Consider the following 122,102-nt stretch of genomic DNA (forward strand, 5'->3'; position numbering starts at 1 on the left):
TATCCAGTAAAGCCATGTTCAAAAATTGCAGTCTTAGAAAAATAATGGAATGACCATGACCTCAAGTACCTTGAGCCAAATAGCAACTGTCAACTCCTGATAGCAGTATTTGACCTCAGAGCCAGGTGACAGAAACCAACCTGAAACAGCCATTTTCTCAAATTCAGTTAAAGATAATAAACCATGTTGGGAGAAATCATCCACCGGAGTAAGGAAGCCTCTTATAATCAATGACCTAGAAACAGGCACCATGATTTGGGTGAAAAGGATCAGTTGCTAAGGGACTCTGGGAATTTGTTGCTTTAGATTGAATGCGTGCTAGATTTTGGCAGAGTTTTTGGCTTTGATGATTGTTACTGTTTTGCTTTCTTCTGATTCATTTTTAGCTCTTCTCAAGGAGTATTTCAACATCCATGAAAGTAGAGAGGACAGTATAGTAATATCCCCATCTCGACCCATCTTGGCACTCCAGAACTACCACCTCAGGCCACTCTTGTTTCATATATACTTGGGCATCATATCATTTCACCCATGAATTTTAAGTGAATATTTAAGTGCATATTTCTAAACCATTTAAGTACACATTGCTAAAAATAAACTTTAAAAAAAAAGTACGAATCCCAAACCATCACCACCACTAAATAATTAGCAATAATTCTTTAATCTCATCCAGCATCCACACAGTGTTCATTTTTCCTAGTTGTCTCCTCAGTGCTTTTTTTTAGTTTGCCCAAATCATCCAAATAAGGTCCACATGTTACAGTTGACTGTCACAGCTTTCGAGTCTTTTTTCAGTCTATTGGTGCCCCTCCTCCACTTTAATTTTCCTGGCCATTCAGTTATTGAAGACAGAGAGTCATTTGTCCTAGAATTTCCCACATTCTGGGTTTTGCCCTCTGTGTCCTATTATTTTCTGAGAGGTGATGGTTAGATGGAGCCCTGATTAGATTCTGGTTTTATTTTTTTTGACAAGACTACTTTATTAGAGGTGTCATGTGCTTCCATGAGAAGCGTTATGGTGCCTGGTTGTCTCTTTCTGGGATGTTGGTGGCCACTGTTGATCGATGGTCTCTGTTAATATAGGCTGTTTAGAGAAAATCGTTGAACCACAACCCTGAGGAGGCTCTGTTTGAAGGAAAAAAAAATGATTACAAAGAATTTTACTCTGCTAGGCACTGTGTTCTGCCGCACACAGGCCTCATGTAATCACTCTAACGCCTCTATGAAGTGGTGCTATGGGAGAATTTGAACCTCCAGTCAGTCTTCCTCCAAAGCCCACTGTCTTAGCTACCACAGAAACAAAGCACCTTGAGAGGGCGAGGTGAAACTGTAGCCAAAAGATTTATTCTTTTACAGTAGACCAAAGTACCAAGTAGCCATTTATTAACTGGCAAACGCAATCATTGAAAAGGTCTATCCTCCAGTGGGGGATGTGAGTTTGACTGAAGTCGGCACCATCTTGGAACAGGCAGGGAAAGAGGCACAGGAGGTTCAGGACAGCCTGCACCAGATAGGCCCAAGAATGTCACTAAAATGACTAGAATCTATGAAGTGCTCTTTCAAGCCGACTCCGCCCTCTGCACAAATCAGCTTAGAGTTATGTTACCCACTCTCCATGTGCAAGGGTTGCCAAAATTAGAGTCATTTCATTAATCTCCCATGCCAGGGAGAGGTGGCTATATATCACTCCAGGTTACACTGACAGCAAGACAATAACATTACATTTCCACAGTGCATCAATTAGCATTTCCCTCAATTCATTTGCCATCAGAGTCTCTACAAAAATACCTTACAGCTAAAATAGGTCTCTCTGTCTTTTAGACTTCAGCCAGACTCATTTCAAGATAAACATTTTATTTTTTGGTATAAAGGAAGAAAAGTATGGAGACTTCACTTCAAATGGCATCTCTAAGCAAATAAAAAGATTAATATGTTTTTTTTCAAATGCTTGTCTCATCCCCACCAGGGAATGGTGCCTTATGATTAGAAGCGGGAAGAGGAGGAGACCCGGTAAGAGGAAGGAAAGGAAAAGAAGAAAGGAAGGACTCAAACCTATGGTATTTAGGATGCTAGCTTTTATTAGAATATTTACGGAATTTAAATAAGTGTCAAAAACAAAACGAGGTAACCTGATACAGATGCTTTGTCATATAAATGTATCTTTAAAAACAAATGACCAAACAAACTCAAAATTCCTTCTTCTTCACATATCTTCCTCTCTCACAACTCACTTCTAATCACTTTGTTTAGGATTCTAATTCAATATTCTGCATAATTTATAAGCTCTGAAGGGGTCACCCCAACTTCCTCAACAGTGTTTATTAACAAGCAATAGTATCATGGTAGAGATTTCTAGAAACTTTTCTCTGAAATAGTATTCCTTCCCAGTTCTTTTTAAAGAGAAATTTAAAGACAGTCATGTACAATAGGAAAAGAAGAATCATTTATAGTAGAGGAAGATATTATTAAAAATAATGAGATCTCAAAGAATGCATTATAAAATAAAAACCAGAGGCAGGAGAGAGTCAAGGGATTTGTGCTATCATCATTTCACTATTGCTACAACCTCCAAGAAGTCTTTGCAGATTTGCAAAGATATGCAGATCCACATATCTGGTTCTTTCGACTCACTAGGTTTTGAAGTGTTTCTGTAACAATTTATTAAATGTTAGTCCTTGCATACAGTTTCGCTGCTCTGTTATCCAGCTTTTTTGTCTTTGCCCCATGGACCATTTCATGTCACAAGACAGTGAACATAAATTTTGATAACACCAAACATCTCTTATACTGTGCTCTGAAGAAACCACTCAGGGAGTAAGTAAAGGTCTCACAAACGATGCAACAGACAGGAAAACAAAGCCGGGCTGCTTCAGACCAGGACCCGCAGAGCCCCGCTGCAGACAAAGGAGAACAGAGACTCTCGGGGCTCCGCGAGCCTCGCGCATGCGCCCTGTTAGCGAGATCAGGTGGTACGGGGTAAGGGGGTGGAAAGAGCGGGGACCCGCTGCAGTCAGCAGTCCTGAGCAAAAATGCTGCTCTGCAAGTCACTAGCTCTGTGGGTCGGGGCAAGTAGCACAATCTCTCTTAGCCTCAGTTTCCTCATCTGCAAAATGAAGAAAATACCACCTTCCAGATCTCCACCTTGGAGATGACATGCACAGCTTCTTAGTATGTGGTAGATGCTCAATAAATGGTATTCATTATCATTACCGTTATAGCTCTGATCGTCATCCCACATGTGTAAGGGACATCACCATAGCAACATTGCTGTCCTTAGACTGATTATGTAGAAGACTAAATTGAAACAAATTTAAATAATGCCTACCCCTCTTTCAGACATTCTTTTAGAATTCTGGCTGTCTGGAAGTGATTCGTGTGAGTGGGCTGCCTGCTCACGTGCTTCCTCTTGCCTGCCTGCTCACTGCTCCCTTCCTCTGTTCAGACAAGAAGAGAAATTCCAATCTGTGGGTGTAGCAAGAATACAGTCTTGAAAAAGCTCTATGGAATGAATGGAGCCACCATTTTTCAGCAGCAAAAAGTCTATCTATAGACCTCCAAACTCAGAATCCAAAACGTCATTATTAGCCTTAACATTCTGAATTAATCAATCCATCCTAAATCCACACCTCTGAGACAGACATAAAAAGCTGAATATACTTCCTACTCACTATCTGCTTCAGAATGTTGTTGAAATATTGATAAGCTTTGAATACAGTGTATTAATATAAAGATATTATAGGCCACATCTGAAAGCCAAACTTGATCCTGGAGGTAAAAGGGATCAAAGACAGATATTTACTCTACACATTTTCTTTCTGAAGCTACGTGGGAATACCAATAACATCCAGGCCAGCTATTCATTTTACTGGTTTTTTCCCTCCCCATAAAAGAAGATTTCTGGGATTATGAAGGCTACATACCAACTGACCTACTCTGAGAATAACAAAACAACAACAAAAAGCACCAAAGGAAATAAAAATCAACAGTTCATTCCATTGTTTTCCCAGTTCCAAACACATACACACACCACATATATGCACATCTACACCTGGCTGAGAAGAAAAAAAAATAGCCTTTTAACAAAAAAAGGGCATTTGCTTGGGAAAGTCTAAGTCTGTGAGAATAATGGTGAGGCATTTCTTCCTATCTTACTATTCCTTAAACATGGTCTTGCTGAATATTTCCCTTCCCCAGTTGAAATTACCACAGGAATACTATAGAAAAAGCTCTGTCCAGCCATAGGGTCTAGGCTGGATCCATCATAAAATGTATTTTCCCACCTTCCCAGGAAGACTTATGACAAAAACCTATATTTATTCTTGGGAGGTAGACAAGGGGCTAAAAGAAATGCAGACGGATCCGGTAGGCTCAGAAACATATTTGTAGGTGACATAAGATTGAATGTCAATAACTGATATTTGGGATGGGAGAGAAGTACGAACAATCCCAAGAAAGCTCAGGAAACACAAGACAGCCAGGCGAGCCTGCTTCCCTTCGAGAAGACTGGCGTTCTGCTTCTCTGCTCTGTCCCAGGGCTTCAGACAACCTCCCCCACATACGGTACTTGGAAACGGCCAGATGGAACTAAAAGGACCACGAAGCTGATGCAACATCTTCCCATGGGCTGTCCGGCCACAGAGGGGGCCGTCAGGGGTGGTTGTCACCGCAGAGGAAATCTGACTAAGGAACCAAGGAAGAAAGGCAAGCCTCCTGCATCTGGCCGTCAGCAATTCAATCGTATCAGTCAGTCAGAACTGTGAGTTCTGAACCAACTCGGCCACGTCAGCCTGTTTGGTGAAGAGCCTTTGAAGCTTTTCACAGGATGTCCTCAGTGGCCCTTCCCTATCCACATCCAAACTTATCCAGTGGCCTAGGAAGCCCTAGGACTCTCTGGCCAGGGCCGGCCTCACCTATGGCTCTGTCTAGGTGTGATTTTAAGGGTAATAAGAATCTCTTTCTTGGGGGCGCCTGGGTGGCTCAGTGGGTTAAGGCCTCTGCTTTCGGTTCGGGTCGTGATCCCAGGGTCCTGGGATCGAGCCCCACATCGGGCTCTCTGCTCAGCGGGGAGCCTGCTTCCTTCTCTCTCTCTGCCTGCCTCTCTGCCTACTTGTGATCTCTGTCTGTCAAATAAATAAATCTAAAAAAAAAAAAAAAGAATCTCCTTCTTGAAACATCCTTTTTCCCATCCCCAATGCCCCTCACCCATCATCCCAGGCTGAATGCTTCAGAGAGGCCAATCTTTGAACCGCCCTGTCCAGAAAGAAACTTTCTTTAAAATGCAAATGCATTTAGGCCAATTTTTAGAAAGCGATTTAGCTGGTGTCGGGTCCCTGAGGAAATGGAAGGCAGAGGACAGGGAGGCAAGAAAACTGCTGGGGCAGGCAGTCTATGCGGGGGTCCCCTGGGGGTCTCTGAGCACCCCAGGAGAGCAAGGAGGCTCTGGGTGTTGAGAGAGTGGCCTCGGGTGACAAGTGACAAAATGCACTGTGAGCATGAGAATTAAGGCAGACAGGGAGGCCACATTTCTCCCCATCTCTTCATTTGGGCCCTGGCTGAAGTCCTTAAGGATCTAGAATAGGTTAGGCAAGCCTGTTATAGACATTTTTCATTCTCCCACAATGGGTCTTGTTTTCAATGATCTAAAATAAGAGATGGTCAACTAGGGTCCTCAAGCTAAATCGGGTCCACCACCTATTCTGTACCTATGAGCTATGAATGGTTTTGACATTTTGTAATGGTGGGGGATAAAGTCAAAAGAATGACATATGAAGGGGCACCTGGGTGGCTCAGTGGGTTACAGCTTCTGCCTTCGGCTCAGGTCATGATCTCAGGGTCCTGGGATGGAGCCCCGCATCAGGCTCTCTGCTCAGCAGAGAGCCTGCTTCCTCCTCTCTCTCTCTCTGCCTGCCTCTCCACCTACTTGTGATCTCTGTCTGTCAAATAAATAAATAAAATCTTTTTTAAAAAGTGATATATAAGAATGAAGAAGGAATAACATATAAAAATTGTATAAAATTCAAATTTTACTCCTCATCAGTAAAGTTTCATTGGAACACAGACACACTCATTTGTTTACATATTACCTCTGACTGCTTTCCACTCTCAAAGCCTCAAATATTTATTACATGGTCCATCATAGGAAAGGTTTTTGGATCCCTGATCTAGAAGGTGGTTAAGAGCAGGTGGCCAGTGGTCGGGGTAGATGCCCTGGGCCTTATTAACTTCTCAGGCTAGTCCCTTAATTTCCCTATCTGTAAAATGGGGACAAATCCTTGTAAACTAAGGGTAAGAACTAAACTAAGTGCCCAGCCTAAGGTCTGGCGCATTGTAAGCACTCAATAAACGATGAGCCATTATCGTGTTTTAATGTGATGAAGTACTAGCACGTAATATCAGTCTTCTACACCTCCCTGTCCTCCATTCAAGTTAGAATGCATCTTGTGCTTGAATGAAATGTCCTTGAACAAGGCTCTGGAGTGTAACCCGCTTCAATATGGCCACCACCACCAAAAGTTTTCAGGAAAAAACTTGCACAGCAGGAGTTGACAGTCATCTTGCACCAACTTCTAACCCCTTGAAATTCGACCTTTTATCTATGTCCCATGACTTCAGGTAAAGCAACTAAATCAGCTTATAACCATCTTAACAACAACAACAACAGAAAGTTAATTAAGGCAGAGAGGTGATCTGACTCACAAACACCTCTGACAAGGTTAGGCGGACTTAGCAACAAGAGCTGAAATGAATCACTGCTTGGAGAGCTCTCTCAGCAGGGTGAAAGCAACTAGTTGAAAGTCAGGTACCTTGGAGTAGAAGCTCTTTGCTTTAATTCAAGAATTTCCAGTTTTTTTAAATGCTCATTAGTCATCTGAGGCGTGTGTGAGGGATTAAGTTAGAGAACAAACATTGGAAGGAACAAAGCTCGGAGTAGCCTGAGGGTAAAAAGGGAATGGAAGAATTCTTGAAGATGTAAAATGAAGGGTGTCGGGAGCTACTGTAGGCACTGACCTTCTAGAAACCACTGAGCACCACGACAGAGGTGGCGAAGGCAGGCCATGGCCAAGATTTGCCTTGGTTCTAGCCTTTGATCTAATATAAGAGGACAAGGGACAGATGCTAAATACTTGGGCCAGGCCGGAATGTTAATAGCTACCGTTCTGTGAACTCTCACAATACAAGTGCGAGGCCGTCTGCTGGGTATTTCGTAGGCATTATCGTATTTAATCCGCCCAGTCCAGTCAGGTGGGCTTTCCTGGCTCCGTTTTACAGATGAGAAAACTGAGGATTCAGAAAAGCAAACAACTTTCTAAAACTTACACCGCTAGTAAACGGCAGAACTGGAATCTTTTGAATTTTTAAACGTGTGGACTTAGACATACACGCACGTGTAACTAAATTCAAAAGGCGTATAGTGAAAAATAAGCGAGTAAGTCTCCTTTCTTCTCTCCCTTCATAGAGGAAGCTGCTAGTGCCATTTCTTTTGGATTCACTCAAAAAATTTCGTGCCATTAACAAACGTGTGCGCATGTTCATTTACTCACAAGTGAAGCAGAGTAAGTGCACTGCCCTGTAGCTTGTTTCTCCCCGCCTTCAACCCTTAGTAATATTTTTTTTTCGAGAACTTTCTATGCTGGTATATGTAAAGCTGGGACTCGAACAGGACTACCCAGCCCCCAAATCTGCGCCGATGAGCACTTTGCCACATTGCCTCCGTGTACCAGTGAGGAGGGACCCAGAAGGCACGAGTGCCAACCTTAGAGTCTGGCTCGTAGGGGGAACTTCGCATTGAGCACTTGCTATTTCTAGGACACGGCAGTTAATCCAAAGAACAGCAAGACCTAGTTTTTCCCTCTCTTCATTTGGATTTAAGCTGCATATGCTTACCATCAATCATGCAAGCAGGGAGTTCCCCAGCACAGACAGAAGGTGCCAGAAGGTTTCAGGGGGAGAAATTGTGGGAGGTGAAAACCATTCAGAAAGGAATAGAGAAAGCTCAGAAGGGAAGGGAAATGGCATGAGGAAAGGGGAGGCTGGTGGCTGGGTGGCAGGTGTGGAGAGCTCATGAGGAAGGTATAGCCTGGTCAGACGAAGCTGCTTGCCAGCCGTGGTGTGATCCCACGTGGCTGGTTGTGGTATATATTGCAAGTACTTTGCTATTAACAGGGGAAAGAGTCTCAACTTTGTGTCCACTTGCAAATATGAAAGTGGCTCCCAGCTATAGTGAATTTCAGAAGGTAGGCCCTGCCCTCCAAGACAGGTGGCGGGGAGGGGCGGATTATTTGAGAAGCTGTTCCACTTCTGTTCCCAAGACTTGTCACCAGATATTCTGAAGATGTGTTGAGAGGGAGCAGCATATTGTAAAAACAATTCCACATCTAAACCCCAGAATCCTATGTGAATGTTTCCCTCCCTTGCTAGCGGCGTGATGGGCTTTCTTGAATGCAAGTAAGAAACTGCATCATCTGGGCTCTGTAGAGCGTGTAAGGAGACTGTGGACTCGGAACTCATTTGAAAATGATGAAGGGTAGAACTGTAGCTTCTATCCAATTCTGGATGGAGACTCTAGACTGCCTAGATTTTGTACCTGTAGACTATCTTTTCAATGAAATTAAGTAGAAGATATCAAAAGGCATATGGATAGTTTTGTTTGTTCACTGGTCCTATTTATACGTGTGTGTGTGTGTGTGTGTGTGTGTGGACTCAGCATAAAATGGATTTCTTACATTAAGTCATGGTTCAAAATTGTGAAATCCATATTCTTCTCTAGAATACACTACCTCCTGCAATGCAGCAACCTATTCCTGAGGAATCCAGGCGACTGGACCATGCCTAGGTGAGCAGATCTCATACCCAAAGGAACTTGAACCTCATTAGGAAAGCCACACATTACAAAGACTGAGAACAGAAGGGAAGACCCCGTTGGTGATATAACCCACTGCAGGAGTGTGTGGAAACACCATGCTTCAGGACTGAGTCACAGGGAGCTGGCATCTAACAAGTCAGCATTGGTAATTGCGGCCATCCAACGAGCCAGAGCTGAATGGCATCAGTTTGGCCCTTTCAGTGAAGCTCTGGCTCTGAACAGTGTTTGTCTAGCCCGTGTGCATTGATGTGAATGGGACACGTGGGCCAGGCTCCACACACAACTTTAGTGTGCAGGGGAATTACATGGATGCTTGTCAAACATCCAGGTTCCCAAGCCCTACCTCCAGAAATTGTGACTCAGAAGGGGGTAGAGTTCACAGCCCACGAACACGTGGAAACCACAGGAAGAGCAAAGCATTCCATTTCCATGATGACACTTAGGTCAGTTTCCATCTATTGGCAAGCAGAATTGAGCAAGTGTACAGGGCTGGGGGGTATGAAGCACTGATAGTTTTTGAAAAATAGATCTTAGAGGGGCACCTGGGTGGCTCAGTCTTTAAGCATCTGCCTTCGGCTCAGGTCATGATCCCAGAGTCCTGGGATGGAGCCCTGTATCGGGCTCTATGCTCAGCGGGAAGCCTGCTTCTCCCTCTCTCACTCCCCCTGCGTGTGTTTCTTTTCTTGCTGTGCTCTCTCTGTCAAATAAATACAATCTTAAAAAAAAAAAATAGATCTTAGGGCCTTGTGTTTAGGAGTACCTTAGCGAACTGTGTGTAGAAGTGTATGTATGTGCACATATGTAATTTAATTCAGGAAGGGCAGAAAATAGGGCACTAGGAAGAGGAAGATCACAAATGAGTAAGGGTATGGGCTTCCTTCTTTCTCATATAACATTTGGGGGACAAGATCCAATCTCCTCCATCTGTCAATTTAAAAAGGGTAATGATATGAATGAGGTTGAGGAGTTCCTTGAGGCTTGGAGGCCCTTTCTAAAGAGTAGCAGGTAGAATAACTCACAGTCCCAGAACGAGCCCATGGAGCATCAGATCAGGACCAGGAGATGACATTGTTCACATGCAGGTCTGATGTGAACAAGAGAAGAGACAGAGGACACATACCTGACCAGTGTACAATTTAAACTATAGTTGGTTCTTTTGACAGGTAATGAATAGAGAAACAAACTTTAGAGTTATTATCCAGTAGAGGAACTAAAGGTTATTTGCTCAGAGCCATTATGGTTGAGCCAAGATAGGCATTCAAAGCTTCCTTGATGAATATATTTATATTTATATATATATATATATATATATATACACACACACATATATATTTAATTTATATTTAAATTTATATTTATTTAAATTTAATATATCTGCTTATTCTGGATGTGAATGGCTGGCTGGCCACATAGGTGAGGCCAGAATTGACAGTATAGGGTGTACCTGGTTGGCACTCAGCAAATATTTGTCAAATGAGTTAACGTCTTGTTTACGAGATACACGATGTCGGGTCAGATGGCTATGAAGCGCTTGAGCCTAGCCTGGTAGCTTCTCTGTGACTCCTGGGCGATGATCAAACGAGCTGTTATCGATCTCTTACTTATATGCCCAGAACGATAATAATAGCTAACACTTCTTGAACACTTTCTAGGTGCTAAGCATTTGCTTTGTATCTATTGACTGACCTCATCTTTATCACTATCCTCTGGGGCAGGAGCTGCTACGATCAGCATTTTACAGAACGGGAAGCTGAAGGCTAGAAAGGTGGATTAACACAGACCCTCACTCTACAGAACATATAAGAAAAATGTGAGAACAAGTAAATTGTAACGAATGGTTGCTGGATGGGATTCACCCATGCAATAGGAACTTAGAATCGTTGGGGCAATAGGAGTTAGCCCTATAAGGAAAACAATTATAGCCCATAGAACTGGAGAAAAGTTCATGGTGGAGGTAGTATGTTAGCTGCATCTTAAATTCCAGGCAAAGGACGCTTGGCTGGCTTAGTCCACTAAGTGTCTGCTTTTGGCTCAGGTCATGATCTCAGGGTCCTGGGATCAAGGCCCACATCAGGGTCCCTGCTCAGCAGGAAGCTTACTTCTCCCTCTCCCACTCCCCCTGCTTGTGTACCCTCTCTTACCATCTCTCTCTCTCTGTCAAATAAATAAATAAAATCTAAATAAATAAATGCATAAATAAATAAAATAATCCAGGAAGTAGGGAGAGAGAGGCGTAAGGAATCAAGGAGACAGGGTAAACCAGGGTCCAGAGCCCAGAATGGAGAGGGTATGCTCAGAGGGCCTTCCTGCCTGGAATGGAGACTGTATGTCACGGATTAGTAAGAAGTTAGTTTGGATAATATGGAATGAGATTATAAAGGACTTAGACCCAGGCAAAGGGGTTGGCTGCTTACGTATGAAGCTTTTCCCTATTCTTTGCTAGAAAATAGCCCCAAAAGACCTAACCATTAGCTTAGCAACAGTCTGTGAGAAGAACGAGATCAGGTAGCTGCTTAAAGGCCCAGAGACCAACATGGCGGTGGCTGTGCTAAGCCAGGTCTGAAGACAATAGACAGGAAGAAGAAAAGAACCAGCTGTGAGACCCTATTATTAAAAAATAAGCAATCATCCTGAGTCCTCCTGTAGGCCTGGCCTTGGGCTATATATAGCCTCTGAGCTCATCTTGATGCATTATCACAGCAATCCTAAGAGTGATATTATTGTCTCCATTCAAAAGAAGAGAAAACTGAGGTCCTGACTCCAGAGCCCGTGGTCTTAGTGACAAGAACAGGCTCCAGCAACAAACCAGGTGTCTCAGCTTCTTATCCAGAATGGCTCCTGTGAATGGTTTCTAAGCCCCTTGAAGGCAGGGAGGCAGTTGGAGGTGATGAATTCTGTTCAGGGTTGGTTGAGTCTGAGGTGACCTTGTGTTTGTTCAGGGAGAAGAACAGAGCTAATTTCTAAGCTTGGAGGCTCCGGGCCAGCTTAAAGGTAGTGACTATGGCTATGAGGGTCCTAAGAGCCTTTCTCAACTGTGCCTGAACTTTGCACCCCCAAATCTCATTTAATCCATGTAACAATTCTAGAAGGGGGTAATGCTTCTGTAAGTTAAGTCATTGAGAGTCAAGAAATGAGTCAGTAGACATTGATTAGACCCTAGTCAAACACTTCCCATTCCAGAAGCTGCACAGTACGTACGTTCTGTCAGCTGGATGAGGAATGAGTGACCCCGTTCTCACAAATCTCTGCTCTTGGGCCCTTCCACTGCAGACTTTGGGCCAAAAGGAGTCAGACAGAAACATCCTTTTTCTGAAAGCATTCTGGCCTCCCAAGCCAGGTATACTCAAGAGAAAGTCTCACCAAAGCAATACAACTCAGTAAACTGTAAGTTTAATTTACTTTTACTAAAGTCTTATTCCATGATTAACCAACAGCTCTTTTAGAAAGGAGATAGTATAAATTGTAAAAAAGTTGTCTGTCTTGCAAACATTCCCCCTTCAGGAGCCTTTGGGGCATCTGGGAAAGTCAGTCTGCCAATTCACCAGTAGATGTCTCTGTTTTTCCTAAATGAATAACACTCTCTCTGTTCTCAGTCACTACGTTTCAGATCCAATTAAAGAAAACCTTTCTCAACTTGTCCCCTGAGATCCCAAAACACATTTGTCTAAAAATCAAAGAATTCCCTTCCAACTTAATTTTTAAATGGAGAAATATAATGAGATCGTTTCTGTATCTCCTTAAAAAAACTTCAGCTTTCAAGTCTCATGTAGCCATTTTCTAATAAATCTTTTTTTTTCTTTTTTTTCAAGATGTTATTTGTCCCTTTGATGGGAAGGTGGGGGGAGGTGGAGGGTGTGGAAAGCACAAGCAGAGGGAGCAGCAGGCAGAAGGAGAGGAAGAAGCAGGCTCCCTGAGGAGCAGAAAGCCTGACTATGACCTGAGCTGAAGGCACACAATTAACCCACTGAGCCACCCAGGCGCCCCTCTAGTAAATCTCATAAAACCAAGCTTATCCTAAAGCATATGCTACCCTCAGCTTTAACCCTCACTGTAGATCCTATCCATTGACAAGTTTTGCTGCAATTGGCAGAAGTAACTTGGGAAAGTAGACACATCTCAAGGATAAGATTTTATTTTATTTGTATTATTGGCGGGAGGGGGGGGGCGCAGAGGGAGAAGGAGAGAGAATCTTAAACAGGTTCCATGCCATCGCAGAGCCAGACATGGTGCTCAATCTCACAACCCCGAGATCATGACCTGAGCGGAAATCAGGAGTCAGGTGCTTAACTGACTGAGCCACCCACAGCTTTTCAAGGATAAAATTTTAAAATCTGCGTGCTTGAAGTAAAAGTTTCTGAGTGGATACCTTTTGTTAATAATTAAAGCAGCCCATCTTGAGTAGACATAGAACACCTGGTTTGGAAGTCCTTATAATAGACAAGATGCTGAAAAAGAATTTAACCGTATGGTGGAAGTAATTTCTCATATAAAATATTCGCACACGGGGCACCTGGGTGGCTCAGTGGGTTAAGCCTCTACCTTCAGCTCAGGTCATGATCTCTGGGTCCTGGGATCGAGCCCCGCATTGGGCTCTCTTCTCAGCGGGAAGCCTGCTTCCTCTTCTCTCTGCCTGCCTCTCTCCCTACTTGTGATCTGTCAAATAAATAAAATCTTAAAAAAAAAAAAAAAAGACATTCGCACAGTATGGGGCGTATGGGTGGCACAGTTGGTTAAGTCTCCAACTCAGGATTGTAAGTTCAAGCCCCATGTTGGGTATAGGGATTACTTAAGAATAAAATCATTTTTTTAAAAGTACTATTATTTTCTTCCTGCTACGTCTTTTCCTCTCAAGACATCTGATTTTATAATTGCATGAAAAATATAATTAGTATTTGTTAAGTTTTTTTCCCCTGAACAAATGGGGGCTCCATCTTCAATATGCCCACATAGGCCTTGAGAAGTGGCTTTCCCCGTGTCAAAGCAGGTCAGTCCTGCTGGAACACTTTTTAGTAAGCATGACCCTCATAAGGCAGGAAAACCTTCTCACCCAGAACTTCTGAAGGCCGAGTACCAAAAACACAAAGCATTGACTTGACCCTGGCAAACTGTTAGTGTCAAGATTTAGATTCAGGTTTCTATGGTGACACCTTCTTACATCCCAACCACTGAGCCAAACTAGTGGATTCCCATTTGATCACTTAACAACACACATCTACATAAAAAGGAGCACGGTAAGAATAGACTTGACCTTGCGGTGCCTGGGTGGCTCAGTGGGTTAAAGCCTTTGTCTTCGGCTCAGGTCATGATCCCAGGGTCCTGGGATCAAGCCCCACATCGGGCTCTCTGCTCAGCAGGGAGCCTGCTTCCCCCTCTCTCTGCTGCCTCTGCCTACTTGTGATCTCTGTCTGTCAAATAAATAAAATCTTAAAAAAAAAAAAAAAAGAATAGACTTGACCTTTATAGAAGTAAGGCCTCAAGAAGGTCCAGTAACTATTCAGAAGATTTCAAAGTTCCCCATAAAATTTGAATTCAGTTAAACAACTCAGCTTATACTGAAAAACACATTTTAAAATGAAAGGCCTATGTTTTTCCAGCAGAATCTTGGCCTGAGCCTTTCATTACTTACCTATCCTGTGAGTGGAAGAGAATGTCATCCTTTGACATGGCATTGATCCAACGAGTCTATGCTAAGCATGTCTAGATTTCACTTTTTCACTGTGTATCACTGTCTTACGTATTCAAGAGATAGGCCGCATACCCCCATTCTGCTTCAGACTGTGCTAACGCGTGACCAGAATTTACTGCCATGTTGGAAGACAAGGACAGCTGTGCTTTAGATATTTCCTTGTGCTGGAAATCACAATGAGGATGTGTCAATCAGCTGGTATTATCCCACCAATGGCAAATCACTGTCACTTACGCTTTTCTATTTTTAGCTCTTAAGTGACCGGTGAATACGATCCATCTGTTTCAAATGCTGCTCCCCTTACTGAAGACTTCAGGGAAATTTAAAGCTGGAAAAAGGTGCTAGCGATAGAGAGGATTCTTGGTCACATGGTCGAGGTGGTCACAATGTTAGGACAGGCCTAAAAGGAGTGGTCACTGCAGGCCCTCTGAGGAGGAGGGGGAGGAGGTGGGAAATGGAAGGACTTCTAGTTCTGTAGCTGTTGTATAAAAGGAACAAGTTTCTCCAGAGAAACTTCCCTCACGGCCCAAGGGAAAAGGACCTGAGGCCTGGCAGGGAGGAGCCCAGGGGAAGGCTGTGAGGTCATGTCCAGGCAGGCCTGCTTAGAGCCTGCTTGTGTCACCTGTAGCCAGGAGGCCTTGCACAAGTCACAGAAGCCCTCAGACCACAGTTTCTTCTTTCATCCAATGTGAATTGCAAAATCCATCTTACAGGTATCATGGGGGATACTTTTCGGTACATAATAAACAGACACTATCTTAGCAAACATTTTGATGAAATGTATTGATAGAAAAGTTGCACAAACTATAAACTCAGTAAATTTTCACCAAGCAAACACACCCGGTTAAGAAACAATAGCCAAAAGACAGAAACAACCCAAAAGCCCATCGGTAGTTGAACAGGTGAACAAAACAGGACATACACGCGTAATGGAGAATTATTCAGCCATAACAAGGATGAAGAACCAATACATGCTAAAATGAGGATGAAGCTAGAAAACATTTTGTTAAGTGGAAAAAGAAAAAAGACACAAAACATCACATATCGTATGGTTCATTTTATTTCAAGTATTCAGGGTAGGGAAGTCTAGAGAGACAGAAAGCACACATTGATGGTCGTCAGGGGCTGGAGCAGGGAAGGACTGACTGCCCCAGAGGTACACGGAGTCTCCTTTGGGATGGAGAATATGTTTTGGAACTTGATGGAGGTACTAGTTGCACAATATTGTAAGTCTACTAAATATCGCTGCATTGCACATTTTTAAGTGGCTAACTTTATGTTATGTGAATTTCACCTCAATAAAGGAAAAGAATGAGGAAAAAAAAAAAAAGCCATAATCAGCACCTCACTCCTTCCCCAAAACAGCCACTACCTTGACATCTAACACCACAGATTAGCTTGTTGTTGTTTTTTGGTAAGATTTTATTTATGTATTTGAGAGAGAGTGTGTCCAAGCAGGGGGAGCAGCAGAGAGAGGGAGAAAGCAGGTTTCCCAGTGAGCAGGGAGCCCAACTCAGGGCTTGATCTCAGGACCCTGGGATCACTACCTGAGTCAATGGCAGATACTTAACCGACTGAACCACCCAGATGCCCCACCATAGATGAGCTTTGACTGATTTTGAACTTTAAATGAATGGGATCACACAGGATATACTCCTTAGGTCTGGCATTTTTCGCCCAGCATGAGATTTCTCTGAGAAATACCCATGTTGTTGTGACAGGCAGGATATTGTTCCTCCTCACTGTTGTGTAATGTTCCGCTGTATGAGTATATCAATAGTTTATTTTTTTATTATGTTATGTTAGTCACCATATAGCACATCATTAGTTTTTGATGTCGTGGTCCATGATTCATTATTTAACACCCAGTGCTCTATCCAATACCGGCCCCCCTTAATACCCATCATGGGGCTAACCCATCCCCCCACCTTCCTTCCCTCTAAAACCCTGTTTGTTTCCCAGAGTTCATACTCTCTCATGGTTCGTCTCCTCCTCTGATTTCCCCTTTTTCATTTTTCTCTTCTTTCTCCTAATGTCCTCCATGTTATTCTTTATGTAATGCAAAAGGTGGATCCTTCCTGATGGCTGAGTAATATTCCATTGTAGATACAGACCACATCTTCTTTATCCACTCATCTGCTGAAGGGCATCTCAGTTCCTTCCATAGTTTGGCTATTGTGGACATTGCTGCTATGAACACTGGGGTGCATGTGGCCCCTCTTTTCACTACATTTGCATCTTTGGGACAAATGCCCAGACATACAAATGGCTAACAGACACATGAAAAAAATGTTCATCATCTTTAGCCATCAGGGAAATTCAAATAAAAACCACATTGAGATACCCCCTTACACCAGTAGAATGGCCAAAATTGACAAGTGAAGAAACAACAAATGCTGGAGAGGATGTGGAGAAAGTGGAACCCTCTTACACTCTTGGTGGGAATGCAATTTGGAACAGCCCCTATGGAAAACATGTTATGTTTATGAAAAACATTTTATGTTTATGAAATAAGACGATGTTCATGAAAGCCAGATATGGTTGAAATTCGGTTGGTTTCTAAACTCCATTAGCTCCCATTTAATATATCCCCACCAATATACCAAGGAGGATTAAAGGGAGGAAAGAAGGGAAGACAGGCAGTCAGTTCTGTCCTGACCTCCCCCACCTCTGGGCTCCACTTGCAGAGAGGAGAGGGAACTTGGTGAGAGGTGAGTTGAAGAGAAGGCCAGGGTGACATGGTATCTTCCTGTCTCTCTACAGATGGAAAATCTACTCAGACTGCCATCCCAGTGCATGTGTACACATCAGAACAATATTCTGATGCAGCATGGCTAGCCTGACACAGGCTTCCCCTGTTACCCTGAAGCTTGCCACAGTATCCAGAAGCTCTCAGATGTCCCCAGGGGAGGATTGCAAGATGGAGCTGTGAGTCTGGCTAAGGAGCTTGGCATAGGTGGCCACCATGGTAGGGGTGAGGAGGCTCTGTAGATAGGAGGCAGAGGGTAGACCTGAGGCTGTCCTATATGGAAATCCGAGCCAGACTTTGGGGGGATCCATAATGCTCTCAAAGAGAGGCAAAATCTGCTTAGCAAAGAGAACCACCACGTCCTAAATGAGGTGACACCTAGGCAGTGGGTACAGGCAGGATGGGAAATGGGACTGGGCCAACGGCACCTCACTAGATATCCATCAGCGCACACCCAAGGGTCAATGCACCTCGCTAGATATCCATCAGCGCACACCCAAGGGTCAATGCACCTCGCTAGATATCCATCAGTGCACACCCAAGGGTCAATGCCAGACCAGCACCCCTCTCCCGGTCCCGTACCATGAGGTTTCATAAGCCACATATCCCCCACTGAGCTAGTATCTAGGAAAGTGGTTGAGGCAAAGTGGAATTTGGCAAGTCTGATCATTTCCTCCCACAGGGACTGAGATTTATCAAAAAAAGATTGTTTCACCTTTTGAACTAGACTAAGGTTGACTTAAATATCAAAGTTCTTGTATACTTGGCAGAGTGGGGATAAAGACCACATCAGCTCTAATGAAGTAAAGATACTGCATTTTCTTGCGTATACAAGTGTGTAAGTGTGATTGGATTTGCAAGCCTGATATAAAGGATGTCAAGAATTAAAGTACTGACAATGCCTGGCACATAGGTACTCAATAAAAAATAGATATTACTGCTAGTATCATTACTTTACCACCTTTATCACTGTTACTACCGCAAAAACTCACATAACCTAAAGCAATTCTATTCTCTTGAGCATTTTAGAAAAGCACGTCCCCGCATACTTCTTGAGAGTCTGTGCTTGCTGCCCTTCAAGGAAAAATTAACACGGTTGTGTTAACTGTACAACCTCCCCCCATACAATCTCCCCTAGACCCCACCTACCCCATTACCCTTCTGCCTCTGTCTTTCTTCACCCCACCTGTCTCACTCTCAGCCCACAGCAACCTGGCCACTTTCTTCTGGGAAACAGGGTACTCTATAGCTAGATGCTTCCTTCAGTTAAAGAAAGAAACCAGGGGGCCCCAAGAAGGGGAAGCTAGATGGTGGTGGTCTTTTTAAAAGTGTGTGTGTGTGCGCGCGCGCGCGAGTGAAGAAAAAGTTATAATTAAGTTACTTTTGAGCACTGATAATAGCTGAAACCCAGAAAATGTTTGATCTTCCACAGCTAAATTGAGTTTAACATACATATTTGCTTAAATAAATCCTTGCATACATAACCTGGATGTCCATACCTCCACCCCTCTTGAGTTATTGAGAATCATGAATTTATAATCAGACTCCTTCTCTTGCCTGAACTTTGAAGGTCACCACATTTCTATTCCCCACCCCACCTCGCCACCAACTTTTGATGGGATCCAACACTATTCACCTTGGGAGATCCAAAATCTTATCTATATTTATAACTCGCTTTAGACATTCTCTCTCCCCATGCCTCGAGCTGCCAAAGTCTGAGGATTTTCCGGTACAACCCGAATGCTGAATCTTTCTTGCTCATATTTTCACACCGTGCTGCAATTTTGGTGTCCTGAAAAGATGGTCTATGTTTCTATTCCCATTCTAAAAGAGGCCACAGCAAGTTTCCCACACCCTGCATACAAAGAAAAGGGGAATGTTTAGGGACAGATTTCCAGAACCTCATCACAATCCCCCACTACTCCTAGGACGGATGTAAAAGAGACCATTCTGTGAATCCAGCTGGTCATAAAATCCAAGTAAGAAGCCAGAGGACTGGATTTCCTGAGCTGTTACGCTGGGGTAGCATGAGCTACCTGGTGCTTCCGGGTTACCCTCAGAGCCAGACTCACTGATGGCTCCTCCGTCAGCAAGGGGATATTGCCCCATCTCACTTTACCTCTCCATCAAATGGGACCAACAAGGGTGTTATGAGATAATTGCTGTTTATAGAGAACCTCAGGATCCAAGATGAAAGGCATCAGAGCTGGGCAAAGCTTGTCCAAGACAAGCTAACGCTTTGATCAGTGGAGTCCAAGGAAGAAAAATACACCCCGTGTCATCTGAGAATTAGCCTGCCTGCCAGGAGAAGCAAGGTTTCACTTTTCAGAAGATTTAATGGGGACTTTTTGTTCTCGTTTCAGTTGTGCTTGGAATCCTTGAACTTCACATCAGGTCTGAGATTAGAGGAAGTCCTCGAACACAAAGGGAAACACAACTTTTAGAACCACAGATTGGACATCCAAAATATTCCTTCCGCGTAGCCACACACTGAGTCCGCGGCCCAATAAATTACTTTGTTTGCTCAAATCTGTCCTAATGTCCGTGAAACAGGCTCCAGGAACTAGGTGAGCATAACGATTTCAAATCACCAAGAGATGAAAAGTCACATAAAATTACATGACGTAGTTATTTCGACTTACAAGAAATGTTCACACTCCATGGAGAACAATTGAGAAAGCCACACAGCTCTTCCCTCAAGCTAAAGTCAGCATGTGAATGACCGCGAACTGAGAAATGGTTCAGAGTATTTGTACTGAGCCTAGAGAGAAAGAGAGAAAGTCTAAAGTAATGTGACAGATTTTTAAACAAACACATGAAACGTACACATGCCCCTGAGTACAAACCTGAGGTTCTCCCTCTCGTTCTACCAATGACGGCACTCCTCAAAGCATCGGAAAATTCCTCTTTAGAAATTTTATACAGAGCCTGAGGCCTCTTCTTTTTGAAATCTGTTATAACGGCAAATCTTCAAATCAAACATTTGATTCTTTTTGACAACGGGCATCAGGAACAGATGGGCGAGTGAGTGCTCCACATTATGAACCAAAGGGGGAATGGGACTATGATGTAATCCCAATTAATTTTCTCATATAGTGGCTATACTGGCCCTAAAATGCAAATCTGAAGCAGCAGTTCCAGAAGCTGTTTCCAAGGGTTGCTGTGGTAGATCTACTCACTCCCAGAGAGGGGACAAGAATCACCAAGGGGAACACGTCGCCAGTGTCATTCTACTGAACACTTGGGTGTCAAGGTTGTCATTTACAAGGTGTTTCAGTGTAATAGACCCATGTGTGCCCTTCACCACTGCCCCATCCCAAGTCCAAGTACAGACCCATGATGTGTATAGTCTCAAAAAACACCTACAAAATACAACATCGAGACCATTTTTTCATAGCATTCTACAACTAACATAATAAATCTTTAAATACTCAATAATGAAAATGTACCAGTGATCCTCAATTTTGCTAAGTCTCCCTAGCAGTCAAGTGAGTCTCCCCATATCCCTGAGGGTCTCAGAAAAAAGTACGAGATCTAGAAGCCAATGTGCCAACTCAGCCTCAGGGACAGGAAAGTGATCTTTCAGCTAGATGACCCTCGACACTTCCTCATCCCATACAAAGGCTGAACTAGCACAACCAAGGGGGAAAAACAGGAAGTGGAAAATGCACAAGAAAGGTAAAATCCTAATTCCAGATTAAGTATCTTTGTTATTATCCTTATAGTCGGTATCTCTTAGTATTTCTTAGTATTTCTTACCTCCAATCCTTTTCTCCAAGACATAATTGTTGCATCAGAACAACCTGTCAGACGCTCACAAGCAGCCAGAAGAATTTCGAGGCCACCAAATACTACCCTAGATCAATTTTGGAGAATATTGCAGGTGAGAGTTTAAGTAGTGTTTTCTGGTGGCCCCAGGTGGCGGGGTGCACACGGGTGAGTCTCTGTCATTGGGTTACTGCTGTCCTGTGGAGACAAGTCACTCCTCAGTGGTTGTTAAAATACATACTGAAAATCAAAATAATAGCTCTCTTTGTGCCCATAGCTGTTTGCACACGGAATTTAAAGGGCACTTACTCAGTTTACCCAAGAATGGTAGGATATAAATGTTTCCTAGGGTGACTAACTGTCCCAGTTCGCCTGGAACTGTCCCAGTTTTAACACCAATAAGACCCACATCCCAAGAAATCCCTCAGTTCCAGGCAAACTAGAGCAAAGCATTGACCACAGGAAAAAGGTGCCCAGCTGAGGGTCTAAGGTATATTACAGCTGCCCATGGAGAGTGGAAGTCAGCTCTCCTGCCATCTTCCATTAGGTCATTTTGTCTACTTTGGCTGGTGCTCACCTCCAAGAACTAACTTTCCCTAGCAAGGAAAGAATATGAAGGCTAGATCTGGGACCCAACTTCAGCATGATATGTGGGCCACAACATACTACCCCCCTGGACCTCAGAGTCATCCTTACACATCAGTGTTTTCAAACCCCAGACAGTAGCTTGCCTTTCATGGGTCATGAAATTAATTTACTGGATTAAAAACACCATTTGTAATTAATGCGATAAAATGGAACAAAACAAGTGGAAAACACTAGAGGATATTACACATAGTAAGGAAGTAGTGTTTGTAAAGCATGTTTCAATGACATATACACATCGACACCTACTGGGTCTCAGTGTTACACTCCCTGCTTAGTGCGGGTTGCAGTCAAACATTAAAAGCCAGCAGAATGGATAATCTCCAAGTTCCCTGCTGGTTCTAGAATTTTACAGTCTTACAGAAATCATTTTTATAATTTTTTTCTCTTTTATTATTATAAAAGATCCTAGAATAAAAGTTATTGTTGCCTCATTTACAGCACCCAGCACAGAGCATTACAGTTAGTTTACTCTCAGTAAATGTTTCTTATATTCCAACACCCACAAGAGCACACTCCAACATGATCATTGGTGCCATCTTCCAGCTCCAGCAAAAGCAGAAGCCCCAGGGCTGGGTGGCTGCCCAGTCAGTGGGAAAATGGCCTCATGAATATCATTGCCTTTCAGCTTGAGAGAACTCAGAAAGCCCAGTAAACACCACAACCATGTGGGCAGCAGTATCTGCAGATACAAACTTTGACACTGAGGTGAGATGCTGGCTTTGGGAACAATCTGGTTCGACTGATAGAGAGATGAACACTCTAGCAAGGGAGATGCAGAAGAGAGAAAAAAGGGAACAGACATATCCTAGGACTGACAAACAGATTCACGCCAACTTCACGTCAGCAATGACTTCTAGGAGCATGAAACAGGACAGGTGCTGCTGGCAGGTTGCTAAGGAAATAACAAGAAGTGTAATTTTTATGGATTGCCACTTTTCAATAGCCGGGTAAAGAAAACATGCAAGTTGGCATTTTTAACAGGAATCATAGGGAACACCTTTGTTTTTCAAAGCACCCCCTCAAATGAAGTTGTACGGGACTTTCCATATAATCAGGTCTTCAAGTTCTGGAATTCAATAATTCCAGAATTCTGGGGCACCTGGATGACTCAGTCAGCTAAGTGACCAACTCTTGGTTCTGACTTAGGTCATGATCTCAGGATTGCAGGATCAAGCCCGATGTTGGGGCGGAGATGGCGGGGGTCCATGCTCAGTGGGGAGTCTGCTTGAGATTCTCTCTCTTCCTCTCCCTCTGCCCCTCCCTGCCCCTGCACACTCTCTCTCTCTCTCTCTCTTTTTCTTTCTCTAAAATACATAAATAAATCTTTTTTAAAAATTTAGCCGAAAATGGAGAAAAATGAAGAAAAATGTCATTTCCTTTTTTTTAATAGTATTTCCTTTTAAAATCACATTCGGTTACTCCAATGTTAGTTAAAAAGATGGAAATGCAGAAGGCCTAATCTTTTAAAAATTAGGAAGTGCTATTTCTGTTCCAAAATAGAAGAACAGAGCAGAAATAAAAACTTAACATTTTACGCTGAAGCCTAAATCCCAGGCTACCCAGGAAGCACAGTTGGTCACGGCATGGGTTCATCCCCGAATGAGGACACCTGGGACCCTGCGGCCTCATCGCCCAGGGGTGAGGGAAGCCCAGCCCAGTTAGGGAAGTAATGCTTCAGGGAGTGAGCTGAGAGGGGGGATGGGCTGTTGGACCAGGTGAGGAGGAAAGTGGAGTGCAGACACAGTAGGGATGGCAGGGAGGCACACATTCCCTGCAGCTGGCCGGTGCACTGTGCTAGTCCGGACTTGCAGCCTTGGGGAAACAAGGGTCACGGGAAGGACAGGCATGCCTCCAGTAGCAGGAGGAGAGGGTTAGCAGAGCTTTCTTTCCTGCTGCAAGTACTTTTTACTCTTTCCTTAAAAGTTGGTATATATGAAACAACTTCTAAACTACAATCCCCTCAAACTACCCAATGAGTATGGCCTCTCAGCTCTCCTTACTCCAACTCCCAAACTCCCAAGACAGGCACCTGCTCCTGACTCCCAGCAACGGCCACACGCAGGCCTGTGTCCAGAGGGCTGGACGGTTCTTCTCGGGGCCTCTCATCCCGTCAGCCGCTGCTGGAGGGGAGGAGGGAGCCCCGCGAGGCCGGCCCCCTCCTCTGACCGCCCGGCCCAGGGCAGGAACCGGCCCCAAACCCAAGGGACTCCCGCTGCCGCTGACCCTGGAGGATCAGAGAGCCGAGCCCCAGCAGGGATGCTGGCCACACAGCTACAGAGGGGGTAAAACTGGGTCACAGGAGGGAGGCTTCGTCACAGGAGGAAGACAGCTGAATGTGGGATCGCTGAATGTGGGGCGCGCCGTGAGCAGATGGCTGGGGACGGTCGCAGAATGGCCTCTGTCGCCGAGACCCAGCCCCGCCGCCCTGCACATGGTAGGAAATCCATAAAGACCATCTTGCTGTTTCATCAGCGAACCCAGCAGCCTCCTCAGCTACCGCGGGGTCAGCTTGGCAGTGGAGGACAAAGAGAATCCGGGTGTGAGTCCGCGCTGCGGAGGACCACGCGGGAGCTGGCTGCAAAGGCAGATCCCAGCTCCAGAAGGGCCGCTGAAATTCCTTTTTCAGGGGTTGATGCCCAGGACTCTGACCCTCTCCGCGGGCTACTCCGCGGTCCTCGTGCGCCATCTCGTTCCCCTGGGGCAACCATGCTGTATCAGATTCTGTCTACCCTCAACTTCAGCTCAGGTGAATCTTTCATCAGGGTAACAAAATGGAGCCACTGATAGTATCGATAGCAACGTAGCTGGTGTGGTTCCCTGAGATGTTCCCGGACTGCTGGATTCACGGGCACCAGCTCCAGGGCAGTGGGCCCAGTTCTCCCGCAATCCCAATGGCTGAATGTCAGCCCCACTTTCGACCCACTTGGCTGAGAATTAGGTCATCCTTTCCAGACCTGACACCTGGGGACCAACCAACCCTGCTCCTATTTGTTCCCTGAAGGTACAAAGAGTCGAGTGCAATGGTGAGCCCTGAGGGCCCACAGATCTCCAGGGAGCAGCAGCATCCCTGCCCTGGCCCTCTCTCCCCCAAGCCCCCGGACCGTGGTATTGCCTTCATGTCCCTTACTAGTTTCTTGTCTTTTGCAGAGACAAATATCTGTGGAGCACCTACTGTACCCCAGGCCCTGAGTCAACAAGATGAGATAGTCCTCAGATGCACGGGGGTCTGCCATTCTCCAAAAGAGTGTCAGTTGTGGGGGCGCCTGGGTGGCTCAGTGGGTTAAAGCCTCTGCCTTTGGCTCAGGTAATGATCCCAGGGTCCTGGGATCGAGTCCCGCATCGGGCTCTCTGCTTAGCAGGGAGACTGCTTCCTCCTCTCTCTTTCTGCCTGCCTCTCTGCTTACTTGTGTGATCTCTATCAAATAAATAAATAAAATCTTTTAAAAAAAAAAAAGAGTGTTTGTTGTTCTTGTCCCTTAATTTATCTTTTCATTTTGCTGATAATCCTTTTAAAAAATCCGGTAGTCTGCCCAGCAACCTAGAGTTTATATTTATGTTTATATTTATATTTATAAATGCATTCTCACCAAGTGAGAGTCAAGTGGTATCATGTTATGAAGAACAATGAAGAGTCCAAAATCACCGGAACAGTCTAAGTAATTAGAATGCCAAGCATTCCGGGACCCAAACTCAGAACCTTGTAGTAATCAGAGCCACATTCTCACTCTCTTCGTAAAGCCCATTTTGCACCTACCAGCTTGTAAAAGTTCACTTATGGAGAACATAGCAGTGAGGGAGCAATAAAAAGCTTTTCTGCTTGTCCTTCTAGCAATAATGCAATAAGACGCTCACTTAACTGCAGATTTCCAAAATGTGGCAATGCGAACCTTACTCTTGAATGAACCAGACAATTCCATAGAGTTATCAAGAGGCAGTGCATTAAAATCGGCACTTCAGGAATGCTTAAGGGCAGAACTTTAAATAATTATGAGGTCTGATTTTTCTGAACTAGCAAATAGGGCCAGTGTAACAGGCATTGTCTGCGTTAGCATTGAACCCAAAGCCAAAGTAAATCCAGACCGAGACCTGAGACCACCCTGTTAAACCCAACATGACCTGTTAGTTCCGGAACAGAAACCTCCTCTGGCACATTAATTGGCTTACTTGACTGAATACGATTGGTTTTGCAGATGTGTTTGTGTTTCAGTCATGCGTTGGTTTGTTCTTACGATAATGTAATAGCTTGGTACTTACTGAGAGCTTATTACATGCCAGGAACTGTACTAAGCGCTTTATATCGATTAGCTCATTAGATCGTCACAACTCTGGCAAATAGGTAGTATGACCAGCACTTCGCACGAAGCGAACTGCAGCAGAGAGAGAGCTTTCCTAGCTTCCATACCACACAAGTGGCAGATCTACGATTTGAACCCATGCAGGCTGGGCTCCAGAACCTGCGTTCCTAACCACAGCACTACTGTTCTGTACTTGTATCTTTTTATATGTATACACATATACCCCTATATATACGACGTGGGGCGGCACGGGATATATATATCCCATAGACAGATGAAGATATGGAACGATATAAATACTGTGTGCCAAAATGTATATAGCTTTGTATTTTTACATACTTAAATAGCTACAATAAAAACCATTTGATCCAATATTCAGCTTGTAAGGATTTCTTATTTTATTGAGGTATAATTGACATGTAACATGAAATTGGTTTTAGGTGTCAACATAATGATTCTGTATTTGGATATACGGTGAAATTATCACCACAATAGGCCTAGTTAACATAGAATTCCTTTCCTGATTAAACAGACAAAAAGGTCTGTATTCTATTCAAGAGAAAGAAATGTAGGTTTAGTGGTTTCTTCTCAGGATATCTGGTACCCAGGCTAAATCCCCTGGGGACTTGCAGGAGGAAAGGGTCTGATGCTGGGCTCAGTTCTACAAGCCCTCCTGGTCTTCACACCTCTTTCTCCTCATTCCCCAGCGTCCCCTCTTCACTAGGGAAGTCCTACTGTGTATAGACCCCTGAGCTCATCTCTACTCACTGAGCTCCAGAACATTCTCAAGGAAAAGGTTACCATCAAAGGTTATGCTGTGGGGCGCCTGGATGGATCAGTGGGTTAAGCCTCTGCCTTCAGCTCAGGTCATGATCTCAGGGTCCTGGGATCAAGCCCGTCATCGGGGTCTCTGTTCAGCAGGGAGCCTGCTTCGCTGCCTGCTGCTCTGCCTACTTGTGATCTCTCTGTCAAATAAATAAAATCTTCAAAAAAAAAAAAAAAGAAAGAAAGGTTCTGCTGTTAGGTTAGATCTGGTATGAACGGAAGCCTGAGTCATAGCGGACTCTGTGGTCTTTGAACCCAGTGTATTGTTCAGCCCTCCCCCTCCCACACTGCACATGCCCCAGTCTGCAGAGTGGTTAAGTCCCTGTCCCCCTCCACCTCCCATAGCTGGCACCTGACTGTGGGGGCTCTATCAGGATCAGCTTGCTCACCCACCTCCCTGTTCAGTCTCATGGTTCTGCAGTCCAGATGCTTATCCTTGGGCTCAGTGAAGCCTCAATAGCATATTTGACTGCTAAAGCCTGCAGCTCTCCAGGCCAGTATTACAAAAGTGAATTACACTACTAAAACTGCATTTCAAGGGAGCCAGGAAAATGCAAACAATAAATGCTTCTCTTCTGCTGGAAGGCCCAGGAATTACCATCCTCCCTCTTTGCAATCATGGAAGATACAAAACATAATTACAAGTTAATGAAACATTTTTGCACGTGTCGTGGGAATTATGAAATTATAGGGCTGAGAGCACACTTGGAGTTAGATCGTTCAGTTACAAATCATATCACTTGTTTACTAATGCAAGCACTTTTGCCAGCAGCGATGATTTCAGCCTTAACAATTAAACCTCCGTGATCTTAGTGCTCTGGGGTAGATTCCTGTCCACTGTCCAGTCCCAACTTCTTGAGTGCTGGAAGGCAGTCACAGTAGCAGCCAAGTGCCTTCATGGTCGCTGTCACAGCTGAGGCATTTTGTTCCCCCCCCCCCTTTTTTTTTTTAAGATTTTATTTATTTAGTGGGAGCGGAGGGGAGGAGCAGAGGGAAAGGGAGAGAGGGAGACTCTCCAGCAGACTCCGAAGTGAGCATGGAGCCTGACGCTGGGCTCTATCTCATAACCCCGAGATCATGACCTTAGCGGAAATCAAGAGTTGGCAGTTTACCCAACTGAGCGGGCAGGCGCCCCTGAGGCATTGTGTTCTTGAAGTCAGCTGTCCCTGTGATGATCTACTAATGGTCTGCCTTCCTGCTGTGGGCAAAAGAAGCTGCTCTCCTGGCAGACCAGTTGGGAAGTGTGTTCCAAAAGCTGCTCGTTTATCTAGCCTTTCATTTTTATGTTCCTAATTCCATGCATCAAATTGCTTTTCTGCTTTAAATGCTCAGAGTGGTTCATGTTTTCCTGACAGGAGCTTGGCCTGATATACTTGCATTGGTTCATATAATGCCAACAACAACCCTATGTGGGAAGCACTATTACCCCCTGTTTACAGTCTGAGGAAACCAAGGCATGAGGAGGTTAATTAACTTGCCTGAGGTCCTATTCGGGAGTGGCGGAGCTGGGTTTCTAACTCAAACAATCTGGCCCACAGCCCATACCCCAAAGTCTACACAGCTTCCTCAGTAGGCTACATTGAGTGCCAGGAAGTCATGGTGCCTCACTGGATTTAAACTATTTTTGTGACTTGATGTTATTCCACTGGTGATTCAAATTCCCAGAAGAGTCTCATTGGCCCAGTTTGGGTCTCAGGTCTCTCTTCAACCCCTCATTGACAGTTCCATCACTTGTGCAATGAAATATGGTGGTTCCACAGAGAGAGTCTGTTTCCCAAGGACAGGAAAAGGGATAGTGGTCGGACCAAAACAACAGATGTCCCAACCTGATGTGAATCTGGCCATTGCTCAAAAGTATTGTGGGGAAAAAAGAGACAAAAAATGCACAGATGTTAGGGGGAAACTTGGCCTTTGCCCGGTCAGTAAATAGTCCTATATGGATCTTGAAGACGACTCATGAAATGGTGAAGACTTTTGTAGATCACATAAGCATTGCCTCAAGGCTGCCATGGAGCAAAGTCAGATATTCTGGAAGGAACGGTGGAAGAGAGATGACTCTGAGGGGTGTGATGACCAGGAGACTGCTGTCAGCCCACCTCACAGCCACATGCACCTCACAGAGGACTTGTGGGAAGCTCTGGTTGAAGGCATTTCACACGTTATCACGGTAACTAGCTAGACAAAGTCCTCGTGCTGCAACTGGACAGGCCACAGAGAGGCCCTCAAAAAGCCTAGTTGCCGGGGCACCTGGGTGGCTTAGTGTGTTAAGCCTCTGCCTTCAGCTCAGGTCATGATCTCAGGGTCCTGGGATCGAGCCCTGTATCGAGCTCTCTGCTCAGCAGGGAGCCTGCTTCCCCCTCTCTCTGCCTGCCTCTCTGACTACTTGTGATCTCTCTCTCTCTCTCTGTCAAAATGAATGAATAAAATCTTTAAAAAAAAAAAAAAAAAAAAAAAAAAAACCTCGTTGCCAAATGAGAAACCTGATGCCCAAATTCCCAACTCAGAATGAATTTCTGGGCACTTGGTGGATTCCCCCATTTCCTGGAGATTGGTCATTTGATTTCAGAGATCTGTGTCACGGTGCACCTGAGTGGTCCCAACACCTCTGATTTCATATTTTTGAGTTTCTGTTTAAAGATTTTTTTCCCCCAGAACTTTAAAAATTAAAACAAAAAAACAATTCTTTCTTCCTCTCTCTCTTTCTCTCTTTCCCTGCCCCCTTCCCTCCCCCGTCTCAAGCTCTTATGTATATAATACTATCTCAGGCAAATCCCTAACTGGATTGTTTTATAATCCCTTGTTCTTAAGACCAAAAGGAAAATTCAGATTTTTAAACCCCAGAAAGGCAGTCTTCGCTCCTTTTTGTAAAATTTCCCCTGCCCCATCACGCCCTGGGATTTCTCCACTGATAGCTTTCCACTGCTCTTCCCTGCTTTCTGCCAAACATTGATTATGTGGCTGAGAGTTGGTTACAAAAACATATCCCTGAATATCACATTTTCCCAAAGCTTTGTGCTTCTCCCAGGCTGGACTTCATATTTTCACTTTCCCCTACAATATAAACAATCTCCCAGCTACAAATTTCTAAGCGTCTGTGTGGAGACTTCCCTCCCGCTCTGGTCATTTTCTAAACTGACCAGAGTAGGAGGGTCTCAGGCATCCTTTTATGAACACCGCCTTTCCCACTGATCCAGACCAAAGGACACAGTATAGAAGGGGGAAGAGGATTTGCTCTAGTGGAGGTCCTCCTCCCACAGTAGTCAGCAAAGCAGCCCTTTGTCACCAGCAGAAAGGATGCTGATGTTTTCTCTTATCTGTACGGACATGGTCTTTGTACTCAGGAAAGAAGCAGAAATATATAAATCCCTGGGCATTCTTCCTTCTTTCAGAATAGGAAGGAGGAACTTTAGGAAGGCTGGGTCTTGCCTGATATGCCTGATATCCAATGAGCAGAAATCAGTGCCGTTTACCCTAATGTGTCAGGGAATGAAAGGAAGCAAACATTGTCCCTGACAGTGGTAAACAATCAGGTCACCAAGAGTCAAGCACTTCCAGGAGTCAAAGCTCTCTGGACATCCAAGGAGAAGTTCCAGAAGCTTTCCCAAAGTTGCTGAACAAGCATCTTCCAGTAGCAAATAATTTACATCAACCAGGAGGACAGTAGGGACCTGCATCAAGACATGGAGAGACAGGGGCGCCTGGGTGGCTCAGTGGGTTAAGCCGCTGCCTTCGGCTCAGGTCATGATCTCAGGGTCCTGGGATCGAGTCCCGCATCGGGCTCTCTGCTCAGCGGAGAGCCTGCTTCCTCCTCTCTCTCTCTCTGCCTGCCTCTCTGCCTACTTGTGATTTCTCTCTGTCAAATAAATAAATAAAATCTTAAAAAAAAAAAAAAAAAAAAAAAAAGACATGGAGAGACAGATGACCTGCAAATGACAAACGAGCAGCAGAAGCAGTCATACTGGTACAAACTGTGACTGTGACAGGAGCCCCTTGTTAGGGCGCTCCAAAGCCGAGCACCCCGTTACTGGGGCTGCATATTCAGAGCTCCCCCAGCTTTGCTATGGCAGAAGCCCAGTTCTTTTGCTTGGAAGTGCCAATAACACGACTTCCCTGAATGGAGATGCTTGAGCCTGGACACTTCCCTTCTCCATACCAGACATTAAAAGGAAATAAGAAAATGTATTTCCTCTTTTCATATCAGGATCCCCCCAAATTTATTTTAAAATGTATTTTAAAATTATTTAAAAATTTATTCTAGGGACGCCTGGGTGGCTCAGTTGGTTAAGCAGCTGCCTTCGGCTCAGGTCACGATGTGGGACTCGTCCTGGGATCGAGTCCCACATCGGGCTCCTTGCTCGTCAGGGAGCCTGCTTCTCCCTCTGCCTCTGCCTGCCATTCTGTCTGCCTGTGCTCGCTTTCTCTCTCTCTGATAAATAAATAAAATCTTTAAAAAAAATTTATTCTACCACTTCTTTTTTATTTGTTAACAAAATACACTGATGTAAGGCTAACGTTAAGAAAATATTTGGAGGGGCACCTGGGTGACTCAGTGGGTTAAGCACCTGCGTTGGGCTCCAGCCCTGGGATGGAGAGCCCCACATTGGGTCCCAGCTCAGTGGGGAGTCTATTCTCCCTCTCCCTCTGCCCCTCCCCATGCTAGTGCGCTCTGTCTCTCTTTCTCAAATAAATAAAATAAAATCTTTTTTAAAAAGGAGTGGAGTTTTAAACTCTATTTGGGGAATATTTACTATAAAAGCTCTTCATGACTCTCCCAGATGTAAGTGTGAGGTCAACTCAGCTGGATTAATTTCCCTCTGCAGAGGAGTATAGGGGCTTCTGGAATTTTCTGGAGCTTTATCATAGGACTGGGACTAGGATGAGAGGAGTAAGATATCTACTTCAGGTGCAAAAAGAAAACAACAAAAACCTCTGTATGCAAAACGTGGCCCATAATTAGTTATGTTTAATATTGCTTGTCTTTTGCCTTTTAGCATCTAAACCTTTAACAAGAACAAATTTTTTCTTTTAACCACTACTTGTGTGTTATTCTTTTTTTTCCCTGAAAAAGGAATAAATGTATTTGGTTTTTAAAAAATCCAAAACAGAGCAGAGTATCTTAGATCCCCAGACATCTACCTTTCATCAAGAAGTAAACATTACTAACAGCTTCTTCTGTGTCTTTGCAGAATTTTTCTTTGTATATACATGCATATTTACAGGAGCATGTCCCTTTTTATTGCTTACACAAATGAAGGCACACACTATATTGCATTTGCTAGTTTTACTTGACCTTGGATCTCAGATTGATGGATCTTGGCATATATAATCTACTTCATTATTTTTTAAAGAGGTGAATAGCTTCCCACTATATGAAAGTGCTATAATTTATTTAACCACTTCCCTGTTGAGAAACATTTTCATAGTTTCTGGATTTTTGTTTTTGTTTCTGTTTTCTATTACAAATAATGTTGTAACCGTAATAATTTTTGATAGATTCAGGGCAACCAGAAATCTTCAATTTCCTTAGCAATCTTAATTTAATATAATAAATTATTTTCATATAAAACAACTTATATAGAATCCAGAAAGATATTTGATAAAACTTAATGTTTTATTTCTGATTTTTTTTAATTTTCAGAAAAGAAAAAAAATATTTTTGTATTTGTTAAGGAGCTCACAGAAGCTATTTTTGTATTTAATAAGGAGATAATACAGGAGATTTAATGTTATTGTTATAATATTAAATAATAATTACTATATAAAATATAAAACAATTATATATAAAATAATTATATTATTATTAATAATACTGTATTTAATAAGGAGATAAAAAGGCAAAGATGCCCATCCTCCCCACTGTTATTTAGCATTACTCTAGAATTACAAGGCCATGCAAAAGGGAAATAGAATTAAAATTGGAAATGAGGTAAAATTTTCCTTATCTGCAATGATGTATTTTATAACTGGAAAAACACACAGAAAATCAACAGAAAGACTATTAGAATCAGTAAGAGCATTCAATAAGATGACCCTCACATTCTCATGACTGATAAACTGGCTCAGTCCCTGGGGTGGGGACACAGTTCCAATGTAACTGTGGAGGGGTGGGATTTGGACCATCAATCAAAATTAAGTGTGCATATGGTCAATGAGCCTGTTAATTTCACTTCCAGAAATGTACCCTTCAAATACACTACCCCATGGATTCAGAGACTCGTGGCACAGGTATGTATGGGGACATGGACATTTCATTAGAGCATTTTTTTCTTTTTTATGATAGCAAGAAGGCCAGAAACAACTTGCTTTTCAAGAATCTGCTTGCAGGGGTGCCTGGATGGCTCAGTGGGTTAAAGCTTCTGTCTTCCGCTCAGGTAATGATCTCAGGGTCCTGGGATCAAGTCCCACAACGGGCTCTCTGCTCAGCGGGGAGCCTGCTTCCTCCTCTCTCTCTGCCTGCCTCTCTGCCTACTTGTGATCTTTCTCTGTCAAATAAATAAATAAAATCTTAAAAAAAAAAAAAAAAGAATCTGCTTGCACATGTATGAGGTGGTATGTCATACAAGCATTAAATATTTTCAAAGAAGAGCCAAGAAATCGGTCTCAGTGAATATCTCTAAGGAACAAAACCTCGAAAGGATAAGAAGGAGTTTTCTTTTTCATCATATGCCTTTTGAATGGTTGGAATTTACCCTGTGCCCCCTAAATGCAGGCCTTTAAGTGATTTACTTTTTGTACTATTTGTAAGGCTTTTCTAGTAGATACATTTATTTCCCCCAAATCCTTGATCAAACCCAGAGATGGATTCCCGGTTCAAATAGATGGATGGCCTTGGTTTGGTTAAGAAAATCTATTCATTAACATGAGGGGGAGGGAAACACACTTTAGTTTTTTTTTAGTGTTTTGTTGTCATTGTCGAGGTTGTACTTGTTACGTTTTTTAGTGTTTTGTTGTCATTATTGAGGTTGTACTTGTTACATTTTTATTTCTTTTATGGGTATATAACTGAGGGTTTTAGTCTTGATAGCCTTGAAATGTTAAGACTGTATCTCGATTCATCAAGTGACTCGACAGGTCAGTGTTCTTCAAGTCCCGTGTCCAGGTACCAATTCCCCTCAGCGAACACACTGAACTCTTCTAGCATGTAACCCAGTATGCATCTAGCTCTCCTGAAGGTCTTCAGGTACCCAACCGAATGGAGGGACATGACCCAAAGGACTTACTGCAGACCAGGCTAGCAGGAGGGAGAGAGCACAGCTCATCAGGTTGCTGCTCTGCCTGCTGTCGCTGGCTCCTCGATTGGCAGTGATGACACAGTGCCAATGTCACCTCCTTCTCTTCGTTTGTCCTCCTCCTCTGAAGAAGGGAGACGTGCTCGGGTAATTCTAGGGGGCAAGAGGAGGTAAAGATTTAAAGACATGTAGTGTTACCGACAGAAAATTACACGGTTAATGACGATAACATTAACATTACCCAGTACTGATCAGTCCCCAAACCCTAGTCCACCAAGAGAAGCTGCGTTGCCCCTAAACCACTGGGGAGCAACCATGAAATACAAAAATTCCCAGGCCACATCCCCCAGAGATTCTGCTTCAAGGGATCTGGGGTGAGACTGGGGAATCTGTATTTTTAGGACACTCCCTAGGTAATTCTGATGGGCAGCCAGGCCTGGCAAACACAGGTATAAATTATTCAGTGACCCCCAAATTACTGTGAATTGTATAACAGTCTAATAAATTTTGATGTGACCCTTTGGGGGGAAATAAGTCCCAAGACAAATTGTTTTCGTGAAAGAATTAAAGTAATCCTCAAGAGTGAGTAAATTAATCCCAGTAAACACATTATAGTTACTGCATTAAGTAAAAATGTTGTCTGCCTAATCAATAATGAAATAAGCAGAGAGAGGACCTTTTAAAGCCTGCAGGAGATATAATTCAAACACTAGTGTAGGTCTGATAAATATTTTATAGACAATCAATTTTATTTCATTCTGCTTGAGAAATGAGTAAGGGCCTACATTCCTATCTGGCAACGTCAGGTTTTTAAAATTAAATTGGAAGCATAGAGAGTTAGTTCAACTAATGTGAATTTCTCCCTGAAGGTGAGTATTAGCCACCTGGTAAATCAAAACACCTGGTCACTCTCTCCCTCAGGGTAGGCCACTTCACATGCTCTTTTGGCTCTGGCTCTGAACTGCGGTTCCGTGCACCATCTTTTCTGGAACAGTGGTTGAGGGAAGCGTCCCCGCTCTCCACAGAAGGCCAGCTCTGTGCGTCTCTGGTGCGGGCAGGACCCCGTCCTGGTCTTCCCCGACTTCCTCCTTCTGAGAATCTTGCCACACCTCAGGTTCTTTTCATTCCTTCACTGACTGAACCAAAACAAAATGCGTCTGCTGACGGTGAGTTCGTGAATACACACCCCGGGGGTTGGGGTGTGAAAATGGGTCTGTTTCTCGGCTTTTCTTCCTCATCCTAAATTTCCCATCCGGGTGTTTTGTAATAATGATTTTTTTTTTTTTTTAAAGATTTTATTTATTTATTTGACAGAGAGAAATCACAAGTAGATGGAGAGGCAGGCAGAGAGAGAGAGGGAAGCAGGCTCCCTGCTGAGCAGAGAGCCCGATGCGGGCCTTGATCCCAGGACCCTGAGATCATGACCCGAGCCGGGTGTTTTGTAGAGGATAAAATCAAGCCCTCCCAGAAAGCCTTCAAGGTTTGACAAACATATGGAGAGATTCTCTAAATTACAAACAAGGAATAGAGACTGAAAATTAGGTGTTTTCGGGTCTCAGAAAGTTGCAGGACAGGGCAGTTCAAGTTCATGTGAAAATGTACCAGAGAAACTGGCTGTCAGAGTTACAGCTGAGATTCTTCTTCTAAGGGAAATCATGACTTTAAAAAAGATTGGTTCCGGGTGCCTGTGCGGCTCAGGGCGTTAAGCGTTTGTGATTCCAAGGTCGAGAGATCAAGCCCCACGTTGGGCTCCAGGCTCAGCAGAGAGTCTGCTTCTCCCTCTCCCTCTGCCCGCTTTTCTGCCTACTTGTGCTCTTTCTCCATATCTCTAATAAATAAATAAAATCCTTAAAACAAAACAAAAAAATAAATAAATAAAAGAGCGTTTCCCCATTTCCCGGACCCCACTTCCCCGGGGGCTGCTTACACTTGGTGTCAAGACCAGTGAGAACGTCCGCGCGATTTAACTGGGATGCCCGCGCTGGCCTCTAGAGGTCGCACTTCATAAACGAACTCGGGCTTTGCGGGTGGGGGGAAGGAAGAGAGTAGGCGATCAAAGGTCCAGCCCAGGGGTGGGAAGAGCTTATCAGCCTCTCAATACCAATATCTTTATTATTAGAATCTTGGCCCTCAATTGTCCCTCCTTTGAGGGTGGGGAGGTTGTGGTGTGTACTGAGGAGAAAAGGGTAGCTATAGGTTGCTACTGCATTTCTCATATTTCTGTATTTATTCTGTATTTATACATACATTCTGTATGTATCTCATATTTCTGTATTATAATACACAGGAATACATGGCTGAATAAATTGGATAGAAAGAAAGCATGCTTCTTTGAGAATTAGATGATAATTCATGTGTGAGAATTATATGAAAACTATATGAAAATTCAGAGCCGCGTCTCTTTATTAAGCAAAAAAATATTACTTCAAGTCGGTCAGTGCAACATATATCTCCCTTTCGCGTATACAGGCTTTCCTGCAATTATTAGAAGCAAAATATTCACACTGACCTCCTAGAGTCTCGTTTTAGATGAGATGACAAAACACACCCACCTAATAATTTAAGATCAGTATGAGGCAGAATGTAATCAGAACCTAAATGGTGCAGATGTGGTTGGAAATCAGGACAGTGATCTAAAGAAGGAAAGCATCAGTGGGAGCTGAAGTTTCTGTTCCAATAAAAGGTCTCATAGAGAAGAAGTTGAACTCTGAAAATAATTTGGTTAAGTGTGTACAGGCATGGAAAGGAGGGAAGTTTATTGGAGAAGTAACTGCAAAAGTACAGAGGGCATGGAGGATCCTTAACAAATTAAAAATAGGGGCACCTGGGTGGCCCAGTCAGTTAAGTGTACAGCTCTGGGTTTAGGCTCAGGTCGTGATGTCAGGGTTGTGAGATCGAGCTCCTTGTGGGCTCCGCGCTCCACGGGGAAACTGTGTAAGATTTGCTCGCTCCCTCTGCCCCTCCCTCCCTAAAATAAATAACTCTTAAAAAACATTAAAAATAAAACTACCGGGGCGCCTGGGTGGCTCAGTGGGTTAAGCCGCTGCCTTCAGCTCAGGTCATGATCTCAGGGTCCTGGGATCGAGTCCCGCATCGGGCTCTCTGCTCAGCAGGGAGCCTGCTTCCTTCTCTCTCTCTCTGCCTGCCTCTCAGTGTACTTGTAATTTCTCTTTGTCAAATAAATAAATAAAATCTTTAAAAAAAAATACACATGTGCCATTTCGCTAAGCATGATACGCTCTAGCGAAATGGCACATGTGTATAAAAAATAAAAATAAAAAATAAAACTACCATATGATCCAACAATTTCACTTCTGGGTATTTAGATGGAGAACATGAAATCACTAATTCTAAAAAATATCTGTACTCTCATGTTCACTGCAGCATTATTTACAATAATCAAGATTTGGTATAAAAATTCATCAAAGGATGAATGGGGGTTGTGGGTGAGACAAATGGGTGAAGGGAACCAAAATGCACAAGCTTTAATTTAATTAATTTAAAAATTTAATTAATTAAAAAATAAATGTACAGCGTGGTGAGTATTGTTAATACTGTATTGCATAACTGAAATTGCTAAAAGAGTAGATTGTGAAAGTTCTCATCACAAGAAAAAAAGTTCTGTAACTATGTATGGTGACAAATGTTAACTAGTCTTATTATGGCAATCATTTTGCAGTATATACAAATATCGATATAATGTTGCACATCTGAAATTAACATAATGTTGTATGTCAGTTATACCTGAATTTAAAAAGAAAATAGGGAGGGCAGGATGAGAGGGGCTGTGTGCAGGACAGTGAGATAGATGTCTGTTGCTCTCCACCATCTATGTCAATGGCAGGAATACCCTGCAAGGGACCCACCTACTCAATGATCTAACTGAATCTCCCTTGCTTAATCTTTGTTTTTGTTTTTGTTTTTAATTTTTAAATTTAAATTCAATTTAATTAACTTATATGCATCCTTAGTTTCAGAGGTAGAATTTAGTGATTCGTCAGTTGCTTATAACATCATAACACACTCATTTGATCATGTGCCCTCCTTCATGCCCAGCACCCAGTTACCCCATCCCCCAATCCACCTCCCCTCCAGCAACCCTGTTTGCTTCCAGAGTTGAGAATCTCTTATGGTTTGTCTCCCTCTCTGTTTTCGTCTTATTTTTCCTTCCCTTCCCCTATGTTCATCTGTTTTGTTTCTTAAATTCCACATATGAGTAAAATCATATGGTATTTGTCTTTCTCTGACTTATTTCACTTAGCATAATATCCTCTAATTCCATCTACGTTGTTGTAAATGGCAAGATTTCATTCTTTTTGGTAGCTGAGTATTATTCTATTCTATATATATACCACATCTTTATCCATTTGTCTGTTGATGGATATCTGGGCTCTTTCCATGGTTTGGCTGTTGTGGACATTGTTGCTATGAACATTGGGGTGCATGTACCCCTTCGAATCACTATATTTGTATCCTTTGGATAAATGTCTTGTAGTGCAGTTGCTGGGGTTTTTTTTGTTTTGTTTTGTTTTTTTGGTTTTTTTAAAAATATTTTAAGGGGTTTTTTTTTGTTTTTTTTGGACAGACAGAGATCACAAGTAGGCAGAGAGGCAGGCAGAGAGAGAGGAGGAAGCAGGCTCCCCACTGAGCAGAGAGCCCAATGCAGGGCTCTATCCCCAGATCCTGAGATCATGACCTGAGCCGAAGGCAGAGGCTTTAACCCATTGAGCCACCCAGGTGCCCCCAGTTGCTGGGTTTTAGGGTAGCTCTATTTTTAACTTTTTGAGGAACCTCCATACTGTTTTCCAGAATGGAAATGACAATAATGGTTTCCCCAGCTTGCATTCCCACCAACAATGTAGGAGGATTCCCCTTTCACCGCATCCTCATCAACATCTATTGTTTCCTGAGTTCGTTTTAGCCATTCTGACTGGTGTGAGGTGATTTCTCACTGTGGTTTTGATTTGCATTTTCCCTGATGCCAAGTGATGTGGAGCATTTCTCCATGTGTCTGTTGGCCATTTTTATCTCTCCTCTGGAAAAATACCTGTTCAGGTCTTCCACCCATTTCTTGACTGGATTATTTGGTTTTTTGCATGTTGAGTTTGATGACTTCTTCATAGATTTTGGAGACTTGCCATTTATCTGATAAGACATTTGCAAATATCTTCTCCCATTCTGTAGGTTGTCTTTTAGTTTTGTCACCTTTTAGTTTCGTTTACTTTGCTGTGCAAAAGATTTTATCTTGATGAAGTCCCAATAGTTCATTTTTGCTTTTGTTTCCCTTGCCTATGGTGATGTGTCTAGCAAGAATTTGCTGCAGAGGTGCTTGGGTGGCTCAGTGGGTTAAGCTTCTGCCTTCGGCTCAGGTCGTGATCCCAGAGTCCTGGAATCGAGCCCTGTATTGGGCTCTCTGCTCAGTGGGGAGCCTGCTTGCCCCTCTCTCTCTGCCTGCCTCTCTGCCTACTTGGGATGTCTTTCTGTCAAATAAATAAATAAAATCTTTAAAAAAAAAAAAAGAATTTGCCGTGGCCGAGGTCAAAAATTGTGTTCTCCAATAAGATTTTTCTGGATTCCTGTCTCACATTCAGGTCTTTCACCCATTTTGAGTTTATTTTTGTGTGTGGTGTAAGAAAGTGGTCCAGTTTCATTCTTCTGCACATGGCTGTCCAGTTTTCCCAACACCATTTGTTGAAGAGATTGTCTTTTTCCCATCAGATGTTCTTTCCTGCTTTGTCGAAGGTTAGGTGACCACCTCACTTAATCTTAATCCCCCAAATTGCCAGCCCCTTAATCACTTAACTTAAACTCCCAATTGCCACTTCACATCCTCAACATATCCATGCATAACCCTTTTATGTCCTCGAAAAAAAGCCCCATGAGCCAAGAATAGAAGACTTCGAGGGGATCCGTAACTCATCCAGAGTTTTAGGACTCCAACTGATATTGGCTGAGCCCAGAGTTTATACCACTAACTTGTACACAGTTGTATACATCAGCAGTCAGGTGATGGGCGGCACCAAGCCACAAAAAGCTCTCAGATATGTGTACTTGGCCTGCACAGTGTTGAGAAAAGCATAGTGAACAGAAAGGTAAGCTGGCTGCCCAACCAGCTTAATTCCTATTCTCCTACCTTCTTTGTTTCACATACTTCTGAGACCTAGCCAGGCAACTGTGCTTGGGATCCTGGGTTGACACTGAGGCAGGAGAAGGAGAACTGGAAAAAAGCCTGTTCTCGAGACTCTTCTAAAAGAATACTTTGCAAACAAAGAAAAAATAAAGAGCTAAGTATGACAGACAAGTCTATAAGGTTTTTCAAAGTGTTCTCCACCATCAGAAACCCCTGGGGAACTTGTTAAAAATACAGAGACCTGGGCCCAGAGAGCACTTACTAAGTCTTGGAGATGGCCAAGGAGTCCAAATTTTTTTTAACATATTTTATTTATTTGACACAGAGAGAGAGATGGTGAGAGAGGAACACAAGCAAAGGGAGTGGGAGAGGGAGAAGCAGGTTTCCCACTGAGCAGGGAGCCTGATGCAGGGCTTAATTCCAGGACCCTGGGATCATGACCTGAGCCGAAGGTAGATGGTTAACAACTGAGCCACCAAGGGAGTCTAAATTTTTAACAGGCTCCCAGGGGGATTCTGATATACACAGTAATTTGAGAACTTAAACTATACTTGTTCAGAAAAATCTCTCACAATCATCTATTTTTCCCTTTTTGCAAATATAACACTTTGCCATATCTACTGGAAGATATTAATCATTGTCAGCTTCACATATAACCTAGAAAAACCTTTAATCACTTAACCTTCCTTTCTCTGAGCACTTCTCTTATCTATGAGCTTTGGAGTGCCCAAATTGGAGTCAGTCCCAAGTAACAATTTTCTCACACTGACCAGAGATCAGGGTTCTGAGCCACTGACTTATTTGAGGGACACAGTAAGGCACTCACCCTCCTTCTCCTTCTCATCCCCTGGGTAAGGTAGGCAGGAGAAACCCTTCCAAAGCCTCTGGGCAGCGAGGGGGGCCCCTTCCCTTGTTCTTGACCTTGGAAAAAACTGTATCTCCGTACATTTCCTTTGAAGTTGAATATTCCTGGAATAACCTTCCCAGACCGCCACACTCCTAAACTCCTAGTTATCCTTCAAGTCCCAGCTCAGACATAGTAACTCCCAAAATAATCATCATAAATCAGATTTCCTCCTTCTATTCTGTCTTACCTTGCTGTAATTTCCCTTTAGGGCACCCGTCAAAGTCTGTAGTGATGGATTTTGTGTTTATTTTATGAGCATCTAGATCTCCTTTTTGACTGAAAGTTACGTGAGGGCAGAGACCATTTGCTTTGTCCATACTTGTATTTATAGCCTATTACCATGCCTGGCACATAGGAGGTCCTCCATTGATATTATTGAATGAATGAATGAATGAATGAATGGGTTTACTTTTACTGAGTACTTTCAATGTTGCCAGGCACTGGGCTCAGTCCCTTTTAATCTTCCCAGCCACCTTCTGAGGTAGGTATTATTATCCCTTTTACATAGATGAGGAAGTTGAGGCTCAACGAGGTGTTGAGAATTTGTCAGTCACACAACGAGTAAGTGGTGATGCAGTTCTCAGCCATAATATCTCATGCTTCCTGTTTGGCACGGTCAACCTGGGTGTTCCATTGCGTTCTGATACTAATGCCGCCATGAGGGGTCTCCCCCATTGTGTTTCTCATGGTGCTTCAGCTATTCCTCAGTGAGCCCAGTGGTCACATTGCCTCGTCAGGATGTATACGTGGGTCTGTGAGCTCATGAGGGAATGCATGGCCCATACTTTATTCCTCTAGCCCGCCAGTTCTAACCACCAATCCGCGCCCCTGCGCCCTTATGATACTGCACCAGAAGTGCCCAATCAACCCAGCATCCCTGTCCCCTCACAGTAAAGAGAAGAGAAGCCATTAACATAGACAGATTAACCGCGTGAGCGAAGAGGGAGCTCCGAGGCAGAGCGAACATAGCTACAAACTTGCCATATGAGAGAAGGGGCAAGGAGAGACGGGAGGGGTCAGCGCGGCTGGTTACCCCGTGAAGAGGAAGGAACCTCTTCACCCCATCATACACCAGGCAGAAAAGTTAATTCTTTTTTTTTTTTTAAGATTATTTATTTATTTATTTGATAGAGAGACAGTGAGAGAAGGAGCACAAGCAGGGGGAGTGGGAGAAGGAGAAGCAGGCCTTCTGCTGAAGAGGGAGTCCGATGTGGGGCTTGATCCCAGGACCCTGGGATGGTGACCTGAGCTGAAGGCAGACGCTTAATGACTGAGCCACCCAGGCACCCCATGAAAGTTAATTCTTCATGGAGTAAAAATTTCCATGTGAAAAACAAAACTTTCAAGCCTAGAAGATGATGAATAATTGTAATGGTGATTGGGAAAATTAAGACTATGGTAGGATAATCATTTTAAAGCCTCTAAATTGTCCAAAAAAGAATCAGAAAACTGATAATACTTAGTGCTGGTGAAGATGTGGATCACTAGGAATTCCTAATACGCTGCCGGTAAGTATATATATTAACCAGTCATTGCAGGAAAAAGGTTGGCAATAGCTAATAAATTACCTTATACTTATAGTAAGCACAGTTTATGTAGGAAAAAATGAGGGATGTCTGGGTGGCTCATTCAGTTAAGCGTCTGCCTTTGCCTCAGGTCATGATCTCAGGGTCCTAGGATCGAGCCCCGCATCAGGCTCCCTGCTCAGTGGGAACTCAACTTCTCCCTCTCTCTCTGTCCCTCACTCTCGCCCATGCTCTCTCACTCATTTGACAGAGATCACAAGTAGGCAGAGAGACAAGCAGAGAGAGGAGGAAGCAGGCTCCCTGCCGAGCAGAGAGCCCGATGTGCCCCAAATAAATAAAATAAATAAATAAATAAAATCTTAAAAAAAAAAAATGAAGGGGCGCCTGGGTGGCTCAGTGGGTTAAGCCACTGCCTTCGGCTCAGGTCATGATCTCAGGGTCCTGGGATTGAGCCCTGCATCGGGCTCTCTGCTCAGTGGGGAGCCTGCTCCCCCCCCACACCTCTGTCCACCTCTCTGCCTGCTTGTGATCTCTCTGTCAAACAAATAAAATCTTTTAAAAAGAAAAAATGAAGAAGCTGGCCCAGCTGCTGTGGAAAACAGCATAACAGTTCCTCAAAACATGGAATTACCATATGGTCCAGTAACTCCAGTTTTGGATATACACCCAAAAGAAATGGAATCAGGAACTCGAAGAGATATTTGTACACCCATGTTCATGGTGGCATTATTCCCTAGAGCCAAAAGGTGGAAGCAATCCAAGCGTCTATCAATGGATGAATGGATAAACAAAATGTAGTGTGTGTGTATGTCTCAGTGGACACTAGTCAAGGAAGAAAATTCTAACGCATGCCACAAGGTGGATGAACTTTGAAAACATCACGCAAAATAAAATAAACCAATCACAAAAGGACAAATATTGTGATTTCACTTATAGGAGGCATCAAGAGTCAAATCCCCAGAGACAGAAAGTAGACTAGAGGTTGCAAGGGGCTGAGGACAGAAAGGTTGGGGGAGTGACTGTTTAATAGGTACAGAGTTTCAGTGGGGAAAGATGGAAAGTTTTGGAGACGGACAGGGGGACTCTTTCACAATAGCATGAACGTGCTTAATGCAATGAAACTCAATGCTTAAGAGTCATTAAAGGGTAAATTTTACAGCAACTAATAAAAGTGAATGAGCAATGTTCTCTACTCATTCTCCTGTGAGTGGATGTTTAGGATAGTTCCAATTTTGTTTGTTCATTTGTTTTTGTTGCTACAGCTGACAAGACAACTATGGACATTCTTTTCCGTGTCTCCACTCTTCCACCTGTGCAAGAAAATGTGTAGAGTATGGCCCTAAAGATGAAATTGCTGAGTCCATTTTACTATGTGCCATTGTTTTCCAAAGTGGTTGTACTTTTTTTTTTTTTTTTAAGATTTTATTCACTTACTGACAGACCAAGATCACAAGTAGTCATAGAGGCAGTCCGTGAGGGGGAAGCAGGCTCCCAGCTGACCAGAGAGCCCGATGCATGGCTCAATCCCAGGACCCTGGGATCATGACCTGAGCCCAAGGTAGAGGCTTTAACCTACTGAGCCACCCAGGCACCCCAAGGTTGTACTTTTTGACATAATTTACATCATAAAAATAATTTGTAAAAGATGTTCAGGACATGTTAAATAACCATCAGAAGGACCCAGGCGAATCTTACCTGACTATCTAGAAGTATACTGCCCAGAAGAGGGGGCTCTGACCAGACTATCAGTGCCATCTTTTAGTTCTTTGCTGGGGATCCCGTTTAAGACCTTTGACTAATTGATGCCAGCTGGTGGTGGACCACCAGGATAGCAAGAGGTCTGGAAACTTTGAAAGGAAGGAAAGGCTGAATGAGAGCGAGTGAAAAGCACTCATGAACTTGTTGGAGAGTTTAATTCAGAAGCACAGCTACTCTCTTTGTTTGGCTCATACACTGTTCTCTTCTCTCTGGGAAATTCATCCTCTTTGATTAAGTGAGTTACCTTAGCAGGAGCCAGATCCACAGAACCAGCCTGGAAAAGGAAAAGAGCAAGTTAGGGGACACATGAGACCCAACGTCAACTACTAGAGAACCTGTCTTAGAGACATGGATTCACTCTGGGATGTGCCAGAGAGCAGGTCCAGTGTTTAGAGGCTCAGGGGAGCGGGCAAGCACCACCCGATAGGCTGCCTGTGAGGTCCTGGGCATGTCCAACCATCTAGATGGTCACAGAGTCCAGAACTAATGGCTGGCGAAGCCAAAGAAAATGACTATAGGTCCTCTTCCACTCTGTGATAATGGTTCACGTATCTCCAAATGGAAGGCACCCCACCCACCGTAATCGCACTTAGCCTTGGGTCCACTCTGTCAATGCTGGAGTTGGGTTTTCTGTCTAATTATTCTATTACCCACTCTGATGTTACTAGGAGCCAGATTAGCCCTTTTAATGTAACCTGTGGTTGCTGGAGAATTAAAAACTGCTGCCCAGGCTTAGGTTTCACTATTTGTAAAGTAAATCACGCATTCCACTAATAAAAAGTGGCTTACAGCAGATGCATATAGTTGTTGTTTTTTTTTTTTTCTATATCCCAGACAGGTCATCATTATCTACCTCTCCTATAAACAGCCTACCATCTTTTCAAGATTTTCTCCCACATGCACTTTAAAGGTTCTCCATATTCTGCACACAGAAGTGTTTTGATTACCTTTCATGGAAGTCCACTGGATACTGAACTTAAAGATTTATATAAATAGCCACAGTCCTCCTTTGATACTGTGCAATGCAGCCCCGAAGAAGGTCCCACAAATAAGTCAGAGGATTTCATGTCACTTTAAAACCACTGAATATCAAGGAAAGGCTGCTGAAAGATCTTGATCAATACCGACTCCACCCTGTATACCATGAGAAATGTGAAGCATGAAGCCTATGTCTTTTCCCAAGTCTGGCAATTTCTTTTCTAAGCAGTCATTAAATCAGTGAAAACAATACAGATGATATGAGTTGCCCAAATTGTTTTAGCAGCAGTCCCGGAACCAAAACCCCATGGACACATTTGACAAATCTGCAATTGGCAAATGTTTAAATGTCAGGTCCATGCTAATTTCTTCTGCAAAACTACTCAGGGGAAGTCAGATATCAGCCCAAGCCTTCCCTGCTGGTCACAGAAAGATTTCCAAAAGTCCTCCCTAGCTGATGTCAGAGCCCAGTGGGCTTTCTTTGTCCCCTCCCTGGCACCATTTGGTGTCCCTGTGAAATTTTCTGCTCCTGCTGCGGTACAGGCATCGTGTCAAATCTGGTTCAACCCTTGTGCTGAGTCAGAGCAGGTGCAGGAATGAAGTAACTGCTTTGTAGCCATATTTGCATCTTTCAGCCCCTGAGCAAGCTGGCTCAGGTGTGCTGCCTCCTTTCATCTGCCATTGGTCTGCTCAGCCCAAGACCAGACCAGTTGTCTGCCCAGCAGGATGTGAACTGGTTGTTTCATCCTTGTCATTTGATTAATGACTGACAGCCTGTTTGAAGCTGTCCTTTCATTCTTAAGAGGCAAATTCTCTCTGTTGTGGAATCTCTTCTCCCTGCAGAGCCTAGGGTTTGGGACCCCCACCCCCTCAGACTTGGCCCTGAGCCCAGGACTGGAGGCTGTCATAACAGGGAGGCAGTTGTGGCTTTGGCCATGGGATCACCTCTCTACATTTCTCCTCACCCAGAGCAGATGCACAGGGAAGCACAGACCTCCTCCCTTAGAGACCCAGTAAGAGGAATAAGAAGCTGACTTAGAGTCCCAAAGAACTTCTCAATGAAAAGTAAGAACTTCACATTTCGTGCTTTCTAAATGGGCATTACCAAACCCTTTCCTACTTTTTAATGTTAATAGTGATTATGAATTATGGGGCTCACAGACTGACATGGGCTGCGGTGCTACCGATCAGGGAAAATCAAAGCAGTCTACTAGAGACATCAAGGTCTCCTAGACGCCAGTGAGGTTTGCTTTTAACACACCAAACTGCTCTGTGACCTCACAGCAGGAAGGTCTGAGCCAAGGGCTGAGATCCACTGGACTGGTCTGGAGGTAGTGCTGAGAGAAGGCAGTGCCGTATAATGAGAGGTGAGAGGTGAAAAAAACTAGATGTGCAATATCCAGATATCCAGAATGCTTTCATGCACAAGCACAGCACTGAGGCCGTGCCCTAGAAAGGATCTGGCAGAGGGGAGAATGACAGCCCATTGGCAGAGTTAGAGGGGAAGGCAGTTGCATTGACATTCTCAAAAATAATTTTGGGGGGGGATCCTGGGTGCTCTGTCATTTAAGCATCTGAGGAGGCTGGATTTTGGCTCAGGTCACGATCTCAGGGTGGTGAGATTGAGCTCTGCATTAAGATTCTCTCTCCCTCTGTCCCTCCCCACCTCTCTCTCTCCTTCTCCCTCTCTCTAACTACTACTACTACTACTAATAATAATAACTATTATCATTATTATTATTTTAATGAAAACCAAAAATGTATTTTTGGAGCCCAAAGTGGAAAGGACTAAATTCTTCTAAAACAAAAACGGGAGTGGGTAGATGAAGGAGGCAAAAGGCTGTCAAAAGCAGTCCTGGTCTGGGGTGACCCAGTTCTCTAAGGAGATGAGATAGATCCTCAGTCATCAAGAGGGATAGAGCTGGGGCCCTGAACTGAGCAGGCTGGTGAGGACTGGTACTGAAGGGCCAGTTTCCTCCCTGGGAAACTGAGGTCCGTGGCTGCAGAAAGCCCGGCAGCCAGTTGGCATGAAGGCATCTGGACATTGTGACGTGTGGACACGCAGTTCCATTTGCCTAGCAGTTTCCGGCACACCCTGCAGCCCACTTTCACCAAGCTATTATCCAGGGAAAGGGAAGCTATGTTTAAAGATCCTAGAGAAGGATCCTTAAAGAAGGATCTTTTCTCTAGAATGAGCCAAATCTTCTTTTCTTCTCTAGAAAAGAAACAAAAAAACCAAGCTAAGCCATCAGAAAAAATTATAATCTGATATGAAGTTTAGTTGCAACTTTAGCTACCACTCTAAAGAGAACAGGATGAGAGACACATGGGAACTACTGGAGGAGGAGGCCACGAGGGGAAATCAGGCAACCCAGGGACGCAGACACTGAACTTGGCCACCACCCACTTTGAACCTAGAAAATAGCAGCAAACTGTGAACTAGGGCTGTCGTCATGGAAGGGGGTGCTGTAACTGTCCCTATTCCAAACCGCAGGGGTGTCTGGTGAGTTTAAGACCCATTTCTCCCCACACAGTCCTACTGACATGCTGTCTCTCTTCCCTCCCTGTTTTTCTGGCTGCCCATCTTCTCCGGGGCACCTGCCACTCCCCCACACCCCAGCTTACCCAGCTCTGCCCTTAACTTCCAGAGCTGCTCTCTAAGCCCACGATGAAATAATTACAGGTCCTACTTGGCACTTTACCATGTGCCAGACGCTGCTCTGAGTACTTTTGCTTGTCTTAACTCCTTTAATCCTCATAACAACCCTGTGAAATAGGTACTATTTTAATCCCCATTTTACAGATAGAAAGACTGGGGCACAGAGAGGTGGAGGGACTGGCCCAAGTTCACACAGCTAGTGAGTGGCAGAGTGAGGATTTGAACCCCGGAGGTCTGGCACAGACATCTCTGCTCGCAGCCATTGCCTTACCTCTCAACACCAGCCTGTCCTAGAATGCCAGATTTTAGGCTGCTCAAGTTCATTTTGAGGCCGTATGAGTTTAGCCAGTGAGGGCTCCTACAAACACGGTCCTGCCTCATACCTGAGCCCACCAGGACTGAGCCAAGTGATGGTTGGAATCCTGGCATCCTGCCCAGCTCTTAGCAGCCCCTTCCTTGGGGGCCTGGCACAAACTGTCTATCCCCTGCTACTGACTAGGGTCCTGCTGAGCGCAACCCCTCACCTGGGGCCCCACCACTATACCCTGGCTGACTCTGAGTCCATCTCTGTCTGGAAGCCCCAGATACAGAGCACCTGGCACAGGGCTGGACCCTCTTAACCGAGAGGTGCCCCAGCGTCACCACTGTTCCCCACACTGAATCGCTCCCTGCTCATCCTACCAGCTGCTCCCATCCCCCACTTCTCACAGGCCCCCACTTCCGCACTGAGCCCACCTAAATTGTGAGGGGCTTCAACCTCCTGTGAGCGCAGGCACTGTCTTCTGCTTCTCACCGCAGAGGTGCAAACAGTCAACAATCCAGTTAGTGGATTGGCAAGAACCTTTTTAAAAACAAATGGGGAAGTGAAACATACTCCAGGGGGACATTTCTTCCTAAAGGCCACATGGATGGAGTGTGGTCAAATCTCTGACCTCCTGGGGCCATAATTGGCTCATCAGCTAAGCGTCCACCTTCAGCTCAGGTCATGATCCCGGGGTCCTGGGATCAAGCCCCACATTGGGCTCCCTGCTCAGTGGAAAGCCTGCAGCTCCCTCTCCCATTCCCCCTGCTTGTGCTCCCTCTCTCGCTGTCTCTCTCTCTCTCTCTGTGTTTCAAATAAATAAGTAAATAAAATCTTTAAAAAAAAATCTCTGACCTTGGAGAGTCATTCAGGAATCCTCTGGATCCTCTCTCCGTGTGACCTCCATGTTTACCGACCTCAAACCACCCTGATGGGGTCGGTGGTGAGACAGAGTCCACAGCAGTGTGACCCAGGGAGAGACACGAGGAGGGGGGCCCTGTGTGTGGTCTGGAGCTGTGTGGAGTGCAGCAGTGAGGAGAGGAACAGAGAGGAGCGGCATCCCCGAGGCCTTGCCCTAGGGCTTATCCTATCTGCAGGTAACCCAAGGCATCCGGCAAACCCCCAGGGACAGACAGGATAAGGGACATTGCTATTTCCTTGCTTGGCTTTAGCTTTCATTCCCAGGAACACAATCGTAATTTAGAGTTTCCGAGAAAGTTCTGTCAGAAATATTGCCTCTTCTGCTGTCCAGGGCTTCCCCAAGAATTCAGTCCTCTTCTGGCCCCTGAGGCAGCCTGTCATTTTGCTTCCAAACAGCAAAGGAACATGTGCCTGTCTTACTAAGTAATATGACTGTACGTATCCTAGACATAAGACGAGCATTCTCCAGAACACGTCCTAGGTACGAAGAACTGGAAAGGAAAAAAAAAGTGTAGGAAAGGCTACATACGATGGACCCCTTGCTGCAGATCCCAGGGCCCCCTCACGTGGTGAGGCCGCTGGGAAATTCTGCAGCCAGGCAGGCCGTGTAGTTTCATTTAACACGGCATTTCCCTGGGCTGGGAGCCGGAGCGATTGGAGAGTGATGACTTCATGGGTCAAGGGTTTCTCTGGGGGGTGATGGAAAAGTGCTGGAATTTGTAGTGATATTTGTACAATATTGGGCGTGTGCTAGATGCCACTGAATGGAACCCTTTACTATGGCCAAAATGGTAAATTTGCTGTTATATATGTTTTACTGCAAAGAGAGAAGGAGGGGGGTGTACCTCCTGATGGGGCACACGAGGAACTGGGCAGTCTTGCCACAAAGTCCAACTCGATTAGGTCTCTAGAGCCACCAGTTTGTAGGAAAAACGGGAAAGAGGAACATTCAACTCCCTGCAGAGGCATTCAACAAAATTAGAAAATGAGGAGCATCAAAGGAATAAATCTCTCGGTTTCTTTAACAACTAAAAGGTAAGGGGAAAAAAGAGGGAGGGTGAACAGTCACAGTTTAAAAGATGTACAGGACCTATCAGCCAAATGCAGTGTGTGAATCATGTTTGGATCCTAATTTAAACAAACCAACTAATTTTTTTTTTTTAAGATTTATTCATTTTTTAAAAAGTTTATTGGGGGGCCTGGGTGGCTCGGTTGGGTGACTGTCTTCGGCTCAGGTCATGATCTTGGAGTCCTGGGATTGAGTCCCACATCGTGCTCTCTGCTCAGCAGGGTGTCTGCTTCTCCCTCTGACCCTCCCCTTCTCGTGCTCTCTCTCTTTCGTTCTCTCTCTCTCTCAAATAAATAAATAAAATATTTTTTAAAAAAGTTTATTCATTCATTCATTCATTCATTCATTCATGAGAGACAGAGGGAGAGGCCAAGACAGAGGGAGAAGCAGGGTCCCCAGTGAGCAGGGAGCCTGACGTGGGACTCAATCCCAAGACCCCGGGATCATGACCTGAGCCGAAGGCAGACACTTAACTGACTGAGCCAGCCAGGAGCCCTCAACAAATTTTTTTAAGTATTAATGTGACAACCAGGGGAGTTGGATTACTGACTGGATTTTTTATGGTATTAAGGAATTATTGTTAAATTTATAGGTGTGATAATGGCATTATGGTGATGTAATAAAGAAATGTATTTTTGGAAACACATAGTGAAGCATTCACGGATGAAAAGATATGTGTGGGATTTGTTGTAAGGTAATTCAGAATAAGGAAGGGGAGGAGAGGCGCCTGCGTGGCTCAGTCAGTTAAATGTCCGACTCTTGGTTTCAGCTCAGGTCCTGATCTTAGAATGGTGGGATCAAGCTCCACCTGGGGCTCCGTGCTCAGAGCAGAGTCTGCTTAAGAATGTCTCCCCTTCCTTCTGCTCCTCCCTTCCAAGCTCTCTCTTTCTCTCAAATAAATAAATCTTAAAGAAAAAAAAAAAAAAAAGGAAGAGGAGGAAAATGGATGACAGTTTAAAAGAAACAGGACTGGCCATGAATTGATGATTGCTGGAAGTTGGGTGTTCTAATTTTGTATTAAGTTTGAAAATGTCCATATAAGTAGTATTTTAAAAATACATTGCAGAGCAACAAATGAAAAGGAGGACCTAAGTCTTGGACATGGCGTAGTTTTCTAATAACTAAATCTCTGGTAGATGTAGGATGTTAAAATAAGACCCAGAGATTTTAAGATCAGGATTTTTATATTTGCTTTCCATCCTTCCTGCCGTATTAGGGGGAAAAAAAAAATACCATGCTCATAAAGCAGGGTAGAGTCCAGGAAAGCAAAAATAAAAGCATTTCTTAAGTGTTTGCTGTGTGTATGTATTAATTTCTTGTTCACAGTCCTCTAATAGCTTCCCATCTCACTCGGAGCAAAATACAAATTCCTTACCATGGTCTGTGATGGGTCCAATATGACCTGGCACCTGAAACCCTTCTCCCTTCCTACTGCACTGGCCTCCCCACTATTTTTTGAAAACAGCTGGTGCTCTCTTGCCTCAGGGCCTTTGCACTCACTATTCTCACTGCCCAGAATACTCTCCCCCCACAGCTAGCTGTGTGATCCTCTCCCTAACCTGCTTGAAGTCAGACTTTCTCTAGGCACTTCCTTATGTAACGTAGGTGTGAGCTCCCACACACGTACCATCACTCACCTTTCCTTTATCTCTTTTCCCTTGCTCTGTTTATTTTTTAGCATTTATCGCTCCCTGACAAATTATTTGTTGATTGTTTTTCTGCCTCACATGGACTGTAAACTCCAATAGACCTAGCCTCTGTTTATTCAAACAATGCCTGGTTTTTTGAGCACATAGTAGGTGCTCATTAAATAGTTATTGACTTAATTTAATGCATACCCACAAGTGTTTAGGTAAACATGCCCCACCCCCATGGGGGGCTGACGTGTATTTCCATACTGGCCAAGACCTTCCTGGATTAGCTGGAGATGCCTCAGCTGGGCCCAGAGGTCTGCAGAGCAGCCAAGAGCCTGGCAGTGAGAGAGGCCTCCTAGTCCCTTCAGCCTATGGGAGGGACAGCTGGGGAAGACCTTCTGAGCTCTGTTGGGGCTGGGAGGACTGTTTTTCCTTAAGAAGAGTGAGATTAGGGGCGCCTGGGTGGCTCAGTGGGTTAAAGTCTCTGCCTTCGGCTCGGGTCATGATCCCAGGGTTCTTGGATCGAGCCCTGCATCGGGCTCTCTGCTCGGCAGGGATCTCTGTCTGTCAAATAAATTTTAAAAAATCTTTAAAACAACAAAAAAAAAGTGAGTTTAGATGAAGGTCCCACTGAGGGGTGGCAGCATCTGCTGGAAACAAACTGGGAAGAAAGGACACAGCTGGATAGAGTGTTTAGGGGTCACAAGAGTGCTATGGACTCAGATGCTACAGATAGTTTGAGGTTCTTTTTCTTTTTCTTTTTAAATTTTATTTATTTGAGAGAGAGAGAGAGAACAGGAGCAGGGTGAGTGCCAAAGGGAGAAGCAGACACCATGCTGAGCAGGAAGCCCGGTGCCCACGTTCAGCTTGATCCTGGGACTCCAGGATCATGACCTGAGCCGAAGGTCGATGCTTAACTGACTGAGCCATGCAGGAGCCTCTGGTTTGAGGTTCTTAAAGGAATTTGTTTTCAGGGGAGAGTTGGGCAATGCACAAATGGATAAGCAATTCTGAGTGCTAAATATTCCACAGAGCAATGCTGTGTGGTCAGAGAACAGGCCCTGCTATAGCTGTCCAACTTATTTTGAAGAATTACACTTCTGTGCAAGTTAACCTCCTGAACAACACTTCAGGTTGCTGTCCAAATGAATCTAGGTTTTGTTTTTTGTTTTTTGGTGTGTGTGTGTGTGTGTGTGTGTGTGTGTGCGGTTTTTTGTTGTTATTGTTTGTTTTTTCCCAAAGGAATCCAGGTAGCTAAGACCCTCCTTTGGAACCCAGTTCAGAACACACACTTGAGAAGCTGGGCGTTGTGTGTTCCGCCTCCCCTCCGAAACTGCCAAGGAACTGAGTTCCCACACGTGATAGAAGAAAGCAGTGAGCTTCTCTGCTGGAGACAGCACTGCTGAAATAGTGGAAATCTGGGAGGGGAACTGCATCTCATCAGCGGCTCACTTCCTAAAAAACTGTACAGCAAAAAGACTTGTTAATGATCCAAATGTTTAACTCAACAAGGTGATCTTGCTGGTTAGAAGATTCCCATAGGAAATACTTTAGGAAAATAAATAATCCTTAATTTGCAGTTTCAAACATGAAGCACACGTCTATACTTCCAGTTTTCATATGGCAAAACATCGCTTTACATCAGCCAGTTTCTGATCTCTCAGCCACCTTGCTGAATTCCAGTGTCAGCTACGCCACATAATCATCTCTTGGCTGTGAAAAGATTTCCTGGCAGGCTCTCCAAGACAAGGACAGATGGCATCCCACTGGGGGTCCTCCCAGCTCTTTGTTTTAGCAAATATTGATGCTTTTGTGGGAAACAGATCCAGATCCTGTTTTTTCCTAACTCCTCTTGTCAGTCCTGAAGGTTTGGAGACATGTAGTTTGATAGAATTGGGAAAGTACACTTGCGACTGACATACATTAAGGAGGGTAACGTTCATGGTTAATTGATGTTCGTAAAAGTCGCAAAGTGGTAAGCAATATTCTGTGATCACAAATCACTTCTGAGCAGAAATGAGGGAGGGTGGTCAGGGAGAGGGGGAGACAAGCGACCAAAAAATTCAAACTTTTTTTAAGATCCCCAAAACATGTATAAAAAGTTTATCACAGAGTTATAATAATGGAAGTATGACAACAACTGAAACACTCATCAGTAGCAAATTGTTTCACTAGATCAAATACACCCACATTAGAGGATATTTTGCCACCTACAGAGATGACAATGTGTGGCAATATTTGTTTAATACGGAAGATGTAATCAATATTGGCAGTTTTTAAAAAGCAGGCACAAAAAACAATTTGTTACAAAACCAAATTATTTTTATAAAATTATTATAGAACTCCCATAAGTTATAGAAATTATAAAGAAATTATTTTTATAAAAATGATGTGTGTGTGCGACCCTTCGGGTAGTGAAATTCTAGGTGATTTTAAGTTCTACTTTCCTTTCTGTTATCTGTTTGTGGTGTTTTATAAGGAGCACATATTGCTTCTATCATGAGGAGGCAAACTAAAAGGTATTCCAAGTTGTAAAAATAAGTCACAGATAACTTTTTTTTTTAAAGGTTTTATTTATTTGTTTGACGGAGAGAGACACAGTGAAAGAGGAACACAAGCAGGGGGAGTGGGAGAGGAAGAAGCAGGCTTCCCGCTAAGTAGGGAGCCCGATGTGGGGCTTGATCCCAGGACCCCAGGATCATGACCTGAGAAGAAGGCAGATGCTTAATGACTGAGCCACCCTGGCGCCCACAGATAACTTTTAATCAACTTCTCCCACAAAAGCCTGATGTGGTATTTTGTTGGGGCCCTGCAGCGGGAGAGGGGGGAGGAACAAAACAAAGGTCAGGGCAGAGGGAGCCTTGAAGGTTAGATACTGGGATGAGGCAAAGGGTTCAGAGGGCTTCCAAGCCAAGCCTCCCGCCCATCTGCCCTGACCTGAACTGGCCTGAGAGCCAATGTGGAAACTCCCTGTTTCAGCAACCCTCCCTCCCATGCCCTGGCTCTGAGGCTGCCATGAACTTGGCTGCCATGAACAGAGTATCCCAATCTTGACTCAGGGGAAAAATAGTTCTTAATAGTTCTAACAAGAACCACACAAGAACTAAGGGAAATGGAAAACTTATCTGTACCCGTTTTCTAGAAATGCCCCCAGCAAATTACCACTCCAAGAGCCTGGTGACTTGAAATGGCACTGTATTTCTCACTTGTGTGGGAGCTCAGGGGTCTGAAACCAAGGGGCTGGCCGGGATCTGCTCCCCCTGCAGGCTCTTGCTAAGAACATCCTTGCATCTTCTCACTTCCGATGGCTCCTGGCGCTCAGAGCAACATTGCTTGCATCTCTGCCTCTGTTTTCACATGGCCTCCTTCTCTGTGTGTCTGCTTTTCTGGTTCTTATAAGGACACTCTCAGCAGACTCAGGGTCCACCCTAATCCCATATGATCTCATCTCAGTCCTCACTTTACATCCGCGGAGACCCTATTTCCAATTTAGGTCACAGTTGGAAGTTTGGGGTGGATGTGAATTTGGGCGGACACTATTTGGCCCACTATAATATTGTAGACAATATTTGTTCAGGAAGCAACAACTCTGATGAGAATTTATCTTTCTATACAGGAGGTGGAAGGCTGGCAGGGGATGGCAGGGGGCTTGGAATAGGCTCTACGGGGGGCCCAGAATGCCTGCCTCTTTCTTGTAGTTTGGCAGTCAACAAGCTGCCTTGGAGTTAAGATCTGACAGAGTTTATGGAGTCCGGGATAATAAAACTAGAAATTGGATAAAAACAGCAAGGACAAAGATACAGTTAAGCAGGAATTGGTTAATGATGTGGATTAGCACAGAGAACATTATAGCTACTATCAAAAATGCAAATATGCTTGAAGGAGAAGATCAATCAAATGAGAGAATTCAGGTGCTAAACTAACCATCAGTTCGGGAAGTAAAAAATGCATCAGCTTCACTAAAAAATGATCAGAGTCGTTGGCCTCAAAACTAGCTTTTGATAGCAAAGGGGCAATTAATCAGGCCACTAGAATCTGGATTTCTATTAAATCCTGATTAGGGATTCTTGGGGTTTCTACTTTCTGGATGATCAGTGACCTTCCTCACAACCCAACTCATGGGTGGCTTCCCTATTGTCAAATAGTGGGAAAGTACAGAGTGAAGATCAAGGTGATAAGCTTTCCAGACGTCATCAGGCAGGTACCCGTACTAACCAAAAAAGTAGGGAAGTCGTATCATAAAGTCAGAGAAAGATGCTTTCGTGTTTCCCTTCCAGCTGGAGACTGAATCCAGAATAGAGTGTGGTGTTTTCAGGACTGAAAGCCTCATAGGTAGGTGAGAACATGAGTTTGATAGTAGTTTAACAGAACTCCTCATTCACGGCCAAGACTTTCAGACACATTGAAGGCCAGATGGGAACTTAGAAACCTGTCCAGTTCAAGTTCTCTCTGTGCAGGTAAGAGGTCCGAGGTCTAGATACATAGGCACCCCTTCCAAGATGACTTGCTTGGGCTAAACTAGGATTAGAACCAGGAATCCCAAGCACTGTTCATGATATGCTTTGAACATTCTCACCAGGCAGCCTTCCTTAAACACCTAGACTGTCAGAGTAAAGTGCTGCTCTGCTTTGAATAAGTCACTCTGGGTTTGCATAAGTGTATCGAGTCACTGTGAGGGGCTAAAATAGTATCTTCAATCAAAAAGAGCTAGATACCAAGTAAGTGCTGAACGAGTGGTTTCTAAATGAAAAGAATTCAGAATAAGACCAAGGGACAGAGGCTGCCCAAGACTAGTATCCATGGTTTCCTCTTGGTCTTGGTCTTGGGAATACCACGAGGCCCACCCTCCAGCTTTCTGGCTTTTAAGCATGGCCATGAGGCTGAGTTCTGGCCAATGGAATGTGAGTGGAGTCACGGGGGTCACTTCCTGGCCTGGCCCACAGGTTCCTCCCATGCTTGGTCTTCACTCTCTTTCTCCATCACCAGCTGAACGAAGAAGATGCTGAGGACCTGGAAGAAGATGGAGCCACTGTAAGGATAGGGCCTGTGTCCTCAAATGACCTGGAAAAGTACAGGTACTCCTTATCCCAAACACTTTTTTGATCAGCAAAATAAGAAAGAAGTAAGCTTGCACTGGGCCAAGCCACTGAGATTTGGGGGTTATTTATTATAGTGATTAGCCGCTCCGATCAGGTTTGTGTGGGCAGTTAACCAGAACCAGGCCCAGAATAGTTTAGGAGCTAGACACTTTGGTTGTGATGGACAGGACCAAGATTGGCAATGCAAACTCCCTTTGCTCCCAACTGTGTTTGCTGCAAACCTGCAGATTTCTCCTTCCCTGCTGATCAGCCTCACTCTGTCCCCTCGACCTCCCTTCCTGATTCCCTTTACATGCTCTGCAGGCCCCTTACACACGTGCCCGTGTGCGTGCCTGCACACACACATGTGCACACAGCAACTTCAAACTCTTAAAGCTTAACCGGAATGTAAAAATTCTAATTCGCACTATAGAGGTGAGATGGGAGGCATCAAAGCTCCTTCGCTTGGGAGTTCCCTGGCATAGGCCTGGCCTCAAACAAATTGATTCACACAGGAGGAGTCTTAGGTTCCCAGATCCGTGGTGTGCACTTCATCCTGTGAGCACAGAACTCAAAACTGTGCCCTAAATCCAGGAGTGGTTATTTTTTTGCAGATCAAAAAGGAAGAGCATCCTAGGAGGGACAAACCAATACGTTATTTTCCCTGAAACGTTGCCAAGAAGATTTTAGCAGGTTTGACACTTTCAAAAGCCATGGGAAGCATGTATTGACTGAAGAATGACATTTCCTCTTGCTGGAGGAGGAGGGTGAGTGATGAAGAAACCAGCCAAACAGCCCAGAGGAGGTGTGGATTGCAGTGAAAAGTGGAGAGATTGTGGGTTTGCATTCTGAGTATGGTATCGCATATGGGAAGGTCTTAGTACAAGGTGGGGATCAGCACCTTGCAGCTTCTACTATGAATGCTGTGTGCGAGTGCATCGAGGTCTATCATCATCATCACAACATTCAAAACAGCTTCATAGTCAACCTTTCAGAAAATTCTGGACTAACGAGAGAAAGAAGACAAACTCTTCCTCTTGATTAGGCATCAGCTGATTCATCATCACGAAGGTGGGTACTAGACAGCAAATGAGGCCATTTATAAATCTATTTCACAGAAGCCTGTGGCAAAATGTCTTAACAACTGCAGAGTCATTTAAATTCTAGTGATTATGCCTAGTTGGAAACTAGCTATGCTGAATTCTTCCTTCTAGATAAAATGACTTCTATCTCAATTCATATCTTGGACTTTGAATAGGCTCTTTTGCTCAATCCTGGAATTCCTACTACAGATTCAAAATTTCCTGTGGCTAACATTAGCAGAAACTTTCAAAAGAAGGATGCCAAAGTTCTAACCTGTTTTCTTCTTTGCTGGTTTTGGATAGATACTTATAAGAAATTGATGCAGAAGGTGGCACTGGTGCTCAATTCACAGCAGCTGTTGATGGCTGTGTTTTGTGGTAACTATCTTTCACGCCAAGCTACAATCTTACATTTTAAATTGCGGTAAACTAGATTATTGTGTCTCAGGACCAACATGTACTACTGCAATGTTACTTCGTAGTTATTAATTATTCATTAACTATCTCCTTAACCCACAGGATGTGTTAGTTATGGAGGCTGTGTAACAAGTTACCCCAAGACTTAGTGGCTTGAAAGAATATTTATTTTCGTTAAAGATTTTACGTATTTATTTGAGAGAGAGAGAAAGCAAGAGAGATTACAGAGGGAGAGGGAGAAGCAGCTCATTGCTGCGTGGAGAGCCTGATGCAGGGCTTGATCCTAGGATCCTGAGATCATGACCGGAGCTGAAGGCAGACACTTAACCACCTGAGCCACCCAGATGCCTCTTGAAAGAACATTATATTCAAGTTCTTTTCGGGTCAGGTATCCATGTGCCATTTAATTTTGTCCTGTGGTTTGAGGGTCTGTCACAAGGTACGATGGAGTTGCCAGAGAGGGCTACAGTCATCTCAGATCTTAAGCAGGGAAAAATCTGCTTCAGAGCTGACTTGAGTGGCATTGGAAGGCCTCAGGTTCTCACTTGGCTGAAGATGCTAGTGTCTCACCACCTGAGCTTCTACTCAAGATTACGTACAACATGTTCTTCTCCAAGAAGAACAGAGTAAGAGATGGAGAGAGGAGGAAAGAACTGTGGTTGGATTTTTTGTGTGCCCCCAAAATTCATGTGTTGAAATCTAACCTCCAAGATGATATTATTAGTTAGGGCCTCTCCGGGAGGTGGTTGGGTCATGAGGGTGGAACTATCATGAATGAAATTAGTGCCCTTATAAAAGCCACTGGGCAAGCTCCCTTGTCCCTTCCACCATGTGGGGATACAACAAGAAGTGAGCAGCCTGCAACCTGGAAGAGGGTTCTCTCCAAAACCTGCCCAGGCTGGCACCTTGATCTTGAATTTCCAGCCTCCAAAACAACAGATTCCTGCTGTTTATGAGCCACCCAGTCCTATGGCATTTTGTTATAGCCACCAGAACAGACCAAGCAAGCAAGAAGCCACTGAGTCATTTTGTAACCGAACCTTGAGGATGGCATCCCATCACTTTTGCCATATTCTATTTGTTGGAAGTAAATCACTAGGTTTGGCCCACACTCAGGGGTTGGGAAGCACTGGGAGTCATCTTAGAACCTGACTATCTCACAGGAATGCTACTGAAGGCAATGCTAATTGCCGGTGAAGGACCAGCTTTCTTTTTTCTCCCAGTCTGTCGTAGGTCAGTGCTTTTGTAAAATAAAAATTCATTTCTAAAGACAAGGGCATAAAAAGGGAAACCCACTGATCATGTGTTGGATGTCACACAATGTCAAATTGCTGTAAAAATCTCTAAACTCTCCCAAGTCTATTACCAACCTCATCTGAGCCAGAAAGTCTGTGGACCGGCACCAGTCTTGGACCATCCCTTGACTAACACTGATTTAAGGACTTTAACAAACATAGGTGACTTTTCAAGGCTTTTACAAGATAATGGTTTGCACTTTTCATTTGGCTATTCCTGGATGGAGGGATTTTAGAAATTTTAAAAAACTGAAGTAGAAGTCATTCCTCTAATCACACTACTCTCTGCAAATCTAAAATTGGGACCTCTTGTGATTAAAGTCAAGAGTGTGTGGGATTGATTCTGAGTCTCCTGTTTAAGATTTTACTGCAGGGTCCTTTATGTGTTCCCCTTTTCACCAGACTGTAAGCTAGAATTAAGACACTTTTGAATTAAGCATTCTGATAAATATGATTATCTAAGCACATTTTTAAAGATGAGAGGAGAGGGGTGCCTGGGTGGCTCAGTGGGTTAAAGTCTCTGCCTTTGGCTCAGATCATGATGCCATGGACCTGGGATGGAGCCCCGCATCAGGCTCTCTGCTCAGCAGGGAGCCTGCCCCCCCCCCACCGCCGCCTGCCTCTCTGCCTACTTGTGATCTGTCTGTCAAATAAATAAATCTTAAAAAAAAACAAAAACAAAAACAAAAAAAGATGAGGGGGTCAGCCCCCTTCCCAATGAACGTTACACAGGAAGTTTGAATGCCTTTCCCGATGCTACGCTATTATTCAGATCCCTCAAAACACTTCTCCAATCTAAATTCCTCAATTCAACTGAAAAAATATATATTTTGAGCACCAAATCTGTGTGTAAGATTCTGGAAGCTCTGACCCTGAAGAAAACACCATCCCTGTTCTCACCTTGTTTATAGCACTTCCTTTATTGTCATGTACATGTCAATATTTTGGCACATAAGTACATTCTTTCTCTAGTTTCTGATTGTTTCAAACACCTCTATCTAATCTCCATAATGAAATCATAAACCTGCTAAGAATTTCATGTTCTTCAGTCTTCAGCACAGCGGCCGGTGGTGTAGTAGACATTCAGTTAAAAACCTGAGTTCAGTGGACATGAGCTGAATCCAGAACATGAATCCCATGTCCAGAGACCAAGTGCCGTGAACAAGGCTTCATTCCCAAACCTCACTAGCCTAGCAAGCATCTCTCCTCTAGCCTTTTTGCCACCCCCTAACCCATCCTTCAGGGCTTAAAGAGAAGCAGCTTTAAGAAGTCTGCTTCTGTCCCCCTAGCTCCCAGTGGGAAAAATGAAATCTAGTGTGAACTTTTCATACTTAGACCCAGAAGAGAGAGCCAGGTAGAGAAAGGGACCTTTAAAAACAAGTCTTTATTGGGGCACCTGGGTGGCTCAGTGGGTTAAGCCTCCGCCTTCAGCTCAGGTCATGATCTCAGGGTCCTGGAATCGAGCCCCACATCGGGCTCTCTGCTTCCCCGCGCCCCACCCCACTGCTACTTGTGATCTCTTTCTCTGTCAAATAAATAAATAAAATTTCTAAAAAATATATTAAACAAACAAACAAGTCTTTCTTGCTCAACTCCTTACACAACTGCTAACCCTCAGTTGCTCATCTCCTCTTTCTCCCTCCCCCATCTGAGGAAGGGAGTGAGGGTTAGTAAAAGCTACATTTGCAAGGCCAAGGGCTGAGTACCGTGTGGGCAAAGAAGTGAGCCGACAGGTTTGTTTTTGTTTTTGCTTTTTGTCCTCAAGAATTTACAATGGGCAAATGAAACCAATATTCAGCTATAACACAAAGTGCAATGTGCCAAGTGTTGTAATGTTGGCGTATGGAGAAAACACTGTGGGAGAACATATGGGGGAAGAGATTAATTCCAAATGGTGTAAACTCAGAGGATGTATCTTTGGGGCTAAGTCTTGGAGGATGGGAAACATAAATAATGAGCAATACTCAAAAAGGACTTCCTATACCAAGTGCTGTGGTTGGTGGTTTAGATGCATCTCATTTAGGGTTCATTAGGCCTGCTGGGGAATGTGTATTATAAGTCCCTCTTTACAGTGAGGAAACTGAGGCAAAAAGTAATTTATCCAAGGTCCGGGCTAGTAAGAGGGGGAGTGGAGGATTTGAACTCATACAGGCTAACTCTATGGTGCTCTTAGCCCTTAACAGGCAAAGGAGACCAGAAGGGAAGATCTAGCCGTGTGCAGGGAGGTCTCAGGGGACAGTGAGGGGTTGTGACGCTGGGGCACAGAACTTGGAGAGGTGAGGTGGGAGGTGTGGGGGTGTGGGTGAGAACTAGGGTTTAGGTGGAGTGCTGTTTGATCTCAAAGGCAGCTGTGGAATCTGTATGTCAAACTCTGGGCTTTACATAGAATATTTCATCTAACTTAACCTCATCCCTACTGGACAGGTACTATTATCCCCATTTTAAAGATAAGAGAACGGAGGTACAGAGAAGTTAAGTAACCTACTCAAGGTCACACGATTGGCTGATCGGGGCTGGGATATGAAACCAAGGGTTGGGCTCCTGAGCATACTGCGCCAGCCCGTGTTCTCACGTGAGTGGTAGCCCTTTACATGCCACCCAGTGTCTCTACTTTTCCCCCAGTCTACACATTCTGTCCCTTCCCAACCACCTTTGCTCCTGACCCCCTATTCCACCCGGCACATTCAGCGACAGCCGCCCGGCCCGCAAGCACTGAATTTGGACCATCTCGGGGCCGAACACTCTCTTCTCCCAGAAAGCTTTGTGTTTTCCCGAATAAAGAGCTCTTTAGCTGGGAAGCTCCGCCCCCTGCGGGCCCCTCCTACAGGCGCCAGCCCGGGGCGGCTGTGGGCGTGTCCCCGGCGGCTGCGCCCGCGGCTCGGGGCGGGGCCTAGCTGGGAGGCGGAGCTTGGTCGCGTCGCTCGGCGGCCGGGCGGCCGGGGAGGCAGAGGGTTCTTGCAGGTGTTTTCTCTCCCGCCTCTCGTGACCCCCCCCCCCCCGCCACAGCGCCGTGCGGGCTGCCGAGGGAGCGCCTTTGTGCCCGGCCCCGAGAGCCCGCGACGGCTGCTACGCACTCGGGTCCATTGTTTCGCTTCTCTCTCTTCCGGGCAGGTGCCCGCAGCGCGCGCACGTGCCAGAGCGGCGGCAGGAGAGCAGGGACCCGCGGGCGCCGGCGGGGGCGTCCCGGGCGCGCGGCGGGAGATGAAGTACCTGAAGCCTTGGTGGTCGGACGGCGGCGGCCTCCTGCACCTCACCATCCTGCTGAGCTTGGCGGGGCTCCGCCTGGACCTGGACTTGGACCTGGACCTCTACCTGCTGCTCCCGCCGCCCACCCTGCTCTGGGATGAGCTGCTGCTGGCCGGAGGCCGGACGAGCTCCGCCTACGCGCTCAGCCCCTTCCCAGCCTGGGGAGGGTGGGGGCGCGCGGAGCAGCTGCACCCCAAAGGCCGGGAGCCGGACCCAGCGGCGGATCCCGAGGGCCGGCTGCTTCGGGAGGTGCGCGCGCTGGGGGTCCCTTTCATCCCCCGCACCCGAGTGGATGCGTGGCTAGTGCACAGCGTAGTGGCCGGGGACGCCGACGGGGCCCACGGGCTGCTCGGCGCCCCCGCCGCCGCGTCTTCCGCGGGAGGAGTCGGCTCCAGCTTGGAAGACAGCAGCCAGGCTGCACCCGGGGATGGCGGGGACCCCCGAGCGGCTGCAAGTAGCCCCTCGGCCGCCGGGGAAGAGGAGAAGGCGCCAGCAGAATCGACGGCTCAGGTGCTGGAGGCCGGCGGCCGCGCGAACCAGGTAACCGGAGAAGGGGACGCGAGCGCGGTGCTGGGGTAGCTGGCCAGGAGCCCTGCAGGCTTGTGACGGACCCACGGAGTGACCACAGCCTCTCTGCTTCCACCGTCCTCCCCTGGGTGGTTGCAGTTTGGAGACCACCCTTTCCTCCCCTTTTTGTGAATCCAAACGAAAGCTGTTAGTGCGGTCGCTACGGCTTTTAGGTGTTTGAGAAAAAGTAGGCGAGACCATCCGTTTGGTTGTAGAGGACACCTTTCCTGTGTTCGGTGGCCGTCAGGAGTAGTTCGGGGCTGCGGAGGGGAGAAGGCATGCTGGTCATTTTCTTGCCTACGGTCTTCGTTCAGTACCTCGTGTACACGGAGATGTCTTTTTCTGGAACCAGCGGATCCAAAAGGGGCCTTTGCCACCGGAAGGACGCGTTTCTCTTAAAAATCCATGCTCCCGGTCTAACGTGATGGCCCCTGCCCAGATTTTAACCCAGTTGCATTTCCTTTTCGCTGTTTACCCTTGATTAAGGAACCGTGGCCAGCTGGCAGACAGTGCTGCTGTGACCTAACCATCCCCGGCGCCTAACGATCCTCCTCTCTTCTGGACCATGTGTAACTTTTTTTTTTTTTTGAGAGAAAGAGAGAGAGAGAGAGCACGAGCAGGAAGGAGGGGGCAGAGGGATAGGGAGAGAGACAAGCACTGCTGAGAACAGAGCCCGACCCTGGCAGGGTCCCAGGTCCCCAACACCATGACCTGAGCCGAAGTCAGTCATTTAACCAACTGAACCATTCAGGCACCCCACGTGTAACTTCTTAGGAGCATGAAGAAAGCAGGTACCCTGACGGTCACCTAGTGGCTTAACAAGTGCCCTTTGGTTTTTGGTTTCAAATCCTTCTGTTTAACATCCTTCTGAAACAAAGTTCACTACGATGGACTGATGGGAGTGTCTGTGATGCTCCCATGGGCTCTTGGAGTCTAAAGACACTTATTACCAATTACCCAGGGTGCCTTCAACGGGGCCTTTTTTTTTTTTTTTTTAATTTATTTATTTATTTATTTGACAGACAGAGATCGCAAGCAGGCAGAGAGGCAGTGAGAGAGAGATGGGGAAGAAGGCTTTCTGGCGAGCAGAGAGCCCGATGCGGGGCTTGATCCCAGGCCCGGAGATCATGACCCAAGCCGAACAGAGGCTTTAACCCACTGAACCACTGAGGCGCCCCCAATAGGGCCTTTTTAATTATCTCATGGCCCAAACCTTAGTGTTAGCAGTCGGTATCGATCAACAGGTGTTCCTTGGATGTTGTTTTCCCGGAGTGCGATCTTACGCAAAGTGGGAACTAGAGCTAGACAGGTTTGTTTGCCACTCTTCAGAATTGCCCTGTTAGTGTAGGCGGTTGCCAGACGAGCTTCTCCACCCTCTCCCGGAGGGGTCATTGTGCTGAAGTGCTTGTGATTCACTGTTATGCAGATCCGATTCCTTCCTCTTCCTGAGGCAGGAACTAATGGGGTGGGGGCTGGGGTGGGGACTGAGTCTTGGTGGGCTTCTGTCCAAAACAAAAAGTAGAAGGTTCTTCTTGCTCTCTCACCGGGTGTCGACCTTCACCTGAATCCTCTGCGTCCTAAGGAGTGGTGCGTGCTGCACTCCAGACGTTCGTGATTTTGTAACTGGTGTGTGTGTGTGCGTGAGAAACCCAGTGCCCTGTGCTGTGGCAGATGCCACCCACTTTGCAAAGCATACCAGGGCCTGCAGGGAGGTGAAGCTGTTCACTCTGGGAGGACTTCCTTCCCCTTATCAGCATTACTACCTATTTGGGCTGGCAAATCTGCTTAGGGGGAAGCTCTGGGGCCAAGGACGGGCCACATCTCCATGGAGGGTTGGGCCCCACTGAAATTTATACAGGCCAATCTCCTGGCATTGCCTTCCACAGCCGGCATGCATGGACCTGCCGGATCGTGGTAGCTGCTGGGGTGCCCTGGTTAGGTTCGTCCTGGCCATGATCCGCTGTGGAACATCTTATAGTTTTTACCTTTATTGGTTATGCTTTTTAAAAACAGAAGCAAAAAAAAAAAAACAAAAACCCAAGGTGCTTCTATCTGGTAGTAGGTCTGTATAGATTGGTAACAGAACCTGAGCTTCCTGACTCCCGTGTTAGCACGTTAATTAAGCACCTGTGCTGTACCCAGGGTCTGCAAAACAACATGCAGCTGTGTGGGGTGATTCCCCCCTCTCCCCGCCCCGGGCCTCAGCACCACTGCTCTCTGATGCTGGACTGACTTTTACAAGCCAATTGCACCATCCATCAGTTCCGAGTTTACAATCTGAAACCTTGATTGGGGGGACAACGACACCAGGGTTTGCAGTTAGCAGACCGGGGTTTAGGGCTATCACTTACTACTGTCAGGTGATGCTTATTTTAAGGTTCGTGCGAATTAAATGAGAAAAGCATACATGAAGTGCCAGCCCAGTGCCTGGAATGTGATTGTTTCGCCTCCGATCTCCCGCTGCCCTCCTTAACCTGCCCCCACTCACTCTGCGTGCCTTTGTCTTGTTGATGAGTCTGCCCAGGTTTTTTGCTGGCTCAGCGGGTGTGGTGTGTTGCAGCCTGGTTTTGAATTTCAGCTCTACTCCTTACTGCTGTGTGACCTTGGGCCAGTTTCCTCACCTGTCTGCTTCAGTTTCCTGACCGGCGCAGTGAGAATCATGAAGGTACTCGCAGCGAGGTACCTCCCCCACCCAGGACATCGTGAGCCTTCATTCATTCCACATCAGATGCTCAGACATTTGCAGGGTCCCATCTTAAGCACTTGATAAAAGTTAGCTACTGGTATCTTTGAAAAGAGGGAGAGCTTTGTCCTGTGGGAAAATCAGGGGTTTATGGTGTTTGTTTTTAAACAGATAATTCCAGTGGCTTATATTTGAGTTGTACGAGATTCTGGTTGTATAGGATAATTTTCCATAATTTTTGTCCATTTGCAAAAATGTGTTGGATTGGGGGGTTTTCCAGGTATCAAAAGAGGTGCCACTTTGGTTTCACTTTTTAGTGGGGGCGGTCATTATCTGAAAACAGTATCCGGAATTCCCCGGGGCCGACCTGCTTCCCTTCAAAACTATTCTCTCAACCTTCTCTCAACAACCGATGTAGCACATGTTTTCAAAGTAGTGCCTGGGTTAAACTGGGACTTGAAAGGTTCTTGCAGATTTGAATGTGTGAGCATATTTGAAGACAAGTGACTGCCTGGAGCCAGCCCCAGTATTTGAGAGAGCTTGTCTCCATGTTGAAAAGGAGAAGCTTGTAGTCCTCTTTTTTTTTTTTTTAAGATTTTATTTATTTGACAAAGGGAGAGCAGCAGGGAGAGGGAGAAGCAGGCTCGCTGAGCAGGGAGCCAGGTGTGGGTCTCAATCCCTGGACCCTGGAATCATGACCTGAGTCCAAGGCAGACTCTTAACCCACTGAGCCACTCAGGCATCCCACTTGCAGTCCTTTTGATAATGGTTTAAGCCCCAGAACCAGGACCGTGCACTGGGTGAGACCCTGGCAGGACCTTGTGGCCTGGACGGGGTATCTTCAGGTCACTGGAAGAATCTGATACAACAATCAGTACTCCCTTCTAAGAGTAAAGAAGATGAGGAAGCTCCTTGATTGTTAGAGTAAAATTTGTTCTTAATTTCAAAAGCAGAGTTAATCCCTGGTGTCTGGGCAATTGGAGATAGACGAAGTTTCAAACACTTGTTTTTAACTCATAACTGTGATACAGATAGAGTCTTAGACCTTCGTACAACCCAGTATAACAAAATTTCAGAGAAGGCTCTTTGCTGAAAGACTTGGTTCGGTAAAAATTCACCTGTGGTCTTAAGGGGAAGGTTGGCATAGGTCACATATGAGTGTCCCGGGGCTGCAGTAACTGGGTGGCTTGAACAGCAGAACCTTACTGTCTCCCGTTCTGGAGGTGAAAAGTTGGAAATCAAGGTGTGGTTCCTTCTGAGGCAGTCCAGGCCTCTCTCCTAACTTCTGGTAGTTTGCTGGCAATCTTTGGCAACCCTTGGTCCCTCCTTCATTCCCTCCCCTATTTTAGTTTTAAGTAATCCCTACACCTGTGGGCCTTGAACTCACAGCCCCAAGATCAAGAGGCGACCCTTGGTTTCCACTGTGTCACCCCAGTCTCTGCCTTTTTCACAAGACATTCTCCCTATGTGCTCATCTGTATCCAAGATTAGGGCCCGCCCTACTCATCTTAATTACATCTGCAGTGACCCAATTTCCAAATAAAATCACATTCAATCAGTTCTACTGAGGGTTATGGCTTCAACATGTGAATTTTGAGGGACACATGTTAATCCATTACACACTCATGCCCCTTTTCCTGGCAACTCTTGGGGTGTTCAGCTCACTTAGCAAGTAGGCTGCAACTGTTTCTGGAAGCAGTTGATCTTAGTGGAGGATCATTGGCCGCAGGATTTGGTGTATGCTCTTGAGCGAACCTGAGTTGGTTGGTTTGTTTTGCTGACTTCATTTGCAGCTAACCCCAAGGAACCTTACTTCAAACTTTTTCCAGTCAATCCTTCACCTCAGTTTGTGGTTTACAGAACTGTCTGCTCTTCGGTATCCCTTGTATCCTTTGGCTACTCTCCATTCTCCCTGCTTCTCAGCTCAGAAATCCAAGTATAGGGCCCAGGGCAGGCTAGGCTGGTGGGCAAATGTGCTGGGCTCTGGGGTCAGACCAGCTGCTGCAGATCTCTGCCCCACGGCTGCCTGGCCATGTGGTCTGGGGTGCACTCCTGAACCTCTCTGTGCCTTCATTCCCTTCTCTGTGAAGTGGGATGGTAAGAGTACCTTAGGGAGTCATGGTGAGCATTAAATGAGATCATACACGTTAACGGTGTTGGTACATAGCACGCCCTCAGTAATGTCAACAACTGCTGTTCGTTCAGCTGGGGCTGTCATGCCCCTTCTCCGATTTATTCCCATTCGTTCTCTTGCCAGGTACAGGTTTCCAGAGCTCACCTTTTCTCTTCACTGTCATCTGGGGAGCCTCCATCAGCTCACTACCTACCTGCTGATTTGATATTTTGTCATTCGAGGCTCGGCGTTTGGCTCATGTGACCGAACTCCCAGCTCCCCTGGCCGAGCTCACCTCCCACTACCCGTGGCCTACTTTCCACCTCACACTTTCTCCCTTCCTTTTCCCCAGACAGCCCCGCAGCACCTCACTCTGTTACCTTTGCCCAGAATGCATCCTTTCATTCCTTCCAAGTCTTCTATTGTTAAGATCTCAGACTCATCTCAACTATCGTCACCTCATCGACAGGCATTTCCTGTTCTTCCTCCGAGCCCTGTCGCACTGTGTACCATTTCGTCTACGGGCCTTGGTGTGCTCTACTTGGAACCGCTGTGTCTTGAGCCTGGAAACTGGGTCTTCATTTAACCTGGAGGTAGCAGCAGAGACAGGGTGAAGAACAGACACCTGCCCTGCCAGCCTCTCCCGAGAACTGCTCATCTATCCCCCTCACGGGCCTTCCAGAACTTCAGGGTCCCGTGAGTTTGAATGTGTCTTGGGTCATTCAAGGCTAGAAAGTAGGTCAGATCTGAAGTCCTGATAGGCCGTCTGACCATTTAATGCCAGTTTGAGTGGATGGGGGCCGTGGAAAGTTGACTCTCAAGCATTGTAATTAATCAGGTGGTGAAACTTAGGATTGCCTAAAGTTCTATAGCAGGTTAGTGACCTTACCCAGAAGAGAACAAGTCAGCCTTCTCACGCACTGAGTTACCCGCCTCCCACCCATGACAAAACTCCAGGCTTGTGAAGGCACACTTCCCCCTTTGTGGCAGCCTTTTGATACGAAGAAGTTATTCTTGGCATCTCGTTGTTAAGGATCTGTGTGAATATTCACATATACTTTTGGGCAGCTGAAGCCGGCCAGGGCTCCCGCACACCCCCAGGTCGGTTCCGGTTCTGATAGTTTTGGCAGAGTGTGGACGGGGGCATGGAAGCAAGGCACAGCCTTCGAAGGTTGGAGAGAACTGGGTTCCCATCAGCATCAGGGTTCTTCGGAGAACAGTACCAGTATAATATAATCAGTATACGTGTATGTTTCAGAGATTAATTTCAGTTGGCTGGTGCCATCATGGAGGCTGGCAGGTCCAAACTCTAGGGACCTGGAAACCCTCTGTGGAGACTTGCTTCTGCCGCAGGCGTGAGGCAGAATATCGTCCTCAGTGAAACCTCTGTTTTGCTCTTAAGATTCTTCCACTTGTTGGATGGGGCTCACTCAGATTCCTAAGATTGTCTCTTCCTGAAAGTCACTTGGTTGATGTAGCTGTTAACCACATGTCCTGAATAATAGGCTATCAGCAACGCATTGGTTAGCATTGATTGCATAACCGAGGGCAGTACTCGAGCCACTCTGACGCATGGAACCAGCCCTCACACCACCCCAGCTCCATCTCTGCTGGGCAGCCTCGGTGAGCCATGGTTTCCAAATTGCAGAAGGGGAATATTAACCTGTTTGCGGGAGAGTTCGTAGGAGGATTAATCACGCCGTATGTCACAGGGCCTGTATAGGTCCCGGCATGTGATTTAGATGTGTCACAAAATTTGCTGATTGCCCCGAGCTGGGGGTCGAATCTCCAGGAAACTGCTATCCTCTGGAGGACCATACCAGACTGCTGGGTCATGCTGGGGCCTGCTTTGGTGTGACAAGAGGAATCCTTCTCTCCATGAGGGGGAAATCATGCTGGAAGTAGCTGAGTGGATTGGGGATGTTGCATGCTGAGATCGGACTGAGGGAGGAACACCACCAGCAACTCAAATATTTGGAGAGCTGTTATGTAAGGAAGGCCTTGGAATTGTTGAGGAGGGAGACCCTGAACCTGAAGGCTCATCTAAAGGGAAAACTTGTTTTGAAGGTAGGCTCTATGCCTAGTGTGGGGCTTGAACTCCTAACCCTGAGATTAAGAATTGCATGCTCTAAGTACCGAGCCAGCCAGATGTCCTTTTTTAGCCTTTCTTTCTTTTCTTTTTTCTTTTTTTTTTTTTTTTGAGATTTTATTTATTTATTTGACAGAGACCCAGTGAGAGAGGGAACACGAGAGGGGTAGTGGGAGAGGGAGAAGCAGGCTTCCCGCTGAGCAGGAATCCTGATGTGGGACTCGATCCCAGGACCCTGGGATCATGACCTGAGCTAAAGGCAGATGCTCAGTGACTGAGCCACCCAGGCGCCCCTTTCTTAGCCTTTCTTAATTGCTGAGTTTTCTTGGGGCGCCTGGGTGGCTCAGCCAGCTAAGCATCTGCCTTTAGCTCAGGTCATGATCCCAGGGTCCTGGGATCGAGTCCCACATCAGGATTCCTGCTCAGCGGGAGTTGGCTTCTCCCTCTGCCTGCCACTCCCCCCTGCTTGTGTTCCCTCACTAGCTCTTTCTCAAATAAATAGTCTTCAAAATATAAAAGAGGTGAATCTCTCCGAGGGTGATCAGTTACTAAGTTGCTTGTTAAAATGCAGATATGGGGGCCCACCCTAGACAGGCTGAACTAGAGCCTCTCAGGTGGGGGACCTGGGAGTCTGCAGTTTCCCCAACTCCCAGTGATCCATCAGCCCAAGCTTGCCCTCAACCGTAGTGCTCTTCTCCCGTGGCCCCCCAGTATCCCACAACCCCTGCCTGAAAGGGGGGCCTGCCTGGTGAAAGCCTGCCCTTCCCCAAATTTAAGCCCCAGAACAGCAAAAGGCCTGGGCCACAGGGTTGGGGCTAGTAGTCAGGTTTACCAGGTGCTTTCAAGCTGAAGCCACATCTCTCTAGATCCCTGCTGGAGGATGGGGAACTCACTGCCCAAGAAGGTAATAATAATGAATGCAGAATGTCAACAATCAGGTTGGGGTCCTGACCCCACACATAGTTGAAGATCCATGGAGAATATCTGACTCCCCCCAAACTTAACTACTATTAGCATAGTGGTAACCAGAAGAGTGGATGACAGGTACTCTGTGGGCTACATGCATTGCATTCTGTGTCCTTGCCGTAAAGAAAGCTGGAGGAAATACAGTACGGGACTGTAGGAAATCCACGTATAAGTGGCCTCCATGCAGTTCAAACCTGTGTTCTGGCATCAACAGGAGCTTGCACAGAAGGGCAGTTTAAAGCTCTTGATTAAGTTCTAACACAGGCAAAGCCAAGATAGAAACATCAGAACAGGAGAGAACTTTCTGGGCAGGTAGAAATGTTCCACGACAAGTGGAGATGTGAGCCAAGTGGGCGCCTCTGTTGATCAGAATGGTACAGCTGAGGCGTATGCATTCCTGCCTGTGTGAATCTGGCCTAAAACCCCAGATGGACTAGTTCTGCGGGGAGCCCGGGGACTGGTATTGATGACAGAAGCATGGTGGCACGCGACAGTGGCTGACACTGGGTGATGGCTCCAGGGAGCTTTTATGTGTTTGAAATGTTCGATAATAAACATACAAAAACAGTGGTTTTTTTTTTTTTTTTTTAAGATTTTATTTATCCATTTGACAGATCATGAGTAGGCAGAGAGGCAGGCAGAGAGAGAGGAGGAAGCAGGCTCCCTGCTGAGCAGAGAGCCCGACGACGCGGGACTCTGAGACCATGACCTGAGCCGAAGGCAGCGGCTTAACCCACTGAGCCACCCAGGCGCCCAACAGTGTGTGTTTTGAGGCCCCCTTGGCCTGCCTTGCCTCCCTGGGTTAGCCGGCACAAAATTAAAGACTAATAAATGAAATTCTCCTGCTTCCCTCCCTGCTCCCCCAGCCCCTCAGCCCGCGTGAAGGGGACATGTGGCAGGAGAAACAGCACCTGTTAAAACCAGAGCCTGTGAGCTGGTGCCTGTGTCCTTGTGGCCTAGGTGTGGGGGCTTGTGCTTAGAAACACGGCTTCTTTTTACACTTGCCTTCCAGTGGCCCATCACATGGAATGTGTTCGTTGTAGCCGCGGGGAGCATTCCTGCCAGGTGTCCCGCTGCCCCCTAGGCACCTCCAGTAGATTCAGACATGAGTTTAGCCTAGAACACGCATTGTTAGGAAAATTCTCAAGGGTCTGCTCCAAGAGAACAGGGACTCGAGAGATGGGGCCTCCGGGCACTGTCATCTCGCAGTTCGTGGCCAGTCTTGTTTTGTCCATAACAGCCCTCCCCCTACCCCCTTATTCTGAAACAAAGCCCAGGCATCATCTCTTGTGATTTTTGCACCAGTTCTTGGCAGGGACCTAGCAAAGAGAAAAGAAAAGCCCAGCTACGTCCCGTCTTGCTCTCTCCACGACCTTTACTGACTCTGACAAACTTCTGTAAAGATTTCTGTATATGGAAGAACTCTAAACATAACCAGAGGACAACCATGAACACCCCTAAGAAAGAATCAACTCTTAATTCCTTAATATCCCTACATTGCCAGTCGATATTCAGGTTTCCCCTGAACACTCCATGGCTCCTCTCTCCACGGTGATGTGTTGGACCCACAATGGGAACAGGATCCACACCTGCCCCACAGACCAGTGTGCATGTGGAAAAGTGATGCTCACACTGCCAGGGGGCGTCATTTCTGGCCCCCTCCCACCCACTCCCCCGCCTCCGGGGTGGGGGTGGGCGCAGCCCTTCCCTGCACTGATCTCCTGCTCAGGGTGGGGTGGCCCAGTGGCCGTGTGGGTGGAGGCCTGGCAGGAAGCAGAATGTTCCCTCGCTGGCCCATGTGAAGGGACTTCATGAATGACTTGGTACAGGAGCAGCGAGGGATGGGGTTGTTGTGCCCGAGTTTTCGTGTCTGAGAGACCACCAAGGAGCCAAGCAATGATGCAATCACATGAGGGTTTATTTGACAGGCTTAAGCTTGGGCCCAAGTATACCCGATGCAGTGGGGTAGGGACTTGAACCCCGAGCTTAGTTAAGGCAGGACTATTTATCAGCCATTTTTGGATCTGAGCCCTCCTGTTACTGAAGCAGGGTGGGGCTTCCTAAAATAGGGTGGGGGTCCTTAGAACTAAAGTAAAATGGGGGAAAGTTCAGCCCTTGGGCACAGAGGGGTCTGAGATGGCTGTACTTATGCTAAGGCTAAACTTGAGGTGGGATGGCTTTGATTTTTCTCGGCCTCCACAGGGTGGGGGGCGAGGGGTGTCCGAGCGCCCAGAGACCAACCACGGCATGGGGGGCGGTGAGGGAGGAGAGGCGTGAAAGTGTTACCAGAGCGTGGTGAGGAGGGTGCAGTCACCAGTCCCTGAAGATCAAGGGGGAGAAATGCCCTGACCTCGGCCTTGTTCACCCTTCAGTCTCCTGCCTCTGCCTCCCACTGGTGAGCCCAGCTGGAAGGCAACCTGCTCCGGAGTCCCCGAGCTTTACCAGGGACAGCTTCTGCAGGCTACCAAGATTGGCAGGGACAAGCAAGAACTAGTACAGTGGCTGAGAGACAGCTAGGAAGTCTGCAGAGGTCTGCAGCCAAATCCTGGTTCTGTCACTTAAAAGCTGTGTGACTTAGGGCAAGTTGCTTAACCTCTCTGGGTCTCTGCTTCCTGCTCTGCCCCAGGAGGTAACAAGTCCCTATCTTACAGGGATGCTGAGCAGCATAAATGAGATCATGTATGGGGTGCCTGGCCCATAGCGAGTGCTCAATAAATGTGAGCTATAATTATTATAAACGGCTATTAAAAACCACCCAGGCCAAATAGGACACAGCCTCTCTTTATCTGGCTCCTTGTTTCTCTCTAGACCTGATGACTCCAGCTTGCCTCCAGCCTAGAGACAGGCCACACAATTCTTTGGCCTTTACCCCTCTCTCTCTGATGTCATGCTTCTCTGTAGGCACCACATTGTTCTTTGTCTTTGAAGGTTCATCCAGCCCTAAAGGTCAAAGCAGGTCTCGGTTGATCCTCCCCCAGAAGCATAAATGAAAGGCCCAGTTAAGCCAGCTGGAACTGTTCACAAAGACTTTTTTCAGGGTCAAACTCTGCATCACAGTATTCAGGTCCCAATACATTATAATAAGTACAGGCTTGGAAATCATGTTGCCAGTTACCAGGAACGTCAGAGAGTCCGCAGAAAGAGAAGCCCAGCGTTGCTCCTCTTGTCCCCTTCCCACCATCTCCACCGACTCAGAAAACCTGAGTGCGGGGTTCTGCCCCTTAACGTTGGGGGCAGAGGTGAACAACAGCTGAAGGACAGCTTTCGTTAGTTTCCAGCCCCTCAGGAAAGAAAAGATCCACGTAATTGTCATTTTAGATGGAGTAGGATAAGTGTCGTAAGGGAAAATCCGGAAGCCATTGTATTTGAGAGGAGGGCTGAGTTTTAGCCCAGGCACCTAAAATGGCACGTTCTGGACCCATGCAGAGGAAGAGATGAGTCACCTCCCAGCCAAGAGGGCTGTGGTGGAGAGGACCTTTCTGGCCGGTGCCAGTTCAGCCCAAGTCACTGGATTTTTTAGCTCTGGTTATTAGGCGCCACAGCTCCCAAGTTTACGACGGCTTCCTATGGCAAGCATGGAAACTTCCTTTTTTTTTTTTTCTGAGTCTCAACCCCACAAAAGTAAAAATCACCTACACACAAATAAAAAGTAACTTAATGATAGGTTTGAGTGACCTGTTCTTCAAGAGCATGGCCCATAAATCTCCAGTCTATACAACCATGCTTCTAAAGCACATATACTCTGTATGTATCCCAGGTCCATGTCACCGAGTGGAGAAACAGGAAGAGAGCAAAGATAAGAATTACTGGTGCCAGGGCCTTTACTCCCTTCTCTTGACCTCCTGATGGAGTGGCCAGCAGTTAATTTGTTTAATTGCAACTCTTCAGAATCACAGAGTAGAAAGGAGTAGTAATTAGTATAACATCTTAAATGTATAAAGTACATTTTCTCCTCTAATTCCTTAAAATGTTAGGAAATATCCTTTCACTTCAATGGACACGGAAACAGAGAGTCAGAGTGGCCCAAGGTCATACAGCTGATAGGAGTAGGATAGGCCTTTTTACTCAGCCATTTTTGGATCTGAACCCTCCAAATGGCTTTTTTTTTTTTTCTTTTAAGATTTCTTTTTTTTTAATCTTGAGTGAGCACAAGGGGAGGAAGGGGAAGAGGCAGAGGGAGGAAAAGAATCTCAAACTGACTCTATGCTGAATACCAAGCCCCACCTGACCTGATCCTGACCTGAGCCACAATCAAGACTCAGACTCTTAATCACTGAGCCACCCAGGCACCCCTCATAGGTCTTTTGAGGCCCTTTGTACTTAGACTACAAATGCAATAAGCCTTTTTGTACTTTCTAAATAGAAATGTTATAATATTGAATCTTCTACCCCTCCCTGCCTTGAAATCTGGTTTCCTTTCTTCCTGCCAAGATAAAATTTTTAACTGTGATGTCACAGATTGGGTTCCCTGGGAGGGGGACTCTGAGATCAAGTGCCATGGGCACTACAACTAGAGAAGGGAAGATAAAAAGAAAGCAGGATTGGACAGAAGCAGAAGTTAAGCTTGATGCAGGCTAAAGGAACCAGGAGCTTGGAGGCTAACGTGGTTCATTACAGTTGTCCCATACTGGGCCAAGATGGCCAGGTCGTTGTTATACTCTCCCCCGCCCAGGGGAAGGGTATGACATTAGGGGAAGTGGCTGTCAGCAGTTGGGGTGTTCTTAAAGGCACAGCTAGAGGCTCTCTGCCCACTTGTCCTTCCTTGAGGGCAATCTGGGCTACACAGCTCCATGGGTGGCACACTAACCCAAGGAAAATTCTTCTCATCTCTGTGATGAGATCTCTGTTAGCTTTATGGCAGCTGTCAGTAAATGATAGTTGACGGAATGTGTGAAGAACCAGCTAAGAAAATACTGAATACCTAAGGCTGTGCATGTTAAAGCATCTCTCTTCCCTACATCTGTGGAATTCCACCTGCCATCCAGATCCCCCCCCCTTTTTTTAAGATTTTATGTATTTATTTGACTGAGACAGAGAGCACAAACGGGGGAGCAGCAGAGGCAGAGAGAGAAGCAGGCTCCCCAGTAAGCAAGGAGCCCAGTGCGGGGCTTGCTCCCAGAACCCTGGGATCATGAGCTGAGCTTAAGGCAGACACTTAGCCAACTGCAGACCCTTAACCAACAGAGGCACCCTAACCACCAACAGCTTTCATATTGCCAGTTCCCGTGAAGATGTTTCTGTCCCTACCTTGTGCAGCCTTCAGGTAGCATTCAACACCATCAGCCACTCCATCCTTCTTGAAACACTTTCAGATTCCGAGACATTACTGTCCTCTGCCTTCCCCTGTACCTCACTTCCTACCTTCCTCAGTCTTGGCTGATTCCTCTGCGTGACTGCAGAATGTTGTGGTTCCTTGGGACCGGGCGCCAAGCCTCCTTTTCCTTGCTTTGTACTCTTTTCCTAGAACCCTGTGGGGTTTTGTTGTTGCTGTTGATGGCATTCCCAGTTTATACCTCCAGTTCAGACATTCACTCTCAATTCCAGATTCCCATCTCAGCAGTGTAGTGGAACATTTCTACTTGACTTTTCACATGTCAGATTTAACATATCCAAAATGGAAGAACTCACTGTGTTTTTTTCTCGTTCTCTCCATAACTGTCTGCCAAGTTATTCAAGCCAGAAATCTAGGAGTCATCCTTCATTCTTCTCTTCACTCTATCTCCTACTTCCTGTCTGTCAGCAACCCTGTGTGTTCTTTCTCCGCAGTGCATGGGTTCTTCCACTTCTCTCTCCATTGCCACCGCCCTCTTCCAGATTCTTAACTTATGGCAGCAGCCCACTCACTGGTCTCCCCACTTCTACTCTTGAATTTGTACAGACAGAATGGGAGGAGGGGAGTAGAATTCTGTGCTATTAACAATCAATAAGAAAAGGACTGACAGCCCAATAAAAAAATGGGCAAAGGCTACAAATAGTCACAGGAAGGAAGTAGATGCTTTAAAGCTTGTGAAAAATGTTCAGCCTCACTCCATAGAAAGTAAAACTACAATGAGATATCAATTTTCATCTATCAAATTGGCACTTTTATCCACTGGGGATACGAATTTAAATTACCACAAACATTTTGAAGGGCTATTGGGTAAAATCCATCGAATAAAAAAAATGCATTCATCTTTTGACTCAACATAAATTTTGGAAATTTATTCTACTTGCACGTGTATGCAAAGAAGGATAGATGAGACGTTTTAATATTGTTAGAAGGAAATATTGGAAACTAAGGAAGTAAGTCATGGTAACAGGCGCACCAGTTCACTGGAGGTTATCTGCACCTTCAGTGCCTCCCTGTCTTCACACAGCTCTCTTCTGTTTCTTCAGATCTCAGCCCAAATACCACCTCTCCTCTGAGCCCTTCCCTGGCCCCATTCTAAAGAAGGTCTCCTCTTTCTTTGACTTGCCATCACTTGAGTTCATTTGCATTTCTGGCTTCCTCCCTTTAAAAGAAAACTTGGAAGTGCCAAACAATGTAGGTTTTCACTGTTGTAACCCCAGCATCTCGTGTAGTGTTTGGCATTCGGTATGTACGAATTGAATGAGTGACTAAAAAAATTGTTGAATCTCAAATAAAAGTCCATATATTGTCCTTACTGGTGAACCATTAAAAGCATTCCCACTGAAGTCAGATGCAGAGTGAGCATGTCAGGTACGATTTTCTGATTTAATGATGTATTTGGTCTTCACCCCCTTTTCTGGCCCAGAGCTCCCAAAACTGTGGGTTTCCTAAAAGTTAAGAGCAATAGGAGCATCTTTTGCTATGTACTATCTGGTCTTTTTTCTTCCATTCTTAAAGTATCTCCAGAGCCATAAAGGTGAAAGGAGTGTCTTTTTTTTTTTTTTTTTTTTAAGATTTTAAAAATTTATTTGACAGACAGAGATCTCAAGTAGGTGGAGAGGCAGGCAGAGAGAGGAGAAAGCAGGCTCCCTGCCGAGCGGAGAGCCCAACGCAGGGCTGGATCCCAGGATCCTGAGCCCAAGGCAGAGGCTCCAACCCACTGAGCCACCCAGGTGCCCCAAGTGTCTTGTTTTTTGTAACAAGCCTGCTGTAAGCATTCTTGATCTATGTTAATAAGGTGACTTTTGGAAAGTCCCTAAAATGGGGCGTGCCAGGGCAATCAGCCAGATGATTAGAGGGTTGGAACTTTTGGCCCCTACCTCTCAGACCTCTGGGGAGGCAAGAGCAACTGGGGACTGAGTTTATGATTTATTCAGTTATGCCTACATAAAGAAGCCTCTGTAAAAACCCTGAGGGATAGGGTTCAGGGGCCTTCCAAGCTGGTGAACACGTGGAGGTGCCGCCCTACATCTGGAACCTCTGTGAACTAGGTCTGTGTATCTCATTGTTCCTGAGTTACAATCTTCTATAATAAAACAGTCACCTAGTAAGTAAAATTTTCTCTTAAGATCTGTGAGCTACTCTAGCATATTAAATAAACCCAAGGGAGGGGGTTATGGGAACCTCCAATTTCTAGCCAGTGATTCTGAAGCACAGGTGACAACCTGAACTTGCACTTGGCATCTGAAGGGAGGTGAGTGGGCAGTCTTGTGAGACTAAGCCCTTAACCTGTGGGATCTAATGCAATCTTCAGGTAGGTAGTGGCAGAATTAAGTTAGCTTACAGGATGCCCAGCTGGGTTGCAGAAATTGCGTGGTGTGTGGAAACACACATATCTAGTGTTGAATGAAGTAGTGTTGTAGTAAGAGTATTGAGAGTAGACACACAAATAGTGTTTTCCTCGTATCAGGTATCATCACTATTTAAATGTTGGAAGAGGTGAAAATGATAAAGCAACTGTTAAGACTACTGTATACACTTTGGGGAGAAAATGCAGGTTAACAAGATTTAATGCAAGAATATTTGAGGCAACCTTTCCAAAGTGATTTTGCCATGTGTGGATTTTTAGGGCAACTCATTCGTGAGATGTAATTTCAAACTTTTAAAAAGTTTTTTTAAGGGTGCCTGGGTGGCTCAGTGGGTTAAGCCGCTGCCTTCGGCTCAGGTCATGATCTCAGGGTCCTGGGATCGAGTCCCGCATCGGGCTCTCTGCTCAGCGGAGAGCCTGCTTCCCTTCCTCTCTCTCTGCCTGCCTCTCTGCCCACTTGTGATTTCTCTCTGTCAAATAAATAAATAAAATCTTAAAAAAAAAAAAAAGTTTTTTTAATAAAAAGTATATATCCTTTACTCAGATTTACCTGTTTGCATTTTACCCCATTTGACTTTTCTATTTTGTAATTATAGTTAGCTATCTATCTATACATAATTCTTTTTGTTGGGAAACATGTAAGAGTGAATTGAAACCATTTTGTCCCTCAATACCCAAATACTTAAATGTATATTTATCAAAATTATCAAAATCAGGAAACTAAGGCATATCTAAGACTGTTATGAAATGTGTCCATAGTCTTTTGTACCAGATATGTCCTGTATAATATATTTTTCCTCTTGGGTCAGCATCTAACCCAGGATCACACTTTATGTGCCAAGTTTCTTAGTTACTTATAATCTGGAAAAGTTCCTCAGCCTTGGGTTTCTTGACCTCTGGATTTTGGAAGAGCATCAGTCAGTTTTATAAAATGGCCCCAATTTTTATTTATTTTTGATGTTACCTCATGATTGAGATTATGAATTCTGGGCAGGAGTAATGGAAGTATGGTATCTCTTTGTCAAGAGGCACATAATATTGGTTTATTTCCATTCCATGATGATGGATTTTACCACTTGGCTGAGGTGGTACTTGCCAGGTTTCTCCTGTATTGTCACTATTTAAATGTTTCTCATCAAACCTTACTCCCTAGTTTGAGCATCCATTGATGATTTTCTAACCCTACCATTCTCCGTCTGTATTTATTAGTTGCATTCTACTGTAAGAGATTTTTCCCCCTCATAAAATACATTATGTGTATTTTATTTATAAAATATATTTTTATATTTTTGTATATTTAATATATACATTTATATTCAAATGGACTACTTGATTATTCCTTTTAGTTCCATTTAATGGTTATTCATTATTATAAGATAGGATTTTTAACCAATTTCTGCTTCTTGTAAAGTGAGTAGTGTTCATACATAATTTCTCTACATCCAGTTTGTCTCTTCTAGAGTTTTTAGGCAGGCCATTACCACTCTCAAAGTTTTCCCTATCCCCCTAAAAAAATCCTTCTCAGACTGGTTTACTTGGTTTTCTTATGGGCTTTATCCAGGCCTGTATTAGCTACCTGTTCCCTTTGTTTCACTTGTATAACGTTAGAACATCGTCTCGTGTTTGCAAGTTCATGTGTTGTAACTCACATACTACACACTACACATTAACTAGAGACCTTGCTTCACAGCTCTAAAATAGGTCTTGCAATTTAGAGTTCAGAAGCTCTTGTGCCCACTGATAGCAAATTTATAAACAAAGTTAGCTGCCTCAGGATTCCAGAATTTTGGATTTAAGCAGCTTGCCTTGGCAAAAGATAGACATTGAAAGACTGATGACCAGTCAGTTACTTTTTCCTTCCTTCCCCAAATTTAAGTAGGAATCAGAATTGTAATTGCAGGAAGGAGCAAGATAATGGCAGCTCACCCATTGGAAGAGGATCCCTATCAAAGTCTGTGGATGTTATTATGTCTGGGAGTTCATCTGTTCATCAAATACCTAGTAAGGGTCTACCATGTGGCAGGTTTTTGGATAGGCAGTGGGCATACAGAAACTAAACAGCCTCTACCCTCAAGAAACTAGCTTTCTAGAAGGATAAATGACAAATAGATTCAGCTGGTGCTCAATGCTATGAAAAAAAAGTAAGGGATATAGTGATGGGAGAGATGCCTTTTTTTCTTTTTTTTTTTTTTTTAAATAAAAGATGGTAATATTTGAATAGAGATCTAAAGCTTCAAAGCCATGGGGCTTGGGATGGGAGAGTGAGCAGAGGGAGAGCCCCGTAAGCAGAAGGAGCAATGAACAGGAGCTGAAAGGTGGGAGAGTGCCTGGTATGTCTGAGGCTGAGCTGAAGAATCAGCCAAAGAGTAGTTGGTGAGGTAGGATAATAGGAAAGGCCCTTGGATGCCAGGTAAAAAACCTGTTTCCAGGAGGAGGGAGTAAGGAAGGGAAATGCTGCCGATAGGTCTGGTAAGGTGAAGGTGGAGGTGGAGAATGTCAGCTTGGAGAGTGCCTGGTGAAATGTTTCAGAATGCCCACTGGAGTGGGTTCAGGAGAGAATGCAGGGAGTCCAGATGATTCTTTGGAGGATTATGCTCTAAAAGGGACCAGAAAAATGGGATTGGACCTAGAGAGTTATATGGGACACCAAGGGAGGGATTTTTAAAGAAGAGAGCTTAGCTGTTGGTTAGTGGTGAGAGTATCTAGATAAGAAACACTGGATGCAGAAGAGGCTAGAGGAGCAGCAACAGTGTCCTTGAGCACATGAGCAGGACCCTGTACAGAGACTAACTGAGGCAGGAACAAGACCAACACCGCATCAGGAGGGAGGCGTGTGTCAGTTAAGGGCAGTGAATAGAGAAGCACATAAAATCAAGTGCCCTCTAGCGTGTCAGCTTCCTTTTTCTGCTCATTTTATCTCCTCGCTTCTGGCATCTGTAGATTTTACATTTCTTTGACCTGTGTGTGTGTGTGTGTGTGTGTGTGTGTATAATTAGCATTTCTTTGCTTTTTAGTGTGGGGGTGGTGCTGCTGTCCTTGAGTTTAGCCCAGTGTGCTATGCTGCTGAAAAATAGAAAAATTAAACATTGATCTTCTGAAGAGTTTGAGAGGCCTTGATGTTAGAGGGGGGAAAATAGTGTGCTTTTCCTATAATTAAAAGTATCAGTATATACAGTGTATGTTAATGGTTAACTTTTAAATCTCCAGTTAAATTAAAAAGTAGGACTCATCTGGGTAAGTAAGCATAGTCGAAAATATCTATGGAGATGCTTGTTAGTCTAAGCTTTGTTGTTAACTTTTTTTTTTAAATAAAAACACAGTTTTCCTGACTTTAAAAGAAACATGTTGTAAAATATTCAAACAATAATGTATAGTGTAGGCAGTTCTTTTCACCCACACTTCCCCAACCTTATTCCACCTTTCAGAGAGAACAATACCTTGTAATAATACTTTTCCAGACTCTTCTATATATATTTGATCACTGTTTCCAGCTTAGCTGTTTGATGTATTTTCAACAGAAAATGAAGTAAAAACTGCCTATTGGCCACACTAATTTCTAAATCTAATCAAATTTTTAACTATTTTAAACTTCAGGCTTTATAAATGCATATAATTTAAATTATGCAGATTCAACAGCTTGTGTCTCAGTGAGTTTCTTGGGCTTTGTTTCAGAATTAAAATATTTCTTAAATACTGAAATAATGCAATGCAGATCTTAGCTTTTGACTTACAGTTTCTATGATCACTGAGCAGTAAGTATAATGCAGTTTTAAAGGTTGTTTTGGCTTCTTTGGGGAAGTATGAACTTCTGTGTAGCACATTTTTGGGTACTTTTATAGGAGAATGAAGTACTGAGAGAGAGGCATGAAGCTATGTGTCACAACTCCCAGAATGAGGAAAATGAGCAAAGAGTATCATCAGCCCAAGAAAAATCACTACAGCAGAAGAATGAGGATGAAAGTAAAATAGCAGATAAACCTGACTGGGAGGCAGAAAAGACCACGCAATCTAGAAATGAGGTAAGCATATCCGAGTAGCGCAGCCTTACCATTTTGGCTATAAGGTATTTGTTTTTCCTTTTTAAGATTTTATTAGAGACAATGAGTGCACAGGAGTGGTGGGAAGGGCCACATGGAGAGAACAAGCAGACTCCCCCAGTCAGCAGGCAGTTCGATGATGATGACCTTATGGGTCCAGATCCCAGGATCCTGACCTGAGCCCAAGGCAGATGCTTAACCAACTGAGCCACCTAGGTGCCCTAGTAAGATAGATTTTATGGCTTTGACAATATGTGTTGGTAATGAATTTTCCATGTAAGTGCCCTACTGTAAGCAAATCAGATATATGAAAATATGTATTTTTTAATAGTTGTGGTAGTAATTTGATTTACAAAATAATCAGCCCATAGAATTAGTTATCTTTGGTTAAACTCAAGATTGTGTTTAGAGGGAGTGTATTTATATACACACACCCCACACCCCAGGAAGCTGCTTCCTGATTTTGCTATTTGCCATGGCAAGGGATAAAGAGGTAACTGCCATGCTAAACCCAGGAATCCTCAACCAGCCCTCTGTAGAGGCACCAAGCTGTCTAGGTCTGGGATAGTGAGGCAAAACAATTTGAAGGCAAAACACCCCTTAAAACCAGCTGGGTCTTGGGCTCAAATTCCTTACAGAAGTCTCCATGCTGAATTCAGGAGCCCATTTTCTACCTCTGACCAGGCCCGGTGGACAGGCTCCTTGGCTATTCTAACCATACCCTTTGACTAGGAGATGATGTATTATAGAAAGAGGAATTCCAGAGGCCAGGCTGAGAGATGGAGTCTTTCTGCAGCCTGTGCTTCCTTTCCTTCTACTCTGGTTTCTCCTCAGCCCTGCTGATACCCTAGTCCACAACCCTGGCAAATATACACTCCGGAGATAGGCCTGGAGGTTCGAGAGACCCTTAACCCATGTGGCACTTCACTTGGAAGGTGTACCCTTACAGGTCTTGCCCTGATGATTGTCACTCACTTGCCCCAGATGGGGAACCATGTTTTTATATTTAACGTGACGTTTTAGTTAGAATAGTGAGAGACACTGACCAGGGTCACCTGGGTGTGGGCCTCTGCCTTCAGCTTGGGTTGTGATCTCGGGGTCCTGGGATTGAGCTCCGTGTTGGGCTCTCTGCTTGGCGGGGAAGCCTGCTTCCTCCTCTCTCTCTGCCTGCTTCTCTGCCTACTTGTGATCTCTGTGTCAAATTAAAAAAAAATTTTTTTTTTCTTGGCAATCCAGATTACACTTAACAGGCTGCCTGGGTGGCTCAGTTGGTTGAGTGTCTGCCTTCAGCTCAGGTTGGGATCGAGCCCCATGGGACTCTATTCAGCGGGGAGCCCGCTTTTGCCTCTGCCTGCCATTCCCCAGCTTATGCTCTGTGCCTAATAAAGTCTTAAAAAAAAAAAAATCACGTCTCCGTTAACTGAATGAACAGAATGTCTTAGTTGTCCATTTTTGTGTAAGATCTAGTGTCTCAAAATTCTTAAATTATGTAGTAGACAGAAGAACTCTGTTGCATGGATTTCAAACAGATGTAAAGGCCCTTAACTAGAAAGCATGTAACACATCTGATATTTTAAGGAGTTTTTGTTATTGAAGAAGTGAGGACATGTTTAAGGGAAACATCATGAATAAGGAAACTCTCAAGGACCAGTAAAATTATGAAGCTGTTAGCCCCATCAGGACAGAAGGGAATCTGGGAAGAGCAAGCCCTCAATTGTCTCTAAGGCACATCAGTCCCTCTTTCCATCTCAGATCTGTGTCTTGGATAGACACAGACCAGGACCTGGCTCAGTCGGAATTAGCCTCTCAGTTTGCCATCTCCATGGGCACTGAAGGGAACACATAAAGATTTAATGAAACATACCTGACTGGCCTGAAGGATCAGTCCATAATTCACTTAAAGCAGAATGGGCTTCATACCGTAGCTATGTTCTAAATATTAAGGCTTTCTTTTCTGCACATAGTTTTATTTACCTACAATTTTAAGATTTTCACAGGAATCCAGATTTGTGCTGATACTCTTGCTCAGACACTTCGGACCATCTGCAAATTTTGGTCAGTGGTTGGGCCAGGACTAATGACTCAAGTTTGGGATCATTAACAGAAATAGAACTCTTCTGAAATATCTTAAGAAATTAAAAACCATTTTGAATTAACAGTCAAGTTAGCAAATAAGTCTCCAGCCCACTAAGAATGTATGATTTGCTAGTAAATGAAGAAATCATATCTACCAGTTGAGCTTAGATGGTCCTGTAGCATCTACAGATACAGAAAGCCTTAGATTTATTGTATTTCGTGCCTTGAAAACATGGCCCCATAGAACCCAAGGTATTTAGTGGAAAGGGAAAGCAGATATTTGTATACACTTAAAATAATTAAGTCTAACACTGGTCTGAACCCTAAAAAAAGGGGGGGGGGACCCTCAAGTACAAAGCTAGGGGAGGGGAGTTGAGGAATGTGAACTTACTAAAAAGTAAGGATAAACCCCTATGATAGACCAGAACCAGAAATCTTGAATAAAAGTATTTTATAAGTGCATAGCAGAACACAAAAGCCAGAAAGGGAACTCTGTAAATACAACAAAAAGGCGACTCAAATCCATAATTTAAAAGCTAATCAGACAACCAAAACTGAAGCAGCTCCAGTGAAAAAATGGATACAGATGTCACAACTGAGCCTGGGGTTAAATGAGAAATGAAGTCTCAAGCCCATACCTGGGGATACCAAAATTCCCCACTTAAAGCTCAGAATTTGAAGAGTCTTCTGTTAGGAGATGGGACTAGGACGATCCCAGAGACATGAGCAAGGAAGTAGTCTATCCATCCTAGAAATCAGAACCTCAAATGAGCCTGGTGTTTGAAGTCTGAATCCACACTACCATTACTATCAGGAAACCTGATCCAAAAAAGCAAGGACTACAAAATGATATCAAAACTGGTCCTTGCAGAGAAAAAAAGATTTTTATAGTTGGTGGGTAACCCTCAGTATGTGGGATTCCTACAGAAAAAGTTACCAACAAAGATGAGCTCACCCTTAAATATAAATGAGAAAATTCTGGGATGAAGATGAAGCAGTCTTCAGAGTGTTTGTGGCAAAATATCTTGAAAATTAAAGTGATTTTAGGACTCAGATTAAAGGAGTACAGAGTCCCAACAAAGTGAGTAAAATCATGAAGTCTCCAAAACATCAAACTGAAGTAAAACAGACTACAGGAGAACAAAACTTTTAAAATTACTGGAGGAAAAAAGAGATTGGCTATAAAATGAGACTGACATCAGTAGCAGGACATGCCTTAGTGCAAAACATTAAATTTGATCATCTTACCACATAAATCACTGTTTAAGCATGAAAGCAAAAATAAATCCAGGTTACAAAAACTGAGTTTACCACTGGTGGAGCCTCTCTAAAAGAGCTGTCAAGAGGAGTTATTTCAGTAAGAAACAAACCTGAAGACTGGGATAAAGCAACAATGAGCCAAGTTGCCAGAAACATTGTGGTAAACCTAAATATTTGACTTGTAAAAATTGCACAATCTTATAACCAATTTGGAGGGTTAGCCATGGTAAAAACAAGGCAGGATGAAGAATACCAACCAAAAGTTATATGGAAGATGAACACAGAAACAGGAATGTAAAAATTCCAAAATAGGCATTAAAAATCCAGGAGAAAACCTGGTTATCCTTTCAAGATTAAGCCTACTGCTTTTGGCTCAGGTCATGATCCCAGAATCTCAGGATCCTGTCCTGCATCGCATCTGGCCCCCAGCTCCACAGGGAGTCTGCTTCTCTTTCAATTGAGCCTAAAGCCTCAATTAACCTCTTCTTTTAACTTACTGGTGAACCTTATGTTTCTTTATAGAGATCTCTGAATGTGACAGAAACGGCTTTCTCTCTGGACGACTTCTCTCAGATGCTTTTGTCACAGCCTGAAAATTCACTGGAGGTAATTAGAACCTTGGCTTTCATTCTTGTAGGAAATCACTGATTCATGAATGTCTAACCTCTTTAAATGGGAGGACATAGTTTATATACTGTTAACAGTACTACATTACGTTAAGTGCACAGACTGAGGATTACTTTTTCTAGAACTACTTTTGGAGAATTAACCAAGTATGTATACTGTTCCTCCTCCTAAATGATCACAAGGATAGAATAAAATTTGGGATTCACTGAATCAAAAACAACAGTAAATACTTGACAAACTAAGGCAAGGTTATTTTTCCGGTAGCATTTATGTCCTACTCGACTATACTGCTCTGATTTACTTTAAAAAAACAAACAAAAAAAAGATGTTGCCCAGACTACTTCAGTGTGGATTTATTGCCAACGTTTAGGTTGACTCACGACCAACTTTTATATTAACTGAATCAAACTTATTTCCAGGATGTACCAAAAAAACCCGTTCCCTACATACAGCTTCATTTGGATTTGGGGTCACAGTGCATACTGTATTTGCCTAGATTTAGTAAACTGAGAAAAGAGGAGTGCTATTACTAGTTACTGTACTGCTGCTGCTGAAATAAAATTGTTTAAAGTGCCTTTTTTCCTTTTCAGGGCATCTCACTTGGAGATATTTTTCCAGGTAGTATCAATGATGGCATGAATTCTTCAACATGTAACATAAACTTTAGCCAAGCTATAAGTCACGATGTGAATCTCCATGACGCCATGTTGCTGTGTCCTGACAATACATTTAGAAGAGAACCAACAGCAAGGACTTCACAACCAGAAGAACCATTTCTGCAGTCAAATTCTCATATTACCAATCCTGAACAGACCCTTCCTGGAACTCATCTGACAGGATTTCTTCCCCTTGTTGGCAATCAGACAAGGAATCTAAGTCAAGACCTTCTACATGACCTTGATATAAGCATATTTGATGAAACAAATTTAATGTCCTTGGCCACGGAAGGTTTTGATTCAATGGAAGTGTCTCAGCTTTTTGAAGAACTGGATTCGGATTCTGGGCTTTCCTTAAATTCAAGCAACAGTACCTCTGTCACCAAGTATAATTCCTCTTGCTCAATGTGTGAAGGCGGCGCTACAGGTTATAGTGACCTGGAAGGAGCTGTAGGAGGCTACTACCCAGATCCCAGTAAGCTTTGTCATGTGGGTCGGAGGAATGATTCTGCCTTTCATGGGGACCTTGCTTTTCAACACATACAACATAACCACACTTACCATGTAGAGCCAGGTGCTCTAGATTCTACCCCTACATCTTTTTCACAGCATGGGAAGTCACAGAAAATAAGCAAGCACCTGAATGACACAGACAGAAACTTAAGTCGAGATGAACGACGTGCTAAGGCTCTCCATATCCCGTTTTCTGTAGATGAAATTGTCCGCATGCCTGTTGAATCTTTCAACAACATGCTAAGCAGGCACTACTTGACAGATTTACAAGTGTCACTCATGCGTGGTATTAGAAGAAGAGGGAAAAATAAAGTCGCTGCTCAGAACTGTCGTAAACGTAAACTGGATATAATTCTGAATCTCGAAGATGATTTATGTAATTTGCAAGCCAAGAAGGAAATCCTTAAGAGAGAACGAGCCCAGTATAACAAAGCTATTACCACAATGAAACAAAAACTGCATCACCTGTATCACAGTATTTTTAGTAGGTTAAGAGATGATGATGGTAGGCCTGTCAATCCAAACCACTATGTTCTTGAGTGTAGCCAAGATGGAAGTGTTTTGATTGTACCTAAGGAACTAGTTACCTCAGGCCACAAAAAGGAAAACCGTAAAGGGAAAAGAAAGTGAAGAGAAGAAACTGAAGGTGGATTCCATTATGTAGAAGTTAAACTGATACATGGCCACAAACCACTGAAACTGCTTCAAAGTATTATCTTTTACTACTGCTACTTGAATCACTCAGGACATTTTGAAACTCTTATGGATTAAGTTTGTGGGAAATTTTGGGGAAGCCACAACTTTTCAATCAAGTCCAACTATATTTATGCAGAACTCAAATATCTATGTACAAAGAACAGGGTGAACATGAAAAGCAGACAATCCAGTCATTTGGTTGTCATTGTTTTTTCAGTAACACAGTCACTTCAAAGAGCAAACACTGGATGTAAATTATTTTTAAACATTCTGGTTTTTTGTGACTTGAAATGCAATGTAATTTAGCTTCAAGTTTTAATTTTTTAGCATTGTAGTTACCACTGAATATACGGAGCCTTAAAAGCTATTTTATCTTTGTATGAACACTTAAATTGCTTTCTGTGGAAATAAATTTGAATTTATAAAAATTTCTTATACAGAAATTCTAACCATTATTTACCTTGGATATTCTCCATAAAACCCACATTCAGAAATACAGGGGAGTATGTAGCCAATAAGCATAGTGTGGGTTTGAGTATTTGCACAAAAACTGATCAGACTCAGGCCAAACTAAAGTCATCCCTTTGACTTGGATGCCAAGAAAAAACGACATTCACAGAAAGTTTATGCCTCTTCTTAATAGACAAAACAGATCTACCCAGCAAGTTAAACCAGCTTGTTGAAATTCCTACACATCTAGGACACGGACCTCTCCCCCAGAAGGCCTCACTTAACAATGTGAGAACGTTACAAGCCACACAAGAACACAAACCAACAGTAAGGGAAGTCAGTAGTGCATGGACTTCACAACCAAAAATGTGAACATCTGGTTAAGAACAGGACAAATGAAATACTAGAAACGGCATTTGAAATGAAAGCTCAACGAGCTTATGGCAACAGCAAGATGGAGATTAATTTCAGAAAATGCCCAAGGTTTGCCAACATTTAACATGCATACATACTGCTATGTTCCAAAATTAAGAGTCAGTGTTGTCAAATATTATTTCTGCCATAATGGTCTGCCAGAGTTATCACTGAAGTACCACCTAGGCTTAGAGAAATGCAGTGCTTTCAGTAGATTTTTATAAAAAGCGTTTTTAAACTGAGCCTAAGGAAGGTTTTTTTTTTTTTTTTTTAAGATTTTATTTTTTATTTGACAGAGAGGGAGGAAGGGAAGCAGGCTGACTGCCAAGCAGAGAGCCTGATGCAGGGCTCGATCCCAGGACTCTGGGATCATGACCTGAGCCAAAGGCAGAGGCTTTCACCCACTGAGCCACCCAGATGCCCCAGGAAGGCATTTCTTAAGTCTAGATTTTGCCAACAAGATGCTTCTAAGGTTGTTACAGTCAGTTTTGCAGGGTCTATTCAGATTAAACTCTTTTTAAGGGAATACACCTCAGATTGTAATTTGGTAATTTCAGCTGCAGGAAGGCACATTTCTACAGAAAGTCCTTCACATCTACAATTTAATGTTCCATGGTACAAACTTATCTATGAGTAGCCTCATCTACCCAACTGTGTACTTAAGACTGGGCATTATCCTCAAATCCCTGAAAATGTAAGTACCACAGTGAACTATACACCAAAGGTCCAATCTGAAACCCAAACCAATGGTTTGAAATCTTCAAGGTGTATGGTGCACTGTGACCAAAGTTAAATGCACCAAACTTCCAAAGAAAAATCTGGTTTCCAAGGATGTAAACTAGAGCTGCTTACTCTACTCTCACGATACACGTTTCAGCAGTGGAAATCCCAGGCCAATATTTTTAGTCTAAATTCCCTTGCAGATGTGGGATACCTGAAGGACTAAATTATTCCAGCTACTGTTCTTAAAGTGTAATTATCCTGGAGCTCAGGAAGATATGTGAATGGTTGAAAAGGAGAAATCGGACCATGTTAAAAATCTCAAAGAAGTTCTCACTAAAGCTATATGTACTTTACCTGCCACTCCTTAAACTGCTATATCCCTCCTGTTACCCTAAGATGACAAACACAGTCAAGACTGGTCAACCGAGAAACAATTTTATCAAAATAAGGTTCTGATGGTGGGAGAGGTAGGTGACCTCATACCTCTAGTGTTTCAGGTTATCTGGTATAGGGTTTACAATTGCAAATTTCAAGGGGATCTGTAAGACAGTGGAGATCAGTAATGCTTATTACACTTAAGCAACTAGTTAATTAACCCTTAACTTTTGAAGACCTTTTCTGGTGGTTAGTACCCCTTTCCCCTCCTGCATCTGCAGTGGATAGGCCCAAACTTACAACTCAGTCTGAATTGGTCCCAAAAGTTAAAGTCTTCTTCACCTATGGGAAACAACTGTTAATGCAGAAGTCACTCCTACAATTATAAAGTTAAAAGGGAAGAAATCTCAGCTTCTCATTTGTCTGTATCCAAAGAAAGCCTTCATATTCCAAAAGTAGCCATCAACAGACATCCATGCTGAACCATCTTACAGGTGAAATTATATTTTCAAGTGTATATTAATTTCGATGCAACATGTACTAAAAAATGTCTGAATAACTTGGATTCCTCTCAAGGCTGGCCTCAGTTCAACCAGGACCTTTAGAACATTCAGAAAATCCAATCTGCACACATTCAAGCCCCAAGAACACTCAGACTACACCGTGCACATACAAAGACTTACACACTTCTTATAGGTCTAGATCATCCTTAACATCCCCTTTCTTGGGTAGTCTACTCACTTCACTAGTTACATGTATCACCCAAAAATGTTACATCTAAATGATCGGCGCAGTACTAAACAGTGTCATTAAAACTGAAAGGGGTGTATCAACCACCTAGAGGCAGTCATTCCAAAGGAGATCAAATTCACATCAAATGTTGCCAAGAATGTGTATGTTTTTAGTATATTGTTAGTGTTGTCTACCTTTTTGGAAAGGCACCCACACTTGTGAACTAGTAATTGTCATTACTAAGAACAGAGATAGGATTCAAGTTTCCTTAAAATTAACTCCGTACTCTCAACACTTAGTGCAAATAGTTATATAATCCCTTTTAGACCATCTTGGCTTATATTCATACACCAGTTACTGAAAACCTTACATGCAAGAGTAAGTTTCAAAACTTCCAGTTAAGACGAACACTCCTAATGTGGAAGCCAGCCCTCAATATGGCTCCCAATGATGCTAGTTTCCCAGTAGTCCAAGGAGTAAACGCCCTCCATTCACATGATATGACCATTAGGATACAAGGTACTGCCAAACATTCTGTTGAGGGTTTTTTGACTGCTCCAATAGCTAAGTATAGGGAAAGGAAATAGCCAGCCCCAACTTGCCAGCCTTGTCAGTATGCCCTAGTGAAGCTTTTCCTAAAGGCAACCTTGAACTTCAGCAAAATTCACACAGCTAAGCAGTTTGTTTTCAAGTTATTGACCTGAAAATACTGTAGAAAGTAACAAATTCAGTGTTGCTCGAAACTGCCTAATATTGAACTTCAGGATTAAGTCTTATATAGAATTTATGCAGCAACATATGCAAAAAAATGTTCTCGTGTGGAATACTTATCAACTACCTTAAAATCTTTAGTTTTAACGGAAATTAGCAGCCCAATATACTTACACAAGGGAGTGACCATGTGGATCATTCAACATTACCTGCTTAACTGCAATAAGCCAGTTCTTTTCAGGCTATTTTGTGCTGTATTTTCAAAAAAGTTTGTCCTGATTAAGGGTTCAGTACTTCAGGTTGTGCTGTTATACCAACTTAATTTACCTCCTTCAAAACCTTCAAATTATGTACCTGATTATGAAGTTTAGTTGATGGACACATCTACTGTACTTTAAACAAGTAACAATGTAGCTTATCTTCTGTTAGTCATCAGTCTGACTTACCTGTGAAATACACCTCGTCAAAACCAAAACCTCCCCCCCCAAAAAAACAAAAAGCCCAAAAAAGCCAAACCGGTTTTATCAACCTATGTATCTTTCCTGTTATCTTTCATTGTTTTAGGTAATATATACAAGAAAGCTACTGCTTGTTAAATTCTGTACACCATGTTTAAACCTTTAAAAATTTAGACCACTGAAACTCAGTTAAAATGCATATAAGTCATCAACATTTGAGTAGGTACTACCACAGACTGTCTCAGCGCTTTGCAGTCACTTAACTGGGACAACTCTAGCGATTTAAAAATATTTTTAACAACGCCACCAGCAATGTTTTACATACAAGGTAAAGCCAGAAAACTAGAGCAGTATTCAAACGCTGAATGTACAGTATGTAAAGAATGGCATTTTATTAGGGACAGCCAATAATGTCCACAAATCCTTTTCTCATTGGACTATCAATACTGAGATAAAAATGGCAATATGCATAGTTTTTTCAAACTGCTTTGGAAAATCTAGGGGATGGCAATCTTTTAGACAACTGAATGTTTATAGAACAAGATTCACACATTTTATGTGTAAACATTACACCAAGTATTTTAATACAAAAGTGTTTATTTTATTTTATATTTAAAATAGAATTTTTATCTGTCTACTCACAAAACCTAGTTTAAAACATGATACATTTCTCTCTCTTGCTTATCTGATGTTACTCTTTTACAAACAACACTCATTTTGTAATTGTTTTATATTAAGAACCTGTACTAAATGAAGTTTGTATTTTATCAGAAAACATTTCCCTTTAAACTTAAAGTGCTTTTTTTTTTTAAATGAAGGCACCAACAAGAACTACTTTCAGATGGTACAGAATTTCTTATTTCTTGAAGACTCTGTGGTTGACCACTTCTTCATTAGTTACCTGCAGCAAGACACCTTCCTGCCAAAGGAAAAAAAAAGTATCTGAAGAAGTTTATCATGTTTGTCCAAAGAACCTAAATAACTTCAGTGGTGGTCTTAGGATCAAAGAAGACTCACTGGTGCATACAGTAGAATATGCCCTGATTATCACATTCCTGAAAAGGCAATAAAGCCAGGCAAATCAAACTCTGATGACATTTAAGAATTTCAGCAGCCAACCTACATCTCTCCTATAAGGTACGGGGTTGGGAAAAAATTATCACATTTAAACCCAAATATTTAGTACTGGATACATACAGGATTTATAATGTAGACACTTTATTTGTTAAGAATAAACTATCATTTGGAAATAGTTTCAACCATTTTACCCTACCTTCTCCTGAACCTGATCCTGATAAGCATGTAAAACTAGAACAACCATATAACAGAAGAACAAAATATCTTTATTTTTAATAAAAACCACTAGAGTTCACTCAAAATGCTTGATCCAAGAAACGTGAATACACAAGGGTGTAATGATGGGTAATTTCATGATTTATTGAACTTGCAGCCTAACTTTTACCTACCATTTTACTACCAACACCACTGAAGGAACCAAGAAAAGCTTTATTAATGATCACTTGGCTTGCGCCTCAGCTGTTGAAATGAAGCACTTTACAGTCTTTGTGGCAGCAGAATATACTTGTCCATGGTTCATATCAATGCTAAAATTCCAGCAGGGAAAAAAATGATATGTTAAGCACCTGAATCTTCATAGAGGGAGAGGGGGTGGGAAAGAAGGAAAAAAAGGGGGGAAAAAACAACCAAAATAATTTAAGTAAATGACAGATTGGAAAACAGGGTTTATAAGATTATTCTCTTGAGTTTATAAATTGTTAAACTCAAATTTATAGCTATGTTAAACTACATAAGAACCACTATACTGAAAGACCATTGAAGAGTAGTATTAGTTTATCTTTTGGGGAGGAAAATTAAGAAAGAAAAAGTAAATTAAGATCTTACCTAAAGAAGTTTAACTGAAGCTTAGAACTATTTTGCTCTACACCCTCAGCTTTCGTTGTCATCCTTATAAACTACTGTAGTTTAAAGCTTTGCAGAAACAGCACAGTTTTTTAAGACTGGCTGAACTTAGTAGCCGTCAAGAGTTCTCTTGTACTAGACCTGTATCCCTGAAGAGTACCTCGCTGGGGTTATTTCCTTTCCTTGCATTGAAGAAGCAGCATCTAAAAGATCTAAAAAGGTGTTTCTCTTTGCAGAGATATCCCTTAAGTTATCTAGATAATTTAATCCTGATGAATTGCAGACAACACACTTATAACTGACCAGCATTTATCTTACACAAATATAACAACAGCTTTGCAATGGACCTTAATTATACTACCCACTCCTTAACTTATTTAAAATAAAAAGTCTATAATTACACAATTTCCTTTAGAATTATTTTATTAAATCATAAATGTACAACAGCTTCTTAACTCTACACACGCACTTAAATTTTTTTAAAGGAAAAACGTTATGTCTTATTACACCATGATCCTGGCTAATAGCTTTTCAAAACTTTGAGAAAAATCTTAAAAAAGGTTTCACATGTCACCTGAAACTTACAAATTTAACATTATCAAAGAAGGAATGCTTCTACACTCTTACAAAGACCACTAGAAAGAAACAACAATTAAAAAGCTAAGAAACTGTCTCAAAGGCATTTTTTTTTTTACAATCCTTCCTCCACAGTAAGGTAATGTTATTAAATAATCCAATCCATTCACAAAATGGCTCTCTGCATCTGCTCTGGTGTCTTCTGCCATATCACTGCATATTTATGCATGACTGAGATAAGAGTTTCCTTAACATTGTTATTTCGATAACCTGAAGCTGTTCTGTTACCTCTGGGCTCTCATCCTCTCCTATTTATACAGTGAAGCCTGTTTCAACAGAAGTAAAGAGTAAAAAAAAAATAGGTTATGAAATTATCCATCTAACCAGATTTTAAGGAAAGATAACATGATCCTAAAAAGCTTTTACTCCTGGCAGCTAGATCTCCCAAGACAATAATAATGTAAAACTCAAAAGCTACTTACCCATGGCAAATAGGAAGAAGCTCAGTATCGGCTTCTTCCTCCATAACCCCCACTTCCTCCACTGCCTCCAGGACCATAGTTTCCTAGAATTATTGAAACAGCAAGAGAAAGCAAACTTATTTCCAATTTCCATAATAAGCCTGATGCTATCTATAGCTAGACATAACCCTCCTTGAAACACAGCTCATAACTTATTATTTGCTTATGGTTAACCTACAACCTGGGCGATGAATTACCCCAGACTCACAAAGTTTAATTTTGCCCTTTACACTTGAACATCTTACCGCTATTCCTTTATAGAGCTGTCAGTATAGGGTTAAAAAAAGGTATTCTAAACATAAGAGGCATAAAAACATTGGTTTAGTACTACAACTGTCACCAAACCTTAAATAAGACTTTTAATAAGTAATCTCAAATTTTTATTCAATTAATTTTCAAAGAGATAATGCCTAGAACTTTATAGAACTTGTAATGTGCTCAATCTTCTTTGGCTTTTTCGTAGGAAATAATTAGCCAAAAAAAAAAAAATTCCCCACCTGATATGCCCAAACCACTTTCCCAAGTCCAAAATATTTATACCACTAATATCCCACCATTTTATACTGAATTACAATGTAGTATTACTCTATTAGATGTCTTCATTCGTAAAATCATCAAAGTATCCTGTAATCACAAAATGTAAACAATCTAACAAATTACCTCCACCATATGGTCCCCCCATGTTCCTGCTACCACCAAAGTTTCCACTCTTCATTGGACCATAGTTAGAGGGTTGCTGGTTATAATTTCCAAAATCATTGTAATTTCCACTTCCATAATTTCCTGTGAAAAAATTTGAATATGTTTTGCACAATGACCTTCAAAATAACATATTCAAGCATTAAACCAGTGAAACATGGTAAGCATATTAAGAACAAATCTCCCAGAAAAACAATCAGAATAAATGCAAGACCCCTATCTACAACTCTACAGTTTTTTAAGACAACTAGTGACAACATTGTAATGCAAAATCTCATGTGTTAAAAGTCATTAATTCCAATCCAAATTCCCACATAAAGGTTGCAGGTGAATTTATTACCTCCTCCATAGTTGTCATAACCACCTCCGTAGCCCCCACCCTGGTTGCCATATCCAGGTCCTCCACCACCATATCCTCCTCTTCCTCCTCCATAACCAGGGCTACCTCCAAAATTGCCACCTATTATAAAATAAGCCTTTAAGTAATTACTTAATATTTTCAATGGCATTTGAACTGTCTTATCACACCCATTTCCAGCTTTCCAAAACACATTCTTATAAACAAAGTACTTATTTTATGAAATCTCTGAACAGCCCCAAGGGCAGAACAGAGTACCTATCCCTGGTAAACATTTAGGGGCAGGGAGCACTTGTTCACAAACTGGGTAAAACCTATACAGAGACAAATTCTTGCAATGCCACAGCTCTCCCCTGACAGCAAAAACATTAAGATTCTCTATGAAGATATCCTGAAACACTTGTGTTTTGCCTAAGGACTGTGGGAGCAGACAAGAGGCACAGGGTAGCAGGACCAAAAAAACCCCACATACCCCTAACTGGTCCAAAAGATTAAGTTCCAAGAAGTTGTTTCCCCATAAATTCCCATGTCTCTTAAATAATATGCCCACTACACCCGTTTTCTGAGTAGAAATGGGGGGAGGACCAGAAATTAGCAAACTTGTATGTAATTCAGAACTTAAAATGGCAGTCTCCAATTACTGAAATACAAGAACTCATCTTTCTCATAATACCAAATTAGTATTTGGATTTCAAAGCAAAACTGATGTAGTTAGGATATAGGATTAACTTAACCATACTCAAGGAGTGGCAAAACCAGCAATCAGGTCTATTACTAGCTCACCATTTTTAATATCCCATTCCTAATAGGACATTTATCAGTAAGCACGTAAACTTTCCTGTACTCCAACAGAACATACATCTAAGACATCACTTGTTATGGAACAGTGGCTCACAACTTGTGCTGGTCCCAAGAACACAACTGTATAATTGTGTATTTTAGGAAGTTTTCAGTTACTTTTAAAAATAAATTCCATGGGGGATTTATCCTGGTAAGGGACTAATTTTAAGATAAACAACTAATCTTACATACCCCTCCCCTTACATGTTGACCACGATTATTACATCTAGTGGTCTGTTTTTCAGGAAAACAGCACACAGAATACATCTAGATCTGATTCTTTAAGAAACAATGGGATAGCATGACAGCAAAATCTTAAAAGCTCTATTAAAATCTTCCTAAATGATTTTGCAAATGGTATTTAACACATATAAGCAAATAATACTTTCCATAAGGTATACAACTAAAATGCAAATTAAAAGGAAGAGCCTAATAACTGAACCACTACCACCTAAGCCCTTTACAAAGGTAAAATGCAGAACATTAAAAACGAATGTGTAACATACAACCATACAAATACATATTGCTTAAATTTTTAAATCACAAACTAAAATACAACAGAAACTGACCTCCAGGTCCTCCTCCATACCCATTATAGCCATCCCCAAATCCACGACCACTTCCATATCCATCTGTTAGAGACAGAAAGAAAGTTATACTCTGTTCACCCTCCGTTTTAATTTCTTACCCTTTCCTCTGCATTATTAATACCTCTGAATGAAAATAATTAAGAACACCCTCTTTGTGCCAGAAAGGTACTGTTACTCATTTCTTTAAAGACAAAGACGTACACGGACAAATCTCCCAAGGCAATTGTCTAATTTGTAGGCTTAGACCTGGCAAGACTTAATTTTTAAGAGATTCCATTTATTTATGCATAAGATCACTTCTTGGCTTTTTGGCTAAGATCAAGTTATTTGTAATTTATGCACAAGAATGAGATTCTTAATTATCAGTAATTCAAATATAACTGAAGTTGAAAAGAAAAAAAATATTAACGGATACAGACCTTTTAAAGCCTACAGACAAACTCTACAGGTCTTCACTTCCCACTCAGGAGCACACCCGTTTTTTTAAAGCTAGTTTCAAATCACAAAACCTTTTTTTTTTTTTTTAAAAGTGTACTACCCTAAAAAGGATCTCTGCAACGGATTGTCTTGGATTACATTTTTAAGATTACGTTTTTAACTATAACCTCCTACCTGGCAAATTAAAAATATTCCACCAGGATACAATCTACTTAAGTCTTAAAAAAAAAACTTTAAAAAATTATACTGCATTTCCTCTAATTCAAACTGAATGAATTTTTAATTTAGCATATATACCCTTATATAACATTTAGAACTCAAACTTACCAGATCCTCCTCTAAAGTTACTTCCTGGTCCTGGTCCAAAATTTCCACCACCACCACGAGAATCTCCAAAACCAAAATTACCTGTAGTAAGTGGCCAGGTTAGTAACAAGCATTCATTCAAGTATGTTTTAAAAAGAAAAATAAACACGAGTTAAAAGTTACCTCCTCTTCCACTTCTAGAACTTTGGACTTCCTGCATTTCTTGTCTAGACAGAGCCTTTCTTACTTCTGCATTATGACCATTGATGGTATGATATTTCTGCACTGCAATGAAGAATTCACACTCCATTATATAAAAATTCTTTTATCAGTACACAACCTGTACAATCTACCCTTTAATAAAGTTAACAAACCCAAAACCTTGTATGTAAAGAGCAACACAACCTACTGCTTATAGACTTACACACAATCTTATCCACAGGATCATGATCATCAAAAGTAACAAATCCAAAGCCTCTTTTCTTTCCAGACTGTCTATCAGTAATTATCTCAATGGTATCAATCTTCCCATATTCCTCAAAATAATCTCTAAGATGATGTTCCTCAGTATCTTCTTTAATCCCACCAACAAACAGCTTCTTCACAGTTACATGAGCCCCCGGTTTTCCAGATTCCTGAAATTATGGGAGAAAAAAAATCTTAACAGAAGAAACCAAAACACATTTTAAAGCACACTATCTGGGAACCAAAGACAGCCTTTATTCTACAATAATACACCAGATAAAGCAACATCTTACAACTAAGAACCCAGGTTTTTTTGGGGGGAGAAAATAAATGTAAATCTAAGAAAAGCAAAGAGTAGAAAACTAACAGAGCATGTGAAGATCCAAAACTTAATTCTTTCAAAAGTTAGTGTAATCTTCAGTAGGACAGAATATTCTTTGTATTAACGGTACAGTTATATTTTGCTTACCTCTCTTGCAACAGCACGTTTTGGCTCAACCACTCTACCATCAATTGAATGAGGTCTTGCAGCCATGGCAGCATCAACCTCAGCCATGGATGAAAAAGTTACAAAGCCAAATCCTCTTGATCTTTTGCTTGCAGGATCCCTCATAACCTTAAAACCAAAGGGGAAACTTTAGCTCATTTCATTACTTATGTTATGAACTAACAATTTAAAAGACTAGTAGTTTTCACAGTGAACAGAAATCAAAATAATTTTCTCTGCATTTTACTCAACATCTTAAACACCTAACAGTTTAAAGACTAGTATCTGCAGGCGCTTTTCTATAACGTACCACACAGTCTGTAAGTTTCCCCCATTGCTCGTAGTAATTCCTCAAACTTTCTTCTGTGGTTTCAAAGCTCAAGCCACCAATAAAGAGTTTACGGAACTGTTCCTTTTCTCTCTGCAAAGGAGAACACCATTTCAATTTTTATTTACATTTCCTCTTTGTATGCAGGAAATTAAATTCTTAAATATGAGGTGACCTGCTGGCAGAGTACCTTTTTCCTCTCCAAAGGAACAGTTTCTAAAGTTTTCTGGGGGGGGAAAAAAAAAACTTACATCAAATTTAAACCATATGTTAAACTGCATATTAGTTGTGTTACACCAAAAAAATTTCCCCAGCTGATCTACACAAGTCTCAAAATCATTAACGCTTGATCTAAATTTAAATGACATTAAATTATTTTGAATAAATTTAACATCCCTTTATCTTAAAACTTTCTGAAAACAGGAATAGACCTATTCTCTGATCATTGAAGGTTTAAAGGACTTTTATCAAAATCTGCATTCAATCCTATTGCCCAAAACAAAGAAACTGGCTTTTAAATATGCATTGTAAATATACCGCTTCTTAATACAAAAACTGTTGTTTACTTATAACCCAGAATTTACCATTTCAGGATTCAGTGTCTAACAGTCACATTTCATTTCTCTTTTCTGCTCCCCCTGGTGGTGATTCTAATGCATTGCAATTAGAGGAAAAAAAAACCCCACCAAGAAAAATCTTTCCCCATATACCAACTCTCCATGAAGGACTGGGGGGGGGGGGGGAGAGATATGGATGACAAAAAACTTAAAACATTCGATGTTATGTACCCAAAGAGCCTTATAAAATCTGCCCCCCCACCTTTGACCAAGGCACAGATAACATGACCAATGCTGGGTATTCAGAGCTTCAATACTTTTTAACCTACCTGGGGTTTTTGTGGGCATACTTGTATTTGGTATTGACAGGACACAGAACAATCTGAATTATTACTGAACCATAGTGCAGTAAACTGCTGTAATCTAACCTTTCAAAAACCATAAAACTTTAAATGATCACTGTTAACTACTCAGTAGTTTTGTACTGCTACGCTTTACACTTCAGGGAAAGGAGGGGACAAAACCAACAACCACCCACAAAAATTCAGGTGTACTGGCCTTACTGGCCATCTGGCAAAATACACAACACAAATGTCTCTAATTTTACAAGTGTGTGTTGGGGGGGGGGGGGGGAGGGAACAGGGGACATGAGTCAAAAAAAATTCCAAGCCCTCTAAGCCACCAAGCAAATATGTTGCATTAACAGCGCTGTATTTTTGCCTGTCAGTGAAGGAAAAAAAAAAAGTTATACTGTTTTCAGAAAAGTAGGTTAAAAAAATTAAAATATTCAGAAACCAGAATAGGTCATAATATCCTATTATTAGTGTATAATACAAATCAAAGGTCAAATATAACTTCCCATATAAAAGCTTATTATCAAATAATATTACAGCTCTCTCAGTTCTATGGAGGTATCTCCCTCCACGCATGAATTTCCAAACAGCTCAAAAAAGTGATAAGCATTTAATAAAGATTTTTTTTCCCTGCAGTTCTCAGAATTGTGAAAAAATTTGAAAGGTGACAAAAACTATGAAGCTCCCAAAATACTCAAATAACTCGTTAAGCGATTATCTGACATACTGGTATTTAAATTAAGCTGATATATCTAATTAGCGTTAAGTCGGTCTTTTACAATCCACATTTACGCAGTTAAAAAAAAAAGCATTTACAATAATTCTTACACATCACTAACAAAAGGCAAAAACTCATTACTTACCTCAATTTTTTCCAAACTTACCCGATGTCCACTATCGATTACAAACAAAGTTATTTTATAAGTGTGCTTAAGGTCAAAGAAAATACCCAATCAGGCCCCCTTCGCTTGAGACCTTATTCTTACAATGATCAACCATCATAGCAAACATAGATGAAAAAAGCAAATGACAAAGTTCAAATACATAATAGCCCAGCCGTTAACTCGTAACGAAGGATTGAACCACGTTTTAACCAAAGAACCTAAGATAAAAAAATTTTCACTTTCCTCTTAATTCCTACCGTATCTCAAGAACCTCTGCTATTACCCAATAAAGACTGTTTCCCAGCAAAAATATTAAAACACGAGTAATTCTACAGTTCAAAAGAAATCTTTCAGGAAAATAATTGTGAAACCGACAGCCCCCCCCCACCTTCCCCACTGCCACCCAGTCGGTACTAACTTAATGGCTCCCAATTTTTATTTCTAAAGTTTTCTGCGATTCGACTAGCTTTTTAATCACGGCAAACCCAGATAATACCGATACTCCAAAAAAAAAAAAAAAGAAATTAAGAAAGAAAAAGAAAAAAAAAAGAAAAGTAAAGAAAGAAGGAAAAAAGGGGGAAACCCCCCACGACAGTTGAAAAGCAAAATGTTCTTTGTAGTACGGCTCGACTTAAAACTGGGCCCAATACCCTGGGTGGTAGTTTTACCTCCTCGTCTTAAATCGTGTGAACCAGCCCCGGGGAACCGACTCCCCCACCCGCCCGCTCTTCGGTGTGGCTTCTGAACGCAATGGCGCCATTTCATCGAGGGAAAGGGAAAGAGACTCTAACGAGGTGCGCAGGACTTTTAAAGATCCAAGCTCACAAAACACTCGGAATCCACCTCGAAAGGGCATGAAAACAGCCCGAAAAGAAAGAAAAATAGTTAACCACTTCTGTTCTTCGTTAAAGGAATCAAATTAGCAGGATCCAGAGATTGAAAAGAAAAACGCCGCGAGGAAGGAAAGGAATGAAAATGGCGGCCGCCAAATCCGGTTCCCGGGAGAGGGGAGGGGGAGGGGAAGCTCCGCAGCCTCGCTCAGGATCCGAAGCCCGCCGAAAAGCTCAGATGCGGGGACGCCGGGCCCCCCAAATAAGCGTGCTTTGAAAAGGGAGTAAGAATTCCCGCCTCCGCGCCCCACTTTTCGCCGAAGGAGGGCTGCGTCCGCCATGTGGAAATTCCCCATCCCCCACCCCCAGCAAAGGGAAATGGCGCCGGCAGGCTGAGGGTGGGGAAGGTACTGTTCAATCAGGCCTCCACTAACGAACCCTCTTCAAAAATATCCTGAAGCCAATCGCTTTTGAAGCGGCCCTATTTCACCGCGGCTCTCAGACGGAGGCGGGTGGCCGACTTCTACCGAGGCGCCAACGGCCTCGCCATGCCCTTTTCAATAACTCATTGATTTCAAACCCGTTACCTCCATCGCGGACTCAGTCGCTTCAGCCCGATTTCCCGCAGCCGAGCGAGATGAGAGAGATCTCCGCGGACGAACACGAACCGGACTCGTCCTGGCGCTGTAGTGAGAACTGCCGCTGCTCGAGAAACAACACCGCTAAGAGCACCTCCACACGGGACTCGGCGCTGCTGCTACTGCCGCTAGAGCCGCTGCCGCCGCTTTTCTAGAACCTTCCCCCCGACTAACGCGTCTTCCCCTACGTCAGGCCGTTGCGTAAACGCCCTAACCGCCGCCAATGGCGGGAACGCTGTACGCCCTCCTTACGCCAGATACGTACTCCTCCCCCCCTTACAGCCAGTCGTAGTGCTTGACGTCACTTGCGTAAATGGTCTCAGTGAATTGCGGAAGGCTCGAGTCCTGCGTATTTCTCTCTCAGGGAATTGGGTCCAGCCCCCGCCTTAGCGCAGGGCAGGTGAAAAACGGTCGCGCAGTTTGAAATTAACGCTGTCGGGAGGAGCTTAAAGCACAGTCCTAAAGTCCAGCCCCCTCAACCCGGGAGGTGGTCCCCGTCGCAAAGCCTCTGATAATCCGTGCCTCCCGCGCCCCGCCCCTGATCTCCCGCCAGAATAATCGTAGCAGCCTCGCCCCTGCGATTTCCCTCTCTTAACTCTCCACCCGCGCTGAGGACTGACTCGGCCCCTTCCGGAAACACCCGAAGCGACTCCTAGTCAACACGTTACACTTCCCGCTCCACCAACCTACTTCTGACCGTTTGGGGGAGTCCACCTCTCGGGTTCAAGAGAGGTCTTTGGAAAGAGTGGTTTGCGAGGGGCACTCCTTCTTAGCTCCCAATTCTCCCCAACCAAGTTTCTCTTCACTCCCTCACCCCTGGCGTTTGGAGGCACCCACTTCTAGGGGCGAGAAGTGGGCGGAGCCCGGTTTTGGCGCTAGGCGCTGCTGCTGCGAAGCAGAAACGCCTCCGTCTAGAAGATCAGTTTCTGTCCTCGCCTCTACTTCCCTTTCCCTCCCCTCCGGGGACCACCAGGCGCCACGCCGCGAACGGTAAGTGCCGCGCCGCCGCAGCCTTCCACCTGCCCCGGGCTCGGGTTCTCGGCGGGCGCGGCGCTCGGCCCCTCCCCCCGCCGGGCGCGCGCACCCGCCCGCCCCGCCCCTCGCGGCCGCCCGGCGTGGGCGGTGCCACCACCCCCCCCCCACTTCCAGCGGCTGCCCTGCGCGCAGCTCCCCAGCCCCCTCCCCCTCGGATGTGGCTGGAGCTTGAGGCGCGCAGGGCCGGAGACGCCGCAGACCGGGGACCCGGAGCAGCTCGGAGGCGGTGAAGTCGGTGTCTTTCTTTCTCTCTCTCTCTCTACTCGGTTGTGGTGCCTAAAATACCGCCTGCGCCCCAGGGATCCCCGCCACCCAGCTCCCCGCTTTCCGCCCTTCCCCACCCGACCCCGAGTGGGGAGCTGGCGGGAAGCAGCGGTGAGTCGAGCGGAGACCCCGCGGCGGGCCTGGGGCTTGGCCGGCGCCTGGAGTTAGTGGTGGGGGAGGGGGAGAGGGAGACTATCCTAGAGAGGGTAGAGAGCCTTGGCGACAGCCGCCTTATTTCTAGACAAAGCGCATTTCCTTTTCCCCTCCCCCATCCGCGATCAAGATGAGGGGCCCTCCTCCCCCTTACGGCCTGGGTCGGCGACTGGGGCCTCTAATGAGGGCGGTGCGTTCTCCCGCATCAGCGCGGCCCGCTGTTCCGAGGCTGCGGCGGGCGCTCCGTTACGTGGCTATCGCCGGGTGGGGGAGAACGCGGGCCCGGTGGTGCAGTGCCCTTGAGCCCCCGGGCCGCGGCCTTTGTTTCTCCCCGCGGATGGGCTGACCACGAGGCCCGCGCTCCTGGGTGGGGGGCAGGGGCCGGGTGTTTAGGCCTCGCTAAGCAGGGTGGGGTTTATGGGGAGCGGATAGAAGAGGTGGTTTGTTTTTTGAAAGTGGCACGTAATGGGACTGAAGCATCTCGATATGGTGTTTTTCCTTTTTCAGTTTTTAAACTAGTGATTATAAAGGGGCAGGGTTTCTAAGAAACCAAGTTGGGGTTTATAGGCGCCTCTTTGGACTGTTAAAAGGTCTAAAGGGAAAATTCACAATAATTTATCATTGTAATTGGGTGGTCACGTCGAATTTGAACCAAATTATTTGGCCATTTTCTTAAAAAGGCTGGGTATGATTTAAATTGGAAAAAAAATTGTGCTCTTTTTTTCCTTTGTAGAACTATCTCAGATATTAGCGTACTCACTATAAGGTTTTCTAGACCCACCTGGTTAGATCACTGATGTACTCAGCAGGCATAGATCCCTAATAACGCAGGATCTCAAACCTGCATCTCTGGATTTGAGTACAAGTTTTACAGTATATGATACATAGGTGGGGGTTGGAATCCAAACAAAACTTGTGTTTAGCTACCTTTTTTCTGTCATGCAAACTTCTTAACTGTCATGCATTTTTCTAGTAATAGCTCTTCAAGTCTGCAATAAAAAATGGCCTCCAATAAAACTACATTGGTAAGTTAATGAAAACCTAAAATATATAAGGATCTAACTCAAATTTTTTTCCCAAAAATTATAACTTAGCATCTCTGTAGTTGAGATATTTACAGCCACACGTATTTCCCAGTCCCCTCTCCCCCATGTAATGGGGAGAGTTAGAGGCGAAAACGAAATCATTACATTGAGATACTTACTGACTTGGCTTAATAGTGTCTTAATCCAATTAGAGAAACCTAATCTTGGGAGGATAGCACAATGAGTTATTTAAATGCTCTTAAAAGTATTTTTATCTTGAAATAAAAATAAAATAAACTTTTGCAACATGGAAGGAGCATTAACAGACAATGCTGTAAAGCCCTTGCTGTTGGGCATAACAGTTCCTAACTCACCCTATGATGAATTCTAGAGAAACCAGGTATTTTCAGTATTGCTTAAAGAACAGGAACCTTATACACCTAGATTGGAACAAAGGTCATTCAATTACTTTGCTCATGTTGTCCTGTTTCAGACTTATTCTAAAATACATAAACCCCTTAAATTCAAATCATTGCCATTTTTCTAAAAAAACAAAATAAACAAAATCAAATCTGTGTCCAGGAAGACTAGATCTGGATCTTTTGAGCAATTAAATTGTTTCTCCACTTTCTTAAACCCTAAGTTTGCATTCTTAATACTTTATGAAAAGTTCTGTGAATATGTAAAGACTTAATGTATGTTCAGGCATATCAAGTTAGATTTTTTGAAAACACTGAAATACATAAAAATTGTGAAATTCAAAATTAATGTTCTCACAGTAATTCTAACACATTTCACCAATAATTGCAATCATATTAAAGGCCAGTATTAACATCTAAATAAAGCAAAAGATTTGGGTTTGGGTTTGTATATTCTTCCCTTTGGTTTCACATTAAAGACCAATTTGGTTTTCAGTTTTTGCCATCATAATGTTGCTCATTTTACTCAAATATCCTGAGAAACATTTACGTAAGAAACAAAGTCTGTGGCACAGATGATTCCCAGCAAAGCCATCAGTGGAAAATGCACAAAGCATGTTCTGTGCTCCCTCAAGATTGAACTGTACTTCAAATTTCATAAGCAGTAAACCAAAGTAGATGATTGAATTGACTATATGGTTACCTGTGACCTTCAGGTATTGGAAGAAGGAACTAGCTGTCCCTGCGGCTTTGAGGATGAATAGAGATAAAGCAAACATAGATGCTTAGGTTGCTTTGGCAGACAGTTTTGATAGTCTTCAGTGTCTGAGTGACACTTAAATATCTGATCCTTTGTTAAAGGATAATAAATTGACAGCTTTGAAAGTTTTTCTTAATCTACCTTTGAATTTTGAGAGGTGAGGTGTGTTAGTTTAGGTGGGAATGTGGGTGAGTTTTCTTTTGAAAAGAAAAAGGTGAACACTGGTAACTGCTCACTGCTTGTGAGTGCCGTGGTAAATATTTCATATTTTTGTGCTAAGGTTTTTTAATCTTCGTGTTTATTCTTTTCACTTTGTTTATTTTTGTTATTCTCTTTATTAATCTCTTACTTTCATGAACATAGTTAATTTGTTTATCACTTAGGATCAGCATCGAGTAGGCTTTTATCTACAACAGTTTTTCTTTTCTCTTGCTACCATTCTTTGTACTGTACAGAATCAAAGAGCTCTCTGACTGGTTGCAATACCCAAGTGTCTTGACTAATGAAAATTATAAGAAGAAAATTGTAAAGCCTAACTTGGAGATGATATCCAACAAAATCAGATGTTTGCTGCGTTATTTTAAATTCTAGAGAATTTTTACTTTTTATAAGTGTACACCTCTCAATAATTACATAATTTTAATGTCCTTTTGCAATATTGAGTCACTGCTGTTGTTACTTTTCTGCTTGTATGATTTTAATGACTAGGCAATTGAGATTTTTTTTAATAACGCCATTGAATTTATTTTAAAATTAACAGAGATATCCCCCCCTTAGTCTCGTATCCCCCTTAGTCTCGTCTAATTAACCATTTCACGTTTTTGTTTTATCTGCTTTCAATTCATAACATGAGTTGCTGGGAAATACTGATTTTAGCTTGGTCTTTTGGCTTTTCTCATACTCTTAATACAAAAAAGAAAAAACTAATCTAAAAATTTGTTTATAAAGTGGATTTCCTGGGCTACCTTTTAACACCTGAGAAACCAAGAAAGAAGGATTTTACATTAGAGAATTAAAATCCAGTATTGTGGCCTCTTCAAGTGACATTATAATTTTGTTCCATGTGATCTATAATAATATATACAGACATTATAGAACAATGATAGTGTCCTTTGTAACCTATTAGTGGTCTTAGTTTACTCTACAATTGATGTCAGGATTCTGCACTTACCTCTTTCTGTATAATTGAGACTTTTGACATTGGTATTGAGTATTGAGAAATTAGTATTGGTATTGAGAAATAGGATTGTTAGTGTTTGGAGGCTATAGTTTTTTAATGGGACTATGGTTCACTTAATAAGGTCTCTTATTAGTATTTATTCTCTTTGTACCATTGTCTAATACTTTCTAGTTGTTTGTTGCTATGTTGTAGTTAAAACGAGTACAAACTCTAATAAATAAATTTGGTCTTGTAGACTAGGTAAGGCATTAGATTTGGAAAAGATAAACAGTATTTTCCACATAGTGTTTTTGATTATTTTTATTATTTCAGCCATGAGGATGGGTGATAGGTTTGAGCTAAAATGGGATTAAGTATTCTTTTTGATTATCTGTTGACTTTTATCTTTTCAGAATGTGTCTGCCTTGGGATATAGAAGTAAAAATATAGATGTCAGATGCAATGATAATGTAAATAATTTAGTCTTTAAAATATACCAAAAAATGAAAAAAGATGTTTCTTAGGTCTTTTTCGTTTTATTTTAGCAAAAAATGGGAAAGAAACAGAATGGAAAGAGTAAAAAAGTAGAAGAGGCAGAGCCTGAAGAATTTGTGGTGGAAAAAGTACTGGACCGACGTGTAGTGAATGGGAAGGTGGAGTATTTCCTGAAGTGGAAGGGTTTTACAGAGTAAGAAACCTGGTGCTTTTATTATATGTTTAACTGCATCAAAGTGACATTTAAAATTTGCTTTTAGTCTGGGTTTTTAAAATCCATTTTCTCATAGATTTCTTTATACGTAAAGACACCTTTGATCCAAGGTACTTTGAGATCTGTTTTAAAAAGTCACATCTTGTACCCCTGGGACAAATAATACATTACATGATAATTCTAAAAATTTTTTAAAATAATGAAAAGTCATGCTTGTAGCGGCGCCTGGGTGGCTCAGTGGGTTAAGCCTCTGCCTTCAGCTCAGGTCATAATCCCAGGGTCCTGGGATCGAGCCCCACATCGGGCTCTCTGCTTGGCAGGGAGCCTGCTTCCTCCTCTCTCTCTGCCTGCCTCTCTGCCTACTTGTGATCTCTCTCCCTCTGTCAAATAAATAAATAAAATCTTTAAAAAAAAAAAAAAAGTCATGCTTTTAGCCTACAGTCATAACCAATCAGATTTGAAATTAGTTGATTGCCTTGGAGAATCAAATTTATAGGAGTGCAGTTTATTATATAGTGCATTTTTGTGTAGTTAGATACTGTACTGATTAGAATATCTAATGGACATTGTATTCTTAGAAAGGACACTAAAAATATTGAAGCTATATATAAAGTAGACTGGTGGGTGTTGAACAGAAGTGCTTATCATCCATGACTTAGACCACAGGCAGTAGGTTGACTGTATCCTAATCTCCTAAGAAGTGGTGTGGGCATTTTTTAAGCTCCTTAGTTCTTTATGTTCCTTGTTACTAATTGCTCTTACAATTATTATAAGGTTAGCTGTATTGTGAATAACTCACGCAAAAATTCCAGTCTTATACTTAACATTTATCGTATGCTAAATCTACTTTGATTTTTCTACCTTATACCACAAAAACAGCAAGGCTCTGGGTCAGTGACTTATTGAAAATGGATAAGTAGAGATAGACAACAGTTTTCTGAGCATGGCAGAGATGGGAGAGTGTGCTAGTCAAATATTTAGGCTTTGAATATCTGTTACCTACTACATGCCCCACCATTTACATTTAAAGATGTCTCCATAGCAATTTGGGGATTACAAGTTGAGGGGAAGTTTAAGATTCTTTATTTTATCCTTCTAATATCCTTAGTTGAGCTCTTAAATACAGTGTAAGTTCATAATTTACCACTAGAAAAATTTCCTACAGATAGCAGAACAAAGCAAAGTCCTGAACTATTCTAAAATTAGATTTAGCTAGTATGCCAAAAAATTGATTACCATCATATGATAGGTTTTTTGTTGTTTGTTTTGGAATCTCATGAGACATTAAATGCTATTTGTCTCTGTCTAGCCCATAAAATGTTGAGAAACTTAACTCCTTGTCTCCCTCTTTTTCTCAAACTTAAGGCCATTGGCTTTAAGTATGGCTAAGAACCTACTATCTGCAGTACAATGTATTAGGTAATATAGAAGTCTGTAATGAAAGTAACACTACAAAATGGAGGCTCTGCTTCAGCTCTTTTGTCCTCTATCCTCTGATTCAGGTTTGCCAGTTTTAGCATCTTAGCCTATCAGAAGACACAAGCTGTAACCAGAAGTTTAACTACCTTTCTTTTCCATCGTCTCTAAAATGATTAATTTCATTCTATCTTGTTCTGTAAAGGCTTTCTGGATCACAGTACACAGTTAGCAAGCCTACAGGGCACCTGGCTGGCTCAGTTAAGTAAAGCATGTAGTTCTTGATCTTGGGAGTAGTGAGTTCGAACTCCACATTGGTCAGTAGAGTCTTTAAGTGAACAAGCATATCACTAGTGTAGGATTATCTGACATTCACGTTTGGTAATTGATACTCATTTTCTTTGCAGTCCCCCTGAAAAACACATGAAAATAGTCATCTCAGCATTATATCAGAGGTTGCCAAACTTTTTCCTTAAAGAATCATGTAGTAAATACTTAATGTTTTGTGGGCTGTAGACCTCTTATAATTACTCATCCTTGCAAATATAGTACAAAAGCAGCAGTAGACAATTCGTTAAACAAACGAGGACAGCTTTTTCTAATGAATGGGCCCTGATTTCCTATAATTGTCATTTTGAAATTTTTTCCCAATTAAAAATGTGGAAAACATTTTTAGTTGCCCAACATACAAAAGCTGCATTTGACTTTTGGGTTGCCAACACCTGCTTTTTATCATTGCCAAATTTGAGTACGCAATAGAAGTTGAAAATACTGCCTATATAGAATGCCTTAGAATTTTTGTGTTTTCAAAATGGTGTTGAAGTTCCCAACCGGAGGGAGGCATAATCTAACTGATCTGATAAAGTAATTTGGGGTGGGAATAGGGAATCAACATTTTTCAAAAGCCTTTGTAGAGAAATTCTGAAGTGGGTTGTCTATGTAACTTGGGAAAATACTAGTTCCATTTATTCTGCTAGAGCAGGTATAGTCAACTTGGAGGTAATACAGCAGACTGCCCACTTACTAGAGGCTAAGAAAGTAGACCCAGGAAGTATAAGCAGATTTTCTCAAAAGAATGTGGGGATAGGGAGAAAATGGTAAGCATCTGCAGTATAGCAGACTTTTTTTTTTCCCCAGATATATGTTAAATGAACATGGATAATGGTGATGAATCATATTTAATTGATTTTTTTTTTTTAACCAAACACAGTGCTGACAATACTTGGGAGCCTGAAGAAAATCTAGATTGTCCAGAGTTAATTGAAGCATTTCTTAACTCTCAAAAAGCTGGTAAAGAAAAAGATGGTACAAAAAGAAAATCTTTATCTGACAGTGAATCTGATGATAGCAAATCAAAGAAGAAAAGAGATGCTGTAAGTATAAGATATTGCCTAGCACACTAAGTGAAAGGTTGATGGCTTGATTTTTAGAATGCATTTGATACTTTTTAAATGCTTAATATTTAAGACGAAAAGGATAGGCATGATCTAGCCTCCATCATATAAATGTTCAGTAATAAGTGCGTATACCACTTACATTGTTGTGCTAGTGTTATTTTGAGTAGATTCATGGATTTGATCCCTGATAAGCCATTTCCTGTGATTCAGGACTGGCAGTCTTAAATACGATGAACACAGAGATTATATCATTGTAGTCCCTTACAATATAGTAAAAACAATCCACATGGCACATCCTGATAGACCTTATAGAACCTTATAGACCACAGTGGCATTGACCACTAGAAATTGCCTTCACATGTGACCTTTGTTTTTTCAGAATATTGCCAAACAACATTTTGATTTTGAAGTATTTAAATCTTTAGTACTAGAAATTTTTTAAATGTGTTTTGGTGTGAATTGAGACAGCTGGTTCATTAACTGCATGAGTATTTTGATCCAGTCTTTGCTTCACTAATGTGTGTGTGGTTTTGGGCAAAACACCTAACGACTTGTTTAAACCCTCAATTCCAAAACATTGTATTTCCCATGCCTGCTAGCAATTTGGGAAATGGTCTTGATTCTGAATTAGTATTTAGGCTTGGGAACTAAACATAAAATAAAGATTTATTGATAAGGTGTTTGGGTTTAAAATTGGATCATTTGAATTAGATGCCAAGTAGTTTACAGATAACCTGTTAAATCTTCATGGCAGATCTGCTAAGATTATAGGTATTATCCCCATTTTCCAGATGAGAAGCAGAGGTTCACTACAAATTTGGTTCTGGATGCTTTAGCAGCCAAAGCAAAAAGGTAACAGTGTTAAGAAACCATAAAGGTAAATTGAAAGTCAACCATATATTCAGCAGAAGCACTGTTTAGTAACAGTAGTTATCCTACACTGAGCTCTTACAGTGTGCCCAGCAGTGTTCTACATAACTTAATTTGCATTTTTTATACTACAAAATGTCTGAGACCGATAGTATTGTTCCTGTTTTTTAGGTAATAAACCTGAACCACAGAGAGATTAACTTGCCCAAAGCTACACAGTTAGTACAGTTTAGAGTCATCATTCTAACTAAGTCAGGTAATCTGGCTCCAGAACCTGGGATATTGATAGAAAATTCTGGTAGGGAGAAGGAATTTCTTAATCTAAGCAGTTCTCAAACTTTTTTGGTCTCAGAACTCCTTTAATACTCTAGAATTTTGAGAATGCCAGAGAACTTTTATTTGCATGTGTTATGACCATCAATTCTGTTAGAAATTAAAACAAAGTTCTGAAACATTTGTATATTCAGTTAAGAAGGACAGAACCTATTGTATGTTCATAAGTTATCATGAAAAATAACTTTAAATGAGAAGAGTGGCATTTTACAGTTTTGCCCGTCTTTTCAGTGTCTAGCTTAAGACAGTTCTGCATTTGATTTGCTGTCTTAATGTTGTTTAGTGGAGGCATATGAAGGTACTCCAAAGTCAAAGATAAATGAAAGGGGGGGGGACCTTGCAGATAACCAGACACCTACTAAAGGTCTCAGGGATCTCTAGGGGTCAAAACCATGTTTTATGCTAGATATTTCTTAATACTATAATGGAGATTGATGACAATACTGATCAGTCTGACTTGAAGTTTTTTACTATTTTGCTATTTGTATTTTGTGTGTGTTTTAAAAATATGTGGATAATTTAAACAAATTCCTAAAAGTGATTTGAAATCCTAACTAGAAAGAATTCATAATTATTGATGAGCTAGCAGAAATAAAGGGATTAAATTTGTGTGCCTACACAGTTTTTTGATATATTATAATAAAGAAGGGCATTTGTTTTCTTGCCTCGAGATTCAGAATACTTTTAGATACCTGGATTTGTGTTTTAGTAGTAAATAAGGGTTCTTTCTCTTGTCATTTCTTTTCCACTTTCACTTGATAGCTGTATTTCATGAAAACAAATGGGAAATTAATATTATTAGTTTGTAATATGGAAAGTGGGTGAAGCATTTATGTACATAGTCATTTAACATCTTTTAATCAGGCTGATAAACCAAGAGGCTTTGCCAGAGGTCTTGATCCTGAACGAATAATTGGTGCCACAGACAGCAGTGGAGAGTTAATGTTTCTCATGAAATGGTAAGTGTGTAGGTGGTTGCTATTATATTTTAAAGTGAGAGTAGATTATTTAATTTGTGAAGCCTTATCTAGAAAAGGTTCTATAGTTTTCCTCATTAGATAGTATCTGCTGAAAAGATGATTCTAGGATTTTTGTTTTTTGGAGGGTGGTGGGGAAGTGGTTGGCTTTGTTTGCTAATGGTGTTTTAAAGCAAAGATCGGCCTGTTTTGGAAAGTGTAGTTTTACTGGAACACAGCCACGAATATCACATCCTTCTGAAGCACTTAAATACCTTTTGATTGAATTACGATTTAAGTGAAAGATTCTCAGTTGGCAAAAACAGTTGAGACTTCTGACTGAGCATTTTTTTTCCCTCACGACAGGAAAGATTCAGATGAGGCAGACTTGGTGCTGGCAAAAGAGGCAAACATGAAGTGTCCTCAAATTGTAATTGCTTTTTATGAAGAGAGACTAACTTGGCATTCTTGTCCAGAAGATGAAGCTCAATAATTGTTTGCATTGCTTTTTATATATATTTATATATATATATAAAATCTGGGTCTTTGTTTTTTGATTTATTAGTGTGAAGAAATAACATTCTAATGAAAATCAAGTTTGATATGTTTGTTTTGAAGTAGTATTGGGGGAGTTGTTGGGGTTTTTGCATCTATAGCACTGGTTACTTTAAACAAATAAAAGCTTTCTGTAGTTGCTTCCTTTATCGGAAAAGAATATTTGAGACCATGATATATTATCCCCCTGCATTAGAGAACCTTTTCTAAATGTTGGGGGAAATCTTCATAGTCTTTACTCAGTCAGAATTTGTGTTTAACTCCTATATGCCTAAGGACCATTCTGGGTTTTTTGTTTATTTAGGGGTTTTTTTGTGTGTATACTTAAAATACGTAAGTGGTTTTTGTTTTTAACATTCACCAAAACAAAAACAGCATTTTATAACCATGGATAAGCCCATGTTTCTGGGATGCTATCATTTTCAGCATTTTAAGAAATAAATAAATCACTAAACTGAAGTTTTTCCTGAGGCCTTAACCTTCAAATTTTGTAATTAATTGGACAATTTAAATATAATGTAAACAATTTAAATTGGACAATTTAAAAGCAGCCATATCAGAATCCATATCCTTCTCTACAGCCATATAAACACAAGTATATTTGCAAGATCCCTGAAAGGAAAATTTTATCACTACCAACAACCTCCCCACCTAAATGACAAAACTAGACAAGTCCTTGTGTGTTTTACTTAGGTAAGCAATACTTTAGTTAAATGGACATGTAAAGGTTCCTTCTAGTGAACCATTCCTTTTTAAGAAGTTGAAATTCTCTGTGCTGTATTGACTAAAAGATCACGATTCATGGACTGTCTACAACTTCCTTCATGGAAGCTAATCATAATCAGATGGTTAGAGATGTTGGCAGTTTAGCACCTGCTGGAGTAAATGGGTGGACAGGCTTGTATAATCCAAATTCTTCACCTGCATGTTTTTTCTTTACCCCAGTTCATTCCTGACATGTAGGCTCAGTCTTTTCAGTATTTGAGTTACTGGTTCAGCAGAAACCAGGAAAAACAGTAACTTTGTAGTCAATGTTATCCAACTGTATATTGTTTACTTTATTGTAAATACTGGTAAACAGTGGTCAATAAATAGTTTTATATTCCTTTATGTGATTAGACTTTTTATTAATCTGATTTTCTAATGGGAGTAGAGACATACCTTAGAATCCTGTTCATGTTTATAAATAACACTAAAGCATTAGAGTATATGTCTTAGATCTTTTGAGCTGAGGAGTTTCAAACTTACTAGTATATGTATTTCCACAAAAATGAAAATTGGTTTCTTGGGGTGCCTAAGAGGAATCTGTTTCATTAAAATGAAATTTTGAAAAAAAAATGAAATTTTGATACTTAGAATCTAGTTTGTTGAAACTGCTGTTTGAAAAACAGTTATGATAGGATAGATCCTGTTGTGAGAGACCCATTTCTACTAATCTCCAAAATTCATACAGAGAAAAGGAAATCATTTTGCCGTATATCTAAATATTTAATTATGTTGTGTATCTGAAACTGATAGGTTATATGTCAAGTTATACCTCAATTAAAAAACAATTTTTTAAATCCTATCTATACTAGGCTATTTATTACTTGTCTCTTTATGTACCTAGCACTGCTCTCAACAGTGGGTTCCTAGGTGGTACCAAATTCCCTGTTGATATTCCCCATATTAAACTTCAGTAAGGGAATTTCTGGAGACCGTATTGTCCACATACTACTTTTATTACCCCTTATTATGTTGTATGTTTCTTTTTGGTGCTGTAAAAAATTGCTTCAGGTTTAATGGCTTAAAACAGCATAAATTTACTATCAGCTCTGGAGGTCAGAACTCTGATTTGTCTCATTGACCTGAAAAGTTATATGCAGGGCCACTGGTTCCTTCTCGGGGCTCTAATGGTAAAATCTGTTTCCTTGTCTTATTTTCAGTAGCATAGCCACCTGCTGTATAATAGTTCCCAACTTAACCAACCGCTGTAGGTAGGTTAGGTTGTCATTTTTTTTGCTATCAGTGTAGTGAATGTTCTTACATATATATAATGTGTAGTTAGACTTAAGTATTACTGAAGTCAAACTTGCAGTGATTTTCTCTCCCCATTGGTCACCATTATCCTATATCCCCACTTGTACTGTAAATTAATAATATTGACCTTACTTTTTTTTAGCCAATCTGATGGTTTTAATTTGGCATGTCTATGATCTTTTCTGAGCATTCTTTTAATGCTTAACGGCTATTTGCATTTCCTCATCTATAAACTGCCAATTTTATAAAAATTTTTAATTGGCACCTATTTTTGTAGTGAGAATATTAACACTAAATTTTTTGTATTGCAAATATTTTTTCCCAGTGTCTATATTTTGACATTTGTGGTATCTTTTGATTGTCCCTTTTTAAAAATTTTTATATGGTCAACTCTTGTCAGTTTTGACATCTTCTGGATTTCCTGTCATGTTGAAAAATGTTTCTCCTGTCCTGAAGTTGTATGGATAGTCCTAAATTTTCCTAATTTTCCCTGTCATTTTTATAGTAAAGTCTTTAATCAGATTTTGTTAGATACTGTGATGAAGCCTTCTGATTTTATTTAATTTATTTATTTATTTGCCCCCCAAGATGGATATCAATACCACTGAAGAAGTGAGAGGTGTGGCTAACAAAGTTTGCCTAATCCTTTGGATCAAAGAAAACCATATACCACTATAAAAATGTTGGTCAGCGTTTAAGACTGAAGTTTTTCTTTCTCATAAAGGGCCTGAAATCTGTTCAAATACCTGGACAGGTATTGGTGTAGCAAGATTCCTAGGTTTAATACCATTGAGAACAGAAGGGAACACTGACCTGCAGTTTATTACCATTATCAATAAGGTACTTCTAAAACCTCTGAAGTTTAAATAATGTGATTCCTCACTACTCTTTCCCTTCCCTGTGCTTTACCTTTGTGTTTGAAAACAAATTATGTATCTCTCGTTTATAAGCCTGAAATCTGGTTCTTGGTTCTAACAGGACCTGATAACTTGATACTGCTCAGGTATTAATGTAGTAAACAACATGGATGCAAGGTAAGAAAATTAGTAAGGGGAAGTAGTCCTTTAGGGTAACTATTAATATACTACCTTACTCTTCTTTCAAGTTTGAACCTTAATTCACTAGGCAATAAAGATAAATGTTGGAAAGAAAAATGTAAAGAATTAGGAGTCTGGGCTTGATTATTACATTTTTCTTTTCTATCTAACAAAGAACCCCTCAGGTTTCTTTTGTCTTAAATACCCGACCCATAAGCTTACGTTGGCTACATTCCCTAGAAGCCTAATGAAGAGAAGTGTTTAATACTACTTTGATATTCCTGTGTGTGTGTGTGTGTGTGTGTGTGTGTGTGTGTGTGTATTTTAATAGATAGCACTGAGTGGCTGTCTTAAATTATAATTGATCCTTACAATATGCATTATTTTTATGTTTTATTAAACCAACCTGAAAGTTGGGTATCAAGCAAAAGAATCTAATATGAAGTGGAATATGAATAATATGTATATTTGTATGTAACCTATAAGATACATTAACTCTTTCATGTTCTGATGAATAAATGAGTTTGTACCTTTGAATATTCACTGAACAAGAGCTATTTTAACAACTTAAAGTTCTAGTAGTGGATTTGACATAATCAAGGAGTTGATTTTAAATGTTAGTGTAATGTGCTATACTTTTCAGATAACATGGCAATCTGTAACATATCTGCTAATAGGGAATAAGGAGGGGGGATTGAAGGTTGTTGGGTTTGTGGGGATGAGGTTGTGTGTGTGTGTATGTGCTAAGAATTTATATTATGTTGAAAAGTCACCTGGAGAAGTGCAAAAATATGAAGTTGTATTCATCTGAAGACTTCCATTTCAGTTCATGTTTTTGCTATAAAAGTACTGCAAATCTCCATGAGCACATACAAGAGTTTAGTTCCTAAAAGAAATACCTAACAGTTGTTGAATACTGTGCTAAGTGTTTTCCATACTCTTCCTCAAATGCCCTATGCAGGGTAGGTATGATTGACCTCATTTTACAGGTGAAGATACTAGGGCACAAAAAGGTTAAATAAGGTTAAGGGCATTTGTATGACTTCGGGCATTAGTTGTGGGAATAAAGAGAAGGGAACTGATTTAAAGATGTGGTTTTGTCCATTTTAACTGCTATATGTGTGATTGTAGAATAAAGTGGTTTGGGATATAAAATGAGGTGATGTGGAAGTTGGGAAGAAGGGGATCCAGAGTGACTCCCAAGATTTCATTTCATCTTGTATGGATGAAAATGTCATTTAGTGAGAAAGGGAAGGGAAACAAGTTCAAGGAGGAAGATAAAGTGGCTTTGGACATAACTTTCAGGTATTTTTCCTTACTTTGATTAGTGTATTACTTAGTATACCTACAATGCATACATCTTACATAATTTGGCTGAAAGTACAAGATAGCAAACTCAAAACTTGTTTGATAAGGGAAATTGCTCACTGGCTTAGAGACAAAATAATAATGTAGTTCAGAGCACTGGCTCTGGAGTTTGACCGCAAGGGTTTGAATCCCAGCTCAGCTACTGCAGTTACTTAAGTTCCCTATGCCTCAGAATTCTCTATAAAGCTGGGAGGACCTAATGGTATTTATCTCATGGGATTTTCAGGATTAACTGAGAAACCTGAAAAATACCTAGAGCTGAATGCCTTGTACTTAAGAAGGATCAGTTAAGTCATTGCCAGTCTCCACTGTAAGCCTCAAGATGACTGGGACCGGGAGCCTGCTTCCTCCTCTCTCTCTGCCTGCCTCTTTGCCTACTTGTGATCTCTGCCTGTCAAATAAATAAATCTTTCTCTCTCTTTAAAAAAAAAAAAAAAGATGACTGGGACCCTGGAGTGGTACAATCCCAAGACTCACCTTCTCTGGTGGCTGGCTCTCTGGAACTAATCTCCACAAATCCAAAACAGGTGCTGGCAGCACCCAAGTCCCCAAGTCTGCCTCTACAGTGGCACTGAGGTTTTTCTCTCTGCTGTCCAAGAGTCCACAAATGCCCTCTCTGGAACTATCAACTAGAACCAGTTGTGTGGGGAAATAGGATTGGATCAATTGCAGAAGAGTCATTTTCAGAAAAAAGATGGGAGCTTAATATAAATAAAATGTATAATTAAAGCAAAGAATTTCAGCCTATTTGAAAGCACCTTTTTAAAATACCCTTTGTCCTTGCTTTTTAGAAAACTTCTAATGTGAATATTGCCGTGTCCTGAAGCATCATAGAACTTCCTATCAACTCTTACCCTTTTTTCAAATGAAGATTGAAATCTGCCCTTTTCCTTAAATTTGAGTGTTGGGGGGAAAAATCGACTTAGGAGAGCCGAACCAGAACATTGATATTTAAAGCTGCTCTTGTAGATCCATGAATGTACAGAGAATTTTTACTTTTTAAAAATGAAGCCTATCCTTATTCAAAAATTCTGCATATTAGCTTCCTAAAGGAGAAAAATAAGGACACTGAAACTAATGCTAAGTGACTTTTCACTGCAGCCTTTTCCCTTACATATCCCCCCCCCCCGCCCCAGCACTTTTTTTGGGCACTGACAACACCCTAACTTAACATCCTGAAGTGGTTGTTCTGGCATAATAAGCTGGTATTTTTAGAACTCCAGAGCCACTTTTTGGTGTCTCAAAGCTCTAAGCCATTTTGATAAGCAGTAGGGGAAAAGTGGGAAGAGAAAGGGGAGATATGAAGAAGGAAAGTCTAGACAGAAATGGGCATTGGGGGATGTGAGAATGAGATTGGTAAACCAGAGAAGATGCATACTGCATTTGGGATCCATGCCAGCACTCAGCAAGGCTTGTTGGTAGCTCAGGAACTGAAACCTTTAGATCCCAGGATGGACTCCCTTTAAAGTGAATTCCTTTCTAGCATAGTGTCACAATGAGGTTCCTGTTAGACTTTCTCATCCTCGGGTCTCTTTCATGCTCCTGGATATCTGATACCTCTGCACTAGGAAAATTTTGAGTGTGGTAATAAAAACTTACCTGATGTGCTGAAAGGGATAAGAATTTGGACATTTTGCAGTGGGAATGCTTGAGCTTTCTTGCAGTTTCAGAGTGGCAATAAGGGGTAACTAACTCTGTTTTACCCCAGAATCCCACTTTTTCTCCCCAGAAAGTCAGGCTCAGCAAGTTTCTAGCACCAGACATTACGTCTTCTAATTGGAGAGCATTCTTAAATTACAGTGCACTCTTATTTTATCACAAATAGGGTATTTGGCTCTCTACAGGTGTTTGTTATGCAAATAAGGGCAGACTAGGCCTCAAACTTTGTTTTCTCCCCCTTCTGAAATGTAGGGGTCACTGGGGGAAGTATTTGTCTTTTTCCCTGGCACCTAGAAGAGGTCAATGGAGGAAGGGAAGGCCTTGGATTTGAATTTAGACTTTAATAGTAGTGTTTCTACCACTTAAAAACTACAATAGGATCTGCCTAAAGAAAATCAAACCCCTAAGGGCATATGGGTGGCTCAGTTGGTTAAGCATCTGTCTGCTTTCAGCTCAGATCATGATCCCAGGGTCCTGAGATTGAGTCCCACAGGGGCTCTCTGCTCAGCGGGGGATGGGGGTGGGGGTGTGTGTCTACCTCCCCCTCTCTGCCTGTTGCTCTGCCTACTTGTGCCCTCTCTCCCTCTGTCTCTCAAATAAATAAAATCTTAAAAAAATATATCAGGGGCACCTGGGTGGCTCAGTGGGTTAAGCCTCTGCCTTCCACTCAGGTCATGATCTTAGGGTCCTGGGATGGAGCCCGAATCTGGCTTCCTGCTTAGCAGGGAGCCTGCTTCCCCTCTCTCTCTGCCTGCTTCTGCCTACATGTGATCGAGCTCTCTCTCTCTCTCTCTCAAGTAAAATCTTTTTTTAAAAAAATCAAACCCCTAAAATAAAGTAAGTTCAGTTATGGATCATATATTAAGGCTGGAGGAATAAAGTATATTTTTTTAATTTAAAGGATTGTCGTTTGGGGAGTCAAGTGCCTAAATTAATAAAATAGATCTGGAAAGGTACACTTCCCCCCTCAAATATGAACCGTACTTTAATTTACTGCATACAATTTATAATAACCCTCCTTCTGCTTATCATTGTATTCTAAACTTGATAATTTCTCTTTCCATTCTCATTTGTCTGTCTAAAACCATATTTGTCTTCAGTAGCAACCTTGTGTTCCCCATTCAGTATATATATATATATATATATATATATATATAATTCCAAGAAAATGTATATATATATGTATATATATTTCAAGAAAATGTATGTGTATATATATGTATATGTGTATATATGTATTCCAAGAAAAGTATACTAGAATGGTCCTGTTT

General features: G+C 42.8%; 3 protein-coding genes across 14 annotated transcripts; 2 read left to right on the plus strand and 1 right to left on the minus strand.

The window, feature by feature from the left end:
• Positions 1-62,707: 62,707 nt before the first annotated feature.
• NFE2L3 (NFE2 like bZIP transcription factor 3) lies at positions 62,708-90,150 on the plus strand. The gene is made up of 4 exons (XM_004762522.3): positions 62,708-63,604; positions 83,019-83,198; positions 87,075-87,158; positions 87,770-90,150. The coding sequence occupies exons 1-4, from the start codon at positions 63,020-63,022 to the stop codon at positions 88,976-88,978; spliced, it is 2,058 nt and encodes a 685-aa protein (XP_004762579.1). The 5' UTR covers positions 62,708-63,019; the 3' UTR covers positions 88,979-90,150.
• A 3,125-nt stretch (positions 90,151-93,275) lies between these two features.
• Positions 93,276-103,872, minus strand: HNRNPA2B1 (heterogeneous nuclear ribonucleoprotein A2/B1). 8 transcript variants are annotated; one of them, XR_006601347.1, is made up of 14 exons: positions 103,647-103,872; positions 100,626-100,661; positions 100,418-100,528; positions 100,090-100,236; positions 99,580-99,790; positions 99,339-99,440; positions 99,177-99,257; positions 98,391-98,453; positions 96,964-97,083; positions 96,585-96,707; positions 95,886-95,968; positions 94,810-95,039; positions 94,374-94,511; positions 93,276-93,826 (listed from the first exon to the last, which is right to left on the minus strand). XR_006601347.1 is itself a non-coding variant. In XM_045062798.1 (12 exons), the coding sequence occupies exons 1-11, from the start codon at positions 103,650-103,652 to the stop codon at positions 95,907-95,909; spliced, it is 1,062 nt and encodes a 353-aa protein (XP_044918733.1). In that variant the 5' UTR covers positions 103,653-103,872; the 3' UTR covers positions 93,276-93,826; positions 95,886-95,906. The 8 variants fall into 8 exon arrangements, 6 of the variants coding, with proteins under 6 accessions (XP_044918733.1, XP_044918732.1, XP_044918731.1 ...); XR_006601346.1 differs by lacking the exon at positions 94,810-95,039; XM_045062798.1 differs by lacking the exons at positions 94,374-94,511; positions 94,810-95,039.
• A 466-nt stretch (positions 103,873-104,338) lies between these two features.
• Positions 104,339-114,905, plus strand: CBX3 (chromobox 3). 5 transcript variants are annotated; one of them, XM_045062803.1, is made up of 6 exons: positions 104,339-104,687; positions 106,123-106,174; positions 109,058-109,200; positions 111,848-112,010; positions 114,102-114,196; positions 114,560-114,905. In XM_045062803.1, exons 2-6 carry the CDS (start codon positions 106,151-106,153, stop codon positions 114,684-114,686), a joined length of 552 nt encoding a protein of 183 aa, XP_044918738.1. In that variant the 5' UTR covers positions 104,339-104,687; positions 106,123-106,150; the 3' UTR covers positions 114,687-114,905. The 5 variants fall into 5 exon arrangements, with proteins under 5 accessions (XP_044918738.1, XP_044918739.1, XP_044918736.1 ...); XM_045062801.1 differs by lacking the exon at positions 104,339-104,687 and adding an exon at positions 104,805-104,963; XM_045062802.1 differs by lacking the exon at positions 104,339-104,687 and adding an exon at positions 104,843-105,107.
• Positions 114,906-122,102: the final 7,197 nt, after the last annotated feature.

This window comes from Mustela putorius, unplaced genomic scaffold (genome assembly GCF_011764305.1).
Source record: "Mustela putorius furo isolate JIRA1106 unplaced genomic scaffold, ASM1176430v1.1 tig00003845_pilon_pilon_pilon, whole genome shotgun sequence".
NCBI lineage: Eukaryota > Metazoa > Chordata > Mammalia > Carnivora > Mustelidae > Mustela > Mustela putorius.

What these genes read in the sequence shown, in the direction of transcription:
- NFE2L3 (XM_004762522.3), top strand. Translation starts at nt 63,020, where the DNA reads ATGAAGTACCTGAAGCCTTGGTGGTCGGACGGCGGCGGCCTCCTGCAC. An exon ending in CCACGCAATCTAGAAATGAG is followed by an intron (nt 83,199 to 87,074) that starts GTAAGCATATCC and finishes GTTTCTTTATAG; the next exon opens with AGATCTCTGAATGTGACAGA. An exon ending in AGCCTGAAAATTCACTGGAG is followed by an intron (nt 87,159 to 87,769) that starts GTAATTAGAACC and finishes TTTCCTTTTCAG; the next exon opens with GGCATCTCACTTGGAGATAT.
- HNRNPA2B1 (XM_045062798.1), bottom strand. An exon ending in GGAAACTTACAGACTGTGTG is followed by an intron (nt 100,237 to 100,417) that starts GTACGTTATAGA and finishes TTTGGTTTTAAG; the next exon opens with GTTATGAGGGATCCTGCAAG. An exon ending in TTATGACAACTATGGAGGAG is followed by an intron (nt 96,708 to 96,963) that starts GTAATAAATTCA and finishes ATTTTTTCACAG; the next exon opens with GAAATTATGGAAGTGGAAAT.
- CBX3 (XM_045062803.1), top strand. Translation starts at nt 106,151, where the DNA reads ATGGCCTCCAATAAAACTACATTG. An exon ending in CCTCCAATAAAACTACATTG is followed by an intron (nt 106,175 to 109,057) that starts GTAAGTTAATGA and finishes GTTTTATTTTAG; the next exon opens with CAAAAAATGGGAAAGAAACA. An exon ending in TTAATGTTTCTCATGAAATG is followed by an intron (nt 114,197 to 114,559) that starts GTAAGTGTGTAG and finishes CCCTCACGACAG; the next exon opens with GAAAGATTCAGATGAGGCAG.